The 105,112-nt window shown below is 52.7% G+C and overlaps 2 protein-coding genes and 1 pseudogene across 2 annotated transcripts; all 3 read right to left on the bottom strand.

The window, feature by feature from the left end:
- Window positions 1–14,134: 14,134 nt before the first annotated feature.
- On the bottom strand, window positions 14,135–42,973 carry PADI3 (peptidyl arginine deiminase 3). The gene is made up of 16 exons (XM_016128420.2): window positions 42,882–42,973; window positions 35,321–35,501; window positions 32,893–32,965; window positions 29,776–29,837; window positions 28,106–28,223; window positions 27,671–27,796; window positions 26,201–26,379; window positions 25,879–25,982; window positions 25,669–25,780; window positions 23,847–23,954; window positions 22,563–22,714; window positions 21,160–21,304; window positions 20,949–21,051; window positions 18,217–18,296; window positions 16,936–17,061; window positions 14,135–15,205 (listed from the first exon to the last, which is right to left on the bottom strand). Exons 1-16 carry the CDS (start codon window positions 42,971–42,973, stop codon window positions 14,972–14,974), a joined length of 1,995 nt encoding a protein of 664 aa, XP_015983906.2. The 3' UTR covers window positions 14,135–14,971.
- Window positions 42,974–45,158: 2,185 nt separating this feature from the next.
- Window positions 45,159–67,836, bottom strand: PADI1 (peptidyl arginine deiminase 1). Its single transcript, XM_036227803.1, has 16 exons — window positions 67,772–67,836; window positions 65,549–65,729; window positions 64,319–64,391; window positions 63,635–63,696; window positions 62,258–62,375; window positions 62,043–62,168; window positions 60,462–60,634; window positions 60,202–60,305; window positions 59,033–59,156; window positions 58,543–58,647; window positions 57,042–57,193; window positions 52,728–52,872; window positions 51,862–51,955; window positions 50,694–50,773; window positions 49,818–49,943; window positions 45,159–47,230 (listed from the first exon to the last, which is right to left on the bottom strand). Exons 1-16 carry the CDS (start codon window positions 67,834–67,836, stop codon window positions 46,997–46,999), a joined length of 1,962 nt encoding a protein of 653 aa, XP_036083696.1. The 3' UTR covers window positions 45,159–46,996.
- A 27,654-nt stretch (window positions 67,837–95,490) lies between these two features.
- On the bottom strand, window positions 95,491–95,609 carry LOC118605817 (annotated as a pseudogene).
- Window positions 95,610–105,112: the final 9,503 nt, after the last annotated feature.

The raw sequence follows: 105,112 nt of genomic DNA, 5'->3' as shown, positions 1-105,112 counted from the left end.
TGTTTGCAGCTGGGCCATTGGTGCCAGGCTCTCCCTGCTGGTAGATTGATGGATGAGGGGGGTCGAAGGATGGCCCAGCAGGCAACTCCCAGAGGAGGCATGCGTGGGGGTCTGGAGTGAGCAGGGCACGTTCGGGGGTTGGAGATTTGGCGTGTCTGTGCTTCTATCTGCCCTGGCTTTGAAACAAAGAATTCACCTCATTAATTAAGAGTCAGGCTGTGGGATTAGGCAGACCCGAATTCCAGTCCTGTTTCATGCCAGCATCCCCATGAGGTGGGTCCCAACCTGATGCCCATGTTACAGATGAGGCCACTGAGGCTCAGAGAAGCTAAATAACACTCCCAAGGCCCCATGATTCATTAAGTGGGGATCCAGGGTTCAAACCAGCTACTCTAAGCTCAAAGCCCGTTTTCTGTGCCAGCAGGTGATGCAGCCAGCTCTAGTGCTCTGATGCGTCCACACAACTATTTGCACACAGTAGGCCTTAATAAACCCAATTTCTCTGGCTGGTCATATGATTAGGACTAGTTTAGCTTCTAATGGTGGCTGGAGTAAGTAGCTGTCAATTGTCAGAGCTGGGAGAGCCCTCAGAGAACACCAAAGCCAGTCATTCTGTGGATGGGAAACGGAGGCACAGAGAGAGGGTGTGACATGCCCACTGTCACACAGCAAGTCAGCAGGAAGGCTGGGCTCTACTCCGAATCTTAGGTTTCGCAGGGTACTTTTCTTCTTTCTGTTTTTTTTTCTTCAGCAATTTGGAGGTTAAATTTGCTGTGAATAAGCCATAAAGAGAATAAGCCAAAGCAGTTTTGGTAGTTTGACAAATACCTCTTGAGCACCTACTGTTTGCCAGGCACTGTTCTAGGCACCGAGGATACCCAATGAACAAAACAAAAATCCTGCCTCCATGGAGCTTTTATTCTAATAGAGACAGCTAATATGCACTAAATACAGTAAGTGAATTATGCAGTATGTAGGCTTTATGGAAAAATGAACTCCTGATGGTTCTCAACCAATTCTGTTTCATTTTTCCAGAGGTATGACTTGAACCCAGATCATCCTTTCCAACACAAAGATCCCCCAGCCTCTCCATAACTTCAAGTAGAAAGTCGGGAGTGTGTTTAGACCAGACTGGCTGAAACTGGCAAATCTCCCTTCCTACTAAGGTGTTGGGCTCAGTGCCTGTGACTATGCAGGTGTGGCGGGGGGGTGGGGCAGGGGGTGTCCCACCCCCAGCACCTCTCTCCTTTGCAGAAACTTCCAGGCTCTGGAAGGATTCACAGGCACAAAGGGCAACATTAGGACTCTAACAGGCGCCTAGCCCCACCCCGCACCATTTTATTGCACCCACTTGTGAAAACCCCACAATGAAGGAGGACAGCTGTTTGTCACTGACGGATGAGCATTAAGTCAGGGGCGGAGATGGGAGGTGGAACACAGGTCTGTCTGCATTGAAAGCTCGCAGCCTTCCACTGCGCCGTCTTCAAGAAGAGGAAAGGGACCCAGCCAGGTGAACGTCAATGCCCCCGCATTCCTTTTCTGGAGCTGGCTCCTACCCTGTCTTTGACCCCAGGTGCCTACATTTCTCCTCCGGAGCACAGGCTCTCTCCATAGACTGTCAGTACCACGAAAGCAGTTCCTGCCTTTGTTCACGGCTATGCCCCTAGTGCTTAGAATAGCACCGGCCACAGGTTAGGTGCACAAGAAACACTCTATTTTATTGAATTGAAAACATCATTTATTTAAAGATACGTCCCTTGTTCCAGCACCGTTTTTTGAAAAGACCGTTTCCTCCATTCAATTCCTCCATTGAATTGCTTTAGTAACTTTGTCAAAAACTCAGTTGGCCATAGTCGTGTGGGGCTATTTCTGGGTTCTCTATTCTGTTCCATTGATCTGTGTGTCTACCTAAGCACAATCTTTATTACTGTAGCTAGCTCTTGAAATCAGGTAGACTAGTTGTTCTCACTTTATTCTTCTTTTTCAAAAGTGTTTTAAGCTGGTTCTTTTGCCTGTTCTTGTAATTTTCGAATAATCTTGCACACATCACCAGAAAATCTTGCTGGTATTCTAATAGTAACTGCATCAAACCTAGCTATCAATTTGGGGAAGATTGACATCTTATATTGAGTTTTCCAGTCTATGAACACAGTATGTCCCTCTATTTATTTAGATCTCTCACAGCCTTTTGTAGCTTTCAGCATATAGGTCTTATACATCTTTTGTGAGATTTACACCCAAGTATTTCATTTTGGGGAGTGATTGTAAATGATATCCTATTTTTAATTTTAGCATCCATGTCATTTAGAGGAAGATGGTTTATCAAGGTTCAAGTTCTACCCTTTAGTAATTTCTTCATTTGCTCTGGGTCTGGGACCTCCATCGGGCTGAGGCTAACTTCTTTCAACTAATTGCTCTACTGCCTAGTCGAATTATGAATTCTTTCATTCTCTTTCTCTCTGGTTTATAATTGTTTAAACTTCATCCAGCTGGATAATGCAAGGCTCAGGCACTTGTCTGGCACTGCCAGGGATTTGAACAGGGATTCGGACCAAGGCGGACTCAGTGCCCAAGGCTTTCCCCTCCGCCACCAGATTATTTGATGCGAATGGCACTCAGCACACATGTGAGCGGGGCTTGCTTGGTGCCAGCAACATTCGAGTGTCTGGCCTGGCTGGCGGAGAATAAGGGCCCACCGCCTGCTCCCCTCTTTGCCGAGAGGGGGCTTCTCCACTTTGACAGGGATTCAGTTAACAGGTCAATTCTTCCATTTTGGAGGAAAGCGACCACCTCGTGGTCAAGGTTCTGACCCTACCTGCTGGAAGAAACTCAAAATGCCACCAGAATTAGAATTTTGTATCCTGCTAATAGAAACCCCCAGAGGAGACCTCACACTTCTCATGGTAGGATTAGTGAGTTTCATAATCTCTTTTTTTTAAAGTTTATGTGACATTTTCTCCTTCTTACTCTAAGTGGGTGATAATAACAAATTTGGGTGGAAAGGGCTAGTTGGAGAAAGAGAAAACAAGGGAAAAATATCTCCTGATTTCATCAGTCATTTCTAGCAAATAATTTTATTTCCTTCAATTTTTTTAGATGTAGAATTTAAATTTTTTTATATCTTATGGATTCTTTTTTTTTTAACTTAAATTTATCAGGGTGACACTGGTTAATAAAATTAAATAGTTTTCAAGTGTATGATTCTTTAATACACCATTTCTATGTTGCATTGTGCGCTCACATGAGGGATTCTTTTCTATAGTTATATAACTTTTATTCATTTTTAAGTTTTCCAGTTATGATACCAAAAGTAATTATTATTTTTTTAAGTAGAAAGATTAACTCTCCCCTTCCATTTCCTCATTCCACTCCCCACTTATAACCTGTTATCAATTGAGTATAGATCCTTCTAGAATTTCTTCTAGATCATTACAGATGATGAGATTATGCCAAACCTACCATTCTACAACTTTGTTCACTTTACAGGTCTTAGACAACTTCCCATCTTTCGCATATAAATCTGATTTTTTTTCTCTTTTTTCATACATTTAAATTTTTAAAAAGTCTCCAAAGCAAATCATGCCTAATATAATCCATTTCTATAAGTAATGATTACTATGCTCACCCCACTTATTCGCTTACCATTTTGCCGTTTTACAGATCACTTCCTTTCATAGGCAGATTTTTTCACTTAATATAAAAGGTATTTGTCACATGATCGTACAGACCTTGCGGATTTCATCTATAGCATAAAATGGAGATATCACAAGTTTCCTACCTATTCCCATGTTTTTATATTTTAACCAAGCACGATGCCCCACCCCCGCCTTTTTTTTTTTTTTTTTTTTTTTGCCATTATGAATCCCAGCTAAACGTTTGTCTCTGCATAGGGTTACTTCCTTTTTAATTTGCTAGAGGTAGAATTTCTAATATTTGAAACTGCTTTCCAAAGGATTACCAACTGACATCTATATCAGCAATTCGTGAGACTGCTCATTTCACCCTGGCCTTCCCAGCAATTTGTTTTAGCTTCTGCTATTTTGATCGTGGTATTTTGTGTTTAGTTCCTAAGGAGATCAATAAATGTTCTTGATGTTTACCAGCTAGTTGCTGATGTTATTATTGTTTGGGGGGCAATTTTGGTTAGGAGAGATGTTAGTGAGGGCAAGGGCCAGAGCCAGGATCTGGGGGCCCTTGCAGGCAATTCGAGACCTCGCAAATTCAGCACTTTGCTTTTCCTGATCGACTGTAATTTTGCATCTCTCTAGCAGCAACTTTGAGCTTGAACCTGGAGCTAGGTTAAAATAACACTGCCATGCAAACTTAAACCTAGCACCGGTTTAAAATAACAGTGACGCCCCACATTCTCCTCAGCTCGACTTAAGCGATGACCTCGTCCGGGATTTGTTTGCTCGGTACAGTCACACCCAGCCCGGTGACGCAGAGGTCCTGGCAGAGCGTGCGGGGTCGGAGGCCGGCATTTCTCACACTCTTCTTCCGGGTGCTCCAGACCTCACTGTGCATCCCTCAGTACTCGGGAGGGTTGCCAAGGCATCTTCAGCTGTCACTCAAGGGCCCCGTGGGTTGAGCGTGAACATGCCCCTTGGCCCTGTGAAGTCCAGAGTCCAGAAGCCACGAATGGAGGACGAGGAAGCGTGGGACCGCCGCGGGCCCTCGCATTTCAGTGCTCTCCTGTGGTGTTCGCTGGCCAGGGCCTCAGACGGCCACAGCACCTCCCTCTTCTCAACTCGCTGAGTGCTCATGGGGTGCCAGGCCCTCTTCTCAGGTCTTAAGGGATCCGGGCCTCGATTTTTCTGATTTCAAGTATGCTCTCCCAACCTAGTGTTTCCTTTAATACCTTTGTGCAAGGAATGTCATGACCCCGTTGTCTGGGTTTCCATCCAATAACCTTGACTATGAGGCACTGAGCTCTGGGCAGGCTCCAGGCCAAGCTGTTGACACGCATCACTTCACAGGGTCCTCACGCCAACCCTGCAAGGAAGGGATTATCAAGCTCATTTTGTAGGCGAGAAAACTGAGGCTCAGAGAGGTTGACTAACTAGAACAAGAGCACACAACCAGTCGTAAAAGAAGTCGGGATTTGAACCCATGTTGAGCAGATTGCAAAGCCTTAACCACAGGTTTTACTGGCCAGTTGGTGAGCAGAAAATAAAAGACCCAGACTCTCTGGTCTTCTGATTTAGATTCATTCAACAGACATCTGCTGAGCACCCGTCAGAGCCGGGCATTGTGCCAGGTATTAGGGACACAGAAGATAGAAGTGTCCTTGCCTCCGAGGAACATGACATAATGGTCAAAGAAACAGAACCAATAGGACTTAACTCTCTCTCCAAGAATATATAAACATATGTCCCTATGTATATTCACAGAGAGAGATTTTAAGGAATGGGCTCACGTGACCGTGGAGGCTGGTGAGTCCGAAGTCTGCAGGGCAGGCAGGCTGGAGACCAGGCAAGAGCTGATGTTGCAGCTCGAGGCTGAAGGTGGTCTGCTGAGGAATTCCCTCTCCCCTGGAGGACATAGTCTTATGTCTCCTAAGGCTTTCAGCTGATTGGATGAGACCCACCCACAGTATGGAGGGTTATCAGCTTTACTTAGAAGTTACTGAGTTAAATGTTAACCTCATCTAAAAAATATCTTCATAGCAACATCCACACTGGCTGGTGTTTGACCAAATGTCTGAGTACCATGGCCTAGCCAATTTGACACATAAAATCAACCATCACAGAATATGCAGGTTACAACCCATGTTCTTAACTCTGGTGGGGTTGCTTACCCCTTTCGAGCATTTAAAGGAAGCGATAGAGATGCCCAAAGCTCAGGGAGGAACACAGTGCCCACACGCTGATGACCAGACTACAGCGAGCCTCAGGAAGAATCCCCGAGTGTGTGTGGATAGAGGGCTTTATGTGTCAATAAAACCTTGGCTATCTCCTATTGGAGGAGGGTGGGTGGGTGGGAGCAGAGGAAAGAGACAGGAAGAGCCACCAGAGGTAGAGGTGTTAAACCCATGTCTCCAGGTGAGCTCCAGGGTCCACGGACCTATCAAACTACGTAGAATGCTCCATGTGCATTTTTCAGGGGAAGAGTGTCCCCAGCTGTCTTCTGTCCCTGGACAGGGTGGCTATGCCCCTCTCCTCCTGGAGCAGGTGCTGTCATTTCCACACCCCCCTCTCATCGGTTCACAAAGACCGGGTCTGAGTCCTGCACCTGTACCTGCGCTCTGCCCGAGGCGTTTTCTGGCCACCAGAGCCCCAGTGACCAACGTGCCAGGGAACTAATGGAGCAGCCCTCAGCCAGTGGCAAAGGGCATGGGCGTATAGACGACCCGGCTCCCCCCAGGCTGGCTCTCGGGCTTGGGCTCCACCACGCTCCCCGGCGCTGCCCCGGTGGGCTGAGCATCGGTCACCCACAAGTGGTACATCATTTGTTAGATCTGCTCTTTGATTTTGTGTTGATTTATTTTTTTCCATTGCTACTGTAAGTGGCATATGTAAATTTTAACATTTTCTATTTGCCGTTGGTATGTAGAAACACAATTGGTTTCTGTATATTGGTTTTACAGTGATGGCCTTGCTAAATTAAACCTTTTATTCATTCGTGTAGCTTGCTGACTCTTTTGGGTCGTCCATGTGTATATCATTTCTTTCCGACCCTCAAAGCTTTCATTTCTTTCTCTCGCCTCGCTACACTCACGAACGTCCTGCTCTACGCCGACGAGAAGCGATGACGGTGGCACTTCTTGCGTCGTCCTGACACCCGAAGGGGACTTTCAACTTTCCACCGTTAAGTGTGATTTTTGACATGGGTTTCTGGTAAATCACTGGTTCTCGAACCCCAGCAGCACTAGAGTTACCCAGAGGGCTTAGCAAAGCACAGATCGCCACCTCCTTGTTTCTCCTCCCCACGCCCGGAGTTCATGATTCAGTAGGTCTGGGTGAGGCCCGAGGGCTTTTATTTCAGACAAATTCCCCGGCAAGGCAGATGCTGCTAGCCTGGGGACCACACTTTGAGAACCACTATCATAGATATCCTTCGTCAGGCAAAAGAATTTCCTTTCTATTTTTAGCTTAAATTTTAAAAGTCATAAATGGAGATTCGATCAACTGTTTAAGGGTGAACTTTCATTCCCATGGATCAATGTCATTTGATCTGATATTGTGTAATCTGGTGTCGTATCTTTTTTTGAATTTAGTTCGCTGAGGGTTTTGCTTAGAAATTTTGTATTTATGGGCTCCTCGCTGTGTCTGTAAGTTTCCTTTCCCACGCTGCTCTTGACAAGTGCCACACCTAGCTCAGATCAAGGAGTGAAAAACTGGAAGCTATCGTAGTTGTTATTATTACGTCCTTATAATTGGACTCATCATGCCGTGTTGCCAATGTCTGTTTGCCAGCCTTGTCTCTCTACTCATCTAAACGCAGGGTCTCCATCTGCTCATTCACTGCTGTCTACAATCTGCCACTGAGCTGGACATGCAGTAGGAATAATTGTGCTCATATGACATAGGTATGAAAATCAAATAGCTGCCTTGGCGAGGACGACTAAGACACTAATGCTGCGAGGGCAGAAGGGAAAGAAAGTAAAGAAATGAACATTTGTTGGGTGCTTGCTGTCTGCCAGGCCCTGGTCTGGTCCTCAAACCGTTCAGAAAGGTAAGCATCATTCGCATGTTACAGACGAGTGAGTGGAGGCTCAGCCCCCGAAAATCTCTCATCAGATTTGCTGCTGCGAGGTGGTTGAGGACACTGACCACTCCGTGTCCTCTTATAAAGGCCCCCATGTAGTGGGAATCATTTGGCATGCTGCATGCTACCTTCCTTCATTTGATAATGAGAACTAGATGGCTAACTCTGTTTCCCCTCTTTGCATGGGCTACTGGGAAGCTCAGGTCCTAGTTCTGCCCTTAAGTACATTCACTAGTTTGCTTCTTGTGGCATGCATATTGTCCTTTTTCCCAGCCTGTATTTCCTAGATTTTTCCTGCTTCACTGCCTTTATTGCTCTCCATTTTCAAATCATTAGCTTGCTGACTGTTTTCTTATTATAAGGAGCCTCAAAATCCCTTGAGGAATGTGTCAGGGGAATTTTTTTTTTTAAAGTAAATACGAAGACTGAGCTGCTGTCCAGTACCCTCTTGGGTAGGTTACTCACATAAAACTCATTTCTGAATAGTGCCCTGCTCAGCCCTGCTCAGGTCCCTACCTGCCAGAGCCCTGGGAATTACCTGGCATGGCTATAATTCCTGTGATTAAGATGTTTCAGATTAAGATAATTAACACCAAGATGCAGTTTCTCAGGATGTTGAGACTCACTTAAAGACCCAAGGAGGGTTCAAAGAAGAAACTATGGAACTAACTTTAATGTTGGCCTTGAACTCTTCAAAAAAAGCATCTTCAGAGAGAGAGAGTCCTAGTGACAGTTTCTTTTCATCTGCTGGCTCATAACAGACACGTCTGTGGAGTGCCCACAGTGACAATGCTCACCCTGGGTTTTCCGAGTGTGCATTCCTTTCCAAGAATTTCAAGGGTGACTCCTGCCCTCTGACGTACTATCAGCAACCATCTCAAATCCTTGCCGCCAACCTCACAAGAAAATGCTGGGAACCAGGAGACCGAGGTCTGGTTCCCAGAACTGGGATGATGAACTTGGGGGAACTGGGAGCCTAGCTCATCTTCTCCCCTGGGCCTAGTGAAACTTTGCCTGCTGCTTGTTTGAGCTTCAAGTCGTAGGGGAGCGGCGGCCTCTGGCACAACGTGGTGGACAAACGGGAGACACCACAGCCCTCCTCCCAGTGACAGAAAGTGCTCGTACCTGCTGTGCCAATCAAGGCTTTGCCATAGCCAAACTTCTTAAGAAGTCCATAAGAAACTTTAATTAAAAAAAAAAAAAAAAAAGTTTATCATCAGGAAAAAGTGGGTAAGAGACTCCTTATGAGGCAGCATAGAAAATCGAGGCTTCAGAGCCAAGTACATCTGTCTTGTAGCTTCTTAGGGCAAGTGACTTCAAGTTACGTCCTCCCCCATCAAGCACCTGCAGTTTACTGGGTGCCGGGCACTGTGCCAAGCACCTACCTGGACAGCCTCTTACACAGCTCCCAGCACTACCCTGAAACAGGTACTAGTAGTATCCCGCATTTTACCAGGGAGGAAAGTAACGTTCAGAGAGGTGAAGTAACCTGCCCGAGGTCACACAGCTGGCAAGTGAGAAAGCCAGGAAGCACATCCCAGCAGCACGGTCCCAGAGCCCATGCTCTGAACTATGCCACAGCCTTTGCCGCTGACTGCCTGGGTACATAGTACATACTCAGTAAACACCTAATGAGTTAAATGAAAGTGTGCTTGAGGGCTGGCTCCTGGTTCCTTTCTCTATCTGTAGAGCTCCTAGTCATGAACAACAGGTAGGTCTAGGTTGGCAGATGGACCTCAACCTACTTCCGTGTGGGCGCGCCAGTTGCTCCATTGCCACAAACAGGGACGTGGGAGAGGCAGAGAGAGACACTCGCCTGCGTACCTTCGCCAGCCGCCAGGCCCTCGAGGAGGGCTTCGTGGTCTGTTCCCGTTGAAGAAACGCTCGATTCCCTAATCTCTGTCCAGGAAACTCTATTTATCACGGTTCTCAGTCACCGGGCGACACCCAGAACCGCAGCCCAAGTGGGCTTGGGAGTGAGGCGAGGAGCAGACAGAGAGGAACCAGTAAGGGTTGGGCCCGGCGCTGTGTGGCCACAGCTATGAGGAAAAGGCTCGGTCTGAATCTCTGAGGGTGGAACAACATCAATGAATAGAAACGCGACTTGAAAACTAAAGGCCGGGGCCTGACCGAAACGCCTCCTTGGTGAAAGAGACCTTTGCTCTGGCCTGCTCTCTTTCTCCTCTTGGCTTGAGGTGGCTGGAGGTCAGCCTTCTCCCTCGTCTATAATGTAGACTCCACTCAGGGAGGTGGCTACCCAGCCGAGGAGCACAGTTCCCGGAGTCCCTCGCACCCACACCTGGCCACTGCTTACAGCTGGACTGTAAGCAAAAGTGATGTGCGTCCCTTCCGGCCCTGGCTCTTGCCCTGATAGTTTTTGAAAGGCTTCTGGATGATTCTAACATGTAGGGGAGGTGAGAACCACTAGAGCGGCTCTGGAGGTTACCTAAGTTCAAACCTGTCTCCCCACTGAACAGCCCCGTGACCCTGGCAGGTTTCTTCATTTCTTTGGGTCTCGGTTTCCTCATCTACAAGGTGACGGTAATAATGGTAACGACCTGTTAGCCTGTTGTGAAAGCAAATGAGATCATGTGCATAAAGGGCCCAGCACATGCCTGGCACATGTCTGGCATGTGGCTCATACCAACCATCGTCGCACTGCAGCAGATGTGGATGACACTGACTTTGTAGGAAATGACAGTTTTCCCTGACTGTGCAGTCATCCAGAATTCCTTTCCTGCCATCTTCGCCTGGAGCCCCAGCTGCCCCAGCTGCACTAGCCTGACACTCCTGCCCCTGGGGCTGCCGGGCAAGGTACAGGAGACCACAGAGTTGGGCAACCTCCTACCAAGGCCCTGCAGTTACTTATTCCTAATTCTGAATAGCGTGTGAGTCAGGCAGGCCCAGTGCCATCCAGAGCTGTAAATCCTAAGAAAGACAGGCCCTCGCTTCCTGTCTGGACCTGAGCCTCCTCCTGGGTTCGTCTCAGGCAGCCGAGACCAGCAAGAAACGATCTGAGAGCTGCCAGAGCATCCTTCCCTTCCCTTCCTCTCAAATTTGACCTCTGCGTCTCCAAGGGTCTTTGGTCCTTATTAGAATGCAGGAATTGGGAGTTTGTCTAAAGAGCAGTGGCTTGAGGAGGGTTTGGGAGATGTTACATAACAACAATCCTTGTTTATTGATCACCTACTACGTACCAGGCACCGTGCTACTAAGCACCACACTTAAATCCCATGCAAGCTCTGTGAGGCGATTCGATTATGACGCCCATTTTGCAGAGGAGAAAACGGAGACTCAGAGAGGCTAAGGGCACAGCTGAGAAGTGCCCGTTTAGCACTGGATCGTCCCACTCCCGGGCATACGTACGGCCTTTCCATTATGCCACGTTGCTTTGCCTGGAAGCTGTGGTGTGTGTACCGAAGTCCTGGGCACGCTCTACACTACCCTGCTCAACCCCAAGTCTTTGCGTCCTGCCTCAGCTGCAAGCCCTCCTCTACCTCTGGGTCTTCGCACAGCAGTTCCCAATGCCTGGACTCGTGTTCCCCTGCTTGCTCACAGCTCAGCGTCATCCTACAGTCTTAGCCCAAATGTCACTTCTCTCGGAAGTGAAGGTTATCATCCTGTTAAAACAGGTCCCCATCCCCTTTATTCCCTGCCCCTCACTTTCTCCACTTCATTGCATTTCATAATTTTTAGTTATTTATATTTCTGGCTACCTGCCTAGATGTAGACTCCCAAGCGCAGAGATTTCGCCTGGCAAACCGTAGATACTCCTTGAAGATTTTTTGAGTGAATGAATGAGGACTGAATAGGGGACGTGAACAAGCTTTTGCTGGGATGTAACCAGCAGCCCAGTAGCCTTCAGGCTCTCTCAGGACCCTCACCTTGACCTTCCCAGAGTCAAGGCTGACCTTTGTGTTGGAGGAACCATAGTGTGTTGGGGGAGAGGGAGTTCCCCCACAGGAACCCAGGCCCCATTCTTGTCTCTCTCTTTGGGGGTTTCCAGGCCTGAGACCCAGGCCCTGGAAGGGACCAGGCAGTGCGGCACAGGCAGCTGTCTGGGGAGACAGTGGCCAGTGGAGATGACTCTGACCTTCGGGCTTGATAAAGCAGTCCCCGATGTTTTTAGGAGCCACCAGCCTGTACCCACAGGGTCCTAGATCTCAGTGCAGCATCACTGAGTGTCCAGGACTGAGCGCCAGCCACGGAAGGAGGGTCCGTCATGTGGGTCCCAGGCCTAGCTGTGATCCAGCCTCGCAGCTAGGAATAGGACTCTGAATTTACATTAGTGTGGTAGGGCACCTAAGCCTAAAATGTGTAAACACAACTTAGCTTATTGTGTCACACATGTGTGGCTGAATGCCACTCTTGTACTCTGATGTGTGTGGAGCCATGCGGTCCCCTGGGGAGCAGACAGGGAGCACCGGAAGGGGAGCAGAAGAAGAGCAGAGAGAAGCCTGCTCCCGGCCACAGAACCGCACTCCCCGCAATGAGGCTGGTGCCCGCCGCGTCATTCTCATGCCGGCCCCTCGTGCGTTCTCCCAACTGGGTGTCTCACCACTGAAACCTTCCCTTCTGATCAGCTCGGCGTTGGCACATTGATAGCACCTTCTTTCTGCTGACTCCGTGACACTTGTCAAGCCGCCAAGCTGACTTTCAGAGGGGGCCTGTGTGGTCCAGCTCACGGAGGCCGAAAAGCTGACTCGGGGCCTAGCTGGCTTTGGTAAGCAGGATAATGACCCTCCAAAGATGTCCGCGTCCTAATCCCCAGAACCCGTGACCTTGCACAGCAAGGGGAATCAAGGTCGTAGACAGAATTATGTTGTGGTTCAGCCGACCCAGAGATGGTAGAGTATCCTGGCTTGTCCAGGTGGGCCCAACGTAACCACGAGGTTCCTTATAAGTGAAAGAGGAGGCAGAAGAGTCAGAGAAATAGTTGAAGATGCTACTCTGCTGGCTTTGAAGATGTAGGAAGAGATTACAAGCCAAGGAATGCAGGCCGCCTCTAGAGGCTGGAAAAGGCGAGAGAACAGAGTCTCCCCTGCAGCCTTCAGAAGGAGCCCGGCCCTTCTGGCACCTCGACTGGGGCCCAGGGAGACCCATTTCAGATTTCAGACTTCCAGAACTGTAAGGTAATAAATCTGGGTTGTTTTAAGCCACTAAGTTTGTGGTAATTTGTTACAGCAGCAGCACAAAACTAATACACTTGCTAAATATTTCACTCTGCGGACATGAAAATGCCATTTTCAGTGGCCCCAAAAAGGACTTCTTTTGCTTCCTCTCTGCATTGGGTTAGGTTCCTGGGGCTCCCCAGTTGTCTCATCCACAGAAACCTAAAGCACAGGAGACAAAGTGGAGAAGCGAGAAGTTCCCAGGGCTTTCTGCCAGGTCTACCCAGAGCCCGACGGCCAGGCCGAGGGTCTCTAGGGGTAGGACATGCATACCTGAACGCTCATCCCAGTTCCCCCAACCTCAGGCACTTGCCTTCAAACAGTCACATTCCCCACCCCAAGCTCTTTCAAAACTTGGATTTTCTTAGCATTTTCATTTGTTCAGCTTCCCCTGGAGTGGACCTTATTCTGATCAAATCTGGCTGCATGAGGGGCATTGGAAGTCTGTTCCAGAGAATCTAAGAAAACCTCGGTGAGAAGTGTATCTCCTGAGGAAAGCCTGCAGCATCTTCTCTAACGGCCTGGAAGCAGCCCAGCCCCGGGCCAGCCCGAGTGTGTTTCTGTCTTGTGCCTCTGGAGAGAATGGGAGTGGGGTTGGAAGGCTGACGAGCAGAGGGAGTAACTTCCTGGGGCTCTGTAGCAAGCCTGCCTGGCCTCTCATGGGGCCAGAGGCACCCCCCCCCCCCACGGGCAGGAAGGAGGTTGCTGCTAAGGGCATGCGGCAGGCCTTCCTATGCCCCACACACGTCGGCTTCCCCCATTGCCACACTCACAATGCAAACTTCTGGCCGCAGCCCAGACTCTCGCCCTGCCGCCCTCACTTGGTCCTGGCAGCCTGGCGTTTGACCCCTGGGCTTGCATTGACATGTCTGTATCATCACAGCTCTCCATGCCAGCCCTAACTTGCCCTGTGGCCGAGATGGAACAAACTCACAGTCTTACTACCCCAAATCCTTCAGGGGCCAGGCAAGCAAATGCTTCAGCTGCAAGAAACTCTTCTCTCTTGCTATTGTGTTATAATCCCAAAGGAGGGCCAAGATTAGACTCAAACCATTTGTGTTTCTGTAGATTTATTAGCCAGTGATGGGAACACAATGGGATCCATACAGAACACATACGTAACTCACATACACCTGAAGGAAACCACCCGCTCCTTCCCCATTCCCCCTGCACTCAGAGCGGTTCATTCCCAGAACTGTCCTGGGGAAACCTGGCCCCCGTAGGCACCCCTGCTCCTGAGGCATAGCAAGATATGGAAACACTGACCAGAGGTCAACAGAAAGCCTAAGACCGATCCTGCTGGGAGCTTCCCCTCCCTCGGAGAGAGGCCCCGAGTTCCACAAAGCCCCCTATGCATTATGAGGGATGCCTTCGCCCTCGCACCCACAGTCTTCCCAATCTCCAGGAATTTCCCAGATACGTTCATCTCCAAGAAATTCCAAGAGGTTTGCAGACAAAGCCGGACTTCTGAACGTCAGATAATGGAGAATTTATAAGGCTAAGGGACAACTATCGTTTCTCCAACATGCGCTGAGAAGCACCTGCTATGCTGAAAGCTCATTCCGGCACTGGGTGGGGTAGAGAGTTCAAGATCAGGTCAGGAGCTTGGCAGGTGGAATGATGCTCCCACCTTGAGCTAAGTGGACCCCTAGCTCCTTCCATGCAGAGTGAGAGGCAATCAGACTGAAGCAGAATCACGGGTCCTTCCTCCATTAGGGCACACAGGCCAAACGGGCAGATGAGATGCACAGATGTTGCTAGACCCCAAAGTGAATTTGGTCCCGAATGGAGGATTCGGGGTGGGGATGTTTGGAGGAGTCCCCATGAGTCATGTTTATCTACATGAGAGGCCACAGGAAATGAGGTCCTCCTTCTTGGCAGGCCAAGAGGAATCAAGCCTAAGAACCAAATGGGTTGCAGGTGAGGAGCGAACGCTTCTAGGAAAAAGGCTTCTGAGAGGGACAGGTTACCCTCGGCATTCCATCTGGAAACTTGGGGGTCCCTCGACACTTATTATTCGGGGGCCTGTCTTAGCCTCCACCACCTGGGCCAATGTCCCACCCCAGGAGGAGAAGATGGAGGGAGGGGCGGGCTCAGGGCACCATGTGCCACCACTTGAAGGAGAAGGGTTGGCGGCGCACGTTGGTGCCACAGTGCACCTCCCCGTGCAGCATGTGGTACGGAGTGAAGTCGTCGATGAAGGTGCAGTGGAGGCCCAGGGGCTCCAGCAGCGACCGCACCTTCTCCTCCAGGCAGCAGCGGCCGTTGACGATGGGCCCGAAGGGCTTGGGGATGCCCAGGTGCTTGCCCAGCACCAGCATGTTCACCTGCAAAGAAGGGTGCTGCCACGTCAGGGGCGGCACTTCATCATCGGCTCCCACCCCGACGCCTCCACTAGACCTGGTAGGAAATGAGTTTGTCTCTTAGGCAGCCTTGAAAATAGCTACTCGCCCTTTCATGCAGGAACGGGGGTTGGTAAGAACTCTAGCCTGCTGTGCAGTCCTATGGGAGCGTCCACAGAGCTCGCAATAATGTATCTCGCTGGTGGCTGCCCTCCTTATTGGTGGATTGTGGTGATTGCCATGTTTGTGCTACAGAATCCCCACCTCCTAGGCTATAGCTGAGTGGAGCAGGGTAGACATCTGACCCAAGCTGGACCAATCAGATTCTCTCTCTTGGGTATTTGAAGCTGATAGGGCAAAAGAGTAAGTCAATCTCTGCCCATGTATGTATCTATAACGCGTGGCCATATTCATATTTGTCCCCAGGGACAGAGAAGCAAAAGAAGCCAAGCTGGAGTTGGGGGGCGGGGAGGGAAGAGGGAGGAAATAAATAAAAAGATAGACACAGAAACAAGAGACAGTTACAGGCCCTCTGAAGCCCCCTCTGTAGCCCTCAGCTTCCATAGTATCCTTATATTAAATCTCCATCTCTGGCTGAAGCCAGTTTGGGTGGCCCTCTATGTTTCCTGCAAACACAGGAATCTGAACGCATGCACAAGCTTCTGGGGGCACATACATGATTGCAGGGCAGCCTTAAACATGCAGGAAGGAAGGGGAGTGATGAGAGGCTTTGCCGGTGGGGAAATCGAGGAGGACGAAAGGTTTGCTAGAAGGGGGAAGGAAAGATGGATGGGGATGAAGCAATGGTGGTGTGAACGGGCTTCCTGCAAGGCTCAGATGATGGGTGAGCTGAGTTCCTCCGGATGATGGCGAGGGGATGCAGGTGGGGAGGGGAGCTGGGTGATCTCCAGCAGCGCGACTCGAAGTGTGGTCCTCTGATAGCAGCATCACGGTGCTGGTTAGAATGGTAGCAGCATCTCAGGCCCTGACTCAGACCTGCTGAATCAAACCCCGTGGGTGGGGCCCCAGTGGTCCAGGTGTTCCAGATGCAAGTTCAAGTTTTAAGAGCACCAGAGGCAAAACGCTTGGGGCTTACTCAAAGGCTGCTTCTTCCAGGAAGCCCTTTTGCATCTCCAGTTCTGCCTCTTAGGCTGGAAGTGCTTTGATCCACCTTGAAACGGCCACATCACTTTCTTATACAAAATAGATCATCGGGTCAGGTGCTCGGAGAGGGGAAGAGTTTCTCCCTCTCCGGATTAGATGGGAAGCTCCTTAAGAGCACAGTGCAGCCTTCGCCATCTTTGTACCTCCTACAGGGTATCCTAATATATGAGGGATGGATGAATGACAGCAAGCCTGAAGAAAGGGAGCAGAACAGCCACCTGAGCCCCGAGCTGATGCTGCATCTTTACATGCACGACCTAATGTAACCATCTGTTCACTCCGCAAATATCAAGCTGGTCCCTGAGAAGAGGGACGGGTTCTTCCCTGATGGCCCATGAGCAAGAGACTTAGCCAATGTGCATCCATAGTGACCATAACAGTCAACCAACGAGAGGCCTTACTGCTGGCCCCATGGAACCCCTGATTCTCCCTCTCACCCCACCAGCCAACACAGTCCTAAACGCGGCAGTGACCAAGCACCTTGCCCTTCTGGGTAGGAGAGGCTTGGAGGCTAATTTGGTGAAACCTTAAGTCACAGATGGTGGTCTCACCAAGTCAGGGAAGAAGGCCACCGCCTTTCTCTTCTCGGTTTTGAAGAGCTGGGGGATGTCCACGATGTCCCGCTCGGTCAGGCCCAGCTCCCGCTTCAGCACCTCCCGGTTCCAGTCGATGCAGCTCTGCAGGTGGGGGAGGGGTGTTGGAGGCCCCAAGGGGTCACGCCTGGTTACGGAGAGGCGGGCTGCCCAAGTACCCATGGATCAAATCTCCACGCAAACCTTATCTTTCTGTCCTTTTGTCAAAATATATTTGTCCTGTGTCCCGCTCCTCACAGTCCTATCCCACTAGCTGGGCTCTGAATGAGAGTGTTCCAGAAGGTTCTAGTTTTCACCGGCTTTTCTTCTCTAGATCCTTCACTCCCTAGGGGATCGCCTTCAGTTCATGATGTAAGCACCATCTAGCACTGAGAACTCCCCAATTTCCATCTCCCGACCTGCCTTCCGTCTTCACTCTGGGCCAGCCCTCCCGTCTCCTCCGGCTCCCTTCCTCCTCCACGGTACAGGCATCGTCCCCGATCAAATCCTGATTGGGTTCAGCCAACAGGGGCATTGGCAGGAAGTGGGGGGCTGGTAGGAGAATTCAGTGAGTATTTGTTCCCCCAGCTCCCTGTGGATTGGCCGTAAAGGTCGCAGCTCCCATCTCAGGCCCTCTTTCCACAGTGTCCTCTCCAGGTTCCAGTACGAACTCCCTTCCCTAATTCCTTCTGGCGCGACCTTGTTGATTTCCTCAAATGCTGCTGGTGCCTTTGTAAACAGTCCCTTGATTAAGCTTTTCTACAGTTATTCAGCTTGAGGTGCCATATATTTCCCGCTGGGACCTACTGTCTCTACCCCCAACCTCTGCCATGCTACAATGATGTAGTGTCAACACAGCAGCAGAGAGATTCGTTCAAAGCCAAAGTCAGATCAGGTTTCTCCTCAGCTCAAACCCCTCAGGGGCCTCCAGTCTCACGCAGAGCCACATCCAACATCCTACCGATGCCCTACAAGGCCTCACGTGACCCCATTGGCCTCCTGGCTCATCCTCGTACACTCCAAGCCCCACTGTTCTACCTCAGGGCCATCGTTCATGCTTTCTCTCTGCCCGGAATGCCTGTCCCCCTCACGTACACATGGCTTACCCCTCATTTCTCTTGGGTCAAAGGAGGGGGTTAGAGCCCTTCTGTCTGGGCCTGTTCTAGCCTGAGCTTTCGTGAGCCAGGAGCCTCAGGCTTCCTTTCCCATCCCTGCCCCCAGCCCTGCCCACCTTCTACTCACAGCCCATGGCCCTTGTACCTGCACAAACTTATTATAGCTGATGAGGTTTTCATTGGAGAGGACCTGGTTGATGGAGATGGTGTTGACCCGCACATTGCCTGTGAAGGAGAGAGAGAGACGTAAAGGGAGGGGCAGGAACAGCACCAGCACTGAGGGCCACCTGCTCTGGGAAGCAGCCAGGCAGAGGCCAAGTTCATAGCTACTGGTCTTGCTGAGTCGGCAGCTCTCTGGCCTTGGGGCATTGGTAGGCACCACCCAGCAGAGCTCAGCTTGGTCACTATGCAAGTCTGGGTGTGTGAGGAGTGGGAGGGGCAGGGGACCACAGTGCTATGGACTTTAGACCTTTACTCGAATTCATTGGCACTGGTAATTTATTTTATTGGCATTTTATCGACCCTCTCCCCTAAGGGCATTGGGTGATGATTCCTCTTCTTTCGCCTAGTGGTGTCAGGGCTGGGCCACCCACCTGCCCACCAGTGCCAGCCCTGGTGGACACCATTGCACCCTATCCCTGCCCTCCAAGAGGTGAAGCATGGAGCTCCCTGGAGGTCTGGCTCCCTGTCTGCTTGATGGGGCGTCTCTGGAGACAGAGCTAGACAGGGAAGGGAGGTTAAAGCCAACAGCCCACAGTCTTCACAGCTGTCATTTGTTCAGCTCTTACCACGTGCAGACCCTGAGTTCAGCGCTCTGTGTTCAGTAACCCATTTAACCCTCACTGCGACCCCACAAGTTTGGGTTGCATTATTATATCTACTTTATACATGAAGGAATTGAGGCTCAGAGAGATAAAAGACTTGACCAAGGACTTATAGCTAGGGAATGGGGGGCTTAGGATCAAACCCAAGCCCAGTGCTCACAAAGGGCCTCAGACTTTGACCAAAGGAAAAGAGACAGCTCTCCAGACCCAGCTGCCCCTCTGCAGGCTGGGCGTCCCCTCCACCCCAGCTGGGGTCAGACAGCTGGGGTCTAGTCCCAGCTCCACTGCACTCTTGCCGAGGCCTCTGGGCCAGCAACTTCCCCTCATTCTTGGGCGTGAAGTGGGTGACAGTGCTCCTCCCAGGCCCTCATGAGGGCAAATGAGATGAGGGGCGTGGAGCACAGAGCCTGGGCCGGGCACACAATAGGTGACTACTGAGGTGCACTGGGCCTCCCTGGTCACTGCCCTGGGTGTCAGCTCACCAGAACAGCTTGGTGGCTCTGTGTGGCCTAAAAACTGTGAGTGTCCCCCACTTTCCTTTCTAGCTGGGTGGTTGAAAAAACTGTTCAGACTCTTTCTGGGCCTCATTCACTGTAAACCTGGTACTTCTGGGAAAGATGACGATGGCTTTCCCCTGCCTGGTACATAAAATTTGGATGTGAGGATTTTTAAGGTCTGATCTGGGCTCAGAGGAGGCTGGTCAGTCCCTCCGGGAGCACTGGGGTTGGAGGACGCTGTATTTCTTGCACTTTTTGGCTGGGGACCTACGGGTTGTGCTGGGAGAAGCGTGAAGGTAGAGAATGGAGAGAAAGGGGTGTCGGAAGTGATCCGTGGGAGCTTCTAAGTTCTGCAGAAGTTTTTCCTCTCGCGATAGGTTTGGTCCAGGGAATCATTTACTTCCCGTAAGGCCTAGGAAATCTACCATCCTGCAGGCAAAGGGTCTCTACCCTGACACCCCTCCCCAGGTCCCCGTCAGAGAGGAAGGGTCCTCTAGGCTTCATGGTAGGGATGGGATTTGAGAGCCACCCCAGCAAGCGCACCCACCTACTCCAGCCCCAACCAGCAACCTTCCCCGCAAGAAAGAAGTACCATTAAAGCTACTAAAATGTAAGCTTTTTCTTTCTCTTGCCCTGTCATGGTGTTTATTTACTTAGTTGATGTCGAGCTCCCTGGGGCATGAGGTATAGACCCTAACAGTGAAGGGAGCCCCTGCTGGGACTTGGCGCATGCGCACAGCCCGCCACAAGCTGCCGGACCTTTCTCCTTCCCACAGACCCCCACCCCAAGCAGTGGCAAACAGGTGATCAGCAAGGGTATTGTAGCCTCTGCATTGGGATGTGCCAGATACCCAGATCAGGGGTATGCGAAAGGCTCAACCCTACAAAATTGCCCACCACGTGCCCCATGGTGCTGCCAGCCCAAGACAGGGACGACTGATACTAGGTCCTGCCCTGAGATGCTTAGGGGCAGGTGGGCCCAGCCCTCTCCACACCAGGCTCCAGCTGGGGGTAGAGGGCTGTAGCAGAGGCAGGGAGCCTGGGACTGGGGTCCCAGGGGATGGAAGAGTGAGCAAAGGAAACTCAACCCCAGGAGGCAGCAGGGGCAAGACTGTTCTTGGGGCCTTTCATGAACTCAGGCTCCAAGTCCCCAAGGGACGCTCCATTGATCAATCAGATTCACCCACAAAGCACAAATTGTTAAGAATTTCAAGACAATGACTGTGGAGCATTAAACTCCAAACAAAGGGCCCTCCTGAGCCAAGGGGCCTGTGCGATTCTGTTGGTCGCATGCCCATGACACTGGCCATGCCTCCACTCTGTCCATGCCCGGCCCGAGCTCATCGTCCACCACAGTGCTCCCTGCCAGCTCTTCCCCAGCCATGGGCAATGGTGGCTGGGGGAGCAAGGCGTGCCGTGGCAGGAGTAGAGGTTCCTGAATTTGGGGGGGACAGCCCTGCCTTAAAATTCGCCATCCCTCTCTCAAGCCATGATGTGTCTCGTTTTAGGTGAGGGGGTTGGAAAGCTGTCATGAGGGACACAGCACTGGTACCCACCAACGAGCCCTTCAAACAGGAGGGCCCTGCCATGGCCCCACTTCCGCTTTTCCTGGAAGAGCTTGAAGCAGGTACCGGGACTGGCCAGGAGCATCCGGAAGCCCTGTGTGGAGAGAGCAGACTCAGCCGAAGTCCCTGGCCTCAGCCTGGCTCCCTGGAGCCCATGCCCCAACCCAGATGCCAGGGACAGTCGTGTCACCTAAATCCTTACCTTCCCATCCGGGGCAGGAACGAAGCTCAGAAACTCGTCCACGTGGCCCACGGCCAACCAGTCCACGAACAGCTCCACAGGGGGCTGCACCCTCTGCGCATGAAGGAAGTCCCGCACCACCTGGGTGACTCTGCGGCCACTTGACCTGAGGCCCAAGGGATTTTTTTTAAAAAGTTGCTTAACTAAAAAAATCTATGCAGAAATGGAATAACAAGAGCTCAAGATTTCTGCAACATCTACCAAAACAACAACAACAACCCATGCATTGCTTTTGTAAGCAGGAAAGATAATAAAATGGCTATATTTTAAAAGTCCACTCAAGGTGAGTTCTCAATGAGGCAGATGCAGGACAGGTCAATGATACGAGTCAGTGACCCCAGCCCCAGGTCTTAAATTCTCAGAACCACCCTCAGACCCCATCCTCACATTCTCCAAGAGACTGATTTCACCCCTATATTCCATCCCTCATGGCCAGGTGGTTCCTCCTTGAGTTTATCTTACATTTCTCTGGCTGCGGCCTCACCTTCCAGCACATCAGCCGGAGAGAGATGGACAAGGCCACCCCCTGAGGGGCCTCCCAGCCCTAGCATTTTATGGTCATTAATTTAAACCCCATTCTTTTTTGCCTTCTGAGAAAGGATCTAATGGCTTAGCTCAAACTTCTTCCTTCTGTGGGATCATGCGTTTGAGGGCAGTTAGTCCCTCCAAAGGTTCTTGATTCATCAGTTCTTCGATACCGAGCCTGTTTTAACTGTTTTGCTGAATTTGGTTGGCTCTATGTTTCGGTCTATTTCACAGCAGATAACATTACCATATACTTTCTTTTCCATCGGTTTCCAGGTGTCACGGGATGAATAAGACAATCTATTACTCTGTGTTTGTGTGTGTTACTGTCATCTCACTTTTCATGTCCTGTACCTCCCTTCTCCTGCTCTTAGGAAAAGATCTGATATTAGTTATTTACCTCATAGTATGAACAAGCTTTAACCTAGATGAAATTTCTCCCAGTACTATTGAAACTTAAAGCTTTTTCTTCTGTAACTATTCATTGACAGCAAGACCTATTTACTTTCTGAATCGGAAGACCTAAATCTAGTCATAACTTTGCGCATTGTGTGACTTTCCAGGTCGCTCGCTTCCTCTGGGCCAACCTGTAAGCTGAAAGGGTGGGACCGAATGACCCCTGAGGACCCTGCTTGCTCTAGCCTTCTCGTATTCCCCGAGGGAAGTGCGGACAGTGTCTGGCGGACAGCCTACCACCCCACTACCACCACACCCAATTTCGGCGCACCTTCCTTCCGGTTCTCTTTGAGGAGTGGCACAGCCCCTCACCACCCCCCAGCCGCCATCGCCATGCCCACCCTCAGCCTCCACCCAGGAACACCCCTCCCTGCTCCTCTCACCCAGGCAGGTTGCCTCCAATGAGGATCCTCCCCAGGGGGTACTCTCTCCCGTTGGCCACCACTGGGGGGCTGACCTCCAGGTTCCCGAAGGAGTCTAAGCCACACACAGAGCTGTCTTGGGGTTCCCGAGTCACATAGCCAAAATCCGGACCCTGATGGGAGAAACTGAGTCAGGCTGGTGGAGCAGGGTCAGGGGAGGCTGCTCACCAGAAAGAGCTTGAATGGAGTTGCTGTGCTCTGAGCTCCTTAAAGAGGGGGCAGGAAAGGCTGCCCATTCTTCAGATGGAAATACTAAGCCAAGGCAGGGATCTGACCTATTCGATAATTCTTGCATGCAGGGGCCCGAGATGGGAAACACACAGGCCCTTTGACCCTGGTAACATGTTAGAACATGTTATTCCCCATGGCCACAGGGAAATAGCACAGAGGGCCCCGGTTGCTCCTGCACTCCCCATTAGACTCAGAGACCGAGGCCGTGGCCATCCCCTTACTCTCTGCTCCACCTTTCTGCCAAGTCCAGCAAGGGCAGGCATCTGGCTGCTCTTGATCCCTGGGGCACCAAGAGGCTGGTGGTGATGGCTCTCAAGCCTTGGTCTCTCAAATCTGGAAAAGGGGAGGACTCCCACGGCCACCTCTCAGAAGGAACTTAAGAGATGGGAGCCCTTCCCATCCACGTGATCCAGCGGTCGGTCGGAGGCCTTCCTTCCATTCTCTATGGCATCAGGGGAGTCTCCCTTCTCTCCTTTCGGGGGTTCATCGAGACACCCTCTTTATTTTATTCCCGATAATAATACCAGCTAACTGTGCTGGATGCTCCCTTGGTATAGACGTAGAGACGCCTCACGAACACCTCGGGCCAGGGTTATGATATCATTTTTACTAATGAGGAAACTGAGGCTCAGAGAGGAGAGGTGACTCATGCAAGGTCACACAGCATGTGAGTGACAGAGCTGGGTTGTTCTCACTCCAGAGCATGTGTTCTTAACAGCTTCCCCCATCTGGGGCCACCAGATTTAGTAAATAAAAACACAGGAGGCCCAGTTAACTTTGAATTTCAGCAAAACAACACATATATTTTAATATCAGCATGTCCCATGCAATGATTGGGACAACATACTTATACCTAAAAGGTACTCTTTGCTTATTTGAAATTTAAATTTAAATGGGCATCTCCTATATTTTACCTACTTCTGTCCCCAAAGAGCATGTTCACGGTGCTACCCTCTGTACGCCACACCCCCAGCGTGGCCCTCAGGGCTGAGCTGTGTGGCCTGGGCCACTCACCAGTATCCTTTTGTAGGGGAAGTCCTGCAGTTCTCCATTCCTCGGGGAGTCGAAGACCACAGGGAAGGTCTTGTGTGGCGCCTGGACGTAGCCCAGCTCCATCTCATCCTGCGAACGAGAGAGATGCCCAGCTGTGGACGGTCAACAATTTCTCCAGCTTGCTTGGCACTGAGCGCTTCAGGGAGGACTTGTCACAGAAGTTCTCTGTCTCGGGGAACTTTGCCCTTAAGGGTGAAGGGGGCAGGGTCGTGACAGCTGCTGGCTGGAAGAGGGGCTGGAGCCTCAGAGAGGGGTGTGCAGTCGCCTAGCGTCACACAGTAAGACAGGCTAGGAATGAGCGAGAACAGGGATGTGACCTTGGGCATGTCCCCAGGCTGGATCAGGAAGGAGTGGACACAGGGAAGGCCGCAGTGTCGCCCGAGTTGGACCGGCAGGCTGCTGGGCATCGGCTAGCACCTCTGGCCTGTACGTGTGGTCATGAAGGGTCGATGGCTGGACAGAGCTAAAGGCACCTGAGCAGGTACAGATCTGCCTCCTTCTCAGACCCATAAACGTGTCCAGGTTAATTCTGACCCTTCTGGTCCTGGAGGCAAAGATGGCCCAGCGTTGACAAGCTCCACACCCAGTGAGAAGCTCACTATTACGTGCCTGGCCCTGCCCTTTACAAATATTAACTCCCTTAACGCTCACGCCTATGCAGAGGCACTGCCATTATTATTACCTCATGTTACGGGTGAGGAAAATGAGGAACAGAGAGGTCTAGTTATTTGTCCGCGGGCACACATCCCATCAGCAGCACAGCAGGATCCGAACTCAGGTCATCTCACTCCAGGGTCTTGCCCTGAACCGCCTAATTGGATGACTTCCAGCTGTGAAAGCTCCTTAGCCTGGCATTCAAGGTCTCCCACCTCAATTATTGCTCTCCATGGACCTTGGCCTTGGCCAAAGACAGCACATGACACTCTTTCTCATGCCTCCCACCTCCAGCCCTTTGCCAGAACCACCATCTACTGAGTCCCAGTATGGCCATTACCGCCTCTTTGGCCCACAGGATTGGCCTGGTCGAGAGCCCCTCGGGAGGGTAATAACAGGAAGTTGTCGAGAAGATGGAATGACACTATGGTAATGGCACATGGCCTGCCAGTAAGCACTTGCTAAATGGCAAAAATCATTATCCCCCCATTTTCCAAATCTGGTCCAACTGAGATGCCCTTATTCCTGGATGTCATCACTGATCCCCCAGACAGAAGTGACATCACCAGCCTCCAAATCCACCTAGGACTTTGGCGGTACCCCTGCTACATCTTAGATTGCAAGAGTGGGGATTTTTATCACAGTAATTCACCGCATCGGGGCTTCTCGGCCTCAGCACTATCGACATTTGGGACCAGATCATTCTTTGCTGTGGGGACTGTCCTGTGCACAGTCAGATGTTAGCAGCATCCCTGGCCTCTAACCACTAAAAGGCAGTAACACCACACCACTCTTGGTGTGACAAGCAAAAATGTCTCCAGAGACTGCCAAATGTCTCTTGGGGGACCAAACCGCATCCCGTTGAGAACCACTGGTCCCGGCTGCTGAGGCGGGGAGTGTGTGCCCATCCGGGTGCCGAGCCCAGATCCCGGGGGCGAACGGGTGTTGAATGCAGTGTCAGCGTGCACCTGGGTCTTCGGAAAGTTCTGGAGAGAGTGGGCAAGCTCTAGGTCTACAATTAGAAAGAGCAGCTCCCTGGGGAGGATTATCACAGCGCCAGGTGCTCCTGAATGTCCCCAGCAGCGCCTCCGGGCTCCCCCGGCTGGGCGCCACCAAGGGGCCGTGGTACCTGGATCCAGCGATCATTGCGGTTCTCAGCCTGTGGGCAGATGGTCAGCTTGCAGCCGGCCTTCCTGGCCAGCTCCGCCACTGCGTCCACAAAACACATGTTGTTCTTCACACTGTGGACACGCCCAGGGAGAGCGGCTCAGGATAGGGACAGGCCTGAGGCCAGAGGGATCACCAGGGTCAGAAGGACCCCCAGTGCCCCCAGGCTCACCTGCACACATACACCTCCAGGGGCGGCAGGGTGCTGGGTGTCATAATCCAGGGCGCCACGCGAAACACCACGGTGTCAGTGAAGATCGGGGACTCGGAGAAATCCTGCAGGAGAGGAGCAGTGGGGACCAGGCGCTGGCCTCAGAATCCAGACGCCTGAGCAAGTCAAGGACCCAGTGACCCTGATGAACCACTTCATCCCTTAGTTTCTAGAGAGGAACCAGAGGGATGGTTGAGAAGCCTGGGGTCTCTCTCACCGGTGGTGCCTGTCTCTCCCAGGAATGGAGCCCTTTCGTCACCCTCTCTGCCTGGCCACCCCCTACCTCATTGGAGTCGTCCAGCAGGGTGACGTGGAAGGAGACGAGCCCCGTGAAGCCAGCGTCAGGGAAGGAGAGGCCCTCCACAAAGAAGTGCTCCTCGTCCCCGTGGGAGCGGGGCACCTCGTAGGACAGCTTGTCTCGGCCCAGCGCGTGCCTGTAGGACTCGCAGGAGTCCTCGGGACCTGGGAGGGGATGGAAGGGGCAGCCGTGACTCCCTGGTGGAGCTGGCGAGCGTGAGGCATGCAGGAGAGAGCTGCGTGACCTCGCCAAAAAATGCAAGCGGAACAATTCCTGCTTCCCACTGGCAAAGGAAGAAAGATGCTTAATACCCAGCGTGGGCACAGCTGCGGGAGGGGGGCAGTGGGGAGGACAAGGTGGCAGCCCCTAACAAAGTAACGTCTGCCCCTAACCAGCACTGCCACTGTTAGGTATCTTTCCTACAAAATACGAATGCAAGGGCATTCGCTGGTTGTTCTTTCATTGAACAAATATTTATTTACTGAGCACCTACCCATTAGGTACCTGGGAGGCACAGCTCTGGACTCAGGATCCAGCCTGTAAGCAAGGTCCCTGCCCCCCAGAAACCTATACTGTGAAATCAAAACTCCGCAGACAACCATACGCTGCACAAGTTACAGACCTCCATGCTTCGGAACACTGTGCGGATGTGGAAAAGAACGAAACAGAATTAAATAAACACACAGGAAGTCATGTGGGATCTGTAACTCAGTGAAGGAAACAGGTTGGAAAGCAGGCTGTGTGCACACCACACACACACACTCATTTAGTGTGTAAAGAAAAAAGTTGGGAAGAACACATACCAAGTCGTTAACAGAGAACACATTTTAAGAGAAAGGTTCCAGGGGACGGACAGAGGACTCTCAATTTTTTACTCTGTGTACTTCCATACTGTTTGATCCTTTGAAAAATGAGCATCTTATCACTTTTATACATTTATTTTTTTGAAGGTATTTTATATTCTTGCTTGTACCTGTGATAATGGCGTTGTGGCTATGTGAAGCAATAGATAATTTTGTTTTTTATTTTCTTCAGGGAGATGCACACTGAATTTTGTAGGGACAGTATCCATGGTGTCTGGGACTGGCTCAAAAATATTTCAGCAAACGGAACGGGATGAGTGAAGCAAAGGGGGTAGCTGTTGGATCCCAGTGGTTGACCTCCGGGGAGTTGTTACACTGTCCTCTCTACTTTTGGGTATGATTAAAATTTTTGGTAATAAAAATTTCTAAACATGCTTAAAATGTATTTCAAAAATTCATCCATTGACTAAAACAAGCTCAGGCCATGGCTGTGCTAGAGATGCCAGCCGACCAGACGCAGAGCATCTGACTCTTCCTGCTCTGGTCCCCAAGGCCGCCCCAGAACCCAAGCTGGGCCTGCCCACAGCCCAAGGTGGGGAACCAGGCCCCTTGGCAGTGGGGTGGGGGGGCGGAGGGGTGGGCACGAACTCACCGCAGGCGTGGAAGACCCGCACCCTCTTGGCGTCATAGCTGGAGGTGTGGAGGACAAGTCTGTGGTCATCGAAGAGGGCAGCGGGACCCTGAGTCCGCAGAACCATGACCGACATGTCTTCCAGGTCTGTGGAGCCAGACAGAAGCTGTTAGGAAAGGGCCTGGCACACGGCAGGTGCTCAAATAACGTTAGCATCCTCTGCTCCACAGGGTGAGAGAGGTAAGTCAGCTCATTTCCAGAGCTGGCAATGAGGATGCTGGGAGGGGCAGCTGCCAGTCCGAGGCAAGTTTTGAGGAACTCGAGGTGTGTCCAGGAGCTGGAACTGTGGCCCTGAGCTCTGCCTACAGAGTCACCCCCGTGGGTCAGAGTCCCTGCCAGGTACCTGAATGGTGACCCTGGACACCCAGGGACATGGGCTACCCCGGCTCCCCTCACCTTGCAGACAGCGCACACACTGGTCACAGTTGTCCTGGTCATCACAGGTCGGATCGTCCCTGTCACAGTTCACCAGCAGGATGGCTCCATACCCCCTGGGCCCCCAGACCCACTGGCGCTGCCAACGACAAAGCCGAGCTGGTGATGGGGGGCTGGGAGCTGGCTGGTGCCTCCCTCTCCCATGACCTCTTGGCCAGCTTCCTAACCCCGCCTCCTCCCCTTCACCCGACCCTGTGAGGAAGGTCCACGCTCCCTGAAGCATATCCTGCTCAAAGAATGGCAATGGCTCTCCACCTCCCACAGCATCAAGTTCAGACTAACAGCGGTCTCGCACAGCTGTGTGTGGTGCGTCTCCAGCCAACCTCCTCTTTCTCAATAGGCAACCTCCTGACCCTAGACCCGTCCCTCCCGGCCTTGACACCTGCTGTTTCCGCCACACGGAATGCCCTCTCTCTTGCATGCCCCGTTAGAGCCCAGCTCAAGTGGATGCCCTCCCGGGAGGTCTTCCTTGCTCGCCCAGCCCCCTTCGACTTTCTCCTCTGAACCACCACTGCATCAAGTGCCACCACGATTCAGGCCCAAGTTCTTTATCGGTTTCATACTCGATAGAGTTCCTTTTCACTTAGATCAGGGGGTCGGCACACTACGGCCCACCACTGCCTGTTTCTGTGAATCGAGTTTTACTGGAGCACAGCCGTGTCCATTTGTTTACACAGCGACATAGGATAGCTCTTTCACACTACAGCGGCAGAACTGAGTAGCTGCAACAGAGACCACACAACTAGAAAAGCCTAAAATATTTACTACTTTGCTTTTTTTAAAAAAATTATCTTTTTTACTAGCATTTTTTAAATTTCATTTTATCATTAGTTTCGAGGGTCAGAGCACATTGGTTAGACGCACATAGTTTACGAAGCGACGCCGCTGATTGCTTTTTGTCTCCTCTGGCTCTCCACCTGGCCCCTGGCCTTCACACTACCGCCGACTGCGTTCCCCGGCCGCGCTCCCCACCCGCATGACCCTCTATCAACTACCGATCTGTACTTCCTCAGCCCCTTCCTCCTTTCCACCAGCCCCTCAACCCCCACCCCTTCCGGCCATCACCAGATTGTCCTCTACATTTGTGAGTCTGTCTTTTATTGTTAGTTTGTTCGTTCTGTTCCTTAGATTCCACATATAAGTGAAATCACGTGGTATTTATCTTTCTCTGACTTATCTCGCCCAGCATAATAACGCCTAGGTCCATTCATCTCTTCGCAAATCATAGGATTTCATTTTTTTTTAATAGCTGAGTAATATTCCATTGTATATATGAACCATAACTTCTTTATCCAATTATCTGTTGATGAGCATTTAGGTTGCTTCCATAGCTTTACTACTTTGCTTTTAGAGAGAAAGTGTGTCCACCCCTAACCTAGATTAAAAGTCCAGGGGGACTTTTCCCCACAAAGCAAGGCCTAGCCCAGGGCTGGGCACATGTGTGCTTGATAAATCGTGGTGATGATTTTCTCCTAGTGAAAGAAGGTCCCCAGCCATGCCTGGTTGGCTCCTCCGACCTTGGCATCAGCGAGGAGGCAGGGGATACCTGTAATGACCTCATCCTTCTTAACTCCACCCAGGGCAGTGCCAAACTCTACACCCCTTTCTGGCCCCAGGCCAAGGTGCCCTACCTTGTCCACGAAGCTCCTGTTCTCCCTGCCCTCACAGTTCAGGTCACAATCCAGAGCGACGTCTGCAAGGAGAGGGCAGAGGGTAAGTGACCATGGGGTTCCCAGGAGCCCAGCCCCGGCCTGTGGCCTCCACCTTCTAGCCTCCATCTCGGGGCCTTTCTGAGGCTGGACAAATGGAAGCCATTTCCAAGAAGACACTGCCCAGAGGCAAGGGCATCTGGAGCCTCTCTCCTGGGCCTGGGGAAAGAGGCTTTGAGCAGGAAGCAGGGTCAGAGCACAGGCCAGGTCAAATGCTGCCGCCTCCAGGAAGCCTTCCCTGACCCTTCCCTCTTCTGCATCCCTACATCCCTCTATGTCTGGGGCACACCCTGCACTGAGCCCAGGTTGCCCTAGGCATTCCTGGCCTGTGTGACGCTGCCACATCTCCTCAGGATGGGGCAGTGAGCCTGGACTTTGGAGTCAGACAGACGTGCATATGAATCTGGGCTCTCCTACCTACTGGCTGTGCAGCCTCTCTGAGCCTCGCTTCGTCTCACACTCCCAAAACCTCAGCCCCCACCCCACCTTCTTCACATGTCACCCCAGAAACAGAGAGAGACTTTGCAACACAAATGAAGCACTTAAAGGACGGGTGGGTGGAGGAAGAATTTGAAATAATTCTTAAACATGTGAAAAGACACCCAACCGCCATGCAACACGTGGACGTATCTCACAAACATAATGTGGGCAAAAGGAGCCCGACCCGAAAGCATATGTATACTATGATTCCATTCACAGGAAATCTAAAGATAGTCAAAAATAGACCGTATTACTCAGGTATGCATATTTGGGCGATAAAACCACAAAGAAAACCAAGGAAATACTTGTCACAAGATAGTGGTTACCTCTAGGGGAAGGAAGGAGTTATGATCAGAGAGGGGTGTGGTTGGGGGGACTTTGGGGTGCTGGGCATGTTTAATTTGACCTGGGTGATGGCTCCTTAAGTGTTTGCTTTGTAACTGTTCATTTATGCGTGTGTACATGTGCGTGTGGGTGTGTATAAAATAAAGCTTCGTGCACTTTTCTATATGTGTTTTTTTCCAATGAATGAGGGTATGTATGTATGTTCGGGGAGGGGGAGGGGGAGGAGGGATTTCCAGCCTTGCTCCTAACTAAAGGAAGGTGAATTACAGCAACCATGAGATGACTGACCTCTCTGACTGACAAAAAAGGAACGCTGCCGGTGCACAGTATTGGCCAGACACCTCCTGATGCGGCTGGCGGGTATATAAAGCGATACCCTCTTTTTGGAGAGCGACTTGGCAATATCTATCAAAATTTACAATGTACATTTCCTATAATTCAGCGGTCCGCTTCTAAGAATGCCTCCTGAAGAGGGAGCATTTTCAGCTTTCTTGCCAACTGCTCTCCAAATGCTTGTACCAGTGCAGACTCCCACCCACGGTGCGAGAAGGCCCCCAGGTCCACGTTCTTGGGAACGCTAAGTTAAGCATCTTTTCATCTGGGTTCTGATCATTGAGTCTTTCTCCTCTATGAATTACTCATTCATATTTCTTGCTCGTTTCTATTAATTTTCCTTTTTTTTCTTATCGATCGGTGTTTCCCATAATCTCTATGCATTGAGTTGACCATACACATTGCACATTTCCTTTCCCAGTCCAGAGTTGGACCTTTTTCTCAGCCTCTGTTGGATAGAAGTTTTAAATTTTAATAGTCTAACTTACCAACCTTTCCCCTTATGATCTGTGCTATTGTTTTGCCTTGTTCAAAGAAAGAAACAAACCTTGACCTTAAGTTTACAGATATTCTCTTCTAAAAGCTTTCAAATTTTGATATTCACCTTACGATGTTTAACCCATCTGAAATTTATTTTTGAGTATGGTACAAGATACCGTTCCGAGTTTACTGATTCTCATACGATAACCACATGAGTGTGGGTCTGTCAAGTCCTCAATTTGTTCTACTCTGTATTTCACCTTGACCAATATTCACACTGCCTCGAATACTACAGCTTGGAAAAGAGTCTTTCACACCATGGATCCTTCCAACTTGTTTTTCCTCAAAATTTTCTTGACTATCCTTGCCCTTAGCTCTTCCATGTGAGTTTTAGAGTCAGCTCTATGAAGTTCTATTCAAAAAGCCATGTTGGATTTGGATGGGAATATCACTGAATTTAGACTGTTTGATGCTGTCCCAGAGCTGTTAGATCTCTGTTCTGTTATTTTGTTTCATTCTTTCTTTCTCTTAGTGTTTCGGTTTGGGTAACTGTTGCCCTATCTTCAAGTTCACTGATTCGTTCTTTAGCTGTGTCAACTCTACTAATGGACCCATAAAAAGCATTTTTTATCTGTCTCAGTGATTTTTATTTCTAGCATTTCCATTTGAATCCTTCTTTTAGTTTTCATCTCTCTGCTGAAATCCCGTTCCTGCATGTTATCCACCTTTTCCTCTAGAGCTTTTAACATATTAATCATAGTTACTTTACATTTGCTCTCTGATAGTTCCAACATCTGCGCCATCTTGCATGAACGTTATATACCAATTTGTGAAGAACTGGCAGAAAAAAATTTAAGTTGGATAAAGCAAGATCCAGTTCCAGGTCTATATATTCTTCTATTTGCTTACAAAATAGGGGATAGACAGATATGTATGTATCTACATGTATAAGCATAGCATGTCTCTAAAAGGATGCTGGGCCTGGGGAACTGGAAGTCTTGGGTTAGAGGGAACAAGGTTTACTTTTCAATGTACAGTTGATCCTTGAACAACTCAGGGGTTAGAGGTGCTGACCTCCCATGTATAACTACAGTCAGCCCTCTGCATACTCGGATTCCCTACCATGGAGTTGACCCTTGAACAACACAGGTTTAAATTGTATGGGTCCATTGAAAATAATCTACATATAAGTGGACATGTTCATTTCCAACCCATGTTGTTCAAGGGTCATCTCTTTTGTACCGTTCACATGTTTTAAATGTGCATTTCTTACTTTAATGTAAAAAATAAAACTAGTTGATTTTTGTAAAAAGGCCATTGCTCAATGCCATTCCCAACCACCCTCCAACCTGTCTTGGCCAAGGCCTCTTGGCCACACCTTCAGCATGGCCCCCGACTTACCAACACAGGTGAGGTAGAGAACCGCGTAGGCCAGGGGCAGGGGCTTACGGCTGGAGTAGTAGGAAATTTGAACCTGCAGAGAGATGGGCCCAAGATCATGTCAACTGAAGCTAAGAACCCCCATCCTAAAAGACGAGTCTTGGGATATTTGGCGAGGAGAGGAGGCAACCTCAGAAATCTCCGTGCACTAAAGTTCAGTTTGCCAACTCAGCTCTTCCTTTAGCCTTCTCTGTGCCTTTTATTTTTTCCTTTGCTTCAGCTGACCCGTCTGTAAATGGGAACTATCCGTGAGGGATTCTATGGAGACCTGGGTCCGTCCCAGTGTGCCGATGACGACTGTGTGGTTTTGGCCAGTCCCCGCTCCCCTTTGGGGCTCAGTCCCTCCATTTGTAAAATGAGGAGTTCGGACTGGGCAGGGTTTAGGGACACCCTTCAAGCCAACCTCCTTATCTGTGTGACTCAGACAGGCTCGGACTTGAGCCCAGCACCTCTGGGTTCTGTGACCTTGGCCAAAACCCTTTACCTTTCTCAGCCGCCTCAGTTTCTGCATCTGCAAAATGGGGACCATGCAGGTTCCTGCCTCGGAGGACTGTAGTGCAGTTTAGAAACATGTCATATGAAGTGCCCAAGAGATATCAGCTATCGTTATCGGTGGGCGGGTGGCACTGTGTAAGAGCTCAGATTCTAGATGCGCCACGTGTAAACATCCTGGGAAAAGTTACTGTCCTCTCTGGGCCTCAATTTCCTCAGCTGGAAAGTGGGGATAATAATAGTTCCTACCCTGTAGGATCGATTATAGGCCGTAAGGATTAAAGAAGGAATGCATGTGACATGCTCAACATGGTGCCTGGCCTACAGCGAGCACCCGATAACTGTCCAAAGTGGGGTTGAATAAGGCGAGGACGATAAAGCAGTTGGATGCTGACACTTCAAAGCCACCTTCGACCCACGGCCCGCCACTTGGACATTCCCCCCCCGATGTGGGTCCCTCAACTGCCTGGCTCTGACATTCTCCTCTCAGGCAGAGGGTTTAGGACATTGCAGAAGCCACTCTTCCCTTGGTTCTGGGAGGCCCTAAATCCTATCATTGCTGACCCCCATGTGTCAAGTCCCAGCAATGATGCTCACTTCGGACGTACAGTTACCTGGATCCTGGCCAAAGGCTGGGGATGTAGAGGGGGTACGTCTCAATCCCTGTGGTCCTTGGGCCAAGGAAGTCAGGGTGGGGAGGCATCCACATAGGCCCCAGTTCGGCAGGGCGGCCAGAAGGGGCCCCTCACAGGCCTCTGGTCCTCTCGCACTGCCCCAGGGACTTCAACCTGACCCTCACCAACTCTGCTACTCACTAGATCATGTGATTTCAGGTAAACCATGCCCCTTCTTGGTCTCCATTTCCTTGTCTATAAAATGGGCTCACCGAGTCCTGCCCCACCTGTCTCACAGAGCCCAGCAGAGAGGCTCAGTTCAGAAACTTGCATAGGAACAGAGGCAGGCATGGTGGAGGGAACCTGCCCCCAGGTGTCAGGCAGGTCTGCGTTGAATTCTAGCCCTGGAACAGTTATTCTGGGCCTTGGTAGCCCCACTTGTGAAATGGCAACCAGACCTGCCTCTCAGCGCTGTGGGCTGGATAAGCTCATGGCTTCCCGGTGCTGGGCACATGGTCTGTGCCCTTAAAGGGCCCGTTTCCCAAAACGTGGCTGCTGGCATAGAACGTGAACCCACCACTCCCACACACCGAGTCCTGGTTCCCGTCTCTTTAAAGCACCATCACCTGTGCCAAGCTCAAGGGCCGCCCCATTTCACCCACCTTTGACCCGGAGCCAGAACATTGCCTAGAGCTGGGGTTTGTTACACTCATTCTTGCTGGGCGAATGAGCAGCGAGAGGACCCGAATGGGAGTCGTCGTGCCTCCGAGGCGGGCGTGGGGACAGGAAGAGAGCGGATGAGGAAGAGGCGAGGCAGCTTGGGGAAGCGTCCCCTCGGAGAAGGGGGGTCTCCTCAGGGAGCAGCATCTCTCCCTGGCCCCTGATCCCTGCTTGCTCTCCTTCATTCAGAGTGGCCGTGATCACCTAATCAACCCTCAGCCTACAGATGGGGAAACTGAGGTCCGACACAGAAGAACTGAGCCAACTCCTCTCACAAGAAGTCTTGGAAAGCAAGAGAAAGAGCAAGTGCCGGCTCGTGATTCTCCCCCCACCAGCGCTAGGAGGAAGGCGCTGTGACTTTCCCCGGATGGGGAAACTGAGGCCTAGGGGGCTGACGCGTGTCCCACTTGCCAGAAGACACACATTTTGTGTCTTTAAGTTGCAATGCTGGCTGGCTCCAGAGGCAGGCTACCTTGCACTCGGGGGAAAGAGAGGGCGCTGGGCCTTTGTGGAGCCCGGTCACTGCATCCCCGCCTCACCCGCAGACCCGGGGACCCACTCACATGACTCTCATTGAGGTCATTGCTGGGAGAGTTCATGACCACAATGATCTCCAACCCTTCATCACAGTGCCACCGCCTGGTGTCGGCAGGCTTCCGGCTCCTCTCCATGCTGGGGGAGATGTAGACGTCCACACCGGGGGTCCCGTAGACCTCGAACGTCTCTGTGCCCTCCGGTACTGACCTGGAAGAACAGGGAAAGCCATGGGAAGTGCTAGAGGGGGAAGCCCTAGTTCAGATGCTCGAGTTTTGGCTCAAACTCTTGCTTCCTCCAGGAAGCCTTCCCCGACCACTCCAGGCCTCTCAGATCCTCACAGTAACCTCCTGAGAATCCAGCCTGGACCTCATGCAAACGTATACACATTCTCACATTCCAAGGCCCTGTGTTCATTTGCATCTCCCTTGCAACTTTCCCAGGCATTAACTGTAGGGTTAAGAAGTCTGCGAGGTCTTCTGGCTCTAGGACTGCATTTCCTCACTCCAGCCAGTCTGGGAGCCCTCCTGGAAATCCATCCGTCCGCCCTCCGATTGCCTGTGAGGTGCCCACTGCACACACGAGCACTGTCAGGCCGAGGCAGATACACCCACCGCTCTCCCCAGAGCCTTCAATCCCCCCAAGAGCTGAGGACATGGGGCAGACAGATGGGGCTCAGGGCCACAGGGACAAGGGTCAGCGGGATCCCATGTGGGGAGAGGCCACTGTGAGCCAGGGGGTCCAGGAGTCTTTGTAGAGGAAGCGGCTCACACATGCACCTAGGAGATAAGTCGCTGACACTTACTGAGCTCTTGCTATGTGCCAGCATTTGCGTTTCTTTATGCATGTTACATCATGTAATTCTCTCAATAAGCCTAGGAGGTAGGTACTATTACTTGTCCCCATGTACAGATGGGGAAACTGAGGTTAAGTAACTTGTTGAAGGTCGTGGAGTTAGTAAGTGGCAGGACTTGGACCCAAACCCGGGTCTTCTGGTTTCTGAGCCCACAGTCTCACCCATTAAGTCCCTGAGAGTAATGACAACAATAACCAAAACCCTCGAGGCCCCCTCCTGCGCACTTACCATGGGAGGCCTAGCTAAGCCTTTCCAAACACTGGCTCACCTAATGCTCGCCGCAGCCCCAGCAGGAGGGGGTTATTACTCCCCTTTTCACGTGGTTCGGCTTTGGCCCAGGATGGGCAAGAGATGTCCCCAGGGTTGCAGAGCTGGTCATTCTACCCCAGCCCTTTCCGTTCCCTGCCCCACCTAGAGGAGAGCAGACCTCTTCCAAAACACCCTCCTCACTCCTCCACCAGCATGATTCGAATACTTCTCAATGCGGTCTTTTTATAAAAAGGGAAATAAACCAAAAATCCAAGTTCTAGCACCACCAGGCGGGCCCCACCCCGGTGGATTGCTCATGTCCGCACCAGGTGCGAGGAGGTGACATACCTGTTTCTCCTGCCAGATTCAGCAAATAAAAACACAGAACGCCCAGTTAGACTTGAATTTCATGTAAACAACGAATAATCGTCTTACTACGAGTATGTCCCATGTGCTATTTGGGACATATACTTACAAATTCTTAATTATTTATCTGGATTTCGTATTTAACTAGGCATCCTAGACTTTATCTGGCAACCCTCCTCCCACAGCCTGTAATTTCCAGGGCTGGTGGTGCCCCCTGTGCTGATGGGCCAGCCCATCAGGGAACATGGAGAAGCTGGAGAGGCAGGAGACTCAGAGACAGGGAGACGAAGAGACATGGAGAGGCCCAGAGCGATGAAGAGCCAGAGAGACAGAGACACGGAGGCGGACCTGGGCGGAAGGGCCCCCTTCATACCCAGGGCTCCCTCCCTGCAGCGCCTCCCTCTGCCCCACCTCCCTAGGCACCTGGTCTGAAGCTTCCTGTGGAGCTCCCTCCAATCAGAAGCTGCCCTTGGACCCCAGGCATCCACAAGCTAAAGCTGAGCAGCTTTGATTGTCCTTTTGATTTGAAAGCTCCACCCAGTTCCCAGGCCCCAGGCCACCCTCCACCCCCCCACCCCCCCACCCCCCGAGTGTGGGGTATTTTGGCTTCTTGTATCTCCCTGGGCCAGGCCTGTGCGAGGTGTCGGGGGAAGCGTCCTTGCCCAGGAGGGGCCCACGGAAGCCAGGAGTTCAGCAGTGCCAGGACCAGAGTCAGGAGTCAGGTCCTAGACAAGAGTGGGTCACGCACGCATCAGCCGGCTGACCTTGAATAAATCACTAGCCTCCCTGGGCTCAGTAACCTCGCCTATAAAGTGGGATAATGACCCCCACTTGGCCAACATCACTGGCCATGGTGAGGCTCAAATGTGATAATTGATAGGAAAGGCTTGGAAAACTGCCCACCAGGATGGGGGAACAGATTATTAAAGTAAATTAAAGCACAGAAAGCTGGATGCAGTTTGAGAGGGTGGGGCAGGGCGGCAGTCCCCAACCTTTTTGGCACCAGGGACTGGCGCCCTTACGAGAATCTAAGGCCTGACGATCTGAGGGGGAGCTGAGGCGGTGATCCAGCTCTGAGGAGCGGCTGCAGACCCAGACGAAGCTTCCCTCGCTCACCTCACCACTCATCTGCTGTGCAGCCTGGTTTCTAACAGGCCTCCGACCAGTCCGAGTCCTGGAGGCTGGGGCCTCCTGGGCTAGGATATCGGGTGACGGCCTCCCAGAGGAAGGCAGGTGAACCAAAGGCAAGGAGGAGACGCATCTGAGGGGAAGGGCTTTTCTCTATGGAGGCTCAGGAGGTCAAGTTCAAACTCAAGCTGTATCAAGTTTTCATTTCACTCCTGTGTAATGGGGAGCCGGCGACGGCTCTTGAGCAGGAGGGGCAACTGATGGAGCCGCGCCAAGGTGGTTAAGCCTGTGGACCCTGTGGAATCTGGGGCTGGGGTTCGAATCCCGGCCCGGCCACTCACTAGGAGTGTGACCTTGAAGGGGTGATGTGGCCTCCCTCCGCCTCAGTGTCAGCATCTATAAAGTGGGGATAATGAGAAGATTAAAGGAGTAGGCGTGTGTAAACGCTCAGGACAAGCGAAAGTCAAGGGCCCCTGGACCCATGCCTTCATTTCACTGCTGGGAAAAATGAAGGGCCTAGAAGAGAAGGGATTGGAAGACAGGGCTCCAGACGTCCTGTCCGGTGCCCGGACGCCATCACGGAAGCTGTGTGTTAGGGAGGTCAAAGCGGTGGCTGCTGGGAGGAGGCCTGTGCCAGGTACAGGAAGAGCTGGATTTCCTATTTCCTGGAGGACAAGTGGCCAGAGGCTCTGGACGAAGTTCTTCCTCCAGCCAGGCCACCCAGAGCTGCCAGCCAGCCTGCTGCTCTCGACAGTGCCCCCCAGCCCAGCACGTGGCTTGGGGCCTTGGCTTCTCCCCAGCCAAGGCTGTCCACACACAGGGTAGTCCGAGGTCCTCCCCGACATCGAGCCCTCCCGGCCAGCCTGGTAGGTGGAGAATGGAGGGTGAAACCCAGCACGGTGACCAGCGGTTCTGGTTTGCCAGGGACGGAGGCGTTTCCTGGGGTGCAGGACTTTCAGTGCTGAAACCTGGAAGGTCTCAGGCAAACCGGGACAGCTGGTCACCCTCACAGTGGCCACCCTCAGACTCGCCTGGTGAAAACGGATTCCAAACCAGGAGTTCTACAGGCGGCACCCCAGAACCGGCATTTAAAAGCATCCCGCTGCACAGTGAAGACTGAGGAACGCAGCTAAGGGGAGACCGTCTCAGAAACACCGGAGCCTGGCGCCCAGGGCGTGCGAGGATGACTCGGTGGGTGCGAGCCCTGCCCCTCCCGGGAACCAAGGGAAGTCAGGTCTTTCCTTGTGTCTCGTGTCTCCCCTTCAATGGTGAGGGGGACGACGGTGACAGTGGTGAGGAAGGCGGCTCCCATAGCCATATTGTCCCCACTTCGCAGAGGAGGCAACCGGAGCTCAGAGATGACAGGTTACTTGCCCAAAGTCACGCACCTAGTAAGGGGCAGAGCCAGGACTCGTAGCCAGCTCTGTCCCCACTCCCTTGCAAACCCGAACCCATCCTCTCCCTCCGTGGACTCAGGGTCTCAGCCTCTGGGAAAACAAAAATAGTCCCCTGTGGCTGAAAACACAAAGGTTGGCAAGATGACCACCAATGTCCCCACTAAGGCCAGACAGCTGGAACCTGGGCGGGAGGGCTCCTCCCCACTAAGCAAGGCTCCCAGACCCCTACTATGCCAGCCACGCCAAGAGAACCAGGGACAGGAAATCACTGCTCCTCCTTAACCCGACACTCTTCCCGCTGCCGAGGGGACATGCAGCCACGCAGACCCTGTGTCTTAAAGCCTGAACAGTTAAAGAGTCGGAGATGCATCGGCCTCCGGCCAGGTCTGCACAGGCCGGTCAGAACTCTCACATCAAAGCCACTGGAGACAGAGGGGAGCTGCTTTGTCAAATCAGGGGGGGGGACCAGAGGCCTACATGAGCAGAGCTTGAAACCCACTGCTCTGTGCCAACCTCTCCAGGGCACGTGCAGGGAGACCGAGGCCCAGGATGGTGCAGAAAGTTGCTCCAGATGACAGAGGAGCAAACGGTGACAGAGCTCAGACGAAACCTCGGGGCCACTGGTCCCCAAGCGCTCAAGCTTTTTCGCCCCATTAAACCAACCCTGGTGAGCACGGGGTGGCATGAGCTGTTTGCCCCTTTCATAAAGGACAACGTTTCTCAACCCTGGCTGCACGATTAACCCTGGGGCACAGTCCAGCACACTCCTGTATTACCGCTCAGAAAAACAAAACTCCCTCACCAAGGCAGGGCCCTCTCCCACTCAACAGACGGCAGGAAGATGGGGTTTAATCCACTGCCGCAGCTAGAAAGGCCTAGTGGTCTTGCCTGTGCTCATCTTTCGAGGCTCTACTAGGTACCCTTCCTCCAAGAAGCCTGCCTTGACTACTCGGCCTACACTAATTTCTCTTTCCTCATCTCCTCCTTCTCCCAGGAAGGATCAGAGGTCGCACCCTAGTGATCTTGTATATAGCGGGTTTGGGGACACTTGAGACTGTCCACAGGGCCAGGATAAAGGCTTAAAATGATCACAACGGTGATAATAATGGTGACAGTTACCATTATTGAACGTTCAGCATATTGCCTACATGCTGTACATGTACGATCTCATTCAGTTCTCCCAATAGGCCTTTGAAGTAAAGGCCAAATTGTTTTCATTTGGCCTCATCTATACAATGGGGAGAATGATAGTCCTTGCTTCATAGATTTATTATGAGGATTAGCTAACATGTGTAAAGTGCTTTGGGCAGTAACCGGATGGAGCTGGCTCTAAGTATCTTCGCTGGTATCATTATTACTATTATTATTATTATTAATTATTATTATATTGCCTCCATCCTACAGATGAAGAAACAGACTCAGAGAGGTTAAGTGACTTTCCCAAGGTCAGACAGCTGCTAAGACATGGAGCTGGGACTGAGAACCACACCCACTGCCCCATCTCTTGTTGGCGCACAGTCTGACCACCCGGGATAGCTAAATTACGGCATCTCCAAGCCGGAAGAGACCTTAGCATAACCCCGTCCCGCTCCCCCTGCAAGCCAAGAGTCCCTTCCACAGCAGCCCTGTGAGAAGGTCCAGCTTCTGCTAGAATTCTGAACCGCAGTGTTCTCAGCAGTCAAGGACCATGCCTGTGTGTTCATTCACCTGTTTGTCCCCATGCTGGGCACACACTAGACCCAAAAGGAATACCACCGTGATTTGGTCGAGACCCAAGAATCCATAGTTTGAAGGTGCTCCACCTTGCCCCACCCACAGCCTCCTCCGTGAACCCCAACATGGCCCACCCACTCACATTACCCCAAGATACTGCAGCTTTTGTCTCTCGATCCACCCTCCATCCCCTTGAGAAGCTCTGTGGGGAAGGAGCCAGGCCCTAGCTTCCCAAGGCAGGTCGGACTGGAGACACATCTGCCCTACAGGCAGGAGGCAGCTGGGGAAGATGAGTCACCCCCATGGGCACAGAGCACTGGAGAAGGGGGTGGCGCTGGGCTGCATGGGTACCCCTCCTCTCTCAACACCTCCCTTGGAACAGGCTCTCTGACTGCCCACTCTTTTGGAAGCTACCAAATCCCCTACCCGTTCCTCACTGCCCACCCACCCTCACCCAGGCTTTTGCTCCTAGTACCTAGCTGGGCTGGGCCTGCTCCAGACTTAGTTCTCTCCCATGACCAACTCCTCACGCCTTCTCATCTAATACTCTAGGACTAACTCAATCTCTGCTTCCAATTACATTCACTGCAATTTTTAAATTTTTGATGCCAGGACGCTGGTCCTCAACTGGGGGTAATCCCGCTCCCAAACCCAGACACATTCGGCAGTGTCCGGAGACACATTTTTGGTTGTCACATGTGGGAGGTGTGCTCCTGGCATCTAGTGAGTAGAAGCCAGGGACGCTGCTCAGCATCTCTCAGTGCACAGGATGGCCCAGCCCACTCCCCGACCCCTCAAGGAATTTCCATGCCCATCATGCTGAGGTTGAGAAGCCTGGTCTGAGAAGAAGCTGGGAGATCTGTAAGATGGGAACAGCGACAAGGCTCTGCCTTCTTCCCTTCCAGGCCCTTGATTACCTCTGCCCCCAGCCCAGCCTCAGGAGCTGGGGCCCCTGAAGACTCCCCAGAAGGCTAAGTAGCCAGCTCCCTGGTGGTTCCCAGAGCCCGGCTCCTGAAACCCTGCCCAAACTCTCCTTCTCTTCCTGGGAGAGCGAGAAGGCGGGGCTTCAGCTCCAGCAGCCGGCCTTAAGGACATGGACATACAGGAGGGCATAATGCATGGGCGTTGAGTGGCTGGAGAAAACCAGATCCCTCCTCCTCACATGGCAGACAGCTAAAGTCATAAGAATCATGACTATGAATGGGCTTACATTCTGGCTTGGCCGCTTAGTAACCTGAGCAAATGGCTTACCCTCCTTGTGCCTCAGTTTCCTCATCTGTCAAATGAGATGACGCTAATAGTAAATTTAGCTCATAGGGTCGTCGTGAAAGTTAAATCCGAGAGTTAGAGTTCAAGGGTTAAATCCAAGAGCTCTGTCAAGCTCTTAGAACGGTGCTTGACACTGAGTAAATGCTATCGAAGGGTAAGTAATTTTTAAAAGCATGATTGACACTCTATTTTCAGGTTCATAGGCTGGGGGTTGGGGTGGGTGGAGGCAGTCAGGATGAGGCCAGGAGGAATGGCATGTCTCTTCCTATTCTTGTGTGCCCAGCCAGACTCCCAGCCCAGCCTGCAGGGTCCTCTAGACAGAAAAGTGCCCAAGCCCCTTCAGCACCCTCCAAGGCCCTACAAGCCTCTACGAGCCTCTCCACCCTACTTTAGCCTCCCACACTTCAGATCCCCTGGATAGGGTCTTCGAGAAACCCAACTGTGAAAGGCGGGACCCAAGCTTCTGTGATTGGCAGGTATTCCGAAGTCAAGTTTCCAGAGAAGGCAGCCGAGCCAGGCCCAAGCCCTAAGGAAGCCCTACACAGCTCACAAGGAGAGCCCAGAGTGGGTCAGCACCAAGGGCCTGCAAACCCCCAGGCCTCTGTTTCTTACCCATAAATGTCCACGAGGGTCTCCACGCCAGCCACACACACAGCGCTGGTGGGATGCTCCAGGGACACGCGTACTATCCTCTGCAGTGACATGCTGGTGGGTGACTGGGCTTGGGCCACAAAACCCAACACTACTCCACATACTTCTGGGCATGTGGTTTAAAAGACCCTGGCCCTGCCCCTCCAACCAGGGGTGCTAATTCATTGGCTGCAGTCCTGGAAACCCAGCCCCTTCCCAGAGTCAGGAGCTGAGGATTGGCTGGGAGAAACCTTACATTTGCATATGAACCTGTTGTTCCCTCCTCAGCACTGAAGGAGTTAATTTCTGGCTTTAAAGGGGAGCAAGTCGCCACAGGTACCTGGCCAGCCCGGGCACCAGGGCACCAGGGCCTTGTGGGGTGCAGAGATGTGAGTTACTGTTCTGCCTTCCTCGAGTTCCACACTCATTCTCCTTATCCCTTTTTCCTACATTTTCAGAGACAACACAATGGGGAGCCTCTCTACCCTTGGGCGGCAGCTGGTAGGTAACATGCAGATTCCTGAGCCCAGCCTCCAGACCGATGCAGCAGGTTAGGGGTGCAGCATGACATCTGGATCTTTCACGAGCACCCCAAAGCGTTTTGATACACGTTGAGAAACACCAGCCTTTTTTAAAGAACCTGGATTTTAACAGCAGGACTGGATTTCAACCCTGCCTCAGCCGGGTGGCCTGGGGCAAGTCACTTAATTACTCTGTACCTCATTTTTCACATCTGATAAACAGTTGTTCTGCAGCTTAAATGGGACAACGTGGGAAGAGGTGTAGTACAGAGCTTGGCATTATTTTATTATGAATGTCGTTGTTATTGTTGTTATTATTAGTAAATCCCAAAAGTCTCCGGAAGGGTAAGTGATGAGAGTGAAAACCCTCTCCTGCCAGGGGGAGCTTCGATTGTCAGAGTAGGAAGGCTCACTTTTCAGGTGGGGAAACTGAGGCCAGAGGGGGCATTCGGGCACCCGAAACTGCAGGAGCAAGGGTTCCGGGGAGAGGAATCTCACGTTTCGGTCCAGACACCACCATACATGGCTGTGGTCTGAAGGGTTTTATGTCCCCTCTCTCAGGGCCTGGGTTACCTCACCCGTAGAAAATGTGGCTAACCACCGGCCCTGGCAGAAATAATGGCAGGGACACGCCCTGCCTGGGGAGGTTTAGAAGGTGCTGAATAGAGGCCTCCTCCCTTCTCCCTGGCGGTGCTGACGATTTGAGGCACAGAGGGACCAGGACCCTCTTCCCAGAGTCCCCAGCTGAAGCACCTGCACAGTTCAAGGATGTCAGCAGGGTTTTAAGACAGGCACTCCTATATCTCAGTTTCTTGGAAGGATGTTCTCAAGGAGAGCTGCTGGGCTGCCGGGTCCAGTGATAGCTTCATTTTTGGGGCTGTAAAATGGCTTAGCATCTAACTCAGTTCTAGATAAGAGGTAGAGCTCAAGAGGAAGTCCCAGGCAGTCTCCTTAACTTGCTCGTATCACAGTTGGGACATAGATGCAGAAAGTGGGGGCTTCCCCTGGACACTGGCCCACTGTGCTGGGGGCAGGACTGGCCTCCTGCTGAGAGCCCTGAGTTCCCATTGGCAGTAGACTCATGCCTTCTTCTCCTCTTCCCAGTTAATATCAGCTTTTAGAAAGAGATCTGTGGTTCATTCAGACTAAAGTGTCAATGACTAATGGCAAAAACTTTTTGCTTCTTTGTCCACAACAAAAGCTAAAATAAAGTGAATAAACGAGTGGGCGAATGTCGAAGGTTGCAGTCTGAGACAGCAGCAAGTGTATGGGATGTGAGGGGCAATATTTTCAGACCCCTGAAATGAGACCACTGAGGCCGGGTAATCTAGTGGCTTCAGAGGCAGGAATAAAAGGGAATCATAATAGCCTATGGCGCTGGGCACCGATCCTGCTGGGGATTCTCCCACTGCTGCCAATAGGGCCCAGCTTGCCTGTCCTCTGAGAGATGGGGAAGATAAGATAGCCCAGGAAAGGGAGAAGAAATGAAGAGGTAGGACCCACTCTTCCCCGCTAGCCATCTCAGCAGGGCAATGGGCATGTGCCAGCCAACCTGCCGAATCAGCCTGCCTGCCCAGGGCTGGCCCTGGGGCCTCTCCCAGCTGGACGGGAGCTTCCCATGGCCAGCAGAAGTCGAGCCAAGAACCTGGCACATAGGAGGTGACATGGGAAGCCAGGCCCCCTCATTTTTTTCCTTCCTCCCCACGGCCCAGTAAAAACAAGTTAGGGAGGCAGCCACTTGAAGAAATGCATGTCGACATTTTTATTAATCAGAAAAGAGGTGACCAGTCACCCAGAACATTCTCACTGGGGACAGCAGCCTCTCCCAACAGCCCCAAGAGCAATTCCAGCACTTGTCACACAGCATCACTCTGGAAGACGTGCTCCCCACCCCCATCTCTCTGCAATGCCGCCTCCGCTCTCCAGCCTTTTCCTGGTCCAGCCTGGTCCGCCACACACCCCGGGCCCCTGAAGAGCTTCCTTCTCCTCTTGGCTCAGTCTAGGCGTCCTCACGATTATAATCGGAGAGTGAGCAGGTTAGACCATGGGCTTGCAAATGGGATTCCAGAGAGCCTTCTGGAAGTCGAGGTGGTGCCCCTAACCCCTTAAACCAGAGCCGTTCTGTTTGTATCAGTGTGATGCGTTGGGTTTCCGTGTAAGCTTCTGATTACTGAGTGTTTTAGGATAAAAGAGTCTAACAGCAGCTGGCTCAGTCTAGGTCTCACGCCAATCTAGGACTCATGAAGGGTCACTGAAAACCCAGAAGATGAAGGCCCGGGGGCTGAGGTCCTGACACGACCCCACACACAGTGGGGGGAGCAGGCCAGCTCCCCAGGGGCCACTCCTATCTGGGCCACGGGCCTTCCCTTGCCCTTCACAGGCCAAGCCCGCCTGATTGTGCAGGTCTCAGTGACCTCACCTGGGGACAGACTATTAACCCCTGTGGCAGCTCCATCTTCCCTTCTATGGGAGGGGACACAGGGCTGCCACTGGGGTTTACTCACAGGTGAAACCCAAGCTACACACAGGGTCTCCAGCTTGCTGAGGGAAACCAGGCGAGCCTCCCCTCCCACTGCCTGCAGAAGGAAGGGGAATAATTAGAGACTATTAAAGGAAATTAAACCCCACCTTCAGAGATAACCTAATGGCCCCCGCACCCTCTTCCAACCTCTGGGCCTCCTCTCCCTGCTACATCTGGAACAGCTAGCCGCCTGCACATCCAGAGTCCAGAGTCCGAAGCCCAGGAGCCCTAGGACACAGGAGCCGGGCCCCAGGCTTTGTCCTCTTGCCTCGGCCTTCTCTGCCATCCTGGCCTCCTCCCCTCCTGCCAGGCCATGCTCTGTGTGCCCTCCCAAGCCTCACTTTGGCCTTGCAGCATTTTTGAGCCGGAAGCTCTTAATTACAGGCCTTTCAAACAGGTAACAAGCACCCTTCTAAGGACAGAGTCAAGTATTAAAGGGTTTTTGTTGCCTTTTTTTTTTTTTTCTTTTTAAAGTAGGCCCTCTGAAGCGGGCTTTCCTGTCCTTATTTGCCTATGTAAATATGGCTGATTTTACGGGGAGGTCACAGCCTGGGGTCCCCTGCAGGAGAAGAGAGTTGGTAGAGGAAAGAAGGTGCCTCTGGTCCCCCTGCCTTGTCTTACAAGAGCCACAGGTGGCCTAGATCCTGGGCCCTCACACCAGAGCCCAGGCCCCCTGGGCCCCCATTCCTGGTGCAAACCCAAAGGGGGTGTCAGAACTGGGGGGAGAAGTTTAAAGAGGGGCACTGCCAAGGCCATGCACCGCCAGCCTCGAACGTGCTAGGGTCGTCGATCTCCAGAACCTCTGGGAGTGCGGATGAAGAAGAGAGGGAGGAATGAGGGCCGTCCTCGGGCGGGGCAGGCCGCGCCAGAGGCAAGGACTCGCGGTGGCCATCCCTGTGTCCCGGTGCGCACAGTGGCTAGCACGTTCACAGATGCTCAGGGGGATGTGCCCAAGGCTTCCCAAGAGGGTGGGTGCCCGCAGGAGCTTCCCCACTCTCAGTCGGGCAGTGGTTCCTTGGCAGGCAGGCAGAGAAGACGGCGGGCGGGGAGTAAGCTCAAGGAACCACGTGCCACCACTTGAAGGGGAAGGGCTTCCGGAGCACGTTGGTGCCACAGTGGATCTCCCCGAGCAGCTTGTGGTAGGACAAGTAGTCGTTGATGAAGACGCAGTGGAGGCCCAGCGGCTCCAGCAGCGACCGCACCTTCTCCTCCAGGCAGCACCGGCCGTTGATGATGGGCCCGAAGGGCTTGGGGATGCCCAGGTACTTGCCTAAAACCACCATGTTGACCTGTAGAAAAGAGAAGGCAACAGGGAGGCCTGGCTGGCTGGGGACACCGTGCGCATGGGGGCCCCTTCTAGACTCTGGCTCTGGCAGACCCGTTCCCAGGGCCTGTCTCATCCTTGCCTGCATCACTGGGCCACCAGGGCTGGGGCTCACTCAAGGATGAAGATCTACGGAAGCATAGAGGAAATAGATTCATGGTTGAAAGACAGGATTAATCACAAGCAGGGCCGCTGGTAACATACGCGGTAACTTTATTCGAATTAAAGTCACCCCTTCCTCCTCCAACCCTTTCTCCTATCTATCAGAAAATGGTCATAACCACTTGTTTAGGATGAGATTTTAGCATCGCCTGTCGGAAACCTGTACCACAAATGCACACATCTACAAGTCTGTGATGTGAGTGTCCTCGTAGGTGCGGCGCACTCATGCAGTGCGCAACTTGCTCAGCTGTCCCCGGAAGCCCTGATAATTGTTACCACGATTGAGCATCTTCTGTGTGCCAGATACAGCCCCACTAAACCTCATAGCCCCCCTCTGAGGCTGCGGCTTGGACACACGGGCAGAGAAGGGGGAGATTAAAATCTGGTTTGGGTCTGACTCACACCAAAACCTGGGCTCTTTATCCTCTGCTAGAATGAAGCACTGTGGCTCCCTGGGGGGTTTGAGGAGTTGGGGCAGTGGCCTGGGAGCCCTCGGGGTGGGGCGCATCTGGTTTATCTCTGGTAGCACCTCTGCTTCCCTGGCTGGGGGACCTAACACTGGGAAAGGGTAGAAGGTATGGAGGTTTCTAAGAGGAAATCTTAGCCCAAGACTGATGGCCAGAAAGCTGTCCTTTGTATTCAAAAGGGACACTCTGGACCTGCTATCTGAAGGGCGGTGCTGGGCCATCTGGATGTGGGGTGGGCTGCCCTGGACTCTATGCCCTTACGTTCTCCATGCCCTGATACCCCGCCCTCAGTCTGCCCTGCAGGGCTATCCAGACTGGGACCAAAATGAAGCTGGAGAGTGCCATGGGGTCAGTCCCATGGCCTTGGCCCTGAGCTACCTGGGTGTCCACAAATGGGCCAGAACATGCTGGGGTCGGGGGAGTGGAGTACGTAGAGGGATGAAGGTCAGGGAGAGGAGCCAGGTTCCAGATTCAGGACCAGAGCTAGCCCAGGTGGGCTTCCTCCTGTATGAGGACTCAGGACACTGAGGCCAGCCCCCTGCTCACGGGAAGACCTCAGGCAAGTCCATCACTCTCCTCCGAGGGCCTCAGTTTCCCCATATGACAAATGAGGGGGTTAATCGAGCATTCCCCAATGCCCTTCTAGTGAGGACATCTTTTACCAAGGCTGGGACCAGGGCTGAGAGACTCCCACAGAGGGGTATGTGTTGTGGAGGGGGCTTCCCTCAAGTTTGAGCAAGGCCACAGACCAAGGTGGCATGGCCAAGGTCATGGACTCCAGCCCAGGTCTTCCTCCCAACCCTCAGCCAGAGCCAGGTTGCCCCTTAGAGCTTCATTGTCTAATACAGTAGCCACTAGCCACACGTGACTATTGAAATTAAAATTAAATAAAAGTAAAAATTTTGTTCCTGAGCCACACAGGCCACATTTCAAGGGCTCAGTAGCCACATGTGGCTCAGCAGCTCCCGTGCCATATTGCACAGATTCAGAACATTTCTATCGTCCCACAAAGTTCCAATGGCACTGCCTTAGAACAGTGTTTCTCACCCAAGGGCGATCTCGCCCCCAGGGCATTTTTGGTTGTTAGCCGAGGAGCTCTATTGTCATCTAGTGGGCAGGGGACAGGGATGCTGCACCATCCCTGATGCCCAAGGCGGCCCCTTACAATAAAGAAAGTATCCAGCCGCAAGTACCAGCGGAGCCAAGGCGGAGACGCCCTGCCTTAGAGTCTCTCCTAGGACCCCCATACCTCAGCGCGTGGACCCTAGCATTCTCTCCAACCCTCGGTTTGTCCAATGACGAGGATTCTAGTTAAAGGCATCAGGCTGAAGAGGGACGGTCTCCCATCCTGAGGGACCACCCCTCACAGCGGCCGACACCCCGGCGTCCTTTCCCAGGTGGTTAATGGGCACTACAGTCAGGACTGAGCTGACGGCATCACTCACACGCCTCCCAGGGGCCACACCAGTGAGTTCACAGTCTGCTCATCGGCTTGTCAGGTGCCCAAGTTAATAACAGCCAGAGAGGCTGCCACCGCCTGACCCACTCGGGAGCCCCCCTGGGGAGCAGAGCAGACAGCTGAGGCCCAGAAACGGAAGCCCAAAATATTTGGAACCAAACCACACTTCCTTTTTCCACTTGGGAAAAAAAATGACCCTGCATGTGGGAGCTGCCTGTGGGCCTGCGATGGTTGGCAGCATCCCTGACCTCTGCCCACTGGATGCCAGGAGCACCCCCTCAGTGTGGCACCCCAAAACGCCCTGGGTGGAGATGTTGCCCCGGTTGAGAACCAGGGATGGAGATGTTCTATATCTGGCCACATGGACACTGGCCAGGTGCTCTGGAGCCCAACTGACCACCCCCACCAGGACCCCGCCAGGCCCCAGAGACAGGAAATGACCCGTCCTCCATCCACGCTCTCACCATATCAGGGAAGAAGGCTTCCGCGTAGGCTCCCCTCAGGAAGAAGAGCTGGGGGATGTCCACGATGTCCCGCTCGGTCAGGCCCAGCTCCCGCTTCAGCACCTCCCGGTTCCAGTCGATGCATTTCTGGGGGTGTCAAGGAGCAAGTGAGGATCTAATGCTTTCCAAACACCTACTGCGTGCTGGGCACTGAGCAGGCCCCTCTTTGCCCTTAGTTCCTTTGATCTTTGTGCCACTGCTAGCCCCAGATGGGCTCAAGTGACCTGCCCAAGGGCTCAGAGCTAGGAAGTAGCAGAGCTGGAGTCTGGACTGGCAGTTTCTGGCTCCAGAGTCCTTGCCACTACACCGCACTGTCCCAGCCACAGCTGCTTTTGCTCCAGGCCATCTCATCCATTTAGAAGACAGTGCCAGCTCAGCTGGGGAGAAGCGGGGACCCTCCACGGGCTTACTGAGCGCAGACTCTGCCCAGGCCCTGCATCAGGCATTCGCCACCAGACATGCGCCAACATTAGCCGGCCCCGTCCTGAGACCCCGCTCTGATCTCCTTGATTGCCCCCTCCCCAGCCTTCATCCCCACGGGGCCCCATTTCTCTACCACACCTCTCCTCATCTCACCAAACTTCTCAGAATATGGTTTTGTTTTCCAGAAACCCATCATTTCCCCAGAGCAGGGCAAGATCTCCCTCATTAGACTGGCAAGGCCAAGTCTCTTCCATCAGACTGTGGGTTCCCAGGGGCAGGGGCTTGGGAACAGGTGTCAGCAGCCTCCAGGACAGCCGGAGGCCCATGGCTGAACCCCGCACCACACTCCGACCCCAGCAGTTCTCTCCGGAGGGTAGAGGACCCCCAAGAGCAAGCAGCAGGCAGGCCCCTCACCTGTACATGAAGACTGTCGCTCCGGAGGCTTCTGTCCTCTAGCATTTCATTAATGCTTCTCTTCACCTGGTGTTCTAACCCTGAAAGAGAAAGGACAGACAGTACAGAGGCCCAGGGAGTACTGCCCAGGGTCACCTTGGGCCTGGGGCTGCATGATCCGGACCATGATTTTCCTCCCACCGCAGTGCCAGGGACTAAAGCCAGGATGGAGAAAGCCAGAGACTGGAAACGCTGTTGGGACTAGGCTTTGGCTGCTGGGAAATCCTGGAAATGGATTAAAGGCTCCTTGGGAAGGAACTCCTGGGCTCAGGGCCTAATAATCACGGTACAGCTACCATTATCGAACACCCACCATGCTCTGGGCCCACTACTGAATTTATTATTAACCTTTAAAGCAATGCTTAGTAGGGTTAATTATCACCCCCAATTTAGAGAAGAGGAAACCGTGTCCCTGAGAGGTTCAGAACACACCCAGCATCTCACAACCAGCAGGTGGCAAGACCAAAACTTGAACCTGGGTCTTTCGGGGCCACAGGCTACTCCACCTCCTTTCCAATGCTCCATTCCTCAGGTGAGGGCACTGAGGTCTGGGGTGGGGAAGGGGGCGTGTCCAAGGAGGCCACCCGGGCCCTTGCAGGGTCTGTCAATTCCCAGAAGAGGGTCCACAGAGACCTTGACCATCCCCCCGGCTTCTCGCCCCTGCCTCCTTCAGCCCCGCAGCCCTGCTGCCCCCTGTGGCGTAGCCCTGGGCCAGCCACTTCTCTCTGAATCTCACTTTCCTCCTTTGTGGGAGAGCAAAGGGGCAAGAATGCGAAGGTGCCCAGCACAGACTGACTGACAGGCAGGTGTGATCACTGCTTCCTGTTTCTTTCCTCTCCTGAGGTGTGGCCAAGAACCACCCTTTGTATGGAGGAGGTCACCCCTTGCATGTGCCTGGGGCAATCTGTGGGTCTCCAGGCTTCCCTTCCCTGGCCCAAGGAAGAGAGAGCCCTCATCTTTGGCTCCCATGGGAGGGAGTCGGGAGAATGAGTGTTTCCGGCTCTGATCTCAGAGATCTACAGACAAAGGGCTGGTAATCAGGGCACAGCCAGGAAAGGCATCGGCAGTGCCCAGGGCTGGCAACGAGAGGGCAGCGTCACCACAGGGCCACCAGGGCATTGCCGCTCACCGTCAAACTGGGCCGCCTCCCCGTGGCCATCCTCTTTCTTCTCTTGGAACAGTTTAAGGCAGACGCTGGGGCTAGCCAGGAGCAGCCGGAAGCCCTGGCACAGAGGGAGGGAGAATGGCTCAGGGCGCAGGTGTCCCCTAAGTGCAGGCAGCCCCAAACTCGGGAGGGGCCTGAGTCCAGAGGCCAGACCATGAGCGGGACTCGCCTCTCCCCCCACTTTCCCCCCACCAGGCACAAAGAGCTCTCAGCAGTCCCCCAATCCTCCAAGCTGGTTTATGCCTCCAGGCCTTTGACCACGACCTTGTCCCTGCCTGGAGGCCCCTTCCCACTTTGTCCACCAGGAAACCCAGCCTCCCCTCCCAGGCTGCTTGCTCCCTGAGGGCCACCTCTGCAAGGTGGTGGAGCCCAGTGGTTAACATGCTGGCCCAGAGCCCACTGTCTGAGTTTGGATCTTACCCTACCAGTTAATTGCCCTTCTGAGCCTCAGTTTCCTCATCTGTAAAATGAGGGTGATGATGATAGTACCCACGTCATGGGGATTAAAGGAATTAAAACATGTACACATAGTAGATGCTCAGTAAATGTTATCGATTATTATCAGTGTCATTTCTGGGTCTTGGCCGAGAGGTTCGGATCAGAACAAACACTCAGTAAGTGTGAGGATGAGTGTATGAGTAGTGAGCACACATAACGCCCTCCTGACCTGGGTTCTGACCTCCTCCAGGAAGCCCTCACTGATTAACACACTGACTCTGAGCTCTCTATGGACACAGGTGTTGTTCTGGCTCCAAGTGGCTTTGTCTCATTTCATCTCATCAGCTCAGGCAGGGCCAGAGGTGGCTCCGGCAGGAGGAGAGGGGACGCACCTTTTGGTCGGAGGTAGGCACAAAGCTCAGGAACTCATCCACGTGGCCCACAGAGAGCCAGTCGGAGTACAGCTCCACAGGCGCCTGCACCTGCTGGGCCTTCAGGAAGTCGCGCACCACCTTGGCCATTCGACGCCCACTTGACCTGAGAGAGGGAGAGAGCGGGCATCAGCTCGTGCTGACCTGTGGGTGTGGGGGTCAGATTCAGGGCCCACGCCTTGGAGTCTCTGAGGACGCGGCACATCTGAGGATATGGAACCTGCGTATAGACGAGCATCTCAGCTGATTCGTGTTCAAGAGAACCACTGTCCCAGTCACTTGGGGACCACTGTCTGATCCCTAGAAGTTTCCGAAATGAGGTCTGGGCATTTTCAAGCCATTCTTTATTAGCAGAGAGCGGGGAGGCAGGGCAGGGGGTGGCGAGGGAGAGAGGTGGCCTAGAACAGGGAACAGGAGCATGAAAACTGGTGTCCCAGAGCTGTGGGAGGAGACATGAACCAGAGCTGCTTGTGTCTGCAGGGACTCCGACGCGGGCCCAGGCAAGGACTATGCCCCCATTTCACAGATGAGGCAGCTGAGGCCTAGAAAGTTCAAGGGGGCGACTTGTCCAAAGCCAGAACAATATATTGTGCGTTAGGCACTTTCCACCTTTCCCTGGCACGCATAACCATGTGCAAACACAGACAGACATACTATCTGTACAGAGATTTTTTTCCTATACCAAAAGGGATCACGTAATTCTTGCTTGCCCAGTTTAAGGACGTATGGATGAACTCCCCAGCCCTAAGCAGAACGCAGTCCAGCCCTTCTCCGGCTCCTCCTCTGCCACCACCTGGCCTGTGACAGCTCCCTCACCTGAATACCTAAATAATCCTGTGGCCTGCCCCTTTCCCCAGTCTCCCTGCTTTCTCCCTTTCTCCTCCACAGTCTAGCCAGGGGGAGGCTTTTAAATGTCAGAGCACGTCCTCTTTCAGACGAAACCCTCACATCACTCTCATCTCACTGTCTAAGTCCTCACGACGACCTGAATGGACCCACCAATCCTGGTGACCCTCCTTCTGCCACTCTCCTCTTCCTCTGCCCAGTTCCAGCTACGCTGGCCTCCTGCTGTCCCTTGACAGGTACATTCCTGCCTCAGGGCCTTCGCACATGCTGTTCCTGCTGCCAGGAATTGTCGCCCACTCCCACTATCCCCATGGCTTACTCCCTCGCTTTTTTCAAGCTTAATTCAAATGTCACCATCTTTCTCTATGAGGCCTTTGAAAATTGCAACAATCCTTCGACTCCCTTCGCAGCTTTATTTCTCTCTGCAGTATGTGGTCACTATTTGGCACACTTGATATGCAAACCCAGACAGTGGGCTCTGGGCCAGCATGTTAACCACTGGGCTCCACCACCTTGCAGAGGTGGCTAGGGAGGGCACAGCCCTCAGGGAGCAAGCAGCCTGGGAGGGGAGGCTGGGTTTCCTGGTGGACATAGTGGGGAGGAGACTCCAGGCAGGGACAAGGTCGTGGTCAGAGGCCTGGAGGCATAAACCAGCTTGGAGGATTGGGGGACTGCTGAGAGCTCTTTGTGCCTGGTGGGGGGGAAAGTGGGGGGAGAGGCGAGTCCCGCTCGTGGTCTGGCCTCTGGACTCGGGCCCCTCCCGAGTTTGGGGCTGCCTGCACTTAGGGGGCACCTGCGCCCTGAGCCATTCTCCCTCCCTCTGTGCCAGGGCTTCCGGCTGCTCCTGGCTAGCCCCAGCGTCTGCCTCAAACTGTTCCAAGAGAAGAAAGAGGATGGCCACGGGGAGGCGGCCCAGTTTGACGGTGAGCGGCAATGCCCTGGTGGCCCTGTGGTGACGCTGCCCTCTCGTTGCCAGCCCTGGGCACTGCTGATGCCTTTCCTGACTGTGCCCTGTTTATTGGCTGGCATTTCACTCAAATAGAAGCCCCAGGAGGGCTGGGAGTCTCTTTCCTGTACCCACTGCTGTAATCTTAGTAGCCCTTACATGATAGATGTTCAAAATATATTTGTGAAGGATATTAACGCTTTTGAACACTATGTGAAAGTCCATGGTCCGTACAACTCAAATATGTCACAGACAAAGACCAGAGGGAAGACCCGACAAGCAGTGACACATAACAACACTGCTTTGATTTTTTGAGACGGGATCATCGAAAATATTTTCTTTTACTTCTGTTATTTTAATACAGTGCTGGCAGTTTTTAAAGTCTTCTTAGAAAATAGTGAGTTGATAGAGAAAAGTTAGACTTCAGAAATTGTTCATAAGAAAAAAATTGGCAGGAATCAGAAACATTTAAGGCTGAGGAAGAGGCGGAGTCCCTCCCAGGGACACTCTGCAGCCCTCTGCCTGGAGGCAGGGGCGTGGACCAACCACTCCAGCCTTGGGAGGCATCAGACCAGGTCTCTGCGTTACCCAACGTCACCACCAGGAGGCAGAATTGCTCAAAGATTGTTTTAAAAGGGGGGAGCAGAGCACGGAGAACCCAAAAGAGCAGAGAATGGACGGGGCGTTTGTTGAGTGTACCTTCTCTGTGCCTGCCTGTGGCTCCTCATGCTAAGTATCTTGTTCAATCCTCATGATAACCGTAGGATATACGCACAAATCCCAGGTCCAGGTCATGGCCTGGGCTCCGTCCGCTCGCTCACTGTGTCCCCCTTGCTCCCCCTGCTCCGGCCCCCCAGGCCTCCTTGCTGTTCCTCTGCAGTCCCCAGCACACTCCCGCCTCAGGGCCTTTGCCCCGGCTGTTCCCACTCCCCGGCCCATTCTCCTCCCAAACTGCCACCTCTCTTTAACCCCTTCGTTTCCTTTGGGGCTTTGTTTAAATGTCAACATCTCACCAAGGCTTTCCTTATCTAACATGCTAGATTGTTCACTTACTGATTATGTTTGCTAATTGTCTGTTCCTTCCTGCTAGAAGGTATGTAGATTGTCTGTTTTGTTCACTGCCGAGGTCAGAGGCCAAAACAGGAACAAGGGACAGCAGCCTGGGTGTTAAATTTTAGTTCGGAGCCCATGGAGGAGTCCTGGGTTTTTACTATACTGGTAACTCGCTGTGTGGGCCCAGGCCCCTGAGCCTCAGGGCCCGCCTGTTCACCAAGGGCTTTGTTCCCAGTTTTCAATACAATGGCCAATGGCCAATGGGGCACAGCTGCGCGGGACACCCCACACCTTCCCACCTGGGGTGCTTGCTGTGAGCCTGGGAGCTCCCAGAACATTCCTTTGATCCCAAGCACTGGGCTCCTGACCTGTCATGTGCAAAGTCTCAATAAATATTTATTGAATTGTTAAATGAATGAACACATGAGTGTATTCGCCTCAACTTCCTCATCTGTAAAATGGGGTAACAATCCTTTCCGCTCCATGAAAGCATTGCAAAAATTAAATGAGGAAACCTGGGCGAAGCATTACGTTCGTGGCACGTGGGTCATCAATAACTTTCACTAATGAGTTCCAACCTGCTTCAAAGCAGATCCACTGGGGTGGGGAGGGCAGGTAAACCATACTTGACGTGAACCTTTTATCCCTGGGAAGGCTGGTTATATAGCAAGGACAGGGGTTTTTAATAAGCCCAGTTTACAGATGAGGAAACTGAAGTATAGCATGCCAAATAATTTGTCCATTTAATCATGTAACTTTTTTGTCCACTGATATATCCTCAGCACCTTTAGTAGTGTTTGGCACATAGTAGGCATGCAATAAATAGTTTTAAATGAATTAATGAAGCACTTAACTATGTGCCAGGCACTGCGGTAAGCTCCAGTTAGGTTATAAACCCCAAATCATTTGACAAGTAAGTGACAAAGCCCGGACTCGAACCCAAGTCCATCATATTCCAAAGTCTGTGCCCCTTCCTCTCAGGTCCCTCTCCATCACAGAGTGACTGTCTAGAGGCCCCAGGCCCTTCTGCCTTGGTATCCTGACCAGCCACTCACTCACCTGCAGCCTGTGGTGACCTAGGGCCCTTCGAGCTATCACCAGGACAGTGGCTGCTTTGACCTCCTACCGGGAGAGGTCAGCAGTCCATCTCCTTCTCTGCACCAGATTGCACATCTGTAGTTAATGTTGGTAACAAAGCTCATAAAATAGTAGGCAGGCCAATAGACCGCGGGCACTAGTTTTCTCCTGAGATTCCGTGACCTTTCGAATCAAAGGTTCCAAGTCTCTGAGTCTTTGATTTTAGGAATCCATGCAGGAAGTTAAGACCTCTTTTCAGACTGGAGAATTGTGTTCAAGGGGAGGGGGTGTGAGGCCGGATGCTCCAGTTGGCGCCCCAAGCACTCTGTCACGCCCAGGCCCTGACCTCTCACCTGGGGAAGCTGCTGCCGATGAGGATGCGGCCCAGGGGGTACGCCTTGCCGCCCACGGTGACCGGCGGGCTGACGTCCAGGTTGCCGAAGGAGTCAAGGCCGGAGGCGCCCGCGAATGGGATTTCCCGGGTTACATATCCAAAGTCAGGACCCTGGGGGAGGACAAGCAAGACACCCCCCACAACCACCAAGAAGGAGGTGTCAGAACAAGAACAGACAGCTCTTAGGGTAGGGAGTATGGGGAAGTATGTGTTGGGGGACTCCTGCTTCCGGTAAAACAACCCCTACTCACTTTTCACAGATCACCTCCTACCCTGTTCTCTGAGCATGGTGCAATGAAAGTTTGAGCCAATAACAGAACAATAACTAGTAAACCCCCAAACGTTTGGAAATGAGGCGACACACTTCTAAAGAACCCATGGGTCGCAGAAGTAATCGCAATGGAAATTAGACAATGTTTTAAAGTGAAGGGTAATGAAAATACAGCCCGTTAAAACCTGCGCAGGGCTGATTCTAGGGAATTGCCAGAGCTTTAAACATATATGTTAGGAAGAGAAAGCTTCCTTTTCCAGCTAGGAAAAAAAACGGCTAATTAAACCCAAAGAAAGTAGAAGGAAAGAAATGATAAAGACGAGAGGAGAAATCAGTGAAAAATGCCCTGGCCACAGACTCACCCTGCAGGACTTCCCCTCTGCTGGGTCTTATCCCCGGTCCCGCCAGGCTGGGGTGAATGTCCCTGCTCTGTGTCCTTAAGCTCCTGAATTTCCCATCACAGCCCCCACCTGGACACTGAGGTTACCCAGAATGTGAGTGGGGTGTGGGGAGCAGTACACAAGCATTGACCACATTGACCGTGAGCTTTGGGACCAGCCTAGTTTAGCCTAGCAGTTAGGCACAGAGGATATGGAGGCAGCCTCTCCAGTTTTATACCTTGGTGCCACCACTAACTAGCTGTGTGGCCCTGGGCCAGTTACTTAACCTCTCTGAGCCTCAGTAAAGAGGGACTTTGGGTGTCCTCCTCTGTGGATTAAATGAGTAACCTTGCAAAACTGGGGGAGTGGCTGGAACTCAGCACACAGTTGCTAGAGCTGCTCTTGCATGTAGGAGGCTGCACATAGTAGGTGTTCGGAAAATCTTTGTTACCTGAAGAGAGCCCCCTCCCAACCCTAGTTCATAAAAGCAAGAGCCTTGAGGGCTCACTAAGAGCGCATTCCCCCCACCCGAGAAGCAGTTTGGTTTCCCCAGGGCTGACCACTCTGTTGGCATCCCCTTAGGGGAGAAGGGACCCCAAGGAGGATTTCGCTGGCCAGCCCCTCCCAAAACAGGGGTAATTTGCATGTCATTTGCATATTTGTCCAACCCTCTCATTCCCTCCCTATTTGCCAGAGCCCACTGCCTGTGTCCTTTGGTCCCCTAAAGAACCAGGATCAGGCAAAACTGATGAGAGGGTCCTATAGGAGGAGCCGCCTCAGGGTTCCCCATTCCGTCCTTTGCTACATACCAGGATCTTCTTGGTGAAATCCTTCAGGCCTCTGTCTCGGGGGGAGTCGAAGACCACTGGGAAGGATTTGTGAGGGGCCTCCACGTAGCCAAACTCCATCTCATCCTGGGAGGAGAGAGGAAGAGACCACAGTGACCTCAGAATGGTTTTCCAAAACAGGATGCGCCCCCTGGGCGGGGGGGGGGGGTGTGGGGGGCTGGGGGCAGCGAGCGGCGGAGGGAAGGCTTTTCAGGACCTCGGCAAGGAGAGGACTGTCTGGCACTAGGGCGTTTGGTAGGAAGCGGGAGAGACAGAGGACGCAGGCAGCTTTATGCCCCCCACCCTTATGCCCCCCACCCTGAGTCCTGGCACCAGGAGGCCTGGCTTCCTCACGGGAAACTGAGGCCATGAGGAACCTGAGCAGGCTCCCCTCCCCAAAGCCAGGTGAAGGGCGGGGCTCGGGCCTCCCGGGCCACCCCCACTCTCTTCCAGGATCTGCTCCTGAGCCCACCTGGATCCAGCGGTCGCCTTGATTTTCAGTCAAAGGGCAGATGATCAACTTGCAGTTGGCTCTCAATGCCAGGTCAGACATGTCCTCCAGAAATTTCTTGTTTGAGCCATGAGGGTCTATTACACTGCAAAACACAAGGATGGGGGAGCGTAATAACACCCTCTGACTGTGGCCTTGGCCTTAGGGTGGGGAGGCAGGGGATAGATGGAGCGGCCTTGATCGAGTCTGTATTAGGCCCTCTGTGGCCCCCGGATGCAGGGGTTCAAAACAGTGCCTGCCCTAGAGAGGCTCAGGGACTAATGGTGGAGATGGATAATGTCTCCAGATTACATCAGGTGGTAGGTGCAAGGTGAGGGGGGCAAGCTCAGGGCTACAGAACCTGGAGGTAGGGTACTGAAGGCAACAGGGGCGGCCATGGAGCAAGTGACCTTGGGACTGGATCTAACTAGTTAAGGTGGCAGTGAGGGGGCAGGTAGCCCATCAACTCCCGTTCCACACAATTGACCTAAACAAAGGAGCCAGGGTGGGGTTTTCTCTGAGTATCTATATACACCTGGACCCAGGTAAGCAGAGCAAACCTGTTTGGCCACACCTTTCTTGGCTTTATGGCATATGTTCCAAGTCAACTGTGGCCCTTTCCACTCGTCCGACCTCTGATGCAGGGGCCTGGAGTGGCCTTGCCAATCAAGGCCCGCTCAGCCACCCAGGAACCTGACAAGGATTCTGAGAGATGGCAGAAGGACCAGGGACCTGGGATGGGCCAGGGCTCCCAGCGCATCCTGGAGGCTGGGTTCCCGTGTTCTCTGCAGGCCCAGAAGCACACCCACATCAGAGCGAGGCTCAGTCTCCTGCAGCCACCAGCAGCCTGAACAGGGCCTGGTCCCACAGCCTAGACTAAACCCAAAATATTCTGGGGCTGCAGGCGGAATAGGATAGGGGCAGGGGCACTGGAGGGTAAGGCGGTGACCTTCGCCAGGGCCTGAGCTGCTTAAGGCAGGTGGGGCTGACAGGCCCGAACCCACCTGCTGCTGTCCTGTTCCTAGCTTGTGCCCCTGAGTGCCTTCAATGAGTCCATCCCATCCGAATGAGGGGCCAGCCCCGAAACAGCGTTCTCTTCCTATCTCTAAGAGTCCAGGGATGGTGGGAGAGCTGCAGGAGTGAGGCCTCACCTGCAGACATACAGCTCCAGGGGGGGCTGAGTGTTGGGGGTCATGATCCAGGGGGCCATGCGAAAGGCCACAGTGTCTGTGAAGAGGGGCACCTCAGGCAGTGTCTGGTGGGGAAATGAGGACTCAGTGGGCCCTGCAGGGAGCCCCATCGGGCCTCAGGACCCCCCCACCACCACAACCCCCAGCATGCCCAAGCTGGAGCCTCCAAAATGGTCCCCAAGTGCTTCAGCCCCTGACCCAGCCCCCAACGCCATACATACCTCCGTGTCCACCAGGCTGACGCTGAGGGAGACCAGCCCCAAGAAATCAGCGTCAGGGAAGGTGAGCCCCTCCACGTAGAAGCTGATCTTCCGCTCCCCTGGCTGCCGCTCCACTTTGTAGGACTGATGCTGAGGCCCCAGCACCTGCTTGTAGTCTGAGAGGGAATTCCCACCTAGGGGAACCAGAGTCAGCCCCGGGCGGCCAGTGCTGGGGCAGAGGTGTGGGGCGGGCGGCGAGGAGGCCAGGCGCAGGGCCGCCTTTGTGTTAGGTCTGCTGAGGCCCCTCTCCAGCTCTGCCGCGCACAAGCTGGGTGACCTTAGCCGAGTGACTCACCCTCTCTCAGCCTCAGCTCCCCATCTGTACGATGGGCTAATACTCTGCCTTTCACGAGGTCAGGTTAAGCTTTAAGCCAGACAAGGGGGTAAAAACATCCGGCAAAAAAAGGTGAAAACAACCCAGATATCCATCAACTGATGAAAGCTCTGTGCTGAGTGAAAGAAGCCAGACACCAAAGGCCACGTAGTATACGATCCCATGTATATGAAATGCCCAGAATAAGCAAATCCATAGACCTGGAAAGTGGGTCAGTAGCTGTCAGGGGCTGGGGGGGGGGGGAGGGATGAGAATATCTTGGAAGCAGACGAAGGTGGCGGCTACACACCATTGAGACTGTACTAAATTCCACCGAATCGTTCACTTTAAAATAGTTAAATTTAGGGTATGCAAAAAAATTTTTTTTAAAAAATCAAGTAGTAAAATTGGCTAAAAAAAAATGTAGTGGTTGCGCCCTGCCCCCTTGCGTCCTCCCCTGGGGAACGTCCCCCCCGGCACGCTCTTGTCCGCTGAGGGGCCGGTCATCGGCGCCCCCCTCACTGAGGCTTTTCTCCTGTCCTGGTACCACGGGGGTTTTCGAGCCAGGCTTCTGCCTCTCACGCCCACCGTCGATGCACCCGAAGGAACATTCTGGTTCCTGCCAGGTCGATTTAGCCAGAACGACAGGTTCTGAGTCAGTCTGAACAGAGGACGGCGAAGAGGAAGAAGGAAGGGCCAGGACAGGCCTCTCGCCATGGACGAAAATGAGCAGAGCACCTCAGGGGTGAGGACTGGCATTTTCTCAAGCCGCAGACTTGGGTTAATTAAATCTCCGGCACGGCAGTTCCGAGGGCGGGCCTGGGCCTCAGCTTCGCCAGCTCCCCCCGCCCCCGGACCTCGCCCTGCCTGGACGGTGCTTGTCAGGCGTCCAGTGATCAAAGGGGGGAAGTGGGCAGGAGAGGGGGGCAGTGGAAAGACGAGGGGCTTTGGCGCTGGGCAGACCCAGGTTTGAGTGCCTGCTCCGCCCCCAAATGGTCGTGTGAGCTTATGACAGGGAATGCATGCATCTGAGCCTCGGTTTTCCGTCTGTAAAAGGGGTCTAGCTATCGAAACTCCTTGGGTGACACGTTGTGTCCCGACGGTGTGGCTGTGGTGAGAGTCACGAAAGGTGACGGAAGGAAGGGAGAGATGTGGACAAGAGAAGAACGAAAGAGTGTGGGAAGCAGAGGACAGAGCAGGGTGGGAAGAGGCCCCACCAGGCCACTCACCCCGAGCACAGAAGACCCCCACTCTTTTGGAATCTGAATATGACACTTTCAAGACCAGCGTGTGGTTGTCAAAGAGCTTGTCGGGGCCATCGCAGGTCAGCACCATCGGGGACATGTCCTTCAGGTCTGAAGAGAGCGGCACCCAGCATCGGGCAGTGCTTCGCCACCCCACACCACCACCCTGGACAACGCCACAGGCCCCTCCTGTCACTCACCATCCAGGGACGTCAGCTGGCTGTTGGCGAGGTCGAGGCCGCTAGATCTGAGACTATCCCGGTCACAGTTCACCAGCAGGATGGCCCCATAGCCCTCAGGGCCCCAGCGCCAGCTTTTCTGAGGCAAAACAAAAGACCTCGGGGTCAGGGGAATCCAGGGGGTTCTGGAAGGGGTTCCAGATGTAGCTAAGTCTGGCTGCTTTGTTAGCTTGAAGACTTCTGTATCCTAGGTTTTCTTAAAGATTTAAAGAGGGCTCATAGATCCGGGGACTGAGCTCCAGGTCTCTAATCCCGAAGCCACTCCATCCTTGTGCAGTGAATGACCGTACACAGCTGCCCCCGCCCAGCCGCCACACAGGAGGAGGAGGGAGAAACAGCCTTCGCCGGCCTGCTGAGCTTGGGCCCTGCCTGGGAGACAGAGGCTGCCTCGCCCTGACCTTGCTGGGACCGGAGAATCCTGGGAGACCCTCCTCATCCCAGCACTGCCCTGGGACCCATCCACCCACGGTCATGCAGGCCCTGCAAGGAGGTTCGGGCTGAGGCGGGAATGATGGCTAGGGTTGTGGCTCCGCTTCATCCCCACCGGACCCGGGAGCCACTTTCTCATTTCACAGAAGGGGGAAAAGAGGCTCTGGGAACCGCGCCCCAAGTCACAGAGACGGGACTCAAACTCAGGTCTAGGGCACCGTACCAGGCTGCCCTGAGCCAGAGCCCAAGCCGTGATCTGCATTGCAGGCCCCACTCACCACCTGGCCCAAGCGACCTTGGCAGTGAACAACCTGCACAGCCACCCACGGCTCCCCTGCCCCTGCGTCTCGTCCCCAAAGCCTTGTGGCCCAGGCTTCCTCTCCGGGCTCTTTCCCTGTACACCACATCTTCTACCCTCCTCGGATGGCGTCCAGATACTTCCTGTGCGGGTGATGCCTTGAGCCCACCCCATCCTCCTCCTCACTCCTCAGGGTCTACATGGGACTCTCTACGCAGCCTCCTCCACCAGAAGCCATGTCTTCCCCTTGCCTTCATTCGGTCACTCAACAACCTTTTATGAAGCACCTACCATATTCGAGGTTCCAAATAAAGCCCAGGAAATAGAATAGGCACCAAGCAAAAGAACCAGTCCCATTTCTGAGGTGGCACAAGAGAGGCCCAGAGAGGGTGAGCTATTTTTCGGGAGTCACACAGCGCGTCCATCACGCAGTGTAAGTTAATACCCGCTTGTGCCAATTTGGCAGTCCCCAGATGGGTTCCCCGCACTGTCGAATACCACAGACCCTAGGAATTCATCACCCTTCTGGAGGGAGGGTCCACCCCACCCCGGGACCATCCCCGGGTTTGCCCGTTGACCCCGCCGTCGTGGGGCAGCCAGGACAGTCTCACCTTGTCGCCTTGGCCCCTTGCCACGTTGCCCTTACGGCCTGTGTCAGCGTCGAGGGAGACATCTGAAAAGCGACAGAAAGAGGCCTCAGGGGCTCGGCCGGTCCCATCATCACACCCATAACATTCAGGTGGGGTGAAGCTTTGCCCTCTCCCCAAACCCGCGAGAACCAGGAAGCCCTTGTGGCGGTCCTGTGTGGTTCTGGGCATTGGAGGGACCCAAGCCTTCAGGTCTTGAATTTCTTGCTCATCTACATGTGCTGAATTGTGACTCTTGGTGGCCCTGACTCTGGATGTTGGGAACTAGGCCCGAGGCCCTGGGTGCTGGCTCCACAGTTCTCAGAGCCAGCTGCCGAGGGCTCGGGCTGAAGGGGCGTGTGGCTGTCCAAGGTTTGGTGCTGAATCTTGACGCTCCACTGGGTGTGATAGATGAGATGCCAGTTGAAGGAGGCCTGTCGTGTAGCTGTTGACACATGGACGTTGCAGTTTCTAGATTCCTGTGGCCCTGAATATTGCTAGGTCTTCATCCCTGCGTTCTAGAGTGGACAGAAGGCCTCTGAAGGAGCCACACCCCTTGATGGCGGAGGAAGCTGGCCGTGGGCTGGTACTCGGCGCTGCCCTAAAACCCTCGACAGCCAACACGGAGGAGTGAGGGGATGTGCGGAGAACCAGACGGGCGGTACGTACCAACGCCAGTGAGATAGAGCATGCTGTGGCCCAGGGCACCGTCCTCGTGCTGCCCGAAGTAGGAGACCTTCACCTGTGGAGACACGGTCAGCCCTAAGCCAGCACAGCCGCCTCTTCAGAGGTGGCAGTGGCCAGGGATGTGGCGCTCACCCACACCTCCCAACAGCCCTGTTTAGAGGCAGGGCCGGCATGAGGACTCCCAGGTTTTCCCTGATGCCGAGGGTCCACGTCTCCCAGGCTCCCGGCTTGGATTCCAAGCGCTTTCTCCAGCTAGAGAGGTTGTGGACACCTCCCTGGCCCCTAGGGCTGGGCTGAAGAGCAAGGAGGGCTGGACGGGGTACGGGCAGTTCCCAGAGGGAGCAGCTGGCCCCTCAGGAATCCATGGGGATGAAGGGGAGAAAGACAGAGAGAAAGGGAACCGTCGGCACTTAGACAAGTCACTCAACCTCTCCAGGCCTAGGTTTCTTCACCTGTAGAGTGGGAACAATGACCCCCCAACCCCACAAAACACCCCGTGGTCAGGCGCTTTTCCCCATGGTCCTGAACCCATGCCAAGTACCCTGCCCAGGCCACCTCCACAGCCCCGGGGTGGCCCCAATGGACAGGGTCCATCCGTAAAGAGGCCACCGAGGGCCTTGCCTGCAGGCTCGTAGCTAGTAGGCAGAGGACGTAGGGTTTGGGCCCATGGCGGGCTCCAGGACCTCTGCTCGCAAAGGCTGCACGGTCCCTGCTTTGTCCCTGTCCAATCAGTGGGTCACCGTGTGTGTGGTGGGTGGCTGGGGGCGAGTGAGGACGGTGTCATCCTTATTCCCTAGGTATGGGAGACACATGCACATCCAGGAATGTCTGCACGCACGTGTGAGCATGGCGGTGCTACGGAGTCCTGTCTGTGTGAGAGCGGGGCGCTTGTCTGGGGCCCGTGCTGGGTTGAGCACAGGATTAATGTGGGGGTGTTTGTGAATCTGAGGGGTGAGTAGGCAGCCCGTGTTTTCATGGGAGAATTCATTGGCTTACATTTGTGTGTGTGTGTGTGTGTATGCTGTTACGCATTGGGGTGGCCTTGTGTGTTTGGGGTTGTATCAGAATGTGTCGTGTGGATGCAGGTGTCAAAAGCTTTGTGGAATTTGGTTGGGTGGGATGAGATGTGGATGGAGGTATGCTTTGGGGGGGCTCTTACCTGGGATGGGGGTGGGGAGATGCAGCCCCTCACTATGGGGAGGGGCGTCTTACCTTGATGTCATTTAAGTCCTTACTGGCTGTGTCCACAGATACGATCACATCCACATCGACGCTCAGGGGCCAGCGGGCCTTGCCTGTGGGCTCTGTCACCCGTGCTGGGTCATAGGCCATGGAGATCTCCACCCCAGAGCTCCCAGAGACCTCAAACGTCTTAGCGCCCTTGGGCACATCGCTGACAGAGAAAAGAAAGGGGGAAAGTGTCCAGGTCTCCGGAGGGAGACTGCGGTGGGGTAGTGGCTGGGGCAGCCAGGCCATGCAAACAGCACCCCACAACAGCTGGGTTGGGGAGCCTCAGGGGGTGTGTCATTGGCCAGGAGATCAGCCTCGCTGGGCACCAGGCAACCCGGACTCTACCCCAGCTCTCCACTGACCCCTGTGTGACCCACCCTGGCCTCAGTCTCCCCACCTGTAACATGATGGGGCTGGAGCAGAACAAGGCTGTTGAGCTGTGTTTTAGTGGCAGAACCCTTTCGGCAAACCAAGACATAAGGCAGACCAAGGGGAGCTGGGGATGTGGCTGAGCCACAATGTCTAACCCTCCGTTCCAACGGTGCCCCCAAGCTCCAGATTGCAGAGAGAGCAAACCTCTGGACACCCCGATCCTGCCCCAAGGCTTCCCGCTCCGAGGCTTCTAAAATCTCTAATCAACAAGAAATCCACCTGGTCAACCACATCTCACCACCTCCACTGCCATCCCTACCCCCTGGGATCGCCGGGCAGCCTCCTCACCGGTGCAACGAGCCCCTTCCAGTCTGTTTGCACGCAGCACACAGAAGTCAGAGTGTATTGTGCCTTTTCGTTCAAAAGCAGTGGCTCCCCCAAACTCAGCAAAGTCCCCACGATGGCACACAAGGCGCTTCCTGATCTTCCCCCACCGCCTCCTGCACCTCCTCCTCCGCACTATCCTCCCCCTTGGCCACTCTGCTCCCACCGCACCGATCTTCCCACTTTTCCACGAAGCGGCCAGGCTGCCCTGCCTCAGGGCCTTTGCACTGGCTCTTGCTTCCTCATAGAATGCTCTTCCCCTCGATGTCCACAAGGCTCCCTCCTTTACTTTACCAGGGCTTGGCTTAAACGTCACCTCAGCGAGCGCCGACTCCATCCCTCCATCTAATGCTGCACCTGGCCCTGCCTTCTGCCCACTCTCCCCACCCCTGGCACTCTGCTCTGGTTCTCAATCATGCTGTTCTTTATTGCCCCCCTCCCCCGCTAGGTCAGCTCCATGAGGGCAGGGAGTTTTATCTATTTTGCTCGCTGCTGTATCCCCAGCACCTCCACCAGTACCTGGCACATAGTCAGTGCTCATAAACCCTTGTTAAATAAGGGAATGGATTCAGTTTCCCCTACTCTGCAGGGCAACTCAGGCCCATCTGTACTCGGGGTTTGACTGGTACCCAGTGCATCTGCTCCCCAACCACCCCGTGCATCACATGCACCTGATACCCCAGAGCCCTGGGCTCCAGAAAAGGGGGTCAAGAAGTCCTCAGTCTGCCAGGTGCCATCCTCTGGGATTCCACGCTGCTCACACCACCAGCTGCTCCCAGCCGCAGTACACAGGGGCCGGCCTTCCTGGACCATAGGGGAGGCGGCGCAAACTCAGGCTACGGGCACCCAGAGCTAAGCCAGCAGAACCTCCGTCAGTGCATCTTGTCCTCCTTCATTCCCTGGGCAAACAGGAACTGTGTTTCTCCCTCCGCTGAGCTAAGCCCCAGTGTTCCTTGAGGCCCCGGGCCACGTGGAGCTCACCGCCCAGAGAGGAAGTCCGACAAGGCAGCCACATGCCGATGTTTCTCCCTCTCCACCACCGTCCACCAGGGCAGAGCCACCAGCCTTGAGATCACCACCTAAGATCATGTCCACTGACAAATGCCCACCTGACTGCACAGATGGCAGGGCCGGCGAGGTCCTTGGATATTTGCTCCTACCTCCATCCTTTCCTGGACTCCTAAGAACCCACCCAAATAGTAAACCCTCTGAAGACACCGGACACCCCTCCCTAATCCCCGCCGTGGTCACTCAGTCCATGTCAAATGACTGCCTCCATTGACGACGGGGACGATGGTCATAGTCACCACAGTCCCAGTTCTGTGCCTGGCTCTCCGATGCCACCACAGCCCCACAAGGCAGTGATTACTCCTCTCACTTTACAGATGAGGCTGCGGGGGGAGGGGCCCCAGATCCTTGCAGGCTGCCGGCCAGACCCACCTCCCTCACCCCACACTCGTGGCCTCATCATCCCCACGAGCCATTATGCCTTCAGGAATCTTCTCATCTTCCATGACCTCCACCACTGTTTAATTGGTTGCCATAGAAACTCAAGTCTCCCAGACTCTCATCGTCTAATCTGACCCCGGCTCCCATCCTCCCTGCCTCCCAGTCACTCTCGTAAGCCTCACCGCATGGTGGCCACAGCCGCATCCGGGGATGTCCTCGGCCTTTGTGCTCTGACAGACGCCTGCTCCTTGCCGCAGACATGGTCTCCCCTCGGCCCTCGCAGTGGTGGCTGTTTCTCCCTCGCTCCCTCCCACCGCCGGCCTGGAGGTTGGCAGGGGTCCTCCTTGCTCCTCCCTGTCACCTCCACGTCGTGATCACTCTGTCCTCGTGCCTGGAGGATGTCAGCTCACGCCACTGTCTCCAGCACTGTGATCACCATTTCTTATTTCAATGGCCCCACGGGTGACACGCCAGAACCCTGCCCCCTCGGTCTCTTGACCTGCTCTGTTCCGGCGATCCTGTCCTCCACGCCGCCTCAGCCACCCTCTCCCGGGGGCCAACCGCAGACTTTGTCATTACTAAGAACTGCGCCTGCTGCAAACTCCCCTGCCAGCAGCGCACTCGGGTGCCACCCCGGCCTGCCGGCTCACTCCGTCTGACACGCCCGCCCCACCAAGCTTCCAGTTCCACTGGGACCTGCAACCACTGGAGGCTGAGCCCTCTCTGCCCGCTTCCCGCCAGCCCTCTCTCCCTCCCGTTTTCCCTCCCCTTCACCAGGGCTCTTTTCTCCTTCGTGGTTCTAGAAAGCCATTCCACACAGTTTCCTCTCTCTGGAAACCTCCCTCGCCTGCTCCCCTTCCTCGCTCAGCACGGCAACCTCCGCCTTCTCTCCGCTTCATCTGCCGGCCCGGCCGCCTCTGCACGCACACCCATGCCTGCCCAGGACGGACGCATGCGGGGCCCCGGCCCTCCCCGGGCACACCCTCCCTGCTTAAAGGCATTGCCTCGGCCTCGTCCCCTTCTCACTCTCCGTCCCCGAGCACACGCGTATGCCGTGACATGAAGCTCACCCCAGTCACCCTCCCTGACCCGCCCACGCCTCCATTTCTTCGGCCACCATCTCCACTGTGCCATCTGAGCCACGCTGTTGCAAAATCCAGAGGTCCTTTCTCTCCTTCCTCTTGGTGACCTATCCGAGGCATTCGACCCAGATGACCAACTGCCCTTCTACTTTCCCACCTGGCCTCGAACCTCCCAGCCTCTGTCTGTCTCCTCTGCTGCATCTGTCTCCCTCCCTGACATCCAGAGGGTCCCAGATGGTTGCTGACCAGCAGTTGGGGCCAGGGGAAGGCATGTGAATTTTACTGATATAAATTATGTATAGTGCACAACCCACAAATAATAGTACAATGTATGTCACCCTTTATCATAAAATTCATTGTACGAATGGATTCCTACGGGATGCCTCTCTCGTAACTACAGGCAGCACTATGGCTGCATTTCAACCACCATTCCAACACACAAAGTCGCATCCCAATCCGCTAATTCTTTCCTCAGTAAATTGGCTGCCATCAAACCCGATGTGGGATGTGACTGTCGACCGCCATTGTCGTTTACGTTCAAGAGTAAAACGAACGCAAAAAAAAACGGCAACGGCACATTCGCTCCATCCCTGACGCGGGCGGCTTCTCGGCCAAGTCGGAGAACACCGGAAGACCGCCGCCTGAGCTCTTTGTGCTCATCGTAACGCGATGGCTGCCATGCGACGCGCTGTGAGTTTAATCTGGGTCCCTTCTGCTTCATCCCCTTCTCAAGTCTACGCAACCAAGAACACGATGAATGGAGTCCCGATTCGCAGCCCTTGCCAGCTTCCAGGGTGTAAATACTCCCCCTACGGCCCGTTTCACGTCATCAACGCAACGTCACCTAACTCAGAGTTGCAAAGAGATACACGGGGCCAGCGCGTGTGGAACTTATTTCTACCACGCGGAGGGGAATGATCTCCGGAGCCAGACAATGGTAGCACGCAGCAAAATAATAAAGAAGCGATGCATTGTGCACGTTTACTGCCTTTGTGTTTAACACGATTTCTTTAATTCTAAGTATACATAGTTTAATTTTAAATCATAGCTATGTTTGACAACGGGCTGGTCAACTTCCTAAATAAGCGGACAATCGGGTTCCCTTGGGGCAAGGGGAGCCTGCTACGCAGCTAAAAACGTGTACTGTTCACCCTTCCTCCAGCCTTCCCCAGGGGACTTACAGCCTTACGCCAGGGTGACTGACTGTGCATGGGGAAAAGGAAATAACCAGACTTTGCCAGTTTTACTGGACGCTGGCTCTGAAGCGACACTAATTTCAAGAGACCCACAACATCACCATGGTCTGCCAGACGGAGTAGAGGTTCGTGGTGGTCAGGTGGTCAACGGGTTTAGTCCAGGTCCATCTCGTAGCGGGTCCGGTGAGTCCCCAAGCCCATCCTGTGATTTTTCCCCCCAGCGCTGGAATGTGTAATTGGAACAGACACACTCAGCAATGGGCGAGATGTCTCACCAGGACTCTCGTGACCATGCCCAGCTGGCTCCAGTCCGCCTGGCCTCAGGGCACCCGGCTGCCAGCAGAAGGGTTTCCAGCTCATGGGCGACCCTCCGCCCCACCCCACTCAGGGATGCAATCACCGCGCACAGCCCTGTTGAGGGGTGGGGAGTTCCAGGGAGCCGATCCCCAGCTTTGGGCAAAAGTGGACATTTCCAAATCACAGCCCCGGGCCACACAACCTCCAATTCGGAGTCTTGGTAGAAAACAGTAATGGTAAGAATAACAGCAATAATAACGATGATGGTGAGAGAAGAGGGGAAAAAGGAACCGGGACAAAGCCGCTGGGGCTCTCGGGGCCTTTCGAGCCGGGCCTGGCTCCTCCCGCTCCCCCCGCACCCTGCTCAGCTGCTCATCTCTCAGTTCACACCCGCCCCGCTGCGGTGCTGGGGTCCTGGCCTCAGCTTCTTTCTCCCTTACAGGTGCCAGGTGAGTCCCCATAAGGAGAGGACAGGCCTCAGGGAAAGGTGGCTTCTGGCAGGAGACACCTGGTGGGCAGGGCTGAGGCCCGGGTCTCCCCTGTCCTCTGCCTGGCCCCGCTGCCTTCAAGGCCCCCATCACCCCGTCCAGGTCATTGTCCTCATGCTGCCTCTCAGGGTGAAAACGGTGCAGGAGAGCTGAGGCCACCCCAGCAGGAGCGTCACGGGCTGCCAGGGAGGGGGCCGCGGCTTCCTGCCCATGGCCGCGCTTGGCAGGCTGTGCCAGGCAGGCACTTGACCATCTGGACTTCGGGGTTCGCGCTGCCTCTGCTCAACACTCAGGCTCCTGGATCTGTGGGTGGTGTTGCGGATTAAGGTCTGATCTTGGGGTGGGGGGCAGACAGGCAGGCATGGAAATTTGGGGAGAGCTCCAGGGTGCCCCTTGTGGGATTTGCCTCACCAGCTCTGAGGCAGCCTCTCAATTCACGTCTACCCCACCGCTTTACTTTAGTGGAGTCTCATGGTGCAGCCCCCAGACCCAACTAAACCCCCACATGCAGCCCTGGAAAGTCCCCAAACTCGTCCCCAAACTCACAGTCAGGCAAAGTAATGCATTTGAAAGCACCCCTTTAGATGAAAGGAGCTACAGCCATTACCACGCGGAGATGCCTAGGTAGAGTCATCATCCTTATCATCCTTATCATCATCTCCAGTGTTATGCTAACGAGCCTGCGCCCTCACTTTGCTCTCTGCCCCCCCCCCCCAGTGCCCTTCTTCCATCTCCGTGATGCGGTGGAGAGGAGGGCGAGGTGTGGGAGGGGGCAATCTTTTACGTTCTTGAAGACCAAGTTCAAGAATGTAGGATGTAGGCTCTGTGTAGAGTGTGGCCTCAAATCCGGTCACCCAACTGCTCTGAGCCTTGATTTTCCTCTGGCACGTGGAGATACTCCAAAGAGCCGCTTCCTAGAGATGACGGGGGATTCCATGAGTCGATGCACTTAAACCGCTCGACACACAGTAGGCACTTAAAAAGCATTAGGTGCCATCGTCACCGTTCCTTTTACCCTTCCTCCCAAACAGCCCAGCCCACTCAGGCCGGAACCCCCCCCCCCCCGTCCTTTCCCTCGCCCCCACGGCACTGGTGGGGACCTTCCCTGGGGCCCCTCGCGGTCCGTCTGTGCCAGCCAGGGCAGCGTCCCACCTGACTCATTCCCGCTGGTCCTCGCACTCCAAGCCGGAGCAGGCCCGGCGCTCCAGGTTAGGAAGAGGCTGCAGGAAGAATGGAGTCCATTCTCAGAGAATCTCACAAGAGGAGGCGCAGAGGGCGGATGGGGAATCGCAAATCGACAAAAAAATCCCCGGCCACGCCCACTCGTTTTGGCCAGGTATGCGAAAGCATACGGATCGCGTGTTTCACAGGTCATGTTGGGGTAGGGTCTATGCAGGTCGCATTTTCAAGCACCTACTGCATATGCCAGGTGCATGCTCGGCTTTCGATACCTTGATCTCACCTACACCAACCCTCCCAGGTGTTTGTTATTGTCCTCATTTGGCAGATGAAGAAATTCTCTCAGGGAGGTTAGGTAAGTTCCTACAGTCAAAGAGCTGGCAAAGGGAGGAGGAAGCAGCAGGTTTGTCTTCTGTTGTACGTGGTCCTGGCCGATGTCAAAATGAGTGTGTGTGCCCTAAGCGTGCCCCAGGCAGGACCCGAAGATATAGGAACAAAAACGGAAAATGTCGAAATCGGCCGCACAGGCTACTCCGTATGCTTCCTTGGGAGCCAGGAGGGGAGGCCGATGGCAGGAAAGCCATGTCCCTGCCTCCCCTCCACGCACCTGAACCTCGGAGGGGTGAGGCTGCCTCAGGCCAAGTGGGCAGCGTTCGTGACCTTCTGGGTCCTGCTTGCCCTGAGACATTGAGATTGTGGAGTATCTTCATAGGCCCGGGCTCACAGAGGAGTCTCGAGGGTCATCCGGCTCAACCCCCTGTCAAGCACGGGACGCCATGCTTGAATACTTCCTGTGATAGACAGCTCACTACCTCACAGTCCTCTGTGCTTTGACAACTCAGATAATTAGAAAACTTTTCCTTTCGCTTTGCTGGAAGCTGCCTCCCAGAAGCTTCTACCCACTGGGGCTCTGTAGGCCAGACCTTCCTTATCTCAAGTGTATCATCTGGTTTCTAGGGAGAGGAGAAGCATAGACATGTATCATCTGGAAGTTCCACCCACAGGGTCCACCACCTCAGGAGAGTGAACTTATCTCAGGCCCTCCCAGGCCTGGCTGGCTCCAGCCCACCGAGAGCAGAAAGGTGGGGTCTGAGCAGGAGAAGAGAAAGCGGGGAGGGGAAGGGGTGGGGGCGGGGCCCAAAGGGCAGAGGAGAGGGGAAGAATCGAAGGCGATGACTGGAAATGATAGGAATGGGGAGGTGGAGCGCAAGGGAGGGGTGACGGGGGCAGAAGGAGTGACTAATGGGAGCGATTTCTCAGCCGGTCTGAAAATGGCAGGTGACAACAGGGACATCTGTATAATTAAGCAGTGTCTGACCTCTGAGGCCCTCCCTGATGCTGATACTTCACGTTTCGAAAACAGACACGCTCCGGCAGTCCACATCCACAGTCTACGGCTCTCAGGCTGCTCGTAGCCCAGCGGGACTTACGGGGGACCCGGCCTTACAGTCCCCAAGAACCTCCCAATTCAAACTTTAACCTTACTTCTGATAAAGGAATGCGATGCGGCAATAGGATGGGGCAAGAAAGAGAGAAGGTTTTCACCCGGCTTCACGCCCGTGTCCCAGCCTGGCTGTCGGAGCCCATCGGTCACGGCGATTCCTGCCGGCGTCAAGCCCGTAATTGTGCCCCACTGTACTCCGCACAATTTAAAAGCATTAATTTACTCGATGTAAGATTAGAACATATTTACCAGAGGATTTATAACTCTGTTTTGGCATTTTTATTTTTCAAAATACAGGGAACCCCAGGAAAAGGTTAGTGGCCTGGGTCCTCTCTCTGGCTCGTCTGAGAGACGGTGCAGGGACCCTCCCCACTGTGCTCCTGGAATTCTGGCCGTTTCTGATCCAAAGGGTCTCTTTTTGCTTTCACGCTTTGTGCAGGGCTGGGGGAGGCTTGAGAAAAATCCAGGAGCGTGTCCTCGTCCCTAGCTAGGCTAGCCTTCGCCTAGCCTTCTCCTCCATCTAAGAATAAAAGGTCCACTATGGCCTCCAGCTTAGAGCTCTGATTCTCCCCTCTGGGCAGACAAGGGGGGCCAGGCTGGACCACTGATGGGTCCTCCATGCTCCCCAGCCCCTCTTTTTTGTCATGAGTCCTCTAGGGCCGCCTCTAACCAAGGAAAGGGACACTAGGGAGGTCCGGCCAGACCCAGGGGGTCAGAGTGGTGAGCTAGCACTTTAGGGTGAGGGGGTAGGATGTGCAGCATGTGCTGAGTCAGAGGATTTCTAGGGGTTCCTTAGGCTGGGACACACGATCACCCCCAAACACAAATATTTCTCCAAATAACTTGTGCACACCGCACCTGGGGAAATTAATCCCTCCCCGTGATGTCATCGCCCCATGCCCATCTCCACCGGCTCTCCTGGAGGGCTCAGACTCGGGGCAGCTCAGGAGACTGGCACGTTTCTTCTGGGGAGCTTCCCCCCTTCTACTAGCAAGGCTAAACAGAAACCCTTTGATTGGCCTCAGCTGGCAAGACACCTAGCAATGGCGTAGGGGACCCCCAAGTTCATTATCAAGTGTCGACAGCCCAGTCCCTGGAGTGAGCTTCGGGCTCCTCTTTAAACTGTCCCAGGTTGACAATGCCACACCCTTTTCTCCCACCTGTCTTGACAATTCCCCTTCCTGCACCTATGGCAGACCTCACTGTCGGGTCTCCTTTTAAACCAATTTGCTACAGAATAAACTTCTGTTTTCTAGTTTAGAGACTCTCCGTGGCTATGACCCTGGTCGCCACCAACGCCCAGGCTGAAGGGCTCCTGGGTGCGGGTCTCTCTAGGTGCTCATTCAGGACCCCAAAGCAGCACTTCCCTTAAGAACCGACTGGAGCGCAGTGGCTACAGACAACCCAGCCAGCTTCCTGGGTCCCCTCAGATGCCCAGGTGTCCACGTTTGAGGATGCTAAGGTGCTTGGGGATCCCAGAGGAGTTTACAGGCAGCATCATTCCCATCACATACACCTGATCCATCCCCTGCTTTCCCCTCCACCCCTCGCCCTCCGACATCCTCTGAGGCACGATGGGAAACACAGACACTGGAGGAATGGGAACCCGCTGAGCCGGCGTTGCTGTGAGCACCTCCCACCCCCAGGGCACCCACCATGCAAGAGGCCCTGCACGTGCATGTCTCCTTTATCTTCCTCCTAATCCATTAAGGCCCATACGAATGTTTCTCCATTAGTCAGATGAGGAAACCGAGGCCCAGAGGAGTGTAGCAGATTCCCTGGGTCACACAGCCACGATTGGAACTGAGATGAAAACTCAAGTCTGTCCAGCCCCAGAGTCTGGGCCTTCACCTCCACACTGAACCGAAGAGGGAACCAGCTAGCTCATCCTGTCAGGGCTCAAAGAGGGCCAGTGACTGGCCTGGGCCAGAGAGCAAGCCAGCGGCAGAGCTAGGACGTGTACCCAGGTCTCCCGGCTCCCAGTCAAATGCTTCTGGCCTCAGCACCTCTACGAAGGGTCTAAGGTTCTGAAATTGCCTTCCAGAAACAGCCATCCCCTGGGACAAGAACAGGGGTCTGGAATTGGGAAGATGGGGGCCCGTAAGAGGCTGCTTTCCTGCTCTCGGTGTTAGAGTAGGGTCACCAGATAAAGTAAAGGAAGTCTAGCTTAAATTTGAATTTCAGCTAAACAGCAGGTATTTTTTTTTTTAATACAAGTATATCCCTTTATCCACAGGGGATATGTTCCAAGACCCCCACTGGATGCCTGAAACCATGGATAGCACTTAGATATACTGTTTTTTCCTATACATACATACCTATAACAAAGTTTAATTTATAAACTAGGCACAGTAAGAGATTAAGAACAATAACTAATAATAAAACAGAACAACTATAACAAGATACTTGTGTTGAGGAGATGAAGCGAGGTGGATACACTGGGATACCCCGGGACAGAGGGATGATTCACATCTCGGGAGGGATGGAACGGGGCGGCTCGAAATTTTATCACGCTACTCAGAACGGCGCGCAATTTAAAACATAGGAATTATTTCTGGAATTTCCCATTTAATATTTTCAGACCACGGTTGACCACGGGTAACTCAAAACTATGGCTAAGAAGGGGAGGGCTACTGTACTAAAAAAAAATTAGTTGCTGTTTATATGAAATGCAACCCTAACCGGGTGTTCTGTATTTTCACTCGCTAAGTCTGGCAGCCCTGTGTCAAAAGGGCAGGAGACAGAAATGTAAAGTACAGCACAGGGAATATAGTCAATAATAGTGTAGTAACTACGTATGGTGTCAGATGGGCACTGGACTTATCGGTGGGATCGTTTCACAAGTTATATAAATGTCTAATCACTATATGGTACGCCTGAAGCTAATATAATATTGTATATCAACTGTAATCGAAAAATTAAAAAATTATTTTTACAAAATGAGGTAGAAGAAAGTGGGATCTCTGCCGGCCACCTAGTTGTGAGAGAACCAGCCTCACACCAGGGCCCCCAGCACGACTTAGAGCCAAAGTCTGACCTCAGGGCTCCTGGCTCTCCTTCCTTAGCCTTGTCACAGGAGCTCTAGGCCACTGCTCGAGAGAGGGGAAGGAAAGGCTTCTGGGGCAGAGGCTCCCCTGAGGACAAGTGGGAAGTCAGGCCCCACATCCATTATCCAGACTGGGAAAGCACAGGGGCTGAGACCCAAGAGGGCAGTAGGAGCCTGACCCTAACCTTGTGACAGACGCTGCCCCCACCTCCCCTGGGAGGGGGCTCCCACCCCCATCCCTCATCGGCAGGGGCTCCAGCCCTATCTGATCCAGCAAGATGGAATCCACAGTCAGTCTGTCAGAGGCAGAAAGGCCCCCAGAAATGCCCAGGTCTAACTCCATCAGTGGCCAGGTGGGGAAACTGAGGCTAGGCCGGGTCCCTGAGTATGCCCTCATCTGAGCAGAGCCAGGACAGGGAGGATCCGGGCCACCAGAAGTTGATGTTTCTGCCACCTCTCAGACGTTATCACACCACCATTACTGCCGTCATCCTCGTGCCAAACACGAGCCCCAAGTCTCGTGGCAAGTTCTTTTCCTTTTTTAACTCATTGACGGGTTCCCTGAACCACTCCCTCCTGATCCCTATCACCTTGGTTAGCCTTCAACGATCAGGTTGCCACCCACCCCACCCCTTGACCTCAGAGAGATGGCTTGTAGGATAGAAACTGGAGGTTGCCCAGTGCTGTTCCTGTCTTGAGCAACAATTCACTCCGATGCTCCACACAAGTTCTACTCAGATATCCGAACGCAGACAACCAGACCTCGAGACCTGGCCCCAGGGCTCAGAGCTGGAACCCTTACCCAAGGACGGATGCCAGGGTCCTGACCCTGGTGCTGAAGCCGGAGCCCCAGGGTGGCCCTGATGGCCTAGTCCCTCCCTCCCAGGCCCTACAGCCAGTTCCACCTGCTCTGCTGTCAAAACAGGTCCTGGACACCCACCCCATTGCCTGGGGGTCCTTTGCAGCCAGGTGTGCGTCTCCCAGTTCTCACCTGTGAACATCCACATACGTCTTGACTCCCACCACACACACTGCATAGGTGGGCTTCCTCAGGGACAGCCGCACAGCTCTCCGTGGGGCCATCCTGTGCCCCTGGCTCCCGACCTCCACGCGCCCTGTGTCCCCAGCTTCTCTCCTGGCCACCTCGCTGCGTTCTGATGGGTCAGTGCTTTCCTCCTCCCTTTTAATTTCACCCTGTGGCCTGATTAGTCCGCCTGAGATAAGTCTCCACCTCCTGGCTCCACGCCCTCCTCACTCAGGTCTGTCAATCTGGAAGGCCAAGGGAGGAGGCTCCACGGCCTCTCTGGAGAAAGGGGCTTTCAGCTGGTGTCCCTGGTGTGGGGCTCAGCTGCCAACAAGCAGACTACCAAGCCCCCCATCAGCCTTCATCCCCTGTCCGTAGCTCTGCCTCGATCCTCAGACTCTTGGTGCCTAAACCCACCGCCATCGGCATTCTCTGAGCACTGAGGACTGTGTGCCAGGCATTGGCTAAGCAGTTTGCATATCTTATCTCCTACGCTAGGAGATCAGGTAACATATAAAGCGCAGTGCAGTAACACTGCCTGGGCTCCAATCCCGGCTCTGCCTCTCACAGCCTATGATCTCAGGCACTTACTTCACCTCTCTGTGGCTCCATTTCCCCCGGGTAAGGCGACAGCTGTAACCCTAGCACAGTCCTTCGGATTGATGTGGAGATTATAGCTACACATGAGAGGTGCTATACAGTGCCTGGCACCTAGCATTCATGAGAAGAAATGCTAGTACTTATTACTAGTATCCCCATTTTGAAGGTCACACTGCTGGTAGAGCAGAGCTTGCACCCAGGTCCACCTGACTCATGGCTCTTTATATACCATCCCCCCAAAAAAGATAAGGTTATGTCCTTGTACCCCAACTTTAGAGATGGCAGAAGCCACCCCAGGCGAGCATCCTTGGCCACCCAGTGGGGAGGGTGCTTAAGAAGGCGCTCAGAGCAATGGGCTGATTCATTTCTGAAAAGCCCCCTCCTTTCGGCTCTGGGAAATGCTGGCTCCCTCTTGCCTTCCGGATGTTTGCGGAATTTCATTCATTCGTTTGACAATTTATTGAGCACCAACTCTATGTTAGGCACTTCTTTAGGCAACAGAGACGCAAGGTATTGGGGACGCGAGGTGATGGGGGCCACAATCCCTGCTCTGATGGCATTTATATTCTGGATGCTGGGGAGACAGACAAGTTACATAAGCAAATGTCGATCACATCAGATGGCGCAAGGATGCTCTTCCCCATCGTCCAGGTGAGGGATGGTGGGAGCTTGCTCCCTGGAGGCGACAGTGAAGACGGGGAGCAGTGGTTTGATCCCGAATGAATCTCGAAGATGGAACTGAGAAGGTTTGCTGAGGAGTCAGGGATGACTGAAGAGTGTGGGGCCCCAGCAGCTGGAGAGAGTTGTCATCAGAGAAAGGCTGGGGGCGGACAAGCTAGGAAGAAAGCTTGGCTGTTCGTGTTGGACATGGTAGACATGAAATGTGTGTTAGGCCTCTGAGAGGTGACGATGAAGTACAGGTGACATGCTCCCTGCATGTGGGGCACCGAGCGTGATGAGGAAATCACGAGACACCCCTCCTCGGCCACAGGGTCCTCTCGCTCCGTGTAGCCGTCGCACAGAACGGACTGAAGGACATAGGACCAGAACTCCCCCTGCTCACAGGTCTGGGGCAGGAGGATGGCAAAGGGGGAGATGGAGAAAGGAAGAACACCCCCTGTCTGATGGGGCAAGAGGGGGGGCAGTCTCCGCCTCCAGGAACCCCCAGCCTGATTAGGGAGATGGGAAACATAAAAATGGCACGAACATTTATTTGGTTAGTTTTGGTTTTGAAGAATAATCTTTCTTACTTCCAACAGATCCGATTACGGATACTCTCGATCTACGAAGTTCATTACACCCAAAGTCTAGGCTACCCCACGGATACAGAACTCAGCAAAACAGCACTTCAGGGAGGTGTGGTTTCCGCCCCAACCCCCACCCCATTAACCAGGGCCTGAGCCATTTTATTCATATGTAATGTAATGTGGACTGTAAAAAGCAAGTTCCCTAAGAGCACATGGGCATACTCCCATTAAAGAAGGATGGATGGATGGATGGATGGATGGATGGATGGATGGATGGATGGATGGACGGACGGACAGATGAGAAAGAGAGAGGAAAAGAGGAAGGCAGTTTAGTGCATGAAGAACTGTGTGCAAAGATGATGATGTTAATGGCGATGATGATGGTGACAATGACAAGAATGACGACGATGATGACAAGATGCTAGCAAACACATATATAGCCTTTACCACATGCCAGGCACTGTTCTAAGCCCCTTCCATGTATTGACTTATCTAATCTTCATGACAACACCAGGCGGCAGGTACCAATTAAGCCTGGAATCCCAAGCTCAAACAGACCACAGCATGCGTGTGCAGGAGGCACCCTTTGTGGGTTGTGGGCAGGGCGAGGGCCCCGGCAGGTCACGGTGTCTTGAAAGAAATGTTCTCAGAGCTGGAAGAAAGAGGGAAGAAATAGCAGAGAGTGGGCAGAGAGGCTGAGGGGGACATGAGTACGTCCCCACTTTACAGATGAAGACGCCGAGGCACAGAGGTGCCAAGGGGTCCTCTCAAGACCTGAAGCTGGAAATGGTCCAGCCAGAATTTGAGCCCAGGCCATATGACCCTAGATAGACTCCTAATTGTTGACTTCACCCCTGGGAGGTAGAACGTCAGGTCCCTTTACCTTCTTCCTCATGCTTTTGTGTATTGTTTGAAGAGCTTTTACGAGCAAATATTTGTACTACTAGAAAAAAAAAATTAAGTCTCTCTTTGAGGAAAAATAAGAAGAGTTTCCTGCTCTCAGCCTCCCTTCCCACCCTTTGCTCTCTGCTTCCTGCCTCCCTCTCCCTTTCTTCCAGCTCTAAGAACATTTCTTTCAAGACACCGTGACCTGCACAAGCCCCTGCCCTGCCCATAACCCGCACTGGCGTCTCCTGCACACTCATGCTGTGGCCTATTTGAATTTGGGATTCCAGGCTTAATTGGTCACATTTGGGAGGAGTGGAGGTGGGGGAGCTAGATGACAGCATGGCCCCCTCTCCCCTCTGGCAGACAGAACATACCTCTGGGAGGGCCTGCCCAGGGTTAGCCGCGGGAGAGGCCCGCCAGCTGCCGAGTGACCGCAGGACTCTAGCATGACTCTAGTGCACCCTGAAAACTGAAGCAGTGAGGGTGTGTGGTGCTGGCATCGCCGTGTCCGGCACCTCATTTTCCCCACTCTTCAACAGGTTTTTTTTTGTTTTTGTTTTTGTTTTTGTTTTTGTTTTTGTTTTTTTTGAGTACCTACCATATGCCAAGCATTATTCTTAGTCCTGGGGATACAGCAGTGAATTAAACAAACCAAATCTCTGCCCTCAGGGAGCATACGGAGTAGCAAGAAAGACAAGGAATAAAGCACAGGTTCGAGACTGGGGTGTCAGGAAGGGGCGAGACATGGCGGAGCAGGCTAAAGGCCTTTCGAGGAGGCTGACCGGAGAAGGCTGCTCTGGGGAAGTGATGTAGGAGCAGATATCTGTAAATGAGACTTTGGCATCTCAGGGCGTCTTCCAACCTGAGATGATCTAGGATGCCATTAACTCAGAGCCCCCAGCCCCCTTCAGTGTGTCCCTATTCAAAAAATGGGGTTGTTGAGCTAGAGCAGGATTTCCGAACTCAGATGCCTGCAGGCGGCAGGCAGATAGCATAAATGTGTGAACCTGCCAGAGGTGGGACAATAGGGAGGAGCAGCCACTGACTGTGGCAAAGGGACCTGAGCCTGCTTTGGCCAACTCATTTAAATGTAATGTTTCTTTAAAAAAAAAAAAAAAAAAAAAGAACACTTTGCGTCAGGCAAAACCCATTTGTAAGTCAGACCTGGCCCTAAGGTCATTAGTCTGGGACCCCAACATCGACCATTTATGGATTGGTGGGTAAGGAGGGTGGTGAAGGGAATAATTGGTTGGAGAAGTCATTTGATGCCAATAAGGATAAGCGACCTGGGCCCAGGTGAGCCTTGGCACCATCAGGGCAGGGAACTCACCTGCCTCGGGCTTGTGATCGGTCAGAGTGGGTGCTGGACTGCCCCCATGATCGCTGACACCAGCTGTGGGCTCTTCCACTCTGGGGGAACCCCTCCCCGACAAACACGCACAGCCCGTGCCTGAGCTTGCTGGAGAGAGCCACGGAGGGACCGAAGGAGGATCAGCCCAGCGAGCCCACAGTCCTTTCTCTGCCCACGGCACGCCGAACCACAGGGACGGTGACTCCTGTTCTCCAGAATCCTCCGCTCCAAGCTGGAAGGGCCCCGAGAGGCCATCAGTCCAGCCCTTAATTTTCCAGCTGGGTAAACCAAGGCTCGGAGAAGAACAATGACGTACCTGAGGTGACATGGTAAAGTCTCAAGAAGCCAAATCTGTATCTAAGGCTTTCATTCATTTCTTCACTGTCAAAACATCGATTACGGCACTTTTCGTATACAGGTGCTGTTCTGGGAGTCGGAGTTCTCACCACCTGTTGAGTCTCGTAGGCTTTTCATATCGCCTTGCCTTTCTGGGATCTCACAGCGCACCCCTAACCGCTTCCTGTGCCCCTGGCACCCAGGGCAGGATCCTGGACCCCCAAGTAGGTGGAGGAGGGACCTCAGGGGCACTGACTCAACCATTATGAGAAAGCGGGGTACCCACCACTTCCTGCAGGGCTGGAAAGTCTGGGGCCAGTGGCTCTAATAGCAGGAAATGGTGAGGGTCATGTGTCACCCAACTCAATCCACACGGTCCCCTCAGAGCCCGAAACCCAGGCCCAGGTCTCCACTGGGCACCACGGACCTTCAGGAATCACCAGCTCCTTCTTTCCTCAGCTCCGGAACATCCAAGGCTCAGTGTGGAAGCAGCAGCAGCAGCAGGGACCCATGCGCGGGGCTGGCTGGGCACAGCGCAGCCCTGGGAGGGCTCGTGGTCGGGCAGAGTCAGCCCCACCCCCACAAGCGGTCAACTCGGCAGCCTCCCAAGCACATCACCTCCTTCCCTGCTCCCGACTGGCTTCTTCCCTTCTCTGCAAACAGAGCTGCCTCCACCCCAGGTGCGCAAGTCAGAAACCCAGGCAATCTCTTCGGTCTTCTCCCTCCTTAACCCCCAATATCGAATAGTCACCCCGCCCGACCTGTCAGCTCTACCTTCCAAACGTCTCTGAGCCCCGTCCATTCCTCTCTGCCTCCACCCTCACCCCCAGCACCACCCTGGTCCCAGCCGTCACCATCTCTCAGCTGAGACCCGAGCAGACTCCCGGTTTCCCAGTCCTCAGGCCCCCTGCCCTGTATGTCACAGGCAGTAGTGATCTGTCGGAAATATATATTGAACCATGTCACTCCCCTGAAAAGCCTTCTGCAGCTCCCTGCAGCCCCAGGATAAAGGAGAGTGGCTGAATGGACAAAGCCTGCTGTCTGGGGTTCCAATCTGGGCTTGGCCATGTCTTAGATTTCAGGACCCTGGGCAAGTGACTTAACTTCTCCAAGGCTCAGTCTCCTAATTCATAAAATCAGGAATAGTATATAAGTCGTAAATGCCATGTAAAGTGCCTGGAGCATAGTTGATCCTCAAGGAAGAAGACATTTAGCCTGGTGTTCAAGGCCCCTAGACTAGGCCCCTGAGACACCCACCCCCGCTTGACTCAGTCCCCAGCTTTCATCCTGATCATGTTCCTCTCCCCCCACCACTTCCCCCACTAAGAACTCGCTCCCTGACCTGGGCTTCCTATAAACCTCTGCCCATCTCCAGACTTCCTGCCCTTCATTTTTCTTCCTCCAGTGCCCACTCTACAAGAAGATTCAATACTTCTACTTCCTTCATGGATTTATTTCCTCGTCCTAATAAAAAAAGATTCGAGACAGCTTATAAAATACACCCTGGATAAGATTTTAGTTTAAGTGATAAAATTAAGTCGAAGAGTGAAGAAAGAAAGACAAAGACAGGGGTGGACATTCTTTCTGGCTGGTAAAGTTAGCTGTGAGTTCCCTAGTGGCTCAGGAAAAAAGGGAAATGTCGATTCCATGAATCATGGTGCTCAGCTCTTCTAGAACCTGAGAACTGAGAGAAATCCCTCCTACCCCGGGGTGGGATTTAACAGATGGGGCAAGTGTGGAATATTGGACTAAGTGATCCACAACATCCTTATGGTTGGGTCTGGCTTGATCCATAGGCATATTTGGGGGGCGGGGCAGTCTATAGAAATATCTGCTTGGTATCCCTCAGACTCTCCTCCACAAGCACTGTTTGTTTTATCCAAACCTTCGATTAAATAGGGAGTGGTGGGGAATTTGGGAGTTCCCTCGCTAATATTGGTTCTTCCTTACAGCTGCTAATGCAGAAATGCAATATTTTGCAATGTCAGACAGCCTGGCTACGGTTGAGATCCCACCGTAACGATCAGGTTGGTCCAGCACTTTCTCCTGGCTCACTCAGAGCTGGGAGATCATTCCTGGAGAGGAGATGGCAATAGTACTTCTGCTGGGCATCACCTAACACAGAGCTGCAACCCCATCCATGGGACCGGTGTGTTCATTGCTACGTTACGTTGCCTCTGAGGACGGTAAAGCCAGGGTAGCTCTGGCCTCATATGTTTTAGGCGCTTATAGGTTCAGGGACTTGGCCTCGGCCCCTTCTGTCGCATCACACACCTCCCCCAACCCTGCCCTGGGAAGGAAACCTGTCCTGTGTCCAGCCCGCTGGCCCCAGGGCAGCCCCCTCTGCACGGAGGTCCCGAGAGACACCCATTCCCTGCTATCTCAGACAGTCAGGTCCTTTGGGCACTGGCTGCCCAACTTTGTCGTTCTGGCACCCCTTCAAGCCCTGGAGCCTCCCAAAACATGGGCCCAGGACACCCAGCCCACGTTGGCCTGGGTCCGGTCTGAGTTCCGAGGTTGGGAGCTAGCCTGGGTGCAGAAGCCCAGCCCAGAGAGAGCCCTGATGACTAGGGTTGGGAGTGGGGGCGCATACATTCCTGGAAAATCAAGGAAAGAGGAAGCTTTATAAATAAACCTGGAAGTCTAGGGGTTCACATTAAAAACAAATAAAAGAGTAGACACTCAGGACAAACAGAGTGGGGGCTCAAAGCCCACCTGCTCACCCCACGCCCCCCCCCCCAGCAGTCCCTACCACGTTGTGCAGGGGCTGGGGCACCATGGATCCTCTCAGAAAGCTGCTAGCCTGATTTGCCACCAACAAGAAGCTCAGAGAGGGCCGGCACTCAATCCAAGGCTACGCAACCCATTCTCTTTCCTTCATATCTGGGGAGAAAAGAAGGGGCATTTGGGGTCAGAGGGTCAGCAGTTGGGCAGGCTGTGCCAGTGATGGGCAGAATTGGGGTCCAGGAGGAAGGTCCTGTAGTAATTCATTGCTGCTCTGTGCACACCTGCTCCAGGTAGTCAACTTCACATTACACCCTTCTTGACACCTTCCAAGTAGTGGCTGTGCTTATCCTCACGCCACAGACGAAGAAACTGAGGTGATGCTTATAAAGAATCCAGCATGGGGCCAGCCTCTGGTGCGCACTCAGTGCGTATTAGTCCCCTCCTGGTACCTGAAAATTTACCTCCTCCAGGAAGCCCTCCCAGATGACTCCCAGGGAGTATTCTGTTCCCTAAAGCAGTCCCCACAGCCTCTGCCCTGGGACACCACCTGCTTTAACCCCATTCCCCTAGTCACTCTGGCAAGACCACACATTTCAAAGGGACAGATTGTAGCCAGGCCCTCAGCTCTGGGGGTGGGGTGGGGGCCAGGTCAGGAAGCTTGTTTAAATGAAAAAATTATAGACCCGCAGCGGTATGAGAGTTCTCATATGTGCTGAAGCCTGGGGACATGGCTACGAAGGGAAGGGATGGTAAAAATGGAACCCAATGTTTACTGAGTACCCATCCCACGGCCGGTCAACAGCCCCATCTGGTTCCCAAGGCAGGGGTTCCAGTCAGCCACCCCTTGACAAAGCTCTTGGAATCTCGAGCTTCCATCTCCTGCCCCCGGCACTTGGCTAGGCAGCCTTGGGGAGCCCGGTGAGGTCTGGAGCAAAGCTCAGGCTTCCTCTCCACCCTAGCCTAGCCCTGTGGTTCAACGAAGCCAGAGGGGCCTCCAGAAAGGAGAGAAAATGGTAGAAGAGGACAGAAAAACTGAATCAGAAAGAAAGAGTGAAAAACAGAGAGCAATGGACACCAAAAAATAAAGCAAAACAACAAAAAACCCTGAAACAGAGAACAAGGGAGAGAGTGAGAAAGGGGGCAAGACACAGACTAAAGTAGGGACAGAGAGACCGAACAAGGTACAGAGAGAGACTGAGATGCAGAGAGACAATCTAAGAGAGGGAAGGACGGGAACAGAGAGAGGAGGAAAGAGACAGACACCGTGAGGGAGAGCAGGAGAGAGGCCCCTGGGCACGCCGAGGAGAACCCGGGGCGCCGTGAGTGCCCAGGGCCAGTATGGTCCTTTCTCAAATTCCTGCTTCCCCCAGCATCTCTTTCCCCAAGCCTCCTGCTTCCCACATTCAGACATGTACTGACCACTTACTGTGCGCCTGGCCTGGATGCTGGGGACACACACCCCTCAACACCTCCCAGGTGGCAGCTGCACAAATGAAGTATCCCTACGATATAAGTGAAGAAACTGAGGCTGGGAGCCATCGGGTGACTAAGCCAATCAAACTGGATCCAGCACTGCCGAGGTGCAGACAGGAAGGTCATGGACAGGGAGACCGAGGCCCAGAGAGGAGTGGTGATCGCCTCTGGGTCACACAGCAGTCAGCAGAGCGCTGGCTGGAAGCCAGCTCCCGGCACCTCGGCACCTCGCCACCTCGCCTGGCTCCAAAGAAAACAAAACAAATCTCACTAAGTGTTTTGCAAAGAGGCTCCAGGTCTTACCAGATGGGCTGCGGCCAACACCCTAGAAGCTGTCAACACCTGCCGCCATGTCCTTCTTGCTTGCTGCCTCGCGCTGTCTTTTCCGGGAAGGGCAGCTCGGGCAGCACCCAAACTCTTTCTCCCCAAGGAACCAGGCCCCCACAGGCAGCATCTCCACCTGCCCACCCGCTGCCCTCCAACCTGGACTGCCACACAGAACGAGAGTCAGCGTAGCTGTTGCTGCACCCCTAACTCTTGCCAACATCAGCAATGTGTATCCTCAGGCTCCCCCAAGAGTGCTTGGCTCCCCTAGATGAGGGAGGGCAGACACACACTGAACACTTGCTCTGAGCACTCGTCGGAACTCACACGGTTTCTTGCACCCTGGCAAGGCTGGTACAGGCGAACAAAGCCTGGCTCAGGGAGGGTCTCACAGGTCATTCGGGACAATCGTCCGACACCGAGCCCCGGGGTCTGCCGTCGCTCGGGCTCCCCAAGGCTGCCACTCTTGAGGGCTCTGCATTCATTCCTGTCCTGGTCCTAAGGGTGGGCCACCTAGCCCTGCATCCCCTTTCTCTCTTCACATACACCCTGTGCCCTGGGAGATGCTGGGCTTGGAAAAGGGGGCCGCTCGCCAGCTGTGGGACCTCAGACAAGTCAGAACCCCTCCTGGGCCGTGGACATATCTGCATATGTCGGGGACCAGAGGATAGTCTGGTGGTCTCTGAGGGTCCATAGCCTTTCCTTTCCTGACCCTCACCTCTCCTGTGTGTCCTCTGAGGCCCAGTGTCCTCACTTCCACTCTCTGAGGAGGCTGTGACACTTTCTGGACTGATCCCAGGATGCCCAGGTCCTCGAGAGACCGTACCCATGGGTCCTGGGGGGCAGGGGACATGAGATCATGGGTGTGGTGATCTGCCTGGTCCCTCCATCCCCATCCCCTGACGCAGGAGAGCGGAGGGTCGGGGCTGAGGGTGCCGTGTCTGGTGCAGGGGCAGCGGGGGCCATTCGAGAGTGCCCCACACGTCTCCATAGTGCGGGCCTGGCAGGTACTGGAGATACACCTGCCATCATGCCATCATGGCGCTCTCGGGGCTGGGGACATCTCACACAGATACGGAGATTGCAGCACAGCACGTTCCCACAAAAATTCCCGGGGCTCCCGGGTCCGGACTGGCGCTCTCGTGTGGGCGGTGCCACTGGAGAAACCGCAGGAAGGCGGAAGCGCATCATACACCGGGACGGGGCTTCCCGCTCCCGAGGCGAACGTGCACCTCGCTTCTCCGTCCCTCCCCTGGGACCTGCTCCAAGGCGTCACAGCACCTCCTTCCTTCCTAGGCCAGCTTCAGAGACAGCCAGAGCTAGCGAGGCCACTTCAGAGATCACAGAACCGAGGCCCTCAGAGGGGACTTGGTTGGCACATGGCAATCCAGGAACAGGGATCTCATCCCCGGCCCAGAACCCTTTGCCTCGCCTTTCTCTGCCTCCCGTCACTCTCCCGGACACACTGCCACCTCCCCCACCTGCAGGACCCCGTCATCTGTGCGCTGACCGCTGTGCACTTCCTGTGGCTGGGGCCCCGCCTCCACCTGGCCCCCATCCCACTAACAGCCTCTGGAGTCCCCTTCCGGGCTGGTAACCCGACAGGTGGAAGGGAAACCTGGCTTTGCCTGATGTGGTACACACCGTCCCCAGGACGGGTGAGGACTTCGAAACTGGACCCAGCTTTGCAGAACATTCCCCAGGCCTGACACCACCCCACTCCACCTTCCGCCTGCATAACTCAGCTCTGCTGAGCGCCAAGAACCGGGCTCTGGGACCGAGAACTCAACAGTGTTCTGGTGGGTCCAGTCATGACACCCCCACCAGGCTGGAAACACCCGAACTGGGGAGGGGTCAGCAGGTGAGCACAATTCAAACAATGGGGCTTGTGGAATCAAGGAAACCTCTAGAGGCAGTTGTTACTACAAAGGCTTCAAACACCCAGCCCAAAAAGCAAACATGGGGAAACCTTTCTCTTCATTCTGAAGAATTTCCTCTTGATAAACCTTTCATAAAGAAAATCACGTTAGCTTGGTGAGAGGAACTGGTCCCTCAACCATTGCTTTAACTTCTTTCTCATTCTAAATGTCCGTCTCCTCAAGAGGTGAGCTCTCTCTGAGGGCAGGGGGTCCCATCACGTATACTTGGGGACCCAGCACCCAACACACACAAGGCCTGGCCTATTCATTACTGACGCTCCTGGAATGATGAGCTGATGACTAAATGAGTTAGTTGAACATCCATCCACATAGAAGATATTCATAATCCGTATCTCCGACAAAGGACTGACAACCGGAACATATAAAAATGCCTATAAATCAACGTGAAACCACCAGCCCCGTAAATAGAGTGGAACTCAAAATTCACGCGCCTCAGATGTTAGTCAGGACCTTTAGGGAGATTCTGCGCTCACGGCCGGCTTCCCCAGCTACGACCCCGGGCCCCTCCGAGGCGTGTGGCCGCTTGTGCTGTTCCTGGGGGTAAACTTTGGAAAGCCTCATACAAAGTGCCTGGGAGAAGGATAAAGGGAAGGAGGAGGAACGATGCCGGAATAAAGGGCGAGAGGCACGGCCCTTCCCAGACAGGCCCCGGCCTCGCCCCCTGGGTGATCCAGGCTCAGAGCTAACCGTGGAGTGCTCTCTGCCCTCAGATGGAGGGGAGGCCCCTAAGAGCACAAGCGGAGTCTCACCAAGAAGTAGCCAGGCAGAGTGCAAGGGGCACTGGGCCAAGGGTCAGGAGCCCTGGGCTCCAGCCCTAACACCCGGTGGACTGGCTGGGCGACCTTGGGCATCCTCTCAGTGACCTCAGTCTTTACATCTATACAGAGGATTGGGTAGCTGATCCTCATAGAGCTGTCCAGCTCTGACTCAGCGAGACTAGGCACACACCTCCTGCTACCCCTCCCCCACCTTTTCCCAGCATCAGCCCAGTGCCCCCGGCCTCAGCGACAGCCACCCCTCGACTGACCCACGGCGAGGCCGATCAGGGCTGGGCTGAGTTTTGAGAGCCAACCAGCCCCAGCCCAGGCCTGAATCACCCAGCCTGACCCTGGCCCTCTGCCCTGGGAGCTCGCGGTGTCATCGTGGCCTGACAGGGCGGGCACCTGCTTCTCTTTAACACGCGCTTCCTGCTCCACTTTGCCCGAGTCCACGTGAGGCCTCCTTCCTCCCTGACGTCCAGCACTGCTCCCCAAGTGCCAGCCACACACAACACCTTCCTGTGAAGGAGAAAGACAGAGGAGGATGGGGTGGCGGGGTGCGGGGTGGAGTGCCAGCCTAAAAGGGGACACATGGCTCGTGCTCTGTGGGATCCCCCAGACCAAGGGTGGAGACAACTGCCTGTCCCTTGGAGCTTCCTCTCTGATCCGGGAGGCACAGCCCCTACCCTTGCGAAGCTTCCAGTCTGAGAGAGGGACGTAGCCCCTGACGACGCATCGTCTGGTCTGACGGAGGAACACAGCTCCCACCTCATGAGACTTAAGGGTCAGGCAAGCCCCTCTCCCTCTTTCACGAATCTGCCCCTCTAATGGGGGATCCCAGCTCCGGTTTGATGGAGGGGCCCTCAGGGAACTGTCTTCCTGTGGGTGGAAGGGACCCACTTTCTCTGAAATGCACGCTTGCTCACTTCTGGCAAAGAGCTTTCACACACTGTCTCCCTTGAGCCTCACCGCCACCCAGGAGCAAGGCCGGATAGGGACTGGCCTCCCTGTTAGACAATCAGGAAAACCGAGACCCAGAAAATGAACAGCAGGGACAAGGCCATACATCGAGACAGGGCTAGAGCCCCAGTTTACCTCCAGACAGAAGGAGGGTCAGAGGGAGGCAGGGAAGAGGGGCAGATGACTAAGGGACCTGGTTGCCTAGGCTCTGGGCCCAGGGAGGCTTGGCCGCTGGGGGACCTCGGCTCCAGTGCCCCTGTGCTGGCCTGATTCAGGGCTGCCCAGAGCAGGCCTTTCTCAATCCAGTTTGGAAAACATTTTTTATCTGAGGGAGGCCTGCGGCTCTGCCAGGCATTTGGGGGCCTAGTTTACTGATATGGCCCAGGGAGCTGGTGGCATAGCTTTTGCATGTGCCGAGGGACATACCTGCTGGGGTGCAGCCCTGGCCCAGGCCACAGCTTCTCTGACAGCCACGGCTTGGTGGAGGCCGGAAACCTCCTACGGTCAGAGCTGGCGGAGACCCAGGGCTGAGTTGGCCCAAACTCTGCCTTTTACAGAAGGAAATAGTGAGGACCAGAGAAGGGCAATGCCTTGCCCAAGGTCACACAGCACATCAGCAGCAGAGCCTGGACCTGCCACCGGGCCCCCTGACACTTGGCCACAGCTCTCTCCAGCATCGGGCCACCCCTTATGGGACAGCTCAGGATGTCAGAGAGATCTTCTCTGTTTGGGATATTGGGGATTTGCCTTGAGGCTGGATCTCCCACCCCTGGCTCTGCATCCCCTCTCCCCTGGAGCGTCCCCTAAAGAGGCTGATCCAGGTCTTGGCCATGGAAGGAATTTGCCAAGATGAGGGGCAGGGTCATGGGGGTTCATATCATGCCTCCGCCTCACCCCATCAGCCACCAGGATCCCCTAAGCAGAGGAAAGGCCCTGCTGAGTCGGCTAGAGGAAGGAGAGGAGCCCACGCCTTTTGAGCCCCCCTACTGTGTGCCAGCCCAGAGCACGGCGCTTGATCATTGGAGTCTCACAGCCATGGTGAATCCAGGCACCTATATGACAAGAAATGGATGTTCAAGGTTATTGAGACATCTTGCCCAAGGCCACATAGCACCTATAAAGGAAGCTGGCATTCCAGCAGGTTCTGTCTGCTTCCCAAGCTCATGTTTTATTTCTCCATTATACCCAAACCCTCTGGAACAGCCTCAGGAGATGTCTGCCTCCTTTGGGGAGTGCCCAGAGCCTCCTGTCAACCTCACCCCACTGATGTGGGCTTCTGGAGACTGGGCTCCACTCATGGCTCAAAGCTGGCCTTTCTGCCCCCTCTCCCCCCACTTATAGCCTTGGCTGTGGGGCTAACCGAAAAGAAGAAGTAGGGTATGCAGAGCAGACCTGGCCGTGGGATGCACTCGGGCCCATCGATCCCCAGGCCAGTTCAGGGCAATATGAAGGGTCCAGGAGCCCAGCTGAAGAGAGTTCATGGGCCAGACTCAAGTTTGCACAACTCCAAGGCTGTAATGGCTGTTCAGAGGTTTGGATGCCAGTTGAATTCTGCCATGTGCTGCTGACCTTGGCCATGTTGGAGGCCCTCTCTGAGCCTCACTTGCCAGAAGCTGGTCACTGACAAGGAGCCCATATGTGCCTGATTAGGTTCAAAGGTACAGGCAGCAAAGATCCTCAGAAAGAGAGCGAGCCAGGAGCAGGTGTGAGCTCCCGGGCGGCCGCTCTGGTGAGACTAGTTCCCGATGCCATCCCTCACGAACGGCAACATCGGTGATCGATCCAGGGTGGAGTGTGGCTTGGTGGGGTCTCATCTGCAGGAAGACGGGGCAGGTTTCCATTTCTTATGTTACAAGTCGGCAGTGTGCTGCAGGTGGCTCTGCCGAGCCAATCAGTTGAATCCCTTCCCACCTCTGCTCTCGGTGATGGCGCATTGATAGTTTGAAACTGGCCAGGGTGGGAATATTTCCAGCGTGGAACTTGGCAAATGTTACAGACGAGTCAGGCGTGCGTGGGTGTGCGTGTGCCTGCGTGTGTGTGTGCGGCTGGTCTGGAAAGCCATTGTTACACATTCACCAGCAAACCGCTGCTTTTATGGGTAAGTTACAGTTTTCTAGAAATGTGTCCATTTCATCTAAGTTTTCACATTTGTTAACATCTAGTTTCTTTTCATTTAAATTTAATTTTAGCAACTAAAGAAAAACAGATAAATTGGACTTCATCAAAATTAAAAAACTTCTGTGCTTTAAAGAACACTATCAAGAAAGTGAAAAGACAATTGACAGAATGGGAGAAAATATTTGCGAATCGTGTATCTGATAAGGGTCTGATACTCAGCACCTATAAAGAACTCTTACGACTCAACAACAAAAAGGCAACCGGATTACAAAACGGACAAAGGATCTAAATAAACGTTTCTCTGAAAAAGATGCGCGGATGGTCAATAGGCGTATGCCTTGACATCACTAGTCAGACAAGGCAATGAAAATCAAAGCCACAGTGAGATGCCTCCTCACGCCCGTTAGGATGGCTGCGATCAAAAACACAGACCAGAACCCTCGCGCATCGCTGGTGGCATGCAAAACAGTGCAGCTGCTTTGGAGGTGAGCGGTGCGGCCTTGTGTCAGTCTGACAGCTGGTCTACCTCCCAGGAGGAGGCGCGTGAAGCAGGAGGCGGTGTGAGAGGATGGGGCTGCCGCTCCGGGGGCTTCATCTCTCCGGACGCCTGGGCTTCTGCGTGTTGGCAAGTAGGAGCGTGAAGCAGAATTCTAGCTCCCCAAAAGGATCACAGGGGGTGGGCGTGCCCGAGGGAGTCATTCAAAGGCCAATAGATCTGAGTTGGTGCCTGTCCCCGCCAGGCAGCCAGGCACTGAGGTGGCTTCCTTGGGTTTCCGACTGTACACCTTCCTACTTTCCTGTGCCTCTTCTCATTAAGTCCCTTTACTTACGCCTTTCCCTTTTTTTTCCCCAGTGATTCTCATCAGAAGTTTACCAATTTAATCCATCTTTATCAAGAACCAACTTTTGGATTTTTTTTTTCCCTATTTTTTTCACCAACTCTCACTTTTATATGGATCTTTCCTTTTGGGGGGTTAATCTTGTTATTTTTCTAACTTCTCAAGTAGGTGCTCAATTCATTAATTTTCTGCCTCTCATGTTCTACCATAAACATTGAAGACAATACGTTTTATTTTAAGAACCATTTTAGCTGAGTCCATGAGTTTTCATATGTTGTCTTTTTACTGTTGTTGAGTTCGTAATTTTTATCACAATGTCTCCTTAAACCGATGAGTTATTTAAAAGACTTTTTAAAATTTCCAAACGAATGGATTTTTCTTATTAACTGAGTTCTAAGTCAATTGCATTAGAGTTAGAGGATGTGGTTTAGATGATATAATTTATTTCAATTTTGTTGAGATTTGCTTTATGGCCAGTATCTATATAGTCAGTTTTCATGTAGATTCCCTGTGCTTAAGAAGAATGTGTGTTTATCAACGGTCGATATACAGTTACATATATGTTGATTGGTGGGAACTTATTTGAATCTTCTTAAGTGCTTATTGAATCTTCTATTGACTACTGATTTTTTGGTAGACTTTATCAATTAGTGATACGTATTAAAATCTCCCACTCTAATAGTAGATTTTCCCAATACTCAGAGTTCAATCAATTTTAGCTTTCCATATTTTGATATCAGAAGTAACGCTGGCTTCCTAAAATGAATTGAGAAATAACCTCCCTTCTGTTTTATGGAAGAGGTTGTATAGAATTGGTGTTAATTCTTTAAACATTTGGTAAGATTCTCCAGTGAAACTATCTGGGTCAGGAGAGTTCCAGAGTTTTTAAATACTAATTCGATTTATTCAATAGTTACAGGGCTATTCAAATTAACTTTTCCATACCGGCTGAATTTGGGTTGTTTGTGTTTTTCTAGAAAGTGGTCCATTTCACCTCTAAGTTGTCAAACTTGTATGTGCAGAGTCGTTTGCAGTATTTTCTTACCATTGCTCTGATGTCTGCAGGGTCTGTATTAATACCCCTGGTTTCATTCCTGATGTTGACGATTCGTGCCTTCTCTTTTCTTTGTCAGTTTTACTAGACATTTGTCAATTTTATCGATCTTTTCAAAGAACCAGCTTTTGTTTCACTGATTTTCTCTATTCTTTTGCTTTCAAACACATCGATTTTTATTCTTATCTTTATTATTTCCTTCCTTCTATTTGCCTTAGTTTCTTTTGCGCTTCTTTTTCTAATTTCTTAAGGAGTTTAGAACATCAACTCTTTGTCGGATAATTTTAATACCTTTGTCACCTCAGTGTTAGTATGCTGTCTTTTCTCACTCAAGTTGAGATTTTTCTAGTTCTTAATACGACGGATAATTTTCTATTGAAACGTGGACATTTTGGGCATCGTGTCATGGAACTCTGTATCTTATTTAAACATTCCGTGATAGCGGGCCTCCTCTGATCCTGCTGCAGGGATACCATTTTGCTGCTCCCAGGTGGGAGTATAACTTCAGGTTCACCATGCAGCTTCTCTCGACATCTGTAGGAGAGGATTTCTTGATCACTGCTGAGTATGCATGAGACCTCAGGCTCTCTACTAGGCTGGGAAGGTCAAGAGGGCATTGCTACTGCTCCCTATGTAGCCATTACTGATCCTTTGGGGGCGGGGTTGGCCTCATCGCCCTGGATGGTAGTGCAAGTCCTGACCCTTTTCTAGGCCTCCTCTGATACCACCTGTGAGGAGAAGTCTCTCATGGTATGATTATATATCACGTAATGGCATGGAACAGCAGGGTGGTAGAAGGCCAGGCCCCAGCACAGTCTTCACTGACATCACAAGGTCAGGAAGGCACCTCATTAACACCCAGTGAGAATGAAAGTCCCAGCTCCTCAGGCTTCTCAGACGCCAGCGCGGCCTAGGACTTAGAGTCTGGCAAAGGTAGAACTCGAGGTCCCCAACTAAGCCTTCGCTGGTGAGGTGACACTGTGGCCATAGTTTTTTCTGTGGTGTTCAGCTGAAGTTGAGTGCCTATTGTCTAAAAGATTCCCGTCCTGGTTGGCTGCCCCTTTCCTGGTCCTCTGGTGAGGGAGCAGGCTCTTGGGCTTTTTTGTTTGTGGCCGTTGGTGTGTCCACGTAGCTGGCTTCTCCAGTACCCAGTCTGGGAAATACAAGATAGAAAGAAGCCCCAGAAACTCAGCTTTATGTATTTTCTATTTACATTATTATATCACACAAACTCAGAATTGTCTCAGCTTTCTTTTTTTTTTTTTTTTTTTAGGGGAAGCAACCCTTGATTGACCTCACAGATTGCAAGGACCTTGTCGGCTTACAGTCCCTTATTTTTTATTTTTTACACCTACAGCACCTGGTCTTCTTAGGTGGTCTCCCATCCAAGTACTAACCACGCCTGACCCTGCTTAGCTTCCAAGATCAGACGGGATCGGGCTTATTCAGGGTGGCATGGCCGTAGACTCTCAGCTTTCTAATGTATTGAACATGTTAACGTTATGTGGTAACTCCTCTATTATTATGTGCATTAATAATATAGGTTATATTTACTTATAACATATATTTATATACGATTATTACATTTATCATGTGTTAATAATATATAATCACATTATATAGAATTATTATTATAAACAATAACATCATTATTTCTTAATCATGATTATTAAAGTTTAATCCATGATTATTAAAATCATGCCAACTTCCTTTGGGTTGGCATTTCTTTTGGTGTGCCTTTTTCTATTCCTTCACTTTTCTAACTTCCTGCGATTTAATATTTTGGAAGTTTCTTTAGGACAAAGTTGTGTTCTTATTACCATTCTGACAATATGCCTTTAAACTAGATTATATAGTAGCCCATTTTCAAATATTGTCATTGTCGACATATTAGTTTTGTTCATTCAAATAGTCACGTGCCTGCTCTGTGCCAGGTACCGCTCTAGGTGCTGGGTTATGGCAGTGAACCGAGGAGCCAAAACTCCATGCCCTTGGGAGTTAGAGTCTGATTAGAGAAAACGGGCAATAAACAAATGACTAAAGCATATATGGTTAATGGATGAGCATTCCAAATAATTTATATAGCTGCGCTCCCCTCACAGAGGTAGAGCACAAGTGTGGGCACATAATGGCTTACTTCCAATGAGTAGGGGATGGAAAAGGGGGGGGCGGGGGGCACATAATCGTACAGTGGTGTACACATTCGCTAGGGCTGCCATGACAACAAGTACCACAAACTGAGTGGCTTAATAACAGAAATTTACGGTCTCAGTTTCTGGAGGCTGGAAGCCTGAAATTGAGATTATCAGCAGGGTTGGCTTCTTCTGAGGGCTATGAGGAAAAAATCTCTTTCAGGCCTCTTTCTTGGCCTATAAGTAGCCATCTTCAAGTTCACAGGGCATCTCTCTGTACGTGTGTATGTTTGCAATTTTCCTCTTTTGTTATGAAGACGCTAGTCATATTGGATTAAGACCCATCCTAACGACCTCATTTTAACTTGATTATCTCTGTAAAGACTCTGTCTCCAGATAAGGTCACATTCTGAGGTACTAGGGGTCAGAACTTCAATACATGGAATTGGCGAGGGACACGATTCAGCCCATAACAAGTGGAGACAACTGACCAGCACATCCTCACCCAGGCCATTAAGGCTAACACCAACAGTGGCAAGACGTGGTGATTAATGTCATAGCACAGGGCAAGGTTGCTAGTTTGTGCGGGAGTCAGGAAGCCTCTCTGGCAGAGCGACATTCGAGTAAGGACCTGAAGGAAATGAGGGACCATAAGTGGGGATATCTGGGAGACCCGAGTGCCGGGAAGGGGAACAGAATATGCAAAACCCGAAGACAGGAGCTTGATTGGCATGATCAAGGAGCTGCTTGGTGGCTGGGGGATGGTGGCGGGGGGCGAGGGGAGAGACGAGTTCAGAAAAGTGGAAGGTAGCATTGTGTTGACCTTGAAAGTTGAAGGAAGGGTCTCATGCATCCGAGTGAGATGAGGAGTCACTGGGAAGTTTAAGCAGAGGAGAGACCACAGCCGGTCTGAGTTTTCCCAAAATCTCTCTGGCTGCCTTGACGACCACAGATTATAGGGAGGAAAGGGTGGATGCAGAGAGCCCAGTTAGAGACAGTGATAATCATCCCGGTGAGAAATAAGGAGTGGAGCAGGTAAAAAGGGGGTTAGATCGAAGCTACATTCTGGAGGCAGATCCAACAGTGTTCACTGATGGATCAAATGTGGGATGTGAGAAAGAAAGGAGCCAAAGAAGACTCCAAGTATTGGGTGTAAGTGACTGGCAGCCTGGAGCTGCCACTGGCTGAGATGAGTTGAGTTGGGGGCAGGGAGGGAGTGGGCGTGTAGGCGGGCAATCAGGAGGATGGTTTTGCAGGCGTTGAGTCTGAAGTGCCAATTAGACATCCAAGAGGTGATGAGTCATAGGGGACTGGATAACCCCACTGAGTTCGGAGGCAAGGTCTGGGCTAGAGATATGAATGTGGCAGTTTCAGGCAGTTTGGAAGCCAGGAGACTGAATGGTATCTCCTCGGGGATGCAGATAGGAGGGAGATGAGGCCTGAGGACCTCACCCAGGAGCCCTCCAATGATTAAAGGTTGGGAAAGTAAAGGAGTCTGAGAAGGGACAGCCAGGGAGGTAGGAAGAAAATCAAGAAAGAGCGAGGGTGTGCCAGAAGAGTGCGTGTTTCAAGAAGGGGCCTGATCAGCCAGGTGAAATGTCGCAGACGAGTGTACGATTAACCCAACCAGGCCTCCTACCTTTTCCATAATATGGCACACACAGAAAACACCAACATCTGTGTGACAGACATGCCGTTAAGGATGAAGGTGATCAACTTGGGACTTTTAGGTCACCTCATCGCCTTCCTGATGGCCCTAGAGCAGAGAGATTTGACATCTGTCTGGGCATCGAGGACCCTCCCATGCATGGGTCCCCAGTTGGAAAGCTCTGGACAACTGAGCCCAGTGATGCAGAGGTCATTGGTACACTTAACCAGCACTGAGACAGTGGTCATGGGGATAAGCGCCTCGGAGGAGTGTGTTGGGGAGAGAAGAAAGGCGAGGCTTGAGGACTGTGTGCGGCCACCTCGGCAGAGGACTTCTGCTGGAATGGAAGCAGAGTATCAGGCAGTGTCTGGAAGTGTTTGGATTTACTTCAGTCATCGTATTTTTTATTATCTTGATTTTTTCAGCTATTTTTTTCTAATTTTCTTTTGAATTGAGTTTTCTCTTTATTCTATGTTCTCCCCCTGTTTTTTAAATGCGATATCCTCTATTTCTGCTCTTTCAGTAGCCACCGTAAAGCAGGGATCAGCAAACTTTCTACAAAGTGCCCAAAGCCACACTGTCTCTGTAGCAACCATTCAACTCTGCTGTGGTAGCATAGAAGCAGCCATAGATATACATAAAGGAATGGGCTTAGCTGTGTTCCAATAAAACTTTATTGATAAAAGCAGGCACTGGGCCTAATTTGACCCAAGGGCCATAGTCTGCAGACCTCCGTCCTAAAGCATACGTTAAAACTCACTACATTTACTCTCTTCCAAAATGATACAGCAGCCTTCGAAAGCTTGAAATCTGATCACCCCTCTTGACTTAACATGCTATTCTTGTCTGGTATCTTCATTCCACTGTATTTTCTTAAGCCCTCAAAAAAGACATTACTGCCCTTAATTAAAGATTTGATGCTTAACTAGGTTTAGCCACATGTTGGCATATTTATTACTCACAATTTCCTGTGTCTCAGATTCTCCTTCTAAAATCAGCTTTTTGAAGCACATCCTTTATGATTTCCTCTAATGTGTGTCATTTGGAACTAAACTCTGAGCTTTTCTTGAAACCACCTTAAACTCCAGTTCTGGTCAATGCTATTTTCTCACCACTTTGAAGGTATTCATTCTACTGCCTCCGGCTTCCACTACCTCCGAAGAAAAGTCTGTTATCAACCTAATGGTTATTTCTTTGTAGGTGATCTTAATTTTCTAACTGCTTGTAAGGTCTTCTCTTTATCTTTGATATTCTGAAATTTCAATATAATTATCAAGATATGTATTTTTTTTTCCTGCTTGAGTTTCTAAATTTGAGGATTCATCTCTCGTTAATCTGGAAAATTCTCAGTCTTTCTCCCTTTGAAAAATGTTTCTCCCTTATTCTCCCCCTTGTCCTTGGTAGAGCTCTGATCCATTTGTTTTAAACCTTTTCATGCCATCCTCCACATCTCTTAACCTCCCTTTCATAATTTCCATCTCTTTGCTTTTCTGTGCTCCAACCTGGATATTTATTCAGTAATTTTTCAGATCATTAATTCTCTTTCCAGCTGTATCTAACCTACTTTTCTACCTATCTATTATATTTTCCATTTCAATGTTACGTATTTTGTCTCTATAAGTTTAATCTAAGTCTTCCTCAAACTGCCTGATAATTGCCTTTTAGTTTTTAAATGGACTCGAGCGAAGTATAATTTATTGAACAATAATTATACTGTATAAAATTTGCATCCGATAAACGTATCTACATTAGATGTACGGTTTGATGAGTTTTGACAGATGTGCATACTCCTGTAACCACCATCACAATCAAGGCATAGAGCATCTCCATTGTCCCCCAAAGGTCCCTGTGTCCTTCTACTATCAATCTCATTCTCTACTCTCTAATCTGCATTCTGCCACGCCCCTAAGTTTTTGCCTGGTCAAACAGTTCATGCAAATTAAATCACACAGTTTGCATTCTTTTTTTTATCTAGATCCCCTCTCTCTCTACATGTTTATGAGATTAATTCAGCTAGTGTATCCATAGTTCATTCCTTCTAAGTGGCACTCATTATATGCCACAATTTGTTTCTCCATCTACGTGTCGATGGACATTTGTGTTGTTTCCAGTTTGAGGCTATTATAAACTGTTATGAACATTCATATACAAGTCTTTTCCAGGACATACGCTTTCATTTCTCCTTGGAAAATACCTAGGAATTTCTGCCTCATGAGGTAAATATATGTTTAAGAAACTGTGCGTGGTCATTTTTAATAGTCTCTTGTTCCCTGTTCATACTTTCAGTACTTTCTTTTTTGTTTAAATTATTGGGCACATTTACTTCCTATATGAATGCTTTAATACCAATACCTGGAGTATTTGCAGATCTGATTCTGCTGCTTCTTGTTCTATTAGAACTTGCTCATGGAATCTTGGGTTTTGTGTTCTTTTTAAATTTTTCATTGTAAGCTCATGATTATTAGAACTCTATTTGTGGAAATTTTATAAGGTTTTGACTGCTATTTTGCCTCCAGAAAGTATTTTAGATTTTTTGTGTGTGTGTGCTGGACACCTGGGAGCATGACTCACCAGGAACTACTTTAAAGTAAATTCTCAGCTTGAGGTTTCGGGACCAAGTAAGAAGTAGAAATTTGGGCTCTGATCTCACTGAGGGGGCTCAGGGAAGAGTTTTTTCCCTCTCCATCCTGAGTCAAAGCCAAGACCAACCATTTGTCTCTCCATCTCCTTTTGAAAGACAGATATTTTTCCAGTTTACCCTTTCACTAAAGATGTCGCCTGCAGAGGTTCCGACGCTATGCGGGACCTCAGGCCCATTCTCTACCTGGTTAGGTCTTGGGCTATGTCTCTGTGAAAAGCAAAGCTCCACACTGCTGGTCCAGGAGGGAGATGCAAAAGGGCACAGCCACTTGGAAAACATTTTAATAGTTTCTACTAACGTCAGGCATATACTTAACACACGACCCAGAGATCTCACCCCTGGCTCTTTACCCGAGTTAAATGAAAACCTACATGCACACCCTAACCTGTACACAAATATTCATAACAGCTTCATTCATAATCACTGAAAACTGCAGACGACCCAGTTGTCTTTCAACAATTTCATGAATAAACAAACTGGTACGTTGTTTACACCATGGAATAAACTACTGACACATGCAACAGCGCAAATGAACTTTGAATGCATTCTAAGTAACAAGAGCCAGACACAAAAAGGCAAAACTAGAGGGACAGAAAACAGATTAGTGACTCAAAGGACTTTACACTCAAAAGGCTGAATTTCACTCTCTGTGAGTTTGGCCTCAATTTAAAAACCAACAAAGCTCTAGCTTATGGGGATCATTTAGGGGACCTTCCAGTTCAGGGCTGTTACCTCTCCTGATTTGTGTACACATTTGTCTTCATTTATTATTTTTATTATTACTTTTTTGCTTTTGAGTGCTTCCTCTACCTTTTTGCCATCTTGGTTACACATTTTAAAAATTCTTCTAGCTCTCTTGTCCCAAGCTCCAGCCTAACGAGGGAGACGCCACCTTTATCCTCAAAGGACTCTTAGTACACTGGAGGAAGACAGAACAGGCTGGCAAGAAAGCGCCTCCTCCTCAGCATCCATGGGTAGCAGCTCTCCCCCAGGCGTTTTGAGGCTTCCTGGGCCTCCAAGACCACATCACTTTTTCATAATAACAATAATGGCTGTAATTAACTGGCACAAAAATGTAATACACAGTAGGCAGCTGCCTGGGCTCGCAGCCAGGGAGGCGGCTCTGCATGACTCACGGCCCTGCTGCTGGTAACAGGGCAGCCGGAGGGCACGCGGCCTCACCGGGCTCCACGGGAGACGTGCAGACACCCGTCACAGGCGGCATCGAGGTACAGGACTCTGACGAAGAACGTGGCTCAGTCCTGGTCAGCGTCCAGAGAGTGTCAGGGCCTGAGCTCCCTGAGACCGGAGGCTTAGGGTGGCTGCCCTCAGAGGAAAGCCGTTTTGCCCCAAATCCCTCTTAGTGCCCTCCTGCTCCGACAGAGGCTGCAGCTCTGGAGCCAAAGTTTTGGGAGCAGCTTCGCAGAGGACAGAGCCCCCCCAGTCCTGGCGGCTCCCATGCTGATGCCAGGCCTAGCACTCTCCCCTTACGCCCATTCCCCGCCACTGAGGCCAATCCTGACAACTCCCTTCAAAACCTCCCTCCTGTCTTTCCTCTCCTCAGCGCCCCCGGGCCAGGGCTCTGCGTCCTTCATTCTCTCAAGAAACACTGAGCACCTACTATGTACTTGGTTCTGAGCTGACCCTGGGGCATCGCAGGTGGCCTGGCACAGCCATGCCCCAGGAGTTCAGTCTAGAAAAGGCAGAGGGCAAACTGGTAATGACAATGATGGTTGTGGTGGTAGTGACAATTTGTTGAGGGTTTATTACATGCCCAGCACCGCGCTAAGCACTTGAGACTCATTAATACATAATTGTCATAACAGCCCTATGAGCTAACAGTAATTATGTTAATAATGGGTAATATTTACTACTTATTAAGTGCCAGACACTTTTCTAAATTCTTTACAAAGGTTAACCCATTCAAGGAGGGTATTATTACTGTCCCTATTTTTACAGATGAGGAAACTGAGGCACAGAGATGTTTAGTAACTTGCCCAAGACCACACAGCCAGTAACTGGCAGAGCAAAACACATTTGCCATGATGGGTAAAGGCAAGAGGTGCTATGGAGCACAGAAGAGATAAGAGACTATTCCTCCTGCGCAGATCAAGGAAGACTTCACAGAGGAGGTGACTTTTAAGCCAAGTCTTAAGGGATTAGTAGGGGTTTGCCAGGCACACATGAGGGTAATGGAGCAAAAGCTCAGAAGCACATCTGAGGACAGGGTGCGACTCAGCACAGCTGGATGGTTGGATGGGGACACACAGGATAGAGAATTGGGAAGAGGCAAGGTCACAAAGGGCTCTGGGGACCTGGAGTGATCCCACAAGCAACCGGAGGCTACATTCCCCTCTTCTCTGAACCGCTGTAACTAACTCTCCTGCTGGGTGCAGAAGAGATCAATTAGTCCCGCTCAGCAGCCCCCCTTCCCCAAGAAGACTGGGGGCACTGCCTCCCACCCCCTTCTTGTTATACCCCAAAAGTGTCGTTGGCAGCCCTCGGCCACACCACTGCCACCTGTAACACGGTACCCACATCAGCATGTGGGTTCCGCCCCGCCGCCATGCCCCCTGCACCTTGTTCCCCCCTTCCAAACGCCCTCCATTTTCCCACCCACTTGTCCACAGCTTGTTCCCCCCCTGGGACTGGCTCAGGGACCCACTCCTCCAGAAAGCCCTTCCGGATCACTCTAACCCAGGTGAGTTTCCATCTTAACGCTTCCCTGTCACATAGCACTTGGGATCCACATCATGGCTGGAATTATGGACTCCGAGTTCGCTTCTTACCTGTATGTATCCTCAGCTAGAATATAAGACCCTTAGGGGCCAAGACTATACCCTAAAATTAAATGTAAAAGGTAGGTGCTGTTTTCTGAATGCTATGTACCAGGCCACCAGCATGACTGCATGAGCCTGTGGTCTGTGCTCACTCAGTCCCAGCCTCAGCTTGCAACTTGAGGAAACTGAGTCCCAGAGAGGTGGGGGGATTTCTCCATGGTCACCCCATTAGGATTTGACCCCAGGCCTGCCTGACTCCCAGCTCCTTACAAGCAGCTGCCTCTCACGTGTCACCCAGATCCCACCCTCCGCAGGTAGAGGCACAGAGCAGGTGCTCAGTGAAGAGTCGGGAGACTGATCCAAAACCTGGTGCAACCCTAGGAGTCACCCTCCGAGCAGCGTCCTGGCTCCCTCTGCTCTTTCAGATGGAGTCCTCCTGAAGGGTCATGGGCTGCCCTGCCGGTTACTGCTATGGGCATTGGCCGACAACAGCACTGGGGTCTGAGTGGCCCACAAGTCCCCAGGAGCTGAAGGCTGAGACTCACAGGTTCTGAGCTCCTCCATCAGAGTCTGGCCTGGACTCACTCTGAAAGGCCATGGGCAGGATTCTGAACTAAGACCCAGAAGAAACTAGCAGGGTGACATGTGCAAATTCATGTCACCTTGCTCTGCCAAAAAAAAAAAAAATCGCAGCCAGATAATAACAATTGCAGTCAACATGTACTGGACACTTACTGCGTGCCAGGCGCTGCACTAAGCCCCTCACAGGCATTTCTCATTTCTCCTCCCAACAACTTACAGTCAGTACCACGACCAGCCCATCGTACAGATGAGGACACTTCCATGCATTTATTCCAGTCAGCCATATTTATTTAACCTAAAATGTATGGAACCCCTACTAAGTGCCAAGCCTGGAGTCCAGAACGGGGTACGAGAATGTGCAACATATACACAACCCCAGCTCTGTGCAGCATACCATCTGAGGGATGCCTGGCTTTGGGTCTCAGACACAACACCCCTGGGTGGGGGAATGCAAAGGCCCCACGAATTACTGAGTGTGGGGAAGGGAAAGATAATGTAGCATGTCAGAACAGGGCGCGAGGAACTGCAGTGCACATCGCAAATATTTATCCTGTCAGGTTGCACTGGGGAAAACCCAGAAGGACAGCCCCACGAGCAGCTGGACGTGCACCCTGGGAACTGCTCTCACAGAGAGACGACCGAGTGGTGCTGCGTGCCCCCCATGCCCGGCGCCCTGCCAAGGGCACAGAAAAGGAGAGGCAGGAGGAGAAAAGGAAGCTGCCCTGTCATCCAGCCCAGGGAGGGAGCAGAGCATCAAGTCAAAGCCACTATGTGGTCAAGGACTGACGTTTGGCTGTGACAGCAAGGACTTCCTCACAAGGGGCTCTTTGGGGGCACTGAGGACTGAGAAGATGTGAGGAATGGAGCCAGCAGGAACAGGGAACCAGAGGAGGGGGTCTTACAAAGGCTCCCTGGTAGGTCTACGGCCTGAGACGTCTGAGCCATGGAGGGACAGAGATGTCCAGGGCCATCCCTTCCCTCCTCCCATTGGCAGATAGGGAACCTGAGGGCCGGAGAGGCCCAGTGTCACATAGCAAGTGGCAGAGGGGCGCGTCCCACGGAGATGGTGGAGCTGGTCCGTGCACGACACTGTGGGGCAGCTTCTGAGTCACCAGGTCCCACACACCGGGCTATGTGGCTTCCTCATGAAGCCCCATCACGTCCTCATGACTGAGCACCCGGCAGTT

Source organism: Rousettus aegyptiacus, unplaced genomic scaffold (assembly GCF_014176215.1).
Source record: "Rousettus aegyptiacus isolate mRouAeg1 unplaced genomic scaffold, mRouAeg1.p scaffold_m13_p_1, whole genome shotgun sequence".
Taxonomy (NCBI): Eukaryota; Metazoa; Chordata; class Mammalia; order Chiroptera; family Pteropodidae; genus Rousettus; species Rousettus aegyptiacus.
This window is presented reverse-complemented; position numbering and strand designations above follow the sequence as displayed.

Bases quoted from the DNA above. Each gene is read 5' to 3' on its own strand.
- PADI3 (XM_016128420.2), bottom strand. From the start codon at position 42,973: ATGTCACTGCAGAGGATAGTACGCGTGTCCCTGGAGCATCCCACCAGC. The intron at 28,224-29,775 runs GTAGGGCACCTT...TGTCGTTGGCAG, and splicing joins ACAGGAGCTTCGTGGACAAG to CGCCAGTGGGTCTGGGGGCC. The intron at 22,715-23,846 runs GTGAGTGGCCCA...TTCTCCCATCAG, and splicing joins TCCCCTACAAAAGGATACTG to GGTCCGGATTTTGGCTATGT.
- PADI1 (XM_036227803.1), bottom strand. From the start codon at position 67,836: ATGGAAGATGAGAAGATTCCTGAAGGCATAATGGCTCGTGGGGATGAT. The intron at 65,730-67,771 runs GTGAGGGAGGTG...TTTCTCTGTCAG, and splicing joins GATGAGGCCACGAGTGTGGG to CGATGTGCCCAAGGGCGCTA. The intron at 60,635-62,042 runs GTGAGTGGCCTG...TGGTTCCCCTAG, and splicing joins GGGGGTCTTCTGTGCTCGGG to GTGGGAATTCCCTCTCAGAC.